Consider the following 144,179-nt stretch of genomic DNA (forward strand, 5'->3'; position numbering starts at 1 on the left):
ATTCAAGGCATCAGAGCTACTCTGTTTGATAGAGATCTTTCCCATTGAGCTCATGGAGAGGACACAGCCACAACTCCAGAGGAACTCTTCCCCGTGGGATAGCTGAGACGTGACAACCAACGAGAGGCAGAGATTGACTCACTCCAAGCCTCGAAGCATTGACTTTGAGCAACACAGTCTCAGTGAGGCAAAGAAGCATCCTCATAGGGAGAGCAAACCCTGCCTGATGGCTGAGTGGAAAACCTGGTGGAAGCAACATACTTATTATTTTTTACCTGTATATCACTGAGGTGAAGTTCAAGTAAGCAACATCTAGTTTTGCTCTCAAGTAACAATAGCAGAATAAGAGAGATTGTCTTCACTGAAATCTTTAGGTTACAGGAAGCATTTCATTGTTTTAAAAGATCGTAGGATACTCCCATCCCACAAGAGACAACTACCCTTCCATGCAAGGCTTACAGCTTGTCTTCTCTCTTAAAAAGCTTCTTAAAGGAGAATATCTGAGAGTAATTAATTTTCTAGTTTATCTGCAGAGAGCTTGAGTAAAGATAATTGTGTTTTACAGTGCTTGAGAGAATCCAGAGAGCAGTTCAATGTCGACTTTTCTGCCGAGGGGATCCAACTTTGCAGATTAAATACCAATAAACATACTGAAGATGCATAACTCTTGGTAAACACTAAAGCTCATCACATTGTAAGTGTAATCTTGATGATGATTACTTTGCCACTAATTCAAAACAACACCTGTCATTGTGTTTGAAGCAGGCAAAGTGCTGAACTGACAGTGCTGGAAGCTGTAGTTCTTTATTCAGATACGCCTTACAGCGACACAAGTGCAGCATCAGCTCCTGCAAACTGGCTCATCTCCGCATTTCTGTGTCTATCTGGAAAGGCTGTGGCTTTCAGAGCATGAAAAGATCCCACCTTTGCTTGTCCCTAGTCTCTCTGCCAAAATAGGGAGCAGTAAAGTGCTTCTGCAACACAAGCTTTTGCAAAGGGTTCCTTTGCCTGCATCATCCAATATCTTCCTTGGTGATGTAATTAATTTCTCTATTCTCTGTTCTCTTTGTTTAAAACATATAAGGCACCTCATGCTTTTCATACTCTTCTTGTAATAAACCAATGAGAAAAAAACCATGAAAGTTAACCATGAACTTGCCTGACTTAGAAAGACACGTCAGAAGACGTGCTGAGGACCAGAGAGATAGAGTGCCAGCTACCAAGCCCTTTCATTTGACACTATGTCAGCCCTGGGTTTGCCATACTCCTCGCTGATGTAGCGTGTGGTGGTCAGGGCTCTTGAAGGAGAGCGGGGAGTCCACAGAGTGGATGCAGGATGGGTCCCTATCTAGCTCTTGCGCCCCAAGCATGAGGCCCGGGCAGGGCTGGTGGATCTGTGTATGTCCTTGGTTGCTGGACAGGAGCAGCTTCCATCCACACACTGGCAAAGTGTTCCCAAGTTTTCGTTGTTTGCTTGACCAACTCTAGTTTACTGTTTAGTTATATCTCAGTGAGAAGCAGTCTTTCTCTCAACAGAGAATGTTACTGATATCATATGGAGCCAGCACTGACAGGGGCACAGGGAGGACAGCAGAAATCTAACGCTTCAAATAAGACATGGAAGCAGATTGGTTTCCCCTCTTCTATTTTAAGCAACCAGTCATGATTAATTAGAATTTAGTAACGGCAATACATGTTTAAATACAATGTAACAATTGTAGATTAATTAAAAGCCACTTGGTTAAAAACATTTGAAGGCTCACAACTCTGCAATTGATTTTAAGTTTCACAATTCATGTTCTCCAATATTGTTTGCAAAAATCACTTGGCACTTAATTAACTTTATACCATTGTCCCATTCAACCAAACCTGAAAGAACTTTGGACACTCAATTCCATCTCCTAAAAGCCCTGTTAACAAATAGCCAAAGCCTCAACTGTACTTTCATAACAAAATTTCTTGAGGACAGTTTCTCTTTCCAACTTCTTACAAAATGAGAATGAATCAGAAATCAGGTTCATCCTAAGGGACAAAGGAGGGTATCACTGTCTCATGAAACTGTTCCGGGATCATATGAGGAGGCACACTAGGTGTGTGTCCAGGTCTTCACCTGTCTGCAATCTCCCCATAGGTGCTCAATGCTCCTCCAGATGCTGCTGCAGAAGATTACTTCCCAATGGCCATCTTAATCTGTGCACTGAGGGGCAAAACCACACAACTTCAGCCAACAGTTTTCATCTTTACAACTGAGAAAGAAAACAAAAAGAACCCTGAAGTCCCACATGAGAGCAGGAATAAGAAGTCATGACCGTGATAAGGGTATGGTAACTAAGACTGTCTCACTTCTAGGACTTTAGCAGATAGCAAATTAAAGACATCTGTCATGGTTTAGTGAGGAGACATTTTTGCTTGGTAACAGGGGGAGGGAGCTGCAGTGCAGACACTGTAAAGAGTTCTTGGACTTTCCCCTGGCTCTTGGGTTCAGGCCAATCTTCCACCTCTGCCATCACTATTTAAGGATGGGAATTTGAAGTGCTTGGGAGGAGGTGTAAGAGTGGTACAAGATGGAGGTGACCATGCAGACCCCACAGTCAGAGAAGGAGGAATGAAGGAGGAGCACCAGACCAGAGACCCCTCTGCAACCTGTGGAGAGAATGCAGGCTGTACCCCTGCAACCCATGGAGGGCAATGGCAGGACTGAGAGCCACCAGCAGCTCCGGGTGAGTGCACCTGGACAGGCAGGAGACTGTGTGAAGAGGCAGCCATGGCACAGGCTGCAGAGACCCACACAAGAGGTGAAAAGGAGCTGCAGCCCCTAGGGCAAACACACATTAGAGAAGCCTGTGCAGGGCTGCCTGGTGGGTGAGGGACCCCGTGGAGGAGCAGGGAGGACCATCAAGTAGTCCACCAACCCTGAGGAGAGACAAGAGGCAGGGACCATCGGGAAAAGACTGACTGAAACCCTCTTTCCCTGTCCCCCTGAGCCATTCATGGGGGAGGAGATAAAGACATTGGGATCAGGGCTCTGAGCCCTGGAAGAGGGGAGGGATGGGGAGAAGGTGGTCTTAAAGGGCTGGTTGTGCTCTCCATCATTGTATCACTCTGTTGTTTTCTGTCTGTTATGTTTTGGGGTTTTATGGTTATGTTTTGGCAGATGGTGGATTAAAATTGTTTTCTGTTTCCTTCCCCAAGCTGAGTAGCCTGGTCTGTTTTGTCCAGGACCATAAGTGGCAACGAGGCCCTCCCTGTCCTTCAGGAGCACCAAAGTCTCTGGTACTTAAGGCTAATAATAGTCTTTTGTCCCTGGATGGGCTTAAACCACAACATCTCTGCAACACAAGCAGGCAAAGATGATGTCAACTAAGGATGGTGAAAGATGAAGCATCTCAGGTATAATTCCAGCACACAAGATCTTGCAGTCATCTGACCTCATCCTTACATTTGTCTGCAAAAACAGCTGATGGACAGTTTGAGGCAGTTTGGGGGGTCATGACCCAGCTGATGGGCTGGAGACTGCCTGCATGGCACACCTCACGCCTTTCCCTTTCACAGCTGCTGGTGCTGAAGTCTCGTCAGGCACATCTGAAGATGAGGATGTGTGGACTCTCTACCCACTGAGTCAGAAATTGCCCCTCACTCGCACACAAAAGACTTGAAATGCTGAAGACCACATTCCAAGCAGTAAGTCTAGCAACATATGTATGAGGGACAACATTTTTAAAGTCTTTCCCTATGGAACAGTCAGCCCCAGTCGATTAGCATTACAACTGAAACATATTTATAGACACATCATATTTTTGTAGCTCACAGAAAAGTTGGAAGCATTAGACAGTCCTCAGGGTACTTCCCCTAAAATGCAACCTGCAAAAATGTTCTTACTTTTCTTAAGACATTGGAGAAAAAGATAAAAGTTTTATTGGTACTCAGGCATCAGACATAAGGTCAAGGGGAATGCATGAGTAATGTGCTATTATAGAGCTTATGGGCATTTTTCCCAGTGACATTGGCCAGGATTGTAAATAGGACACTGACTTGCGTGACAGGTGTGGACTGGGGTTATCCTGGAAGGCAGTTGCTATATCCATAAAACAGTGACGACAACCCATTACTGAGAATCTCTCACAGATGTTTGTTAATTATTTTCTGACACGTGAAGCCAAGAGAGAGCAAAGACCAGGCGAAGCACTTCCCCAGCAGCGATTTATGGACCCATATAACCCCACCTCAGTACCTGAAGGCAGAGAGACAACCACTTTGCACTGGTAACAACCAGAACCTCCAGGCAACAAGTCTTCAAGTTTGCCATGAGCTAAAATGTAGCCCAGCTTCCCCTGGTTTCAAAAATGCTGGAATTTGGGATGTTCTCTCTTGATGTCGCTTTCTGGCTAGGGAAAAAAAATGACACTTCCTTTCAGACCTGACCTGGCACCTCACTCATGCCCAGAAATCCACTAAAACAAGGAAGATTTAGAACCACTCCTGTGTGTGATACTGCAGGATGGCAGCTGGAAAGGTGTGCTTACAGTATATTTTCCATCTTTCTCTGGCTTTGGTTAATTGACAGGAAAAAAACTTGTGCTAGTGATGCTGAGCATCACATGGGTGTTTTATGTTCTTCCAGCCAGCGATGTCTGGAGCAATATACGATGTATACTTGCAAGGGCTGGGGAGAAGAGTTTCAAACTTGGCATTCCACAGTTCATGAAAGTTGTGTGACACTCTCAGACATTAATACCTTTTGATAGAGGCACAAATCTTTGAATTTGGGGGTGATCTCATCCTTCTGTCTGCAAGATAAAGTCAAACAGTGAACTGTTTCCTCTCTTGCCAGAACAACATCCAAAGCACAGACGAAAGCTCGTAAGTAGGAGGGGAGTCTATGCCTTGGAGGTAAAGCCTGATACAACCTTGGCTCTGTCTGATGGCCAATCATAACACATGCAGAGACAAGAGCACCACTAGGACCTCTGCTGAAGTGTACTGAATTAAGATAATTAGCATGACTAAAAGAGCAGCTGTAAATATGAAAACGAAAATTACTACTCTGTGATCACTGATCTGCCACTTGACTGAAAGATGACTCCAAGAGGACGCTTCATCCATAAAGCTACTGAGCCTAGGTCCTTGGACAGTACAGGTCAGCCTGTCAAAAACTCCTGTAACCATCCTTTAGAGAAAGGAAATTTAAAAATGAAGGGTTTACTCCTTTTACGTGCTTCCTGAGTTTAGACAGTGGTGTTTACCTTTGAATTACAAACTCCTACTAAATTTCTCCTATTGTCTATAAATTGTGTCATGTAGACTAAGAAAAAGAAACTTAAATTAGTGCAAGACCACATTGTGGCTGTAAAGCACAAGCTGGTCTCTGGCTATGTGTTCCCATGGCTGCCCATCTGACACACAAAATGTGTCAGATCAGCTCATGGGTCTGATGAGGCATTAACCTCAGTTTATTCATTTGTTGTATCAGGTTTTGGTGTGTTCCTCAAACTGAACCCAACATATCTCACAGTGGCACAGCAGTGTAGCTAATGACACGGAGACAGGGAAGAGATGGGAGCATCAGGGTAGAAAGGGCAAACCCAGCCCTCTCAGAGCAGCATGCTCTTACATCTGCTTAAGCACATCAAGGTAGACTCAAGCAACATTGGAGAAGAACATTGCAGAGACTTCAGATGTGAAAGAAACGCAGTACCATTTTCCATACTGAACCAAGCAGCTAACCAAATGCAACCCCATTGCCTTTGCCATGAAATCTCAGCTTGAGACACCAAAAAAAAAAGAGGAAGGTTCACTAAGGACAGGCACTACACAAGTGTGGTTGGCTGAGAGTTAATTGCATTGGCTGTCAGCGACTTTACTGTGTGTCTGTATATACAGATTTTTCATGCTTTTTTGTATATAAAGTGTGTGGGTGTACCTGGAGGCAGTATTTTAAGTGGAGGGCACAAGGCATGTTTGAAAGCTAGACCTGAAATCAGGATTCAATTGTATTTTTCAACTCATTTGTCCACCTCAGCATCAGAGGATGAGATTGAGATAGGTCTGGATTACCTGACCTAAACCTTTTCTTCAGTGTGGTTCCATATTTCAAGGACATATTAAGGAAGAATCATCATTAGCCAAGATCGAGGTAATAGATGTGATTTAATCCTCTACTGAAACAAAATACACCTTAAACAGCAATGATGAAGGCATCCTTTCCATGTCTTGTTTTCTCTCACCCACAAAACACGAATAAACACCTATCTATCTGTCCCTCGGAGAAGATACACCTTTACTATCTCACGTGATTTTACCTTTTGGATGACATCTAAAAGGTCACTATTTATATTGTTATTTCTCATCTCATCCTTCCTTATCATTTCAGAGTTACCACACTCTGCCCACACGCATGTTCAGTAGTCTCCCTTCTCAAGGGTATATAGATGACTACAAGTTTATTTTCACAAAATATATGGAGTGGTTATCTCTGCTAAATACCAAAACAGTATTCAATGGGGAGAATTAAGCTTATGAAAGAGCCATTAAGCCAATGTCAAAGATCTTTCAGGAAGGCAGAACTTCTATGCAATAACAACATGGTTGGATTAACTTTACAACAAAAGGAAATTAGACTGGATTTCTACAGAGTCAGTTTTGTTATTCTAGCTAACAATATGATTAACATTGAATGAATGGTAAAGGCCTCATTCATGCTTCACTTAGCCCAAATTAATGTGACTGATTACCCAGCCTCTCTGTTCTGGCAGAACTTCCCGTGCCTCCTAGGCTCATTTATCCAGAGAGTCTCACTTTTAAGGGGCTTGACCCAGGTAGAAGGAAACGGTAGCAGAAGCTTTTGTAGCTTTTGCACTTCATTGCCCTTTCCTCTGGACAGCCAGCTCCAAATTCATGTTTAAGGGGGTAAAGCCTCAGCTACTGTAGAAAATCCAGTTGGGCTGCCTTGGAGGCATGCAGGTGTTTGACATATGATTACAGTAACTTCAGGAATAGTTCCTTCCTCAGGGTGGTTCATTTTTTTTGCCTAAAGTATTTCCATGCTCCATGTTGCCGATTATCAGACCATGCTAGAAGAAGGTTAGTGCTCAACTTGGGATTAGCTGCTCACCCTCCTCGAGGAGCATCCTTGACTCCCCAGGGAGCCATGAATTAAGCTGCTGATGAATAACCCCTTTCCGCTGAGCACCTGAGGAACCTGAGAAGACCATATGGGCTGTGAAAATGACAATATGCACATCAAGTGCTGTTTGTGTTCACTGTGAGAAAACAAGTCGGCACAGACTGACATCAATGTCAGCATGATGAATGCTGCAGAAAAAAATGGTAAGCTGTAGATTTATCTTAACAGGCATGAAATCAGCCAGGAGCAGGTGACTCCCATCCCTCCTCCTGCCCCATTGCATCAGTAATGCTGTCTCACTGAAGCAACCCACTGCCAAAATGTAATCAACACAAAGAGCCCTGATTTTTCCCTCTCCTCATCCTTACCTAGGTATAATACAGATGAGAACTTTAGGCATTGGAAACAATCCGTATGCACATGCAGAAGCAGGCAGACAGCTTTTCCTGGTGCCCACATCTGGAGTACCTACGTGTCTTTCCACAGTACAAGACAAGCGCATTTCCTCTTCTTACGGCAACAGGTTGGGGTGCTACAAAAAAAGCCAACCCTTTACTGCCAATCCTCCTCACTGGGAGCTCACTCCTTACATTAACCCTCAAAAAAAAATCCACATTCAGCCAAAGATCCCATGAGGTTGAGTGTCTTTTGTGATTTCAAGATCTGGTAATTATTGAATCCAACACCACCCTCCACCAAAGAAAAACGTTCAGCTAGGAACTGGACTTGCTGGTAAACTGAGTCCTGGTTTTATCCTTACACATTGACTGAAAGGGAGGCCACTAAGGACATAGTTATGCTGCACTGCCTTGGTACTTGCCAAGGTATTGGCAGTGACTGATGAGGATCTTATCAACCACACTTCAACTTCTGCCTCTTCTGTAGACACAAATGTAGCTTGGACCAGCCAGCTTGAATAAAGATGGTAGGGATAAGTTAATGCAGCTGGCAAGCTACTTCAGAAACAGGTGCTGCAAGTTAATCAATTGGGCCCTGGGTGATCTCATGGGCAGAAGCAGCATATAAAGAGGTAGCTAGCAAAGGAAGGGTGGCTTTGAGTAAACTCTGGTGGTTGTACTATGTTGCCTGTGTACGGCTCTGCATGTGCATTACCTAGACTCTCTACATCTTTGAGTGAATATTGCTTGCACCACTACAACACTCTTCTATCACCAGCAAAATGAGCATACTCTCTTCAAATTGCACTAATTCTCCAGCTGGATCAAGTGCAAGTCAATCCCATGATCCAATCCCACGAGCACTTTGTGCTTAAGCATTTAAATTAAAGCCAGTGTGTAAATACTGGGAAGACCAGTAATGTTGTGTCGAGGTGAAGCAAGGGCAGTGAATGACCCAGGCACAACCTGGAGGGGTCAAAATAGAAACAAATGCACTGAATCGAACTATTTGCAGCTTACTTGACTTCTGCTGCTGCCCAGCAAGGTACAGGGACTGCAGCATAGGAGGTAGCTCTCAGGAGACAGAGGAAACCAGGGAGGTGTGGGAGGAGAAGGACTGAAGAAGGCCTTGATGGTCTGTGGGTGGGAGATGAAGAGAGCAGGCCACTCAGGTATCAGAAGGGAGCATTAAACAAAGCTAGTGAATCATAGAATGGTGGGGCTTGGAAGGGACCTCTAGAAATCATCTAGTTCAACCCCCATGCCAAAGCAGGTCCACCTAGCTCAGGTAACAATATTAAATATTAATATTGGGAAAGCCCCAATATCGTTATGTTACTTTTGTTTTTAAAGGCACACAAAGAAGTCAAATGTCCCAGACAGTATGAGGAGTTCTATCCAAGCTACAGAATAGAGTATGGATCCTACCATTGGGAAAGTGAAGGCAGCATCTCTGTTTTCAGTGGACTTGCCCAAGAAGAGTGGTTGAAGGAAACGGTTAAGATATTAGTCACTAGGATAATTACTTCTAATATAATTCTTAATACTGTAAGTTAGGTAAATCTTAACTGCTACATTACTTCAGACGGATGAAATCCAAAACCTATCCTGTAGCGAAGCCTGACATAAAACCAATTACTGACTGTGAAACACATGCACAGGCCTTTGATCTTTCAGAATGGTTGACAGAAGCTTCTCCTCGCTTGCAATACGTTTCATACTGAAATGATCTGGTTGTGGTGTCATGACTTTGAACATTGGCACACACTACAGTCAGTTTGACTCAGAAAAAAAAGGTTTCATAGTGGTCACTTGTTTAAGCAGTGGAAGCCACCATTTTTGTCTGTTTTCAAAATCTCGTATCAGAAGCACAAAAGGAATTAGTGTGAATGCCTTCTCTAAATGCATGCAGTCATCACTACCAGTGGCTCCTGCACAACAGTGTTTGAGTCTCCCAAAGGTCTTTCTGGCATCTACAATGTACATGCTGGTGGCAACCAGAATTAAACCAAATTCCCCCTGAGTCCTCTAAGATGAATAAGAGAAGAATGGGAAAGCATCCTAATATTCTTCCTGGCAAAACTCTACTGAGGCTTAATTGTTGTTATCCTTGTGTAGATTATGGCTGTATAAGAAAACAGAAAAGACGGGAAAAATAAAATGTTGGATCAAGAATATGTTTCTAATTCTCACAGTAGAATAAGTCCTTGAGTCACACAAAGGACAAAGCCGGGATAAAGCTAAAGTAGTATCAACACATTTGTATCTCTACAAGCTCTAAACACGTCATATCTAGAAACATTTGTGTGCATTTTTAAACACACAAATAATTCCTACAGAAATAAGCATTCGCACCTATATCTAATAAATGTTTGACTTTTACCTGGAAAAGAAAGGTTTTCACATTAAACTGGAAAGCCCTACAGCATAGAGTATGGTTCCAGAATGAAAAATAAAAAGAAAACTCCATTCCAATAGGTTGCATTGTCATAGTTTGTTCTTAGCTGAAAGAGAAACATGATCAACTTTAAAGGTTTGTCTTTGGGACAGATATATGTAGCAGTCTGAGATGGGAAAGGTGATTGTATTTTGTTACTTGTTCTGTCATTTGGGTTTTTTTCATGGTAGTTAATTTGTCTATACACATAACTACTTGTACAAAAGGTTTTGTAGAGTTTAATGACTTTATGCTTTTGAAAACTATCCCTTTGAACAAAGAAAGGCATCCTGAAACTGCCAGTACTGCAATTCATTGTCTTGATGACAGTAATAGTATTGAAAAGCAGAGATAGCTATCCACCTTCCTGAAAAAGTATATCGCTTTTACGAGGATTCCTTTAAACAAAATAACAACAGTAATATAGCACTACAGCACCAAAAGGGTGGATATAAAAGAACAATGCATTGTCTCACAGAGTAACACTAAAGTATTTGGGTTTGGGAAGAACAAAGAAAGGACTCAAGTCCTGATAAGATAAACATGATGTCAGAATCCAGGACAGGATACATATGGGATTAATTACACAACATGACAAACATCTACAATCATTGATGTTGATGAAATATATATATATGTATACACATATGTATAAAATATCTGCATTATATGCTATCTTTTGTAAATCTATCAAATTTTGTTGCTTTGTCATGCACATGCAGTTTTCCAGGCTGGCTGTTACAAGGACAGAAACCGTTTACCCAAGGTGACTCTGCCAGCAAACCCCTCGGGATGGATGAGAATCAGGAGCTCTCTGGGCCTCCTGCCTGGAGCCCTTTGATCTCAGACACATGTCCCAGGTTGGCAGCAGGCAGGTAGGGCTTGTGGTGGCCCTGTGCCAGCTACACTCTGCATCCGTGGCTCCTGGTAGTTCCTGGAGAAGAAAATCTCCTTTGGCTGCCAGGGTAACAAAATGGAATGACTCCTGCCAGGACATGGAGCAGGGATTTTTCATGCACAGTGGATCCAGGTATTGGTTTGCAGAGTCAGAGGTTGAATGGTTGATGAGGCAAATGCAACTGGGAGGAGGAAGGACAGGCAGACACTGAGACATCTCCTCCCTCCTTGTGAGCAAAACATACTGCTTTTAGAAAAAGCATGATTAAGATTTAATTACTGGGTAAGAACAATCTTAGAATCCCCAAAAGAAAATCTTGTGTTCTTCACAGCAGGAGTAAAACACCAAATTAATCTTCTGCAGTACGTGTATAATCTGGGCTGAGGCAGAACTAACATTTGACTTAAAATTCCTTGTAGAGCAAATCTTTGTCTTATCCTGACAAGGATCAAACATCCATGAACATGCTCTGGTGCAGTACTACAAGCCAATAGGATTTCTGGCAAAACAAACACATGGAATAGGTTTTACAGAACTTGTTTCAAAAACCAGACCAGGCAGCAAACTCAGAAGGGCTGCCAGTGAACCCAGCTTTGCAGCTTCACTCTGAAATGACACGGACACATTGAATTCCAAGTGGGAACATTTGGCTGCCATGATCAGCAAGCTCTTCTCCCCATAGACCCAATTTCTCCTCCAGGAAGACTTAGCATAGCATGTTTTCCATGCTTTAACAGAGGATAGAACAATAGAGCAAAGCAAGTTTGCCAGCTGAACATCTGCTTGGATAGCATCACCCAACAATCACTGCATGCTCAATAAGCCCTGGAGTGTGATCACTGAACTTGGGTCAAGTGCTACTACCAGCTGACTTCAAGCTCAGCACTACTTGAATCTTCAATACTGAGCTGAATGACTAGTCAGACATCTGTTGTAACATCCTTGGTTAATTTCCAAACAGCACATAGCTGAGCACATCAAACACGGTAGGCTAAGTGTCAGGAAGATGATCCCATCTTCCTTTAAACCCACGTTTTTTTCCTCAACTTCTGCCTTTCTGTTGCAAAACCAGAAGTTCTTGCCATCTCACAGATTGATTTTGAGAAATATAGAAATATAGATGCTTGCATACAATACTCACAAACAGCCAAAAGACTAGTGGAAACTTCCACTGCAGTCCAGTTAAAATATTATTATTATAATATACCATAATATAATATTGTCTGTTGTCAATGGTAGCACACTTTCTCACAATATGGGGTGGAGGGATGTTTTCTAGTGCCTTTCTTTCCTTTATTGAGAGAAAATGAAGTCAGTATAAGAGCAGCAACCTCATCACTTCGGTGAAAACCAACGTGTAAAGGGTCTAAAGAAACTAATATCTGGTTATAGGTTGGGAAATTGACTGCAGCAGATTTCCATTATTCAATTAAAGAAGACAGTGCTTGAGAATTCTGGAAGTCTTGGAAATTAGAGCACATCTGAAAACTCATCTTAAAAAATGTTTCGTTTATTAATAGCACAATAAGCTTTGGTGGTCTTCATGTTGGCAGCAAATGTCTCATGAAGTCTCAAGCCATTTTTATTTTTATATTACTCACAAGCAAGTCTCTAGTCCTTCCCTGCAAGCAAATTTTAAGGGCAAGCCAGCTGCGAGAGAGGATCAAGAGAAATAAAGTATTCACTGGAAGTTTCAGGATGTGTTTATTGTTGGTCTCAGGAAAGGATCATAAAGAAGGCTGTAGGCAACAGCTTGAGATATTCAGAGATCTCAGTCATTCATTAATGAGAACCCTCAGTAGAAGCTCACAGAACATCCTTGATGGAATAACAAATAAAATAGTAAGTGTGGTGAGTTGACCCTGGCTGGACACCAGATGCCCATCAAGTCACCCTGTCACTCCTCTCCTCAGCAGGACATGAGGTAAGAAAATAAGACAGAAAAAAAACCCCCTTGTTTTAAAGGCAGTTTAACAAAGCAACAGCAAAGGTCATGTGCAAAAGTAAAGGTAACGAAGACATTTTATTCTCTACTTCCCATTAGCAGCGATGTCTGGCCACTTCCCAGGAAGCAGGGCCTTGGTATGCGAAACAGTTCCTCTGGAAGACAAACACTATAAACAACTAATGCCTCAACTTCCTCCTCCTTTCTCTTAGCTTTTATTGCTGAGCAGATGTCATATGGTACGGAATATCCCTGTGGTCAGTTGAGCTGTCCTAGACAAAATGTCACTTCCCAAAATCTTGCCCATCTTGGGGGAGAATGTAGGAGACACAGCCTTGATGCTGTTTGAGCACTGCTCAGCAGTAGCCAGAACACTGTGTGTTGTCAATACCTTTCTAGCTACCAAAACAAAGCATGACACTATGAGAGCTGCTGTAGGAAAACTAACTCCATCCTAGACAGATGCAATACAGAACGTATTAGAAAGAAGGATATGAAAGGCTTCCTCTACTAAGCCATTGCCCTCAGCTGATTGTAATGGCAGCTGGCTCAGTAACCTCTAATGGTCTTAAAAGGCACACAGACTCCCAGTCGAGTTGTTTGTGCCTTCCAGACCCTGGCAAATGGGGATAAAATGTCCAATAGTTTGATATTTCAGTAGGACCTTTCCACAGGCTCTGTCCACTGTTGGTTGAAAAGAAATTTCCTAGCAAATCAGTGATGAAAATCAGAAAATTATAAAAATACCAAAGACTGAGCCTTTTCATTCTCCTAAGACCTTAAAAACAGACTGGAATCAGTCATAGAACCATAGGATAGTTTGAGTTGGAAGGGATTTTGAAAGGTCATGTACTTCACCTCCTCTGCAATGAGCAGAAACATCTTCAACTAGATCAGGCTGCTCACAGCCCCACCCAATCTGACCTTCCATGTCAGGCAACTACTACATCTCTGAGCAACCTGTTCCAGTGTTTCACCATCTTCACAGTAAAAGATTTCTTCTAACAGCCAATCTAAATCTATCCCTTTTAGTTTAAAAACATTTCCCCTTGTTCTATCACTACAGGCCCTACTAAAAAGCTTGTCTCCATCTTTCTTATAAGCCCCCTGTAAGTATTGAAAGGCTGCAATAAGGTCTCCCTACAGCCTTCTCTCCTGCAGGCTGAACAACCCCAACTCTCTCAACCTGTCCTCATAGGAGAGGGGCTCCAGCCCTCCAGTTATTTTTATTTCCCTCCTTTTGATCTGCTCCAACAAGTCCATGTCTTCCCTGTGCTGAGAACTTAGATCTGGACACAGTACCTCAAGTGTGACTCATGAAAGCAGAGCAGAGAGGCAGAATCGCCTTCCTTGACCTGCTGCCCATGTGTTTTTTGAGGCAGCCAAAGATACTGTTGGCCTTCTAGGCTGTGATTGCACATTGCTGGCTCATGTCCAGCTTTTTCACCCATCACAACCCCCAAGTCCCTCTCCTCAGGGCTGCTCTTAATCCATTCTGCAGCCTGCATAGGGTAATTGTGGCAGTTAAATAAATGCAAGCAGCAAAGAATAGAGAAATTTGACAAGACACTGCATATGAAAATAAGCAGAAAGGAATAAAGAAACTGGGGATACCTCATACTACAAGCCTTAGATATTCCACCAGCTGATGCAAATGAAGCTGAACAATTTGAGTTGCTTAAGAGCAAAACTGTATTCTACTGCTTCAGGCCTGAAAAAAAAAGGCTTGTGGGTCCAAAACCATGTCTGTTACATCATTTGATACAGCTGGAAAACACAGATGAAACCTGCTCTAGCCTCCAAGCCTCACCTTGCTCATTTTTGCAGTGACCATGCCAAATGCACTTCCTAGAACCAGGCACATACCCCTGCCAGGACTCCGAGGCAGCCATGGGCCCTGGGCAATCCATGCACCCCACAGTACTGTTCCACAGACACCTCACTCCAGAGCCAAACTAGCCATGCTGCTCTGAGGGTAGCTCTGGGCCACAGTGACATGGCTACTTCTGGGGAGCAGGCTGAAACATTTTGTGTTGGCACACCGTTCCCCAGGGACACACCAGGCTGCTCAGCGGCAGCTTGGCTTAGCTCAAGCCTGCCATCTGCACCTTGAGCACATAAATATGCTGTTTGCAGCTGTGCAGGCCCTCTGGATGTTTCACTGACCTATATTCCCACATGCACATCTCACAGAGAAGCACTGGTGTAGTGCAAGCACCATTTCTGCACTCATCCCAGCAGTTTTCCACTGTGCTTGCTGATCACACTGCACACTGCAAAAAGGAGCACTTCCAGCACATCCTCGAGCCTCAGACAAAAGCCCAGATCTTTGGCTGAGTGCTTCAGCATCACCCTGGCTCCAGCACACTCACCAAAGGAGACTGAGACATGCAGCCGCGCAGCTCGAGTCACCAGATGTACAACTGTGTCTGAGCAGCAGCGGGCCAGCGTGTCAGACCCGGCAGGAGCTCACCAAACAGGCCCATTAGCCAGAAAACTAGGGTGCTCTGCCAATTAAATTTTTAACCTCCAGGCATATTTAAAGACATTGAACGTATTCAGCTTTTCCAGTTTTACTCCTTTAGCTACGCTCAGCAACACAGACATGTCACAGTGCTGTTCGTTTCTGAAGAGGAAGGTGCCTTCAGCAGCCAGGAAAATGTCGTTATACCATTTTGTTATTGAAGGAAGGTTGAGACTAAGTCCTGCAGATGGTCATACAGCAAGTCAAAGAAAAAACCAGAAGATATGGCTCCTGACTGACCGTCCAGTGCTCTATCCATCACATTAGTGATGGATACACATTAGTCACTTCAGTGCAGGGACAATACTATACCTGCCACATGCTGATAAAGTTGTAAGAGTTCAAAGGTGCCAAGTGTGCAGGCTACAGCACTGAAATTTTTACCTTAGTGAACAGTCTCTTTGCTTGTAGTTCAACTTTTTACATGCATGAAGTTATTTACACCTTAAAGTCTTTATAGGCCATGCTTTGAAAAGTGTAATGATCAGAGAACCTCAGAATGGTAGGGTTTGGTAGCGACTTCTAGAGACCATCTAGTCCAGCCCCTCTGCTAAAGCAGATTCACTCAGATCAGGTCATGTGGGAACATGTCCAGGTAGGTTTTGAAAACCTCCAGAGAAGGAGGTTTTCCTCCTTTCACAACCTCCCTGGGCAGGCTCCCTCACCCTCACAGGACGTGTTCAAGTGGAGCTTCCTGTGTTCCAGCTTGTGTCCATTACCCCTTGTCCTGTCATTGAGCACTACAGAAAAAGACTGGGCCGATCCTCTCAACATCCACTCTTTAGGTATTTATAAGTGTTGATGAAGTCCCCTCTCAGTCTTTTCCAGTCTAAACAGCCCCAGTTCCTGCAGCTTTTCCTTGTAAGAGAGACGCTCCAGTCCCCTGATCATCTTTGTAGCCGCCACTGGACTCTCTCTAAAAGTTCCCAGTCCCTCCTTAGCTGGGAAGCACAGAACTAGACACAGGACTCCAGATGAGGCTTCATCAGGGCAGAGTAGAGGGGGATGAGAACTCCCCTCAACCTGCTGGCCACTTCTTCATGTACCCCAGGGTGCCACTGGCCTTCTTGGCCATGAGGGCCAAGATCTTGCATTTGAAAATCTGTAAGTATAAAAACAAAAATAATTGTTCAACTTACACAGTACCATTTTTCCTTCCTCTTCACTCTGAAGTTAAAAAAACTTTTCCATCCACTTTGTCCTCTGTTGAGTGGGGTACATTGCCCTGAGGACCCATCAAAATACGCAGTGTTGGCACAGGATCAGCAGCTGGCCAAGCCCCAGAGGCACTGGATTCTCTGACTACATTTGCAGTCACAATTTTTTTACTGGAGTTAAAGCTGAAAGAGGGACATTCTTTTATGCCTTAGGTCAAACTAATTCAATTTCAAGCAAGTCAAAACTTCCAAAAATCTCTTAATCATTTAAGTCACAACCAAGGGTGGTTTTTTTTCCCTGAGTCTGAACAGGGGAAATAATGATGTAAGCATGCCAGGGGAAGCTCTGCAGTGCAGGCAACTCTGAAGTACTGTTTTTCAATGAAAATTATGCCCTTTTACCACACAAATACTTTTGAACACTTACTCCATCAATGCACATCTTTCTTTGCAAGCTCCATGCCAAGTGATACTGCCCTTGGGTGTTGGGGAATATCTGACTGCTCTCCCGATGTCATGCAAACAGAGGAGTAAAGGAGAGAGACAAAACTAACCTGGCTTCAAACTATGGAGAAGGGTTGTCTGTATTAATCAATTCAATATAAGAACATCACAGAGGTTTCCATAAGTTAACCCATTTGACAGGGCATTTTGAGAGGCTCAGGGAAGTAGAAACTACCTTTTCACAGTCAGAACAAAACAGAACAAAAGTAGCAGGTAAAACCGCGTGTTAGAAAGCCTGTAACACTGAAGAATTTCCTTTAGTGCAGTCTCTTGAGCATCACATTTTGATTTCGTACAGCTGCGTGGTGAACACCATTTTACCCATATGCTCTAGCACCATCTAGCTTGTGCCTACGGTAACTAAGCTCCTTATTTTCTCCCTAATTGTGTAATTTCCTTTAAGCACAACTGTCTGTACTTTGGTTATTTTAGTTACTTTGACATTATAATTCAAATGAAAGTAAAACCGGCAAGTACAAAGCAGTCTCTGAGGTTAAAGAGGCTGCTTCACAAAGCAATTCCTTTGGCCACATCCTTCTCTGTTGTTTTTTCTGTTCCCTCTTTTCTGGGCTTTAATCCTGCCAAAGATACCTATGCACGTTAAATATTTCTAAGGCTTACATTTTGAATTTTGTTTGCTTACATAAGGTTCTTAAGGGGAACTTTTTAAGAAAAAACAACAATTAATGGGACAAAAACCACACAATACAAATTCTTGTTCCAAAGGAAAAACCACTAAACAACATGAAAATCAGAGAAGAGTTGCTGCTCGTCTCTGTAAGGCTAATGGTCAGTATGGGAACAGGTTTGTTCCTGGAGGACAGAAGCCACCTTGCTGCACCCTCTGGCTCTCTGTCTCATGGCGGCAGCCAGTAGTCAGGGCTCAGATACAGACAAGGCAGGTGATAAGAAAAATCTCCAATGAACCACTCAGTGATGTAGGAGCTGAGGTTCAATTTGGATCACCCAGAAAATCGCATGACATGAATCCATTCAGTGCTTCAGCTGATATCAGTCTCTCCTACTCAGACTCTGAAAAGTAAAATTCATAGTCAGGATAAATACCTGCAGGTATGCAAACTGTGATAAAAACCACTCTGAGCAGACTTCAGAAGATATCTCGAGGAGCCAAGAGGGCTGTTCCTCTTTCCCTGGTACTTGACAAAAATGCCAGGAGAGCTTTTGCAAGTTGTGAAGGCTCTCTAGTCATGCCTCTGCAGGGCTCATCAGCAATACTTGTGGAGATTTTGCTTACATTTTGGGACAGGCTTCTAGATATCTTGCTCACTTTTCCCTGAAAAGAATCACATAGATGAATCCTCACTCATGTGGCACTGGCTTATACTGCAGTACCAAGAAGAGGAGGAAGCCACATTAGTAGGTCAAATTCTTATTCTCCTGGTCACTGGAGAAGGTCATCTGCATCCATTGATGCAGATGAATGACAGAACCTTGGTCTCAGGTTACCCACTGCACAGCTCCAGAAACTGCATCATCTGCTCACACTGGCTACTGCATATTTCTTGCATATGGAACAGCCACAGGCTTTTTGTTTAAGTGGCTTAGTTAAGTCCACTGAAACAACGAAAGAAGAAAGAAAAAAGCAAGGCCTCCAGGATGAAGCACGGCACATGTTTTGTTTGTAACACATTGCACAAGGTCTGTTACACAAATGGACATCTTCTTGCTCAGACATGTGACACACTCCCTGAAAATGCAAGCATGGAGAGGGGAACATTTGCTCCAGAGACATTAAAAGGTGGATGTCTGACCCCCATCTGGAGCCCCATCTGGACCAGAGCAGCCTAGCATGTTGTACTGTTCAGCAAAAGCAAATTCACACAGTTCTTGCTCCATACTGGCTATTTTCCTGCATTTGTTGCCAAAAACACAGGCTTATCTACTGAAGGGGAAAGATTAATATTCCAGGATATGTTGAATGAGACATTTTAAAAACACAACCTGACATGGCCACAGTGAAGTAGAGCAATGCACTGATCCTGTGGCCTGGAAGTCTCCAGAGCCTGGGGAGGGAGCTCTGTTAGCATTGTTCAAGTAAATGTGGGCAATGTGCTTTTCATCACATTTTGAAATGTAAAATCTTCCCAGAGGGGAGGCAGTAATTGAAGAGAGAACTGCACAGATGCCTCTGAAGGTATTATCAAAATCCATCTGGGCATATACCTGAAGAAGAAAGTTGACATAAGTCTGAATAAAACCTGTAGGAAGAGGAAGCAAAGACAAGACACACAGGTGCCAGGGTTTTAACAACTCTAGAACCCACAGAAAAGCTCTAAGTCCAAGATGAACTGTAAGAGAAGAGACCTTGGCGCTCTCTTCCCATTCTGTGTAGAGTTTGTGCTCTCAGATAGCCTGTGCCAACAGTGGCCACTTTTCCTCCCTCCCCAGAAGATGAGTCAACGACTCCATGCAGCCAAAGGAGAACTTAAATTATGAGATAAATACATTTTTCTACTAGCTTTTTTGGAGAAACATAAATTTAATCCCACAGTCAGTGAGATTTCACTCACCAGGAAAGTGTCACACCATGAGCGTGACACCTGCTGTTCTGAGAAACGTTATTGGCTACGATCTTGTGAGCCCACCTACGTGAGCTATCTCTTTGACACCTGCTGAAAAGAAGGCACACAGTAGAGCTTATGAAGAGAGGTTAGGAGATGCTCATGGGAGAGCAAAAGTGAGCCATTGGCTTGGAGGCTATTTGGTAGTTTGGAACATGCAGTTTCTGCTCCTTGGTCTTCTAGGACCCTCTTGGGTAACCTCAATTACAGTAGTCTCAGCCTCTGCTGTCCCTAGCTCAACTTGACAATTTGTCACCTTGTCCCCACTTCATGGACATCTGATATGCCTGTCAGTCAGTATTTTAAGGCACATCACCAGTAGTGGCTTGCCCTAGTCATTATTCTGTTTAGAGCTGAGCCACCTTCATGTTCTGGGTATTTATCTCTTTGCAACCACTGAGTGAAAGCTTGAGATTGCCTCAAAAGCGTAACTACAGCCTTTGTTGGCAAGTATAATGTCTTTCTGTTAAGCAAAGATTATGTTGCCTTCCTCTGTGCTGTGATGCATAGGTGAAGGTGCACAACCCATTTGTTTCAGGTTTGATGCTGTTTGGTTCATCTGAGGCAAGATATGGAATACAAAAACAGTTCTTGATCTAACACTTAAGTTTAAAAGCTTCATTTTGAAGTTTCATAAACATCTTTGGCCTTCAGAAGGCCATCAAGCCCAGTAAATGACTTCTGGAAATTGCCCATGCTGCAAAAATATGCAACCAAGGTTAGACATTGTTGAAATGAGTGGACTCACAACCAGCAGTGACCAAGAAAAGCTCCACCATTTTCTAAGGATGTTGCTAACCCTAAACATTATATAATTTATGGACAGCGACAGTGCCTCTCATACATTGCTTGAACTGTGTTTGCAATGACCCAGGTCATCACCAAAAATACATCAAGTAGCACAGAGATGACGACATCATCAGTTCACTGGAGCTTTAGGACACCAGAGACAGGACATCAGACATCGAAGTTGTCTTTGCCTTCTCTGCAAGTGCAGTGGCAACAGCTCTCTTCTATATGTGAGGCAGAGTCCAAGGCTTGCAGCCCAGTTGTGTGTAATGTCACTGGGGAAAGTGGCACTGAACCAGTGCTTGTGTCATGTCCCTCCTGAATGAGAGGAGATAGGCCCTAAGGCCACAGTGTCCTACAGCATCCTTCTGGATAAATTGGCTGCCCATGGGAACAGCCTCATAAAGGATTTGGCAAAAAGGAGCTGGGGCAGGCATTGATTTGGGAGTCATTCCCATTTTTTCTGTGCCAAAGCTTTAGGGAGGAACTTGACTGGTTTATTTTCCCGATAGCAACTTCAAGACTAAATTTGCTGGTGAGTTATGAAGTGGTGGTGCCAAAAGCAAAGCAACGTGGGGAGGCTGGTCACAAGCAGGTGTGTCTAGACACCAAGTAAAGCCTATCCTCCTGTCTATGCTGCAGTATAGCTTTACATGTTTATGGGAAGCCCTTAAGGCTATCAGTCAGGAGCTTTCAACTAAATTTTGCAAACATGCGAGCCTCCAAGATGTGACTTGTTTTTATACAAGGTGATGAAAACCACAGCAACGAGGCTCAGCAGGGACAGTGCCCTTCAGAGCACTTTAGAGATCTCAGGCTCAGCGCTCTGCCAAGACAAACCATCTTCAGAAATCGCATTCTCCTTCCTGTAGGTTCTGATACACTCATAGAGGCAGACGGCTCATCACTGGCCCTAGTCTAAAGCTCATCCTCCCTGACTCAGCATCCGCAGAATGTGCCCACATCAGTGTCTTCCTGCACAGTGGGCTGGGCCCCTTAGAGCACTCCCACCCCAGGAATGGGGCTCACAGGGCCCGGGGCCAGAGCACGTGCACAGTGACAGACAGCTCAACTACCCACAGTGTTTGGCAATGCAGAGTGCTTTCACAGAGGATGCTCCATCTGTCACTGTGTTCTGCGGCAGAGCCTGACCTCACTAGTACTAAGGAAGCCCCAACAGATTAACATTTAATGATGCTTTCAGTTTCAGCCCTTGTAATTTTTCATCTTTTGGAGGACAGACATAGAAAAGCAAGAAAGTCATATATTATGTACAGCATATGGGTCTTCTTGCAACCATCTTATTTAATATGCCTGACTTTGACAGGTTAGGATGTTTTTCTTATTTCTGCATTGAAAAAAAAAAAAATCTTTCCATATGTTTTATCCCAGAAACAGAACATCAGCTGATTCTTGTATACATATATTGGTTTTGTTTTGATTTGTGTAACTGTGATACCTAATTCAGTTTCAATAAGTAAACACGGGGGGTATGGTTCTTGGTAGCTGCCTGAAGAGAAGCAAGGAAACTAAACCTCACCAAAACAGATGGACTAAGTGGCATCTTTCAGGTCACTCTGCTGTCTTGAAAAATACATTCAACCACATAACTTAAGGCAAAAAGAAATCCTCAAGGGACAATAAAGTGACCCAGAAACGCATTATTTTTGTTAAGCAGGTGTATTCACTTTTGTATTTGCTGCTTGAGAAGAGTTCAGCTTGTTCCCTGAGCTGAGGAGTGTGTATGTGGAGAAAACATTCTCCCCAAGGCCTCCTTTCTCCGTCCATGAAGAAGTACCACCAGTGCTACTTGGAGCACCAGCTCACATCAGTAAGGCCACACCTTGAATCCTAAGTTTTGGACCCCTCACTACAAGAGAGACACTGAGGTGCTGGAGTGTGTCCAGAGACAGGCAATGAAGCTGGTGAAGGGTCTAGAACACAAGTCTTATAAGGAGCACCTGAGGGAACTGAGGGGAAGAGGCTGAGGGGAGACTTTATCACTCTCTACAACTACTTGCAAGGAGGTTGTGATGATGTGGGGATTCAATCTCTTCTCCCAAACACCATCCCTGGAGATATTTTAAAACTGTGTAGATGAGGCGCTGAGCGACATAGTTTAGTGATAGGCTTGGCAGTGTGAGATTAGTGGTTGGACTTGATCATCTTAAAGGTCTTTTCCAGTCAAACAATTCTATTATTGTATGATTCTAAGTCAGTAAGGGCATCCACAAGCACAGAAGTCAACTGAAGAATACTACAGAATGAAAGCTCATGAAATATATATTTGGTGCTGTGGATAAGCTTCTGATTATTTAGGCTAGCATTTAGAGGAAATAGGAAACTGGAAGAGTGATTTGCATGAGAAAGTACAGGGAGAAAAGTGATGGTCCAAAAGGAAGGAGAAACATGAAAGCCTTCCCAAGCTGCTGAACATTTCTGGAATATAAGGACATGAATTTTGAATTTCACATGATATTTACTGAGAGACAAAGCAAAAGACTGAACCCTAAAGCAAGTAGATCACAAAAGGAAAGTGATAAGACAACTGCCAAGAGGATAATGGAGATGCTGTAGTAGGGAGCAAGATGGGAAGACAGGAGGCTGCAGGGGAAGAGCATTGACTCAATGCTGCTACCAGTCAGTTCTGCAGCCAGAGCCCGGCTGCTATGTGTACAATAGTAAATGCCTGAGATAGCCAAAGTCCAGAGAAAGTAAGAACTGTGCAGCCATAAGGAGCAAAACAAAGAAATTAACCTGTCCCACACAGTAGCCTATTGGGATTTGGGTTTTTGAGTAGTGCCCGTGAACCTTCAGCAGGCAGACAAGCAATGCTCACCAGCACCCTATCAGCAATGAGGTTACCACCGCAGGCTGCTAGTGCAAGTTTCTATGCCTGAAGAAATCAGAGCTTCTAAAAACTGTTATCAATGCTTGGAAAACTGGCAGAAGTAAACTGGGAAGAGAGGAAGTCGACTGACTTTTTTGCAACCAAGACCTTACAAAGTAAGAAAAAGGAACTGCTTTTTGAAGATGAAAAATGGAAATCATAAGATTGCAGCAGACTCCAAACCAGCCTAGAAATCAGGTAACATGACTTTAAGGAAAGGGCACCCTACAAAGGCTTAAGACACCTGCAAGAAGATGGAGAAAGAACAGGTCCTTTCACAAAACTGTAATTCCCAAATAAAGCTTTTTTTCAACAGAACAAGTCACAACAGATCTGGCTCATAGGAAACTTCCTTGGTTTTGGTGTCATGAGAAGTCATCATTTTAATACCGCTAGTACTTCCCATCTTCATGGCCTATCTCTATCCTACTCTGCTGTAGGCTGGATACCCCTGCAACAGTAAGAGACACATTAAGGTAAGGCATGTTATTCCTTAGAGTGGGACAAAAGCTTCTAGAAAACTTCAGGGCTCTGACACTTCAACTTGCAATTCTTACACCTAAAGCTCAAAATGGATAACAATGGCACAGAGTTTGAAGGCTAATGTATTTTGAATAGTAAAAATGGGTGCTTGTAGTCAAGTGCAACTATGGAAACAAAAGAGTAAACCCTAAGGCAAAACTTTGCTCCCTGTAGTAAAACTCTGCAGCATTATTATGCATTATTTATAAGCATCCGTTATCATTTTGTGATCACTCCGCCCCAAATGTATGCACTCACAGTCTCCAACAGCAGTTCACAGTGAGGAAGGAAAGACTGCAGTAAAGACCTGTGGGCAGATCTTTCTACCTGTGTAACACTTTCACTGGGTACCATCCTTAAGAGTAGGATCTTGGTCAAAGTATAGGTGGCATACTGCAGGATATAACCACCTTAACCATCCCTAGATCCAAAGATACTCAGACCTCTCAGCAAGAATATCAGCAGTCTTAATTGACCTTGTGAGAAATTGGGAAAAAGCAGATTATGCTTAGTATCTCATTTTGCTAATAACAGATAATTGAAAAAAGACATGCTAAAGTGATTGCCTAATCATCACATCAAATTAGTTAAAACCAATCCATTCATTGTGATCAAATAGTTATTTACAAAAATAGCAACAAAACACAGAGAACACATTACTTGTTTGGGGTGAATCTCATCACCTCTGGACAAAAGGCCTTTGTGCAAGGAGCTTTGCAGAGCAAAGAAGATGGAGGCTGTGCTCAAGCAGCTGGTGGATGAATTTTGTGAATTAGAGCATCCTTCCTGCTGCTCCATCACCTTTTGAGAACATTTCCCATCTCTTTGCTGTGCATCCTGAGAAAGCTCTGACTCCTGGATCAGTGCTCTTCCTTGCAGCAATACCCTGACCCATCCACTCTTCCTCTACCATCAAGGTACAGGCAATGAAGGTCCACCTGAGGAGCTCGTATGACTCTACATCTCCAAAAGCCAGGATTAGGTGTATCGACAACAAAAGTCTTCTGTCATTCATATCCCCTAATGACATTCTATGTTCTAGAGAGAAAAATGATAATATGTGGCAGCAAAATGCATAATTTAATCTGAAAAGCTTTGTTCCAAACTCATGTAAGGCTCTGTGGGTATAATGAAGCACTCAGGACACAATTTATTTTAGGAATCAGCAATATGCTTTAGACAAAAATCTCATTTTTAAATACTGCATTCTGGCCCAGCAGATTTCAGTCCTGATAGACCATGACCACTTCATAATTCTAGGGCAAAACCATGCAGATTAATAAAAAGCAGAAAGAGGATTTTAATCAACACAGCCAGCTGGTCTGTGTTTTAGATTATATTGTGGAAGGGAAAGTGTAACATTAAGACTGAATGAAAAATGCAAAGCACTGATTACCTCACAGAGTATCTCCACCAGCTGAATTAACATTAAACTAAATTTTGCAAATCCTGTGCTTGTATTACTGCATGCAGGCAATTGTGATATATTTAACATCAATGAGAAATGAAAGCATCTGCCTTTAAAATAATGAGTTGTGGTTTAAATCCCATTCATAAGTCAATTTCTTTTCTACCCTTTACTAAGAAGGTGACCTACTTTAAATCTCATCCTTTAAAAGTATTGCAACGAGTTCCTTTTTGGGAAGGAGTAAAGCAAGGTACAGGGAAAGCAACTAGAAAGGGAAGAGAAGAGGGAGCCTACTCAAAGCCTGGGAGAAGGAAAGCAAAGGCTTTTCCAATACAGGGGTATGCAGTCAAAGGACGGGAGCTGTGGTCTGCCTCAGAACAGCTCTAGGTTGCTGGGAGAAGGTGTATCCTCCAAGAAAGCAAGTAGGAGAGGCAGCAGAGGCTGCAGTCTGGCTGCTGCTCCTGGCTGGCAGATGTGGGCTGCTGCCAGCTGCTGTGGGGTGGAGGGAGAAGGGGGGAAACAAGTTGGCTGGAGCTAGGCCAAGGAGCAACAAAAGGCCTGTGTGCTATTGCCACGTCACCCTGCCCTGCCGGCCGTCCAGCCTGTGGAGCACCATAGCAACCAGGGTTAAAAATGGGTCAGGATTGCCAGTGTGAAACCTGTTATTTTGAATATAGGGTTTGAGCTTTTACTGAAAATGTTCCTTCGTGTGTTATGTTGACAGAAAACGTGCTATTTGGGGATGCTGGAGCAAGGAGAGGAGACTTATATGAGGATGTCAAGCTGCCCAAAGTGCTGTGAGTGCATTAATTTTTCTTTCTTTAACCTACACTGGACCTGGATGAGACACGCTAGGACTAATTAAAACGGCTTAACTCTCCACTCTGCTTGTGCTCAGCAAGTGCCAGGCCCTACATGTCTCTCTGGGGCACACTGAGGCCAGGACAGGCAGGTACCTGAGGCCACTGCCCTGGGAGCCTGGTTTCCTACTGCCGTGCGATACCCACAGAACTCCTCGAAGCTTAGCAGGACGGAGAGCGAGTCAGTGGACAAAAGAGATGTAACCTAGGATGGAGACATGCTTATGCCCTAGCCTTTCCTTAGAAAGCTCTGTTCTTTCATCCAAAATATTTTGAGAGGGCAGCACATAGCCAGCAGTTGCCACTCCAGGTATTTGGTGGTTTGCGGATGTTAATTAAAATTAACCCATCCCACAGTGAGAAAACATACCCATATCAGGAAAAAAAACCAACAAAGCACTCAAACAAATACTATGTCTGCATAAGAGCAAGGGAGGGAGATGTGGAAATGTTAACAGTGGAAACTATTTCTTACAACTACCTAATCACCGTTGCACAGAAACAAAAATGTTCACACTTTTTCTGGAGATACAGTTCCACAGCCTAATGAGAATTTTGAGTTAACATGTCAAGACGAGAGCGTTCAAACTGAAAAGCTACAGTTAGATCTATATACCCCTCACTGGGCCTAATTTTTCAAAAGTGTTGAGTGCGTTGTTTTATTAAACCAGGATCATGGAATCACAGAATCATAAGGGTTGGAAGGTACCTCTAAAGATCATCTAGTCCAACCTGTTTGACTAGTTCCAAATCTATATATAATCCTGACACATATAAGCATCTCAATGTGTTTAATACATTTACCCTTACAATACTGCCCCACTTCCAGAACCTCTTCCCCTTTAAGAAGGGAAAATACAATTAGAAAAGTTTTATTAGTGACCAATGGAAGCATGAAGGCTTCCTCAGTGGTCTCAGATCTATAGAGGAGCAAGACTGAATCCTAGTCTCCTTAGTGTCAAAGATATTATCCAAAGCTTGGGATCTACAAACTAAAACTTCCCAAACATTGTGTTTCTAAAAGCATCATCTTCCCTAAGAAACCTGAGAGCCATCACACAAGATTCTTTTGTCTGGAATGAACTGGCTTTAAATGGAACAACAAATTTCCAAGCTGATATGACCAATCTCCCTGTTCTGCTTACTAATAAATTTTAATGTGCTGATCAATTACAATTACATGATAGAGGCTCAGCTAGCTTATGTTTCTACAAGTTTCAGTAAAACCTGAGACCAAGAAGAGAAAAATACCTAAATTGATGCACACACAAAGAAACAGTAAGGAACAATTTAATACTCCAAAGGCAGGTAAGAATTCCCTGTGTGAGAGAGCAACCAGCTTTCCCCACCAGCATGAAAACAGCCCAAATTAGAGTTGGTCCAGCCTTTTGCCTCATCCATCAGGTAGGGAACATGGGAGGAAGCAAACATCATGTGGAAAAATGATCTACAGAAGCCAGCCAAGGTGGCTGGAATTTTTGCAGTGGCAGATCGTCAGCAATACAAGACATTAATTTGCAGGAAATTGTTCCTCTGTAGCACAGTTTAGCTTAAGTAGACCTTAAGTAGAATTATTCCAAGATGAAGGTAAGACCAGTAAATAATTCCTATAATGAGCTTCCATCAGTTGTGTTGAATATACTATAATGTCATCTATAAAAGCCACGTCTTCATAGAAAGCAACAACAGAATTTTATGAGTCTAGAAAACAAGCTATGATCCTAGAAAAATGTAGACCAGCAGCTCACCTCCAGGTCTCCCTTCAGACCTGGACTGTGTAGGACTCAGCTTTGGGATTGCTAGCTTCTCGCAGTAGATTGACATCCTCTCATCAAGTCAACACAAATAGTCTCCTCCCTACCTACCAGGCCTCTTGTAAACCAAAGAGTCATTTGAACTGAGCTGCAGCCAGAAAGGAAAATGCCTCTTTGCTCACAGCCATCCAGAGCTTCAGCTGGGGTTGTGCTTGAAGGCTTTGGGCTATTCCAGCTTTGGACTCACACACCACAACCACTCGTTCTGCTCTTCTACATTGTACTTATTTCTGTGGGGTGATCATGCAGGATTTTCCCTTGATAACCTCTCTGCTTAGTAAGTTGGGCTTTCAAGTGACTCAGGTCCTCACAACACCACTGCCATTGGATCAAACTCACCAAACGCAAGGTGAGGTAGATTGTCTTACAGTCAAGTAAAAATGTGACTTGCCATATGATGTTCTTGGTATGAACAGCACAGTTTGAGACCTAGCTAAAATGGTACAAAAGATTGCACTATTCTAGCTCTACCTTTGCCTTGTGCCACTCATGACTGTGTCTGTTGCCCAGACTGAAAGTTTGCTTTGCCTTGGCCTCCTCTCAAGTCAGCACAAAAAAACCCAACTGAGACATTTTTTATTTTTTAGAACCATGTTTTTCATTTGGGAAAGTCAATCCACACTTCCCTGAGGTGTTCAGGGCAGAAAGTGCTGCCAGTCATGTTGCCTCCATGCTATTTTTCTGTGGTAGTCCTGGTTCGACGTTGCACAAAGGAGAAGGACTGCACGAGGTGGAGAACTCTACCAGTCCAGTGGTGTCAAGATGAGTTCCACCTCCCTGAATACAGGGGAGTGAAGACTGAACAGATACAAGAGTGAGAATAATTCCTAGAGCTTCTGCATTTCCACATCAAAATGGACCAAAACTTGGGTGTGTTCATCCCCCACTGTGTATCTGATGGGTATGTGTCATGGTTTAACCACAGTAGGCAGCTAAACTCCACCCAGCCACTTGCTCACTGTCCCCCAGTGGGGCAAGGGAGAGGAGAATCAAATGTGAGAAAAGTCATGGGCCAGGATAAGGACAGTTTAACAGGTAAAGCAAAAGCCACACACACAACACAGCAAACTAAAGAATCCATTCCTCACTTCCTATGGACAGGCAGGTGTTCAGCTATCTCCAGGACAGCAGGGCTCCATCATATGTAATGTTTACTGGGGAAGACAAACACCATCACTTCAAATGTCCTTCACCTACCTTTTATTGCTGAGCACAATATCTAGGATATCACTTGGGTCAGTTGGAGTCAGCTGTCCCAGCTGTGTTCCCTCAAACTTCTTGTGCATCCCCAACCAGCAAGCTGGTGGAGCAGTCTGAGAAGAAGAAAAGGCCCCACCACTGTGTAAGCACTTTTCAGAGTAACTAAAACCTCAGTGTGTTATCAGCACTGTTTTCAGCACAAATCCAAAACACAGCCCCATATCAGCTACTGTGAAGAAAATTAACTCTATCCCAGCCAAAACCAGCACACCCTGACACCCTTCAGGCTTGCTGAACTCACTGTACAAGCACTGTTGACAGCACATGCCTGGCAATTTAATGTATTCTGAAAACATCATCTAAGGGGAAGGAAAATGAAACATTTTCTGGGATTTCCACATGATTCTCAGAAAAAAAGAGCTATAATGCAAGTACAGGTTGAATCATAGAATCCCTATCTTCTCTTGCTCTTTTAAAATTGGTGTATGTGAAATCCCAGGCAAACAATGAAGTTTTGCTTTTTTAACTAGACTAAACTTCTAGATGGAAAACCAGGGCACACTCAGGGATGCCTAGGGTTCTGTTACACTACTAGTATTTTCTCCTGGCCTCCTCTTCCACTAACTCATTCAGTCGCAACCCCCATATATATTAACTGTCATAAAGGGACAGAAATCATCTGATCCTCATTCAAAAATTATCAAAACACTACTGTTAATACATGATACTATTTAAAAGTCTTTCAGCTCATTGTCATTCAGAGGTTTTCTCTGGAACCTGAAGACTATTTATCACTTTTTTTTTTTCAACACCAAGTATTTAATTTCTGTTGATTTCTCCCTAGCTTTTGCCAAGGTGGATTTTTCTTGCCTCGGACATGTTAGAACACAGCCTTCATACAGCAACTCAAATCTGAAGAAAATCCTCAAGAGTATCTTACTAATAACATATGACAGGAATAAAGAACTAGTCGAAAATTCTTGAACAAGCAAAATAATGTGCAATAAAAGCACTATGAGGTTTTTCACAAAGAAAATAGTTGCTGTCCCACATGCATCTCACCCCACACTCTAATCACAGGAAGTTTTTTGATGGCAGGAAATACCAGGAGCTTATATTCTCCTACTGCAGTGCTCTGTGCCACTGGGAAGAGTATTTCAACCCAGAACAGTGTGATGAAAACCAGGTGCGTCTAGAAAGGTACAGATTTTGTTCAAAATGCACATGCATTATCATCTGTGACCAGGAGGCACTTCTTACGAATTACCCTCGGCTACAGAACATTAAAAAAAACAAAGGCACAAACTTCTGATGCTTTTGGGTCCAGTTAGTGTCTGGGATATTACAGAATATGTGATCTACACCATAAATACTTCCAAGGAAAAAAACAAACCAAATCAAAACAAAACCCTTACATGTTCAAGGTCAAAGTAGTGAGTTATTCAAGGCAAAACAAAGCACAGACATTGTAGTTAACCCCATCTGATGCACATGCACCTACAAAAATCAGTGAGAAGGTCATCCTTAAAGGAAATCCCAAAATAGCAACAAAAGAAATACCAAATGAAGGCATAGAAGCAAAGTAAACTCACTCATCACATCGTCAGGCAATAAATATGTAATGAAGACACACTGGTATTTATAAAGGCTGTGGTCAGCTCTTTTTCAGAGATTAACTTTTCTGTCTAATATTTCCCTTTCACTGTTAAATAGAGAATTTAATTCAGAGTGAGGTTGTTCAAATGTAACTTTTACATGATAAATCTTTAAAAGCCCACAGTCTTTCTATTATATTTACTTTCTCTTCTCTACAAAAAAAGAATGATTGTTCTACACACACTCCACAACACTATTTATACTCTACTAATGTGAAATTTCACTCAAACAGTTGTACCTTAAAAATATACTTCCTAACTATAAAGAGAGATATTTTTCTGTGCACATAGTATCCAGATGCACCTCAGCAAGCCATGCAGGAAAGTCATTATTTGTCAAAAAATATTTCTATTCCTTCATCACACTAGCTTGAATCACAAACACCAAGAGAAAAATAATCTGAATTTAGGAGCAAATAGTTCAGTCCTGTTGTGCAGTTTAAAAGAAAAATAAAAAGGTAGCTGAATTATGTCTCGTTCAAACAGCAGCAATGTTGTTAAATCACACAGTTGTAACAGTAACGGTGGTACTGCTTTCTGAAATGGAAATACTTACACAGACCATGGAATTGACTTGCTGTTCCCTACCTTACACCTCTTATTCTAGAGGGCATTTGCACAGGGCTATGTTTCTCTCTCAAAGTTTTGCTATTGGTTTTGTTAGCAGAAAACACCTCAAATTATGTATAAATATAGGGCAGCAGATACTAAATAAGGCAAATGTCTGTAGGACAGTAGCAGGTCTCCTGATCACAAGTAACACTTTATTATTTTACCATCTTCTGAGAAGTGGAGCGTGTCTCAGCTCAGCTGAACTCCTACCCATTTCTTCTTGTCTGTTATATGTACGATATCATGTAACTTCACCATGATCAATGGGATTATTTTATTTGCACATCATATACTCCATCGCCTCACATCCCTTGAGAAATAGTTCCTGGAAATGCAGAACTACGATGGCTGTCAAACACAATAGTTTTCTCTTTTGGTTTTTTTATTAATTTAAAAGTAAAACAAACAAGAAAGTGCCTCACAACTCAGTAAGAGGTTTTTAAAAAAACCGTCCAGGGCCATTCACAAGTCTCTTTTTCATATCAAGTGCTTCCTTGTCTTTTCCCAAAGGAACAGGATGAGCGGCAACATTTTATTTACACTGCCGATAAAAATAGAAGTAGTAATCAGTAAAAAACTTTCCAGCAAAATAAGGATCTGTCGAGCAGAATGCAACACCCTGCAGAAGAAAAATAAAGGAGATTCGTAGAAGATCTTCTCTCAGTTCAAATGCTATCTGTCTTTTGCTTTATTGTCATTTGAAAAGGCTTACCGGTGCAGCTACACGGAAATAGTATGCACTGTCATACAACTGAGCTACAGGGAGAGTCCAAATATGCTGACGTCCCTAGATGATAAATGAGAGAGGGAGGTTAGATAACCTTATTTCACATTAAATTGGAGAGAAGGATAGGCTCTGGAAACATTTCATTGACAAATGCAGTGCAAAGTAATTAGGATAACAAGACTTGATAGCTATAGTCAGAGAGACAAAAGTGCTGACTTTAAACCCAGCAAATGTGGGTTTGCTCTGATCAGCTCTGCACGGGAATTGACAGACATCTGGCTTCCAATAACACTCAAGCTGGCTCTGAACAACCGAATTCCCTCTCTTGTTTTCCAAGGAAATCCCACAATAAATAGGGATCATTCCTGATGTGCCAGGTGGCCTGAGAGCTTTAAGGCGTAATGGTAATGGCAATCCTGCTGATTTTCAAACTGCAACTTTAATTGTCCTTAGAAGGCAGTCAAAGTTCCTCTATATATCCTAAAGATACGGGTAGCATCTTCACTTAGTATTTCAAAAGCCAATGCAGGCAAGATTTCATGCTATATTTGATTGCAGTGTCCTTCCGTGTACAAATGAAATGACTTTTTTTCTTAAATCTGAAATGTTTATGTTACATTGAATAAAGTTAAATTAAATTTTCACCTCTTTTTAACCTAATGATCCATGGTAACTTTTATTCCATCATTTTCTAGGGTCTCAACTGCTTCATCTTTCCTTCCTCCCTTCACTTTCAGACATATTTTCTCTGTTGGGGATGAGACATGATACAGCTTTTGTGAGACTGCTGAGTCCAAATGATTGCTGTCCTGCCCTTTGGTAGTGAATAAACCTTCCAGTCACTAGGAAAACGCTCTTGAAAAAAAAACTCTTCGACCAGGCAGCATTTCTATTCTGAGCAACATCAAACCTGAATGTTCACTACTGCTGGAGGCTAGTTAGCTTTAGTCTTTTGATGTGGATTTCAGGTTGACACAGGAAATGTCTTTGACCAGGTCTGGCATTAAACTTGGGATATTTCTGCATTGTGAAACTCTCTGGGTCTGATTTAATTTCAGTTCTGTTGGAATTACAGCAGACAGGTCAAAACTTAGACAATTTGGCTTTCTGACAGCTTTGCAGTGGTTGTAGAGAAGCTTATAACTTTTTGCAAAGACATTTGAAAAGATATCAGAGAGTCAGCTTAAGGATGAAGGTATCCCAACTGCTCTAATTTGACAAAGCACCAAAAAAGTAATTTAAAATCAATTAAGTATCTATAATGTATGGCACCACGGATCAAAAATCTAAAGAGGATTCTGAAATGACATCTATCTTCTGGGAGGTTTCTCCTACAATGTGTTCAGAAATGCTACTATCCTTGCTTCTGTCTTTCCTACTGTCTTGGCCAGAATAAATATTTCCATGCAATGCAGACAAATTAAGTTATTAAAGGAGTCCTGTATTTCCAAAGAATTTGAAGGGACTTTAAGGCCTTCATCAGTTTACTGGAAATGATCAAATCAGTCTCTAAATACTTTTTTACTGGGAAAACCTAACATGTTTTATCAGCTTTTATTCCCATTGAGGCAGTCCAGAGAACGGCATGTAAACAATCCTTTCTTTTACAATGAAGGATTTTCCCTAGAGAGATTTAATGGTAAACTCCTCTTCACACAGAAGTAATGGCACATACTGTCATTGTTTCCAGTGAATTCAAGACTTAAATACTGGAATTCATTATCTATAAGGAAATAACAGAAACAGTAAAGCAAGTGAGAGTTTGGAGGACTGTGTAGAGGTTGGACTTGATGATCTTAACGGTCCAACCAAAATCATTCTATGATTCTAAGGCCCTGGGTGATAAGTACTCCCACTTCTTAAGTATCTCTGAAGATATAACGAGTTATAGTAGTGGCTTAGGCTGAAGTAGACTCAAAATTGTCATTGTAGAGAGTCACTAGATTTTTATAGAAGTCAGCAGAAAAATTACTCCTACAAAAAGGTTACATCTCATTACAGTCCTGTTAAAGCCAGCTATGACTGGTAGACTCAAACTACCATTTGGATTTCTTCCACATTAATCAAGATCAGTTTTTTGCAGACATTAAGTTTATAAAAATGAACCCCACAAATCAGAACATTGCTGCAAAAATCTTACCTGTGTGGACTCTAGGAAATCCTTCCTACTGATTTGGCTTGAAGAATAATGCGGGCAATAATTTCCAAATATGACTTTGCAGAGAAATACAATTAGAGGTTCTGTGGTGCTTAGAGAAACAGAGAAAAACAAGGATCTATCCCATTGCTCTTAAATAGAAGAATCCTATCTATAAATACTATATACATACAGGAGGGGAAAAAAAATCAAATATTTGAATTGTGGAGAAATAAAGCAGAGGGACTTACTTCACTGGTTGATATGACAGAAATAAACTTAAGCTACTAAGCTCTTCTCTGGTCTCATTCCCTCCCACAAATGGAGGATGTTTTGCATTTGGAAATCCGGGGGATCTTTACAATTGTTAAGCTAAATCTGGAAATGTACACTAAACTTCCGCAAGCCTTTGGAAAATTCATACCTGAAGCTATTCTACATGACTTTCATAAGAATTAACAGTCATGACTTGCTTGAGCGGCATGGCTTAAATCATGCACAGGCATAATACACCTGTGCCAGAGGGTACTTGGGCGTCTAAACACAACATTGATTTTATGGAAAACAAACCCATAATAAACTTTAAACCAGGGACTCCCATTTGACACTGTATACATGCAAACATTATGTTAAAAAGAAGTAAAAATATCCCAGACTTTTTCTGAGAAAGCAGTGGTAAACAGAATTTCATTCAGAACTCTTCAAGGGCAAGGACCTCACGGTCATATCTCCTCCAAACTATTCCTAGAGACAGATTCCAGCACTTCCTAGCTTACCAGATGGCTTTTCTGAGAAAAGTATAAACTAACAATAATGCCTTGGAGATATGAAGGAACTCTGATATGGCAATGGCTACCAAAAAAAAAAAAACAAAAGCAGAAAGTGGGGAAAAGGCAGCATGAATGTTTACATTTTATGCCATGGGGAATAATGAAGTACCCCTCAACAAAACGTGCTAACAAGGTATTACAAGAAACATCAGTTTTAAAGCACATAATTTATACGTGGCAGATTATCTGTCCCAGATGGGCTGTTAGGAGTATTTGGTTTTTCTCATTTGATATTCAGTAGACATAGATGTGGGTTTTTAAAGTGAAACTATATAGAAAAAGTATATATTGAAAATCCTCTTTCCAAAAAAACAATATCCAAAATAAATTCAGCAACTGCTTCACTGAAACTGAGTATGATATATTATTCCCTACATGGGAAGGCTGTATTATTAGATTACAACGACATACACTTAAATGACAGATTTTCAATGGCTGTAGAAAACAAGCAGGCACTTCAGAAGTACTATTATCTTTCCTCTTATCAGGAAAAGGCAAATGTTTACAAGGATAACATTCCAGATCAAAAGACTGGACCTAAGAATCAGCCATAATTTCATGGAGTTCCTTCTAAGAGAGACTGGAGTCATGAAATGTCATCAAGCAGAATATCTGGCAGCTGCTCTGGCCATCTCTGGCCTTTCTTAGAGAAGAAACCCAAATGAAAGGACTTGTTATTTCTGGGAGAGCACAACGGAACTAGGCTTTTATTTAAGGAGAAAATACTTGCTGAGAGCAATAAGTCTGGTGCTTATTCCTGCTGTAAGTCACAATTTCCTACACAAGAATACTTTTTACAGGGTTTGGCACAACAAGCCAAATGAAGGTGTCCTCTGGAGTTATTTATGTGTGCTCTAAATAATATTTCTCTACATTAAAAAAAAAAAGAAAAAAAATCCCTAGGCCAAAGGCCACAGTCCTGATAATACATGTGTACATGCCTGTCCAAATCATAGAATCATAGAACGGTAGGGGTTGGAAAGGATCTTTAGAGATCATCTAGTCCAGCCCTCCTGCAGAAGCAGGTTCAGGTCACATAGGAATATGTCCAGACAGGTCTTGAACACCTCCAAGGAAGGAGCCTCCACAACCCCTCTGGGCAGCCTGTGCCACTGTTCCCTCATCCTCACGGTGAAATAGTTTTTTCTTATATTTAAGTGGAACTAGCCTTTCCTCATATGAAAGATGTTCTAGTCCCCTGATCATCTTGGTGGCCCTGCACTGGACTCTCTCCAGCACTTCCCTGTCCCTCTTGAGCTGAGGAGCCCAGAACTGGACACAGGACACCAGATGAGGCCTCACCAGGGCAGAGTAGAGGGGGAGCAGAACCTCCCTTGACCTGCTGGCCACACTCGTCTTGATGCATCCCAGGATGGCTTCTTGGCCACGAGGGCACATTGCTGGCTCATATTTAGCGTATTGTCAATCAGGACTCCCAGGTCTCTCTCTGCAGAGCTGCTCTTCATCAATTCGACCCCTAGCCTGCACTGGTGCACGGGGTTGTTCCTTCCACTATTTGCCTCTACATTAAAACTACTAATATTGCATCAATGGGTGAAATTGTTATTGGGTTGAGAGAATTGAGCCTATGCTACAGCAAAAGATCTACCCAAAGGTTTACGTTAAGACCTTAGTTATGCATAGATTTGTTCCACTCTTCTGAATAGGGACAAATTCATGTCACAATAGAAATCAGGAGAGAATTACTATCCAATGAATGAACCACTGTCTTGCTACATATGTATTGTCTCTAATTGTACTTACTTTATTTCCAGTGAGATTTCTGCATTCATTGGTGTGTATTTGTTAACAGGAATAACATAGCTGTAATTGCCAGACCTGAAAAAGGTGGCATTAATACATGTAGGATTTTGAGACAGACAGTATCTTTGCAAAAATATGGAAATTGCATTTATATTTAAAAAGGAAAAAAAAATGAAAAGGTAGGGAAAAAATCCTGTATGCTAGAGGAAACAACTGTGAGAAGGAGCCATGCAAGCAGCTATTCCACATTAATGGTATTTTATTCCACCATAACAGAGTATAATAAAACCATTTACCTACCTGCACTGTAGATTTTTACTACAATAGCGATTATCAATGTTTTGTTGTGTTTCCAAAATCTTTATGGAACTGATTCTTGTATCAATCCCTAAAAAATATTAAGAATAATGTTTTGTTATTTATTATTTCAGAAATGTTAGATAATAGCATAATAAAATTGCAGTTAATACAGTGGCATCTTCTCCCTTGCTTGTCACTACAGGAGTTGCTGCAGGTTTAAATTAGTACTCTGTGAAAAGCCTCTGCTCGATTACCTCCATTATGTCATTATAAGGGAGAGAAGATCCCAGTTTGCTTTATTAGGACAAATATCCTGGGCACTTAATATTGTAATATTTTCTTTCAGGCAGACATTGAAGACTATTTTGATGGCAGTCAAAGTAGAATACCAATGTGCCAATGTTCATTTTAACGCACTAGAAGCCATGCTCATGCAAATAACCATTAATTTGAAAAACATTACCTTTGCTGAGAGAATTAATTTGAAATGCAACAAAACTCGTTTCTAATCCTATGTGCAGGAAAACTACCTACTAACTGTAATGAATATTATAATTTCTTCATAAAATGTTGCCTTGAATTTGCAAGAACTTAAGAGTCTTGTAATATTCTACATACACAAAGAGCATAGGCATGATGGCGTGGCTCTTCTCCGGGGCAGATTAGCCTTGCAGAGGATTAAGCCGCAAGAAACAGTGGGCCAATGCAGCTGGCCCAGTAATCACTGCACTTAGCAGCACTCCGAGAAGCTTATTTCTTCTGAATATATCTGAGGCATCCATAGTTAGGACCTACAGAACCTCAGCTCCTTAAACCAGTCCATTTCAGTATGAACTGTGGAGGGCCCTCAGAAGGGCTGAATAGGGTTAATTCCCCTGAGTAAGGAACAAATGAAGGCCAACAAAGCCAAACACCAATACCCTCCTTTACATCGTACCATACATTTTCTGCTCACAAATACACACTAAGTATTTGGCAGTGTGGAGCACTTACAAGATTTTAGCTCCTGTCAAGGAAAATTTCACCTGTTCTTATTGCATCTGAACTCAAGTCTAATAACTCTCCAGAGAGTGCAGCCAGAATGTCTATAGAATTCTAATGAAGATGTAAGAATAAATCAAAATGACAATAAATTCTAGTGAATCACAGGTATTGAATAGATTTCTGAGTGCTAATTGTCTATAATGACCAGTTATAAATGAAACTTCTCTAAATTCCAGAAGCAGAATTCCAAGCCTAAATCACAGAATCATAGAATGATAGGAGTTGGAAGGGATCTCTAAAGATCATTTAGTCCAACCTCCCTGCTCACTCAGGTCCACCTAGATCAAGTCACATGGGTACAAGTCCAGGCAGGTCTTGAAGACCTCCCAAGGAAGAAAACTTCGCAACCCCCCCAGGGCAGCCTGTGCCAAGGATCCCTCACCCTCATAGTAAAGAAGTTTTTCCTCAAGTTTAAGTGGAACGTTTTGTGTTCCAGCTATTGCCGCCCATTACCCCTAATCCTATCACTGGATGCGAGAGAGAAAAAGTGTTGCCCCATTCTCTTGACATGTGTCTTTTAAATATGTGTAAGCATTAACGAGATTCACCCCCCCCCCCCCCCCCACCCAGTCTCCTCCAGGCTGAACATCCCCAGTTCCCATAGACTTTCTTCATCAGAAAAATGCTCCAGTCCCCTGATCATCTTGATGACCCTGCACTGCACTCTCTCTGGTGTCCCTCTAAATGCAGCTCTTCAAATTCATACAAGTACACATTTCAACATTCAAAAATATGGTACTTACAGTCATTTGCAAGATCAGGTCTTTTGTTAAATTTTTTTACTGGATCTTGTTCAGGTAACACGTCACTTTTGCTTCCTGCAAAAGGATGTATGTGCAAACACCTTCAAGTTAGCCTTGCACAGTCACAACAGCAAAATATGAATACAACACCAGAAGGCATTTTGTTAATTATCTCTTGGATAAAGGCATGCAGAGCCACAAGAGAAACCTTTAAAATACAAAGCACCTCTATTCAGAAGAAGATAGGTACAGTCAAAACAAGTTTGCAGATAACAAGAAACAAGCTTTTGAAATTCTACAGAATATCTAAAATGTTTCAAAAAATCGCCTAATAGAAAAGATTTCATCCCACACACAGAATATCACCAATTGTTATAACAGAGAGCCAAGGGGAAAGTCAACACCCAGTCAGGCACTTCAGAACAACTCTGATCATAAAACCACATATTTCTTATTAGAGACAAAATGGCTTTAGGAAGGATAAGTATCCACCACGCAAACACAGGCCAGGGGAATCATTTGGCTTTTTGACTGTGAGATACAAGACAGTGAGGATTGACCCAAGAGAGACACAGCACTTCAGAGAGAAAAGGATGAGTCACCAAATTTAAAAACCTAGTATACAGCTCTAACACGATCACCATGTTCACTGATGTCACCTCTGTAATTCCAAACATCGAACTAGGCTGGGAAATATAAGCTGATGATCTTTTGTTTTTTTCATTCTATTAACTTTCTCAGCATTTCTCTTTAAATGTGAACTTTAAAAGATCTTTTGAATAATCATCACATAGCACAACCTGAGGAAGCCAAAAGGCCTTCCAAGCCCATGGGAAATGGTTTAAAGCTATCCCTGTGTTTTTTCACTAATTGCCAGACAGGAAATCTGTCCAGAGATGTGTCACCAATAAACCGGCACTGTGAAATGTTGATTTGCCTAAATATGCTTTATCAAATACTATTTCATCTGCGAAAAAATAGAATTGTGTGTTTCTAGAATACCAAAATACTTCATTCTCACATTTTCCAAAGGAAACAATCTGATTTCAAAATGACTGTTTAGAACAGAAGTCACTGTTTCATTATGTAATAATTTATTTTACAAAAGGGAGGATCAAAATGCATTATTTTACTGAGGCTGAAACAAGACTGCATTGACCTTACTGTTTTCTTATTCATTCCAGATTTGGGTTTTCATCTCAGTACGGGGAAACATTAAATACAGATTTTTCTCATTCTAGTAGGTGACAAAGAGCGTGGAATAACATTAACAACTGGAACCTGAGAGCCAAGAAGCAATGTCACACAAAATTATCTCTGGGGTCTCCATCACTTTTGTGTTTTGCTGTCAATCTATAATACTGTTGCCAGTTATTCCTTGAATCCATTTTCTATTTACTTGTTCATCCTACAGATTTAACAGTTGTGACAACTTAGGTGGCAACCATTGCATTTAGTAGTCATCCACTGTCCCATTTTTTTCATCCCGTTCCACGCACCTAGAAAAACTGCTACTAAACATGCGCAAACAGTTACACAAGTACAGTAGGTCTTGAGGCAGATAAAAAAAAAGCCTATTTCTTCTCTCACTCTTCCTTTTAATTTACAAACTAGTTGTCACGTTTTCCTTTCACTTCTGTTCTCACTTAATAATCTAGACATGTTAGAAATGCATTAGTTATTCCCTGTCATTTTGCATTTTCATTAAAAGAGAACTACTCTGTAGGAAAACCTATATCCCCTGGTAGAGGTAAAAGATCGCTCATGGAATGACAGACATTCTCTCTGTATATAAAATACTGGAGCTGTGCAAGTGTCGGCAAGAGTATTTATGAAATACTCTGAATTACTAAGCACATTATTCTGAATTACTAAACATGTTGTGGGTGTCTATTACAGGCCACCTGATCAGGATGGGGAAGTTGATGGGGCCTTCTACTGGCAGCTGGGAGCAGCCTCAAAATCACAGGCCCTGGTTCCCATTAGGGGATTTCAACTACCCAGACATGTGCTGGAAGGCCTGCTCAGTTAGTCACTTACAGTCCAGGAGGCTCCTTCAGTACACCAATGATAACTACTTGATGCAAATGGTAGATGCGCCAACTAGGAGAGGAGCACTACTGGATCTTGTACTCACGATAAGCAGGATCTAGTTGAAGCGGGGGAGGTTGAGGGCAGCCTTGGCTGCAGTGACCACGAGATTGTGGAGTTCAGGATCTTGTGCAGTAGGAACAGAATACCAATCAGGATCACAACCCTGGACTTTAGCAAGGCCAACTTTTGCCTCTTCAAGGAATTGCTAGGGAACATCTCATGAGATATGGCATTACAGGATAAAGGGGCCCAAGGCAGTTGGTCTCTATTCAAAGATCCAGGCTCAGGATCAGAGCATCCTAGTGAGTAGGAAATCAAAAAAGGGAGCCAGGAGACCTGCATGGTTAAACAGGGAACTGTTGGCCAACCTCAAGTGGAAGAAGAGAGTTTATAGATGGCCACTTGGGATGAATATAAGACTGTACTCAGAGGATGTAGGAAAGCAACTAGAAAAGCTAGAGTCTTGCATCTGGGAAAGAATAACCCCATGTACCAGTACAGACTGGGGAACAAACTCTGAAAGAGTAGTGTAGGCAAAAGGGACTTGGAGGTCATGGTGAACAGTAGGATGACCATAAGCCAGCAATGTGCCCTTGCGGCCAAGAAGACCAATGGCATCCTGGGGTGTATTAGAAGGAGGGGTGGTGAGTAGGTCTAGAGAGGTTCTCCTCCCCTTCTACTCTGCCCTTGTGGGACCACATCTGGAATATTGTGTCCAGTTCTGGGCCCCTCAGTTCAAAAAGGACAGGGAGCTGCTGGAGAGAGTTCAGCACAGAGCCACCAAAATGATCAGGGGACTGGAGCATCTTTCATATGAGGAAAGGCTGTGGGAACTGGGGCTGTTTAGTCTAGAAAAGAGGAGATTGAGGGAGGAGCTTATTAATATCGACAAATATCTAAGTGGTGGGTGTCAGGAGGTTGGGACATCCCTTTTTTCTATAGTAGCTAGCAACAGGACAAGGGGTAATGGGATGAAGCTGGAACACAAAAAGTTCCACTTAAATATAAGGAAAAAAAAAAATCACTGTGAGGGTGACAAAGCAGTGGAACAGGCTGTGTTCCACTTAACAGAGGGGTTGTGGAGGCTCCTTCCTTGGAGGTCTTCAAGACTCGCCTGGACATGTTCCTATGCGACCTGATCTAGGTGAACTTGCTTCTGCAGGGGGGGTGGACTAGATGATCTCTCAAGGTCCCTTCCAACCCCTACCATTCTATGATTCTATGATTCAGATAAAGTCATCCAGTAAATGTGGTATCCTTTTCCTCTTTCCCTCAAGTACTTTCTGGTTTTAATTCACACAAGTTGTAATATTCTATCAGCAGGAAAAAAACGACTGATCATTTCTTGTGGTGGTGGTGGTACTTAACTATGAACTTGTTAACTGCCACTTGAAGGCAAAAAAATGCAAATTCATGAAGCTGAGCAAAATACAGCAGGAGTCCTCACCAAGCTTTTATAGTGAGGAGAGACACATCAGGGAGAAAGAACACTTTGAGACAAAAGTAAAAACAGTCCCTGGTTACCAGTGACACTTAACAAGGACTGAGCAACGAGCACTAACGTTGTAGAAGCAGAGAGCAGAAAAGGCCCAGATGCCAACAATATTCACTCATCTCCTCAGTTCCACTGAAATCAATAAGACTTTGAAAGTCCAAATCCTTCAGAGAAACCAATTCTTAAGACAAAAAATAGTATGAGGAAAAAGGGTCACATTAAGCCAGGCTACATAAAGATATGTTGAATTTTTGTTTAATAAATTTTGTCTTGCTTATGAAATCTTTTGTTTCTACTTGAACACTCGTAACCGCCTTCTCCTCAACAAATCTGAGATGCAAGCAATTAGGAGCTACCATGTTAGGAGCTACACTCACTGGTAGTCTGCATCCTCAAAATTCAGGTATCTCATGGTAGAAGAGTAAAAGGTCTGTTAAATATGAACTCCTAAATTAGCTTTTAATTCGACTGGGATTTCCAGTAGTTTTGTCTTCCAATGAATCAGGTTAATCAACCAATTCTAAAATATCCACTGTTTGTCTTGTTTATTCCCCATATTTAACTGTCAGCTTTTTGCTCTGAAAACATTTTTCCTTTTCATTTATCTTGGCTACAGCCACATTAAGTAGCTTGGTAGTTTTCCTTATGTTTGGATTTCGTATTGACATTGTTACCTTCCATCTGGGGATTCATTCAGCTTCATTAAACTCGTGCAGATCTGAAATCTTTCAGTAGCTTGTGTAGCTGATTTTTCACTCTCGGATCCACACTTATTGCTATTTAGAGCATAAGACCTTGAGAAGGTAATGCTTTGTGTTTATTCTTATCTTCTCTTTCCACCTAATATCAAAAGCAGCCAGCTGGGGATAGAAGGTTTTCATATTTCATTTTCATCCATCTACAGTGCCCTCATTTGTAAATGAGATTAATGTCTTTTTAATTAACCAAGACTCTTTCAGGCTTCAGAGCAATACAAATCGCTTAGGTATGACCTCCTGAAAGCACTGTATTCAGCTGTATCTGCCACAGGGCTTACTGCAGCACTAATCACAAGAACAAGGACCACATACACACAGCTCGTCTGCAGTCAACAGAGCTTTGCAGGATGAAGAATGGCCATCGGGCGAGTCTCACTGAAACAGCTCATGTGATACAAGTGCCACCGCAATTGGCAATGCCTGCCCTAGCAGACATTTGTACTCCAGAGGCTGAACTGCATCCATCCCCAATTTCACCTCAACTTGTCAGCTGTGGCTAGTGGAAGAATTATTGCTCCCAAGGCCAAGAAAGGAAGAATATGAATGCTGGGTTTAGTAATATTAACACTTGCTTCCAGACGTTGGCATTGGGTCTGGGAAAGAGGAATACAGATTTCAACAGCTTGTGCATACCTTTATGTATAAACTCTTTCTTATAAATATTATAAAAGTTGCAAATGACACACCTACTCATTTATTACACTTATAACATCTGGCAGACAACACCTGAACGAGAATTCATTCTGTAAAAGCAATTTCTTTCACAGAGTTCTGCCTTCAAGTAACACTTCTCAAAAGGCCTGCCTGCATGAGTTTTAATTCTAAGCTTTATGTTTTCTGGCAGCTGAATTTCTGTCTTTGTGCACAGAAAAGATGTAGTACCACCACACTGTGACACTATTTAGTGGTTTGGGGTTTTTTTACATCTGTTAATTCACCCTCCACTGCCCCCAATCAACTCCTATCCAACTGTAGCCAAAGGTTAATTAAGGGAATTAGCAAGTTTCTGGTTCACATGAAATCATTCACCAGGAATGGCCAGGAAGAACAGCCACACCTGACAAAACATCTTAGAATTCAAAATTCTTAAAGGTATCCAGGACAGATTTTTTTAAAACATATTGACTCCAGTGATGGTTACTTACATCAGGATTTCTTTAATCCTCTGGACTAGGCTCTTTTGCAGTAAGCAAAAGATTAAGTAAGCAAGATTCTTACCCTTCCCATACACTCTTCATATATTCTTGACTCAAATGGTAAATAATGGAAATTAATGTTTCAACTTACGTTTTTCCTTTGCATTGGTTTCCTCATAACTTAGAGATTTGACTTTTGGTTCATGAATTGGACAACAGTAGACCTTGTCACAAGGCAAAATATCACAGAAATTCACTTCAGGGATCCTGCTGATAGGTTGCATGGTCTGAGAAATTGTGCTTTCCCCCTGAGAAGCTAGAAGGGAAAAAAAAGACACAGTTCTCACTAGTGCTGTGCCTATTGGCACAGAAATTGAAAGTCTGTGAAGTGCATGCAGACCAACAGAGATACAGTACCTGCTGTAGTGGTAGAGGAAGAGGGTACAATGGAATTTGAGGTACTGCTGACAAAGAAAAACAGTTCATTAAGATATGGTCATCAGAGTTGTGGACCAAAACAGATTGGTCCACAATCTATTACTACTTCTAATTCACTATTTTAGCTACTTGCCTGTAAATATGTTGTTTTTCAAAACGTCTGTCATGACTGCTCAGTAAATACAGGGTCCATATTGTCAAGGCACTGTAGAAAGATAATCAGTCTATAGATTTACATCCTTCTCTTATCTAATATAATATGAATAATACCTTGTCCAAAAGTAGTAATGCAAGAGTTAACTGTCTACTTCCCCTTCAGTGGTTAAAATTTTGACTGAATTTAAGGGTGTTTAGATCAGATACTTGTATACAGTGCTGTATTCATATATTTCTATATATGTATAGATACACCTATACTTGTATTCAACAAAAAATGTGGTTGTTTTTCCATCGTAAATAGATTCACAACTCCAGTTCAAAGGACACAGTTCCCAGGGAGATTGCAAGCCACGGGTTTTTTGACTGCAAACTGAAAACGGCAATCTCAAAAGTTCAGACACACTTTCCACAACGTCATAAGTTAAACTTTCAGTCACAAGACTGCCCACCACATTGGGAACAAGTCCAGCTTCATTTCACACAACAGAATCACTCTGTACGTCAGAAATTATACTTCAGCACAGTATGGTTGCATAGAACATGCAGTCTCATGAATTCAGCTTTGCACCCGTAGTAGGATGCACTGGGATGCATTCAAGGTGCACCACACACTGTGACACGGGCAGAGAGATTTAGTTGAGTGTGCATCACCTGAGCATCTCACTTTTCTAAAATCATTTCAGCTTTACAGTGTCACCAGGCATATTGACTGCTAATTTTAATACATTGTATTCTTTGAATAGGAAGGGTGAGAAGAAGGAAAAGATTGCAGTCTTCTTTCTGAAGAGATAAGTAGAAAGGGGAAGGGAGAAACAAGCCAACTTGTTGATAATTAATTGTTACCATAGGGCCATAATAGCAACCAAAGCTATTATAGTCACCCAGAAAATCTTCATGGAGCAAGACTCCTCCATTTTTGGCAAATAAACCTGGAAAAAGAAAATGTTTTATTAATTTAAGCTATTACTAGTAGATTAAGAAATACTACACTAGTCTGACTTTAAGTTAACCTTGTTTCTTTCAGAGGAATCATACAAGTCATCCTGACACAGCAGAAAGAGAAAAACTTAAGTAATGAAAGGCTCCCTAAAGTGTGGGTGCGTTGCACACCATTGATAGTCTGGGGACACAAATATTTTACAGGAAGAAAGCATGGGTAAAAGTAACACCTTCTCTTTTCTTCCTGCCATTTTTCATACTCTTCAAGTGTTTCAAAATCAAGTGAAGAACTTGGTAAGCAGTGGCCAGAACTAAAAGATGAGCAGCTTTCAGTATATGCTCAGACCACGCCAAACCAGGGTTGGTGTAAATACTGAAGGCAAGGCACTTTCCAAACAAGTAGGATGATCTTAGGCGATGGAGCATTCAACTGCTCTTATGGAATAAAGAACATTTTACCTATTATTTCCTCTTGCTCTTTGGCACTGGCAAAATCCAGGCAGGCAAATGAGCATAGGTTCATGTTCAAGAAGAGGACTTAGCAGCCTAGAGATTGTCTTGAAAAAGGTCCACAGGTGTTCCCTAACTCATTCAGTCCCTGCCAAAAGGGTTCTATTCTTTCTAAAACAAGATATGGGCAAGTGGAAGTCATTCAGCAATAGCAATGACACCCGATGCAGGCCTCAACCACCTGAAAGTCAGCATTATCTAGTACAACATACGCTAACTTCAAACCACAGTGAAAGACTCATTAAAGTAAGAAAGTTGAGGAAGAATTATCACTTCCAAACTGAAATCAGCGTTTCTGTGTAAGGCTGCATTACACCACGTGAGCATGCTACAGGCTCTGCAATTCTACCCTGTTGGTCTCCTTCACACCACTACACAGCATGGATCTACTCTCACACATGTAGCGTATTTGCAAGTAGAGGTATCTCAGTGCAGGTAGTTTTTAATCTTCTAGCGTGACACTAAACAATTCTGGCTAAGGAATTGGATTCTATATTTAGCAACATGAAAGCTCTCACGAATATTTCAGCACTTACAAAAACTCTTTCATAGGCATATTTCGTATATTTAATTTCACTCACCTTGTTGGATTTTAACAGGATTGATCTTTTTGATGGAAAAAGACTAGTAGCTCCACTATACCTGCTGTAAGAGACAAGATCTCTTTAACATTCAAATGCTTCAGCAACTAATATATGAATAAGAGACATTTTCAATAGGGTGTAAATGTCACTTGCTTTTGCAATTTTAACATTTAAAAAGAGAAGGCAGAAGTGTCATCAGATTCATTTTCAAGAACAAAGGCCTTCAGTTAACTCATGCAGGTGAATGCTATTAAATGCTACATTTGGTTTCAAAGAAAACTTGGGCAAATGGTTTAGAAATAGGAAACGCTCATCACTTCCACTGAAACACTAATGAAGAGTCTTTCTTTGCAGAAGCAGCTCTGCCGATTTCTCTTAGAAGTAATTTCCAAGCTCCAGGGCTGTAACTGGACGTAATCTACCCTCGCTTTTTTGCAACTGAAGCAATTAGAAAAATGACTGCAATTTAACAGCCGTTTCAAATACTTAATTTTCTCAGCGAGTTAAAAAAATATGAGAAATTTGCAGGCTTTGCATAACTTAAATGCTGGAAATAACTCCACTGTCAAACAAAATCAGTTCTCACTTTTACCACAGAAACCACTTCACCAATTTCTGTGACAACTATCAGAGAACATTCCAGACAAAGGTACCTGACTTTGCTCTCTTCACTGACTGTTGACTTCAAACTGCTCATCCTTTTCAACCTGGCCAGCTTCCTATTCCATTGTTCCAATTCTTCTATTCTGACTTCAAGGTTGTTTGTTAGTTTACAAAGCTGCTTTACAGCACCAACATTCTCCATAAAGATCTGATCCTGAGAAACGAAACAACAACAAAAGTCGACACAGTATCTTCATCAATCAGATGTACCAAGCAGTAGTAAGTACAGAATTCACCTGTGTAAGGACACATTGAATATTTAAAATGCAAACATAAGCAACCTCACTGTAAATAGGACACACTTATGACTACAAAACCCTTTTCCTAGATTGTAAAAACTGTTTATGTTCAATTTGTAGTAAACTGAAAATAAGGGCTTGCAGAAAGAAGCTTAAAGTGCTTGGCAAGACCAAGAATTTTAACTTCTTACTGTTGTAACTGTTAAAACTTAACACTGTCAGAACAAGCATCTACTATTTGATTTGTAATGCTGTAAGTGAATATAGATTTCAGAACCCCTTAGCAAAAAGTACATTCAACCATCTACCAGCAGGATTGACTAACCTGGCTCAGACATAATGTGAATAATGTACACATAATGTGAATCATACAGGATGAGTGATCCCGTCAGCGAGACAGGAATAGATGTAAACCAGAGGTCAAGCTGTGGTGGCATGGTATTTTGTTCTCCCCTTCAATCTCTCCAGCCTTTTACAGGAGTGTTGTAAGTTCTAATACCATGATCAGTTCCACAACCAACACAGTTCAAACACCCTCAATCTTCTCCTGTGAATATTTTAAGCAGGAATGATCTTGTGTTCTTCTACTTTCTGGTTATCAGCTAGGTATCAATGTGCTGCTGGAGAAACCATCAGTACAATAACAATTTCTGAGCCAAAAAATGGTTAGTGAGCTACTGTAGGAGCATGGTAACAGCATACTTTCTTTGCTGTGTTTGAAAGAACAGCTTTCTCATTCTAATGTACAACCAGGCAGATGCTATTAACCGTTGCATAAAGCTATTACTGCAGTTAACGTTGCTAAGTGTTCCAGTCAAGTCATGCAGACTAAAGGCAAAAACAGTGTTTTGCCATGCACAATGTAAATGTCATGCACACTTTTCTATTAAAGGTGACTGCATCCCACGAAACCAGACAGTATTTTATCAGCAGAATCAGAGTACAGGTATCAGTGGTAAGTTGCAAACTTCTCTGATACCAGAAGACTAACAGCCTATTTAACTAATATGTGACCTCAAAATCATTCCTGTGCCTAAAATAGTGAAATCATTTATATGGTCGCTTTTCCTCTTATCAATGATAAGTAGCAACTGCCCTTTCCATTCTCTTCAAATCATGCATGAATCTCTCATAGGTGACTTCAACTAGCTGAGAAAATGGCTCATGTGGGAAAATGAAGGAATACTTTCTTTGAGAAAAAAGTTTTACTGCCTTACCGATGACAAACTACTGAGCACAGTGCAACTAAAAAGAGAAGAGAAGAAAGACTCTTGTCTAAAACAGCAAATGTCCACAAGTTCAGACATTTCTCTAGAAAGTAGTAGAGCTTGGCTCAAATGTGTAATGCCACCAATTAACTTTACAGAGCTTGACAGCTCCAAACAGGTAACTGACAGAGACACAACCAAACCAGCCAATATCGTCCTTACGCGGAACTAAACTTGGAATGTGAGATAACAAAGTTCAAGGCCTCATCACCTGCCTAACTGAAAGCAAAGATACAAAGCATTGTCCATTTACTACTCAAGGTGCTGAGTTGGGAGCTTCAGACATTGAAAGCAGATGTTCCATGTGGATGTCACACGTTCCATATCTCTGAATTCAATATGCATCTTAAACTGATAGACACAGATCTCTCCTGCCCCTGTCACTTCAAAGGTCACAGAATTGACATTCTCATGCTCTACCACAGGTGTTAGGACAAAGAAGAAAGCATAGAGTTACCTAACTGCATTAAAACAATGTCAAAGTCTTTGTGAAGTGATCCCAGACCTAGTCAAATAGTCAAAAAAATGCTAAGCAGAAAATAAGCCTTTGCTATAACAACTCACTCCTGCTTGGGCCACATCCAGGGCACAATTATACCCTGAAGAGTGCAGTAGGTTTTTCCCATTTTCTAGGTCACATCCCTGAAAGACATCCTGACAAGTCTTTTCCAGAGACCCAAGCTACAAGGAGAAAGGGAACATGATGGGCCCAAATAGCAGTTATGTGAGGCACCATTACAGATGGCATTTTGTGTGATATTTCAGCAAATAAAGATGTAAATCAAAAGCTCAATTGTCCAGCCTAAAAGACTTTTCAGAAAAAAACTGAATACCACAAAGCGATTTTATGGGGGCTCAAAGATGCAGATGATGCTGCAGCTGTCACACAATGTAACAGGGAGGGCTAAAGGGCAAAATGAACCTAGTGTCACTGTCTAATACCACTGCTCTTCTGTAAGCATCCAGAAACAAATTGCAAGCTGGATCTCTAACCAAATACAGCAAATTTTATATAAGTTTCATTTTCAGCAGTATCTCTACAAAGTGCTCTTTCTACAGCTTTATTCAAGGTATCCGTTTCATGCCTCCTTTGTATGGAATACAGCCTAACAGATGTAACCTATGAATTTAGCTTATCTGTAGTCTATCAAAAGAAGACAAGTGAAATGCACTATTTTAAACAGACATTTCCCCTAGGTTTGGTAGTGTAAACCTGAGTTTTCTATAGAATAATGAACGAATGCATGATTGTAATGAATACAGGATCATGTTCATGATGGAGCACTGGAACAGACTGCCCAGATGGGTTGTGGAGTCTCCTTCTCTAGAGACATTCAAAATCCACCTGGATGAGTTCCTGTGTGATCCACTCTAGGTGGTCCTGCTCTGGCAGGGAGGTTGGACTAGATGATCTTTCAAGGTCCTTTCCAACCCTTAAGATTCTGTGACAAGACAAGGTTACCAATCCATAAAACTTCCCTCTTCCCATTGTCAGCTATAAGCAGGAAAAAGCTGGGAAGTGGTCCTTGACCTGCAGTGAACCAGAACATAACAGAGAGACTGCTCTGAGCAATGTTCTGGACAAGCACTGTCTGCAGTCATGTCTGACTGGACTCTGTGACTGACAGTTCCTTGTAGACCTATTTCTACAGGAAAAGTAGGAGAAGAGAGCGCAGGACAATAGACTAAGGCATTGTTTCCAAAATACAAGCATGGTAATTATTTTGTGTGTTATAAACAATTTATGGTGCATCATTTTGAATCTACAATAAGGATTTCAGATGGCAAAAAATATCTTCCCACAGAGCCAGTATTTGGATTTAGTGTGAAGTGATCACACCACAATTAAAAGTAAGGAAGTTTTTATTTAACAAGTAGAATGCCATCATTATTTAATGCACTTCTGGAGCTCTTAAACACAAAAGAATGTTTTAGAGTCCCAGTTGTTGGGCCAACACTATGCACCTTTATTCAGCAAAGCTATTTCTTTTCTCTTTTATTGTAGTTTATTTATTTATTATAATGAGATTTTAATGTAAATATTTTCTGTCATTAAAAGCCATTTTCTAACACCTGGTGGTTCCATTTTTCTCAATGATTTGCCAAACACTATTTTTGTAAATACATGCAGAGGCCTACAGCGTTGTAAAAAGTATAGTGTGTGTTTGTTTATAGCTGCATATCCAAAAGGAACATCACCTCCATTTTCTCTCTCAAGACCATACCTTGTCAACCATGAGGAAATTTTCTATTTTTTCTCCATCATTACAAGCAACATCTCCAGCTTCTCTAACAGCTTGTGGTAAAAGCTCCTTCACTTCCTGGGCTATTATTCCTGTTCATAAAAGTAACAGAAACAAAAGTCAAGAAACACAGTGGCATACCGTTGACCACAGTTGTGTGCTTTGTGCTGCCCATCCTAAAAGTTAAAGGTAGGGCCAAACATGATCTAGAATTTCTCTGTGGTAGGAAAATCTAGGATTTCATTTTTTTGTGTCTTTTCCCTTTCATGGAAAAGAAACAGAAACATTTAGAATTCTCATTTCTCTGCAATGAGAACAAAACCGACCACATTCTTCATTCTTGTTGAATCTCTGGGAAAATAATCTATCTTTAAAAATTGAAAGAGAAGTTGGAAAATTACCAGAAATAGTTCATTTTGTCATTTTTACATCAAAAGAGACACACAGCAAAGTGTGAAATTGTAGCATCCTAAAAAATGAGGATGAAATAGCAGAGTGTTAAAAAGCACTATGGCACAATGAAACAACAGTGGAGGTTGCTAATGAAAAAGGGGAACAGAGCTGACTGAATACCTGTTTCATGGGTACTTTTTATTCCCATAACAGATGCAAATTCAGGCTTGTAGTCATACTCCACCAGCCTCATTTGTGTTATTCTTCTCAGCTGTTCATTCGTATCGACCTAGTTGGACAAACACCAAGATTCCCATGTTGAAACACTATGACATTCTTTCCTGGCATCTAGGACATCACTGAGCCAGTAACAAGCCTGACACGGCCACTTGGCCAATCTTCACATCAAAATACACGGACAACCTCCCTGTTCCCCATTAGCAAGTGCTATTTGTGTTTGCCTTGCCAGTTACCCTTCAGTCTGACAACTCCCAGGCACACAGGCATCCCTGGCTTCTCTGGACAGCCTCTTCCAAAGTCCGGGGGTGATGGCTCTACAGAGCACAGCACTACGCTCATTTTCTTTAGGCCAGTATTTCAGCACGCCCAGGATAAAGAAGCTGCTTCACGTGTCAGAACAATGATCCACATATGTGCTGTGGTGCAAACATAAATGCCCTAAATGCTCCACAGACCTCACCTCCCGGATATTCTGTTTTGCTCGACTGTCAGACGGATGCATGACTCTGCCCATAACTTTTGCGTTTCCGCAGACAACCAGTGCTTCGTCTGGTGCATCTGTGTTAATTCCTACTCGACCATGATAGACTGTCGTCTCTGGAACATGCCCTCGCTGCCACAGTACATCACTGTCATTCTCAAACTGCCCTGGGTTAGACGCCTGGAAGAAAAACTTATGTTTAAAGATACAGTACAGCATAGATGTACTATTGCTTATTCCATTAGAAATTCAGGGAAAATGAAATGCCACATCTTTAATATTTAAATTGAATTCAAGGGCTTTTCTAACACACCAACAGGGAAAAAAAAACCCAACCAGATGGAGTCACTTCTAAGTGTTTCTGCTCACACAGCATTGGCCTCGTTGCTTTTCCCCTTGAATTCTACTTTATTATCACCTTAAGTGAAACCGTCAATGTCCAAAGCTTTCCAAATTTTAACTTTGATATTATGCCATATAATTATTCTGTATTTACCAGCAAATTTTAGCTAGGCTGCAAATCAGAAAAGAGCAAACAAGGCAGAGATTAAACACAAGTGGTTCATAAAATCCTCTGTAATGTTTTAAATTAACTCAGATTAGAAATCTCATGTCAAGGAAATAGGGTCTTTCAAAAAACACCAATAAAACAATGGAGTGTGCATAATTACAACAAGCATTTGATTTCAATACTTAATTTTGTTATTTAAAAAAACCCCAATGTCTTTGAATTAAAACTTTAAAATTTGAGTCTAAGGGAGGTGAGTTTTCACAAGGCTTTGCCATCTGCAATGCATGGTGCTGTGCACTTACCACTGCTTGTCACAATTAGAGCATGACCTGATGTGCCTGATAACCACTACTCAGCTGGTGTTTTTGTTAGGTTATGTTTGAGTGTATAAAGAACCAGAACATGAGTCGCTTTCCCTCACAGTGCACTTGCACAGCTTTGCCACTTTAAGGTAATCGTTGGCTGCCTCACTGCACCCTTACACTAAAACCCCAATAGACATCTAGAAAATTACTTTTGGGATTTTTTTCCCTTTCCAGCGTTCCTTTAAATAGCATCCTCTCAATCCTTCTGCTTCTCTGCTTTCTTTTTGCTTTGTCTGGAATGGTGGCCAGGTTTGCAAAGTCTCATTCCCTGGATCCCTATTAAAAAACTGTCTCCCACACACCAAAGAAGCTCTCTTCATTGACATTTCCAAAGCAGCTAGCATTAAAAACAGTGGGAAAACGTAAAGTTCTAAGTCTTACATAAAAATACGTATCTTATAAGGTAACAATGATCCCAAGAATGAGTCAAATGTGAAAATACAATGGCTTTCCCAAGTTAGTAGAAGATATTTGTAATGTTGCTAGATGCAGAAAAATAAATTCAGATGAAAGCAGTATTGTGGAAAAGTACAGATAAAAAAATAGAAGAACTAAATATACAGGAATGATACAAACATAACACTTCAGGGTCCTGAAATATTAAGTACTCATAGCAACATCCAGGACGATAAAACTTCTCAGCAGGACAGAAAACTACCAACTCCTTTGAAAGCCCTTTCACAGCTCTACCCCAAAAGGAGCTCTTGGCCATATTGCGCTCCAAAAACCATACTGTAACTGCAGGATGAGAGCTTATGGCACAAGAGGACACAAACGTATGGCCCAGACCAAAAAGGAGCCAGGAGTGAAACCACCTGAAAACTATCCTCTTTTGGCAGCTGCTGTGCAATACCATACACACCAGAGGTTTGCACTTTTGCGCTCTCCAAACCCAAATAGTAAACCAGTGTGCCATCAAAAAGGACCCAAGCAACGGCCTACAAAAAGTGATGCCAAGACTAAAAGCTGTTGGCAGTCCTCACTTTTCTTCAGAAGCCCTTTCCTAGCCTACTTATTACACCAGAGCTCTTGGTCTTACTCAATCCTAAAACAAAATGCTAAGCCTATTCTTCACCACAAGCCAAGGACTAGAAAGACTCCATGCAAGCAAGAAGCAGTTCCCTGATTAGCCCATTTGAAAACATTTATGGGACTGCAATCTTCCAGAAGTCCTCATGTTCCTTTGCAGCCCCATCACATGGCACCTATGCATTTCCTATCTTTTTAAGTCCTAAACATAATCTTTACTCTAGAAATAACCAGTTACCCTAGACTGTGTCCAGCTCAAATGTTAACCACCAGGCATCGGGGTCACATGAAAAAGGGGCCATTACTGAAAGCATTCGGCAGCCTCCACCTTCCTTTAGCAGCCCCCTTCCAACTTCACTCATGCTGGGGACTTGTGGTTTCTCCTAAATCTAACCCTCCAGAGCTCCTGTTACAATAGAACTCTGGCTTTTTTCTCTCTTCCAAGCCTAACTGTAGGCTAAAGCTAAGTAGCAGAAGGAAAATTTTATGTGGAGTAGGGGACTGAATTTAATGTTTTAAAACCCCAATAATTAAAAGATAACAACATACTCATACAACAATGCAACTGTATCTTTTTGAGTCATTTTTATGCCAACGAAGCACCTCCCATAGTCTCCTGTGAACAGCAAAACAGTGAACACTTTTCACATAAAACAATATAAATTTCTACCTACCCTCACAATGATCTTTTCAGAGATGTTTGCAGACAGTAAGTAGAATTGGTCCTGAGACACAGCATACAGGCCGACTACCAGCATGAAGTATCTGAGTTGAAATTGATTTAATCAAGACAATAACTGAAGTTATGGCTTCTCACAAAAAAAACCCCAATGTATTTAAATAAAATTGTTATTATTGATCAAAAAAAGATAGCCAGAATGGTTTTTTAAATGTATTTATGTTACAATATCAAAGAAAAAATATTTCTTGTGTTCACAAGTAACATGCTATTTCAATCTCCACAGTCACTGAAAATGAACAAAGATTACAGTAATTCTGACAAGTAATAAAGACTCAAAGATGAAGACCCATCCTTCCCCAGAAGATAATGACCATTTGCTTTTTTAGCTTCTTGATTTCATCAGCCATCATTCTGGCTATGACTTCCAGAAACAATCTCTAACCATGAGAGTGAGACTTTTTCTTTATTCTTATGTCATTTTGTGACTGTAGATGAGAGGCCTTTAAGCAGATACCAAGCACCACAGAATGTGATATAAAATCACAGCTTTTTCACAATTAGCTCCATTCTAAGGTAAACCTTCTCTTTTCCACTTCACATATACAGGCCAACTAACTACAGCAATACCTCTGGTCAGGATTAGGTTTTCCCTTCTTCCTCATATTATTTGCTGTTGTTTCACTGAAATGCAACCTTCCCAGTGTTACTTTAGTTATCTGGTCCCCTGGCAGGTCAACTCTAAAACAGAAAATGAAACAAGATCAGGGAAAAAAGAATTTGGACATCTACCTGGCTCAAGCCAGAATTCCTCAAATCCATTAAAACAGTTCTGAAAAAAACCTGACAAATGAAAAAGCAGGAACCCTGGTAAAAATGTAGTAACCCTGGTTTATAAAAATGTGTAAAATCCACCACGACTATGTCAAGGAGATCAACAAGATAAAGAACCAGTAGTGGGAAAGTATTATTAGTAAAAGGAGTCTAGGTTTGTTTGTACACAGTCTTGAAAACCATAAAACATGTGTTCCGTATGATGGGTATTTGCTGCTTGCCAAGGTTATCATTGCTAATTATTGGATCTGAATTTTCACATTAAAATAAATAAATATTACTGCTTTTTCTCTTTTTCACCTGCACCTAATATGTATATGTGGAAGTATAAAATATACATCTGTGTCTCAAACACATAGTGTTTGTAAATGATAAATGAGTAAAGAGTTTTCATGGAGAAAAACACAGTCCACCAAAGTCACCCCTGAAACAATTTACACATGCAGAATCTATTCATCAGTATGCAAAAGGAAGAAAAATGCCATGATAGAGGTAACTTAGTGAACATTCAACTCTTCTCCCAAGCTCATTGTTGCAGATTATATATTGCAGCCTTTATGCCAAGTACTGTCCTGTCAAACTTAACAAGCATTGTTAACAAGTGAGTTAAGAAGCAAAAGAATGGCAGAGAGTTCCAGGGAATCATAGAATGGTAGGGGTTGGAAGGGACCTTTAGAGATCATCTAGTCCAACCCCCCTGCAGAAGCAGGTTCACCTAGATCAGGTTGCATAGGAACATGTCCAGGTGGGTCTTGAAGATCTCCAAGGAAGGAGACTCCACACCCTCCCTGGGCAGCCTGTGCCACTGCTCCATCACTCTCACCTCACCTCACATAGTGAAATAGAAATTTTTGTGTTCCAGCTTCATCCTATTACCCCTTTGTCCTGTTGCTAGATATCATAGGAAAAAAGGGCTGCCCCAACCTCATGACACCCATCATTTAGATATTTGTAAATATTAAAAAGATCCCCCCTCAGCATCCTGCAGACTAAACAGCCCCAGTTCCCACAGCCTTTCCTCACAAGGAAAATGTTCCAGTCCCCTGATCATCTTGGTGGCTCTACGCTGCACATATGTTTCTAGCAGAGGTAGTCCCCCTTAAAAGCACTGCAAATATATCTCGTGCCCATGGAGAAGTAGGATAAACATACTTAAGACGTTTGGAAAGCTGCTGAAAATTTTCCTTAATGAAGGGAGACCAAGTATATAGTTCTACTGTGATTCTGTGTGTGCATCCAGAATGGAATTTGGATGAAGATCAGAAAATTGGCTTAGAGCTACTCTAAGTCTCCAAGAAACAACTACCTCACAACTCAGGTCAATCACATATTGAAGTGAAATAAAATGAAATAATTTTAAAAACATTCTTACGTAACAGGATGGAAGGTTTTTTTGCTTCGATCTGACTGAGACTGTTCAATAACAATTGTTTGATTTGGAGCTTCCATCTATAAAGGAAAAAATACTTTCAAAAATGACAAGAAGAATAAACTTTCACACACATAAAATTTGAAATAGAAATTTATAGGCAAATTGTGTCTGAAATAGCGTCTCATAGAACTACACAAAAGTTAACACGGGAATTGAATCCTGATTGACAACAGTCAGCTAGTCTGAAGACTCAAATCTTTCTGTAGACATAATTTGAAAGAAAAAAAATCAAACCCAAAACCAAAGGGCAGGGGAAAGTCATGCATTAATTTGCAAAAGAAAAATTGCTTTCTGAATCTAGATTGTTATTAGCTCATTCTACCCTAAAGCAAAAATGTAGATATATAACAAGAGAAGTGAACGTAGGCAAAGTAGCTCCATAAGTTATTTTAATGTAAATTTCTGTACCTTTCTGGAATGATACTGAGCAGTGCTTTGCTTCACATGGGAACAGATAACAGTAATATTCACTCATTTCTTCTGCATTTGAATGTATTAAACAAAACTGGTACTTACTGCCTTGTAAAAGAACTACATGGATTTGTTTAAATCACTGAACTTTGGTAGTTAGTACAAAACCTGGTAAAATCTTTCAGAAAGTTTGACATATACTTCTGTATATGCAAGTTTGTGGACCTATATTGGCTGGGAAGGATTTGGTTCTTAGAATGAAAATGGCAAGAAGAAAGGTGGACTACAAATTGTGAACTATCCAGGAAAACCGTATTTGATTCTACCTTGCTTTAGACAAAAAGAGAGAAGTCAGTGAAACCACAGCAAACAGGCAAACATGATGTCTGTCAGTATATGTCAGCATAAGCATCCGTAAAACATCCCCTTTTTGCAAGAGAGTTCCACATAGCAGTCACTAGCAACTTAAAAGAGTTCTCTTTGGTCGGTTCTTGGCCAAAAATGCCTAAGAAAAGAGTTCATTTCAATTATTTACCCTATTCTATGGATAATCACACACTAACTTATTAAAAGTAACAATCACACAGAAGATAAACACTTGCCTTTATTCCAAAAGCTTTCAAAGAAAACTTTTCTATTGGTTTCCCCCCCAGCTGAGTTTTGACATATTTTGGATGTCCAGTGACTCTAATATGGACTGTGATTTGGAAATGATTCTTCTTCTGGCACACGAAGGCATCATCTGTTGTTGAAAAATTAAATCCTTTATCTGTGACAATGTGATATCCTACAGTGGGTCTATGAAAACAAGAAGAAAGAATATCAATGTTAAGTACAGGCATATGTGAGTGACATCTTATTTTTCATGTGGTCTTAAAATCCATCTGATTTTTAGTGATAAAATGGGGCCAAAATACATCTTTAGAACCATGACTTCTACTGATACTTTCCTCTAACACTCTCACAGGTGTAAAAATGAAAATGCATATAAAACATACTCTAACTCTAGTCTGACACATTAAATGTTTGGAAACCAGAGATGGAGGAGCTTACATAATACTCACGTACAAACCTGGTATAAAGGAACTCTGTGTACCTAAAAGCCTAATGAAACCTTGATGTGTATTTAAGCATTCATTATAATATTGACAGGAAAAAAACATGAAGCTAAATGAGTGCTGTAGAGAACAAGGTTCTAATGAGCCAGCAAGACTCCCTAGTTTGTTCCTGAATTCTCACACCAAATGCTTCTGCAGAAGACATTGGGATTCGGATAAGGCTTTACTCAAGCTCAAAGAAAAGCTATTGATACCAACCCTCTAGATAGATGACTGTAAAACTCTCCTTTAAAATGTTGTCCATGCTACCCCAACTAAGAAAACTCCGATCTATTTATTCAAAGGGCTAATTTGTCACCCAAAAAGTATTCTGTCTTCATGATTCTCAGCATAGAAGGAAAAGTATCAAAAGACCTTTCTAAAAGAGCTGGTGAACTCATCATCCCAACAATGTTTCTAGTTCTCTGATTTAAGTGATGGATAATTCCGAAATAATAGGTCTACATGGCAAGGTTCTCTTACATGGGAATTGGTTTCTCTTGCTAATGAAAGTTTGACATTGATGATCTCATCTGATGCTACCAAGAACCTCTCATTAACACAATTACTGAAGATGGCTTTTCAGAACTCATTCATTCATTTGCACATTATTAGTTGGAAAAATCAAAATGTACAGACTTTACAAGAAACGTACAGATGTTATCTTCAATAAATTATGAACAAAAGACCCCTTTCAAACAACCACTGATTATCTGGTACAGGGAACAAAGTGAAAACTCATTTGGAACTATTTCAAAACTATTAAGTCACATGCTAATTTCTATTTAATATTATAATGAAGTGTCTACCATTCCCCCAAACTGTCATTATTAAAGAAGCAAAACTTCAGTTTCTTCCTACAACAGGTAATTCTTTTTATTTAAGAAGAACATTTGTGTGTTTCCTAGCAGGGAAAGGAGTCATTTCTCAATTTAGGTACAAAGCAAGTTTAGTAAGCTGACATTCTTAAAGCAGTTCCAGAGCATTTGCCTACACACAGGCAAGCAGATTGAGAAACGAAACCACAAATTTCCATTTGTCCAAGTTGACTTGTTTGGAATGACTCCCAAAGAGGAATTTCATGCTAATCATTTTCTGTGTATGCCATTTACAGTAATTAGGAGCAAATATATATTTTCATCTGATCACATGAAAAATGCTCAGTCTTACCAAGTACTTGGAAAAACTTTCAGGTATCAAGGGGTATTCCTGTCACACAAGCATCCCCACTAGAAATATACTTTGAATTATTCTTTCTATTCATAACTTGAGTCTTCAGACAATATCTTTGTAACAGAGTTCCATCAATCACAACAGTAATGGGGTAAGGGGCTAAGAAAGTGCCAAGAAGACAATGTAAAGCATAATAAACGGTAGGGCAACCTTTTTAAATGAATCTCCCTCAGCTAACAGCATTTTTGTTGTGAACTGAAATAATCAAAAGGTTAAAATACTGAATGGAAAAAAAAAAAGATGGAAAATAATCATTAACCTGAGAAATGCCCTTAAAGTGGGCACAGCATTTTTGAGGTACGGTAGTAAGCTGTCTATGTTGAGAGAGCATAAGCACATGACTCCTTTGAAGCTAACAGGATCACTATTCAGAAAATCCATGCACTGTGCTGTAATTACAGTGCATATTGGAACAAAGGCACTGCCATTGACCTCATAACTCTGACTTCCTCCACAAATAACATCTCAATCCCCTTCCATAGTAATTGCAACAGTACATGTATTTGGATCCTTTAATGCTCTGCATTGTAGTGCCATTGTTGACACAAGGCACCAAGAAATGTGAGTCTGGAACTTCGGTTTCATGTGTATGGAAACCAATAAGTAATTGGGTAGGGACAAGAGAGCAAATTCCCATCATCACCTCACAGCTCTACAGCTCTCATGTAGCTGTTGAGCCTAACAGGAGTTGGAAGACACTTCTATCCAGAGAGACAAATCATATGACAAACGCTGCTGGAGGTTTCTTGTGCCATTCAGCTCTCAAAGAGTAGCAATGTTTGGACACTGAGCTGTCTGCTCAGGGCATATCAATACCTTAGGAAAAGGGTTGTGTAGGACACAGCAAGATGTACACTGCTGTTATCAGCACTCCTTTTAGCAGGCTGGGCTAATTAAAATTAAAAATTTAAACTAAAAATTTACTATGAGGCTGGGGTAAAGGAAAATTAAAATTTACTATGCTATTGAAGTCCTGTGGAGACAGTGACAAATTGTTTGCACTGATCCTGGGGGATAAACCAGACACTCTAAAATAGCTTTTGTTGAAAGGGATCATTCATTAAACACTAGAACAGAGGAAAGCGGGGATGTAAAGTGAACTTGGAATGACCTTTGCCAGATCACATGGCACAAAAAAATATTTACAGTTCTGATTTAGACAGGAAAAATCTAAATCTTTGACTAAACAGTTGCATGTCAGATATATATATGTGCGAGAACAGTGATTAAAATGTGTGTTAGATGAGCCCAGGTGTAATACAAGTATCTTTTTTCTTTAATGTATTAATTTAATGTAATTAAATTTATTTAAAGTATTTTTTCTTTAATGTTTTAGGCCATTAGAGGGAAAGGTGTCATATGTTCAGTAATTACTTGGCCAAATGTGTCTGATTAAGGAAACAGAAATTAACGGGTATTTTAAGTTAAACTCTTTCTCCCTAAAGAGAAATCAGAAAAACTGGCATGAATTCCAACCACCATTTAAGATTCTGCTTATATGACACATCTGCAGATTCACATTCTATCATGCCTGCTGTATCTCCTTCTCCAGACTAATGTTCAGTAAGAACAAGAGATGCCAAATGTATCATTTATTCATACAAAACAATACCAGCAAAAAAAAAAAACCACCCACAAAAACAAGACAACACTTTTTCCAAGTGCTAACATCAGTGCTTACAGTTTTTCATAATTTGAGTTAAATAAGCTGTTCCACTGAGAAGTTTGATATGGTTGCCATGTCAGAGCTTGACAGTATTTTTCCAAAGCTGCATTCTGTCCATCACTGTCATATTCTTGTACTTCAGCTGCACAGTCCTTAACAGTTGCTGTAGAGAGATAGTGACAACTGAGTTATTACTTCTATGACCAGCCAAAAATTCTGCATAAATATTTTAATAAATATATTTACATACATATACATACATACAAAGCATAAATATATTGCATGTATATTTAAATCTGATTGTCCTTTACAGTTATTCCAAAAGATTTTATTATACTCCCTTGCCCTAGGAAATAACTTTTTCAGCTTTCCTGATTTGCAGAATATTACACAAGTAGCACTTCCTATTTTTATTCTCTCCAAAAGAATGGATAGTTTCCTTTAGGAAGGTAAAAAAAACATAGCAAAGCATAACATTTTACTGTAAATCTGCAACAACGGAAGAAGCAATGAAGCAAAATATTTACATACATTTCCCATTCTCTGTACTACAGGTTTAAACTGAATATACTCCATCTCACTGCAAGAGGTATTTCTTTCCAGAGGAGGCACAGCTTTCCAATAACAAGCACATTTATCCCTACATCTGATTGACTAGTTAATACTTTCTGAGATACTATACATTTTACAAAGATAAAGGAGAATATAACAAGAGAGGCAGATAACAGAGTAAAACAGAGAAAAACATGTCACTAAGCATATAAGCTAAGATCCGCTCTCAGCTCAGACAGAGCCTACAGAATCATTTCAGGTTCATTTGCAATTTGCCACTTCTGACATATAGTGGAGTGAAAAAAAATGAGAAAAAACCCACACAGTAAAGAAAATCATAGCTCATTTCTAAATGATCCCCATGCCATTTCAACCAATGGCTGTGTTCTTCCAACAGCATGTGTGTTACTGCACTTTTATTAACAGTAAATCCCAAGAAAAGCATATTTCAAAGCTATATATTTATGCATTAAAAATAGGAACAACAGTTTTAGATACAGATACAGTTTTAGTGCTTGCTCATTCTCTCTTTCCAGTAGCAGTAGACTTAGAGGACTAGTCACAAATACTGATCAAATAAAAGATACCAAAGGAAAGGAAACAGTCATAGAACCACAGAATGGTAGGGATTGGAAAGGATCTCTAAAGATCACCTAGTCCAGTCTCCTAAAACCTACTAAATCCAGTTGCTATTCATTTAAAATGTTCTGAAAGATTGATTTAATGCTGAAAAAGAACTGACTCTGAAGAAATAACAGGCAGCTCTCAGATTTTCCTCTAACAGACAAAGCTGAAACTCCTCAGATAAACTGTTCATTACAAACTGCTCATTCACAGTCTCACACTTCACAGAAGCTGATTAATTTCTGTATGTTCCTGATAAGCTTTATGCTATCAATTAGTCTAGCGGTTTTTATCTTGATAAAACAATTAACTGAATTTGGGAAAGGTATGGGGAAGAACACACAGCTTTTACCAAGCTCGCACCTGGATACACTTTGTAGAAAAAATATGGAGTTGAGATAATGAAGGGAAAGTGCAATTCATTTGCTCATCCACCACACAAATTCCCAAGCTGACCCAAGATGGTTTCTTTGCCCAGTCAATGTAGTGCCAAGCAAAGTCAGCAGAGTATGGCATCATCTGTGTACTGCAGGCTTACACATGGAGAATGGCAGAATACTTTTGTCCAGAGAGTCCTCAGGAATCATGAATGTCTAACACTTCTTTCTTTGCCAAATATAAAAACATTCCAGTTCTCAAGTACACTGGAAAGTTAAATTCCTCCAGACCTGGTACTGGACTACAAACTGTTAATACCATTGTCTTTTCAGAGCCAGAACAAGCTGTGCTCTTAACATATTTACTTGTCTATGACATGAAACATTGAAGTTCATTTTCACATAGTTGCTTACCTTGTCCAGAGTCCTGAGCCTGGAACGGAGAATCTGTGGCATCTCCCAGTAATTGTGAGAGCTTCCTTTTTTTGCCTGACACTGCAGAAATACTTCTTAAAAAACATGTGTTGCATTACTCACTTATAAGTTTAGATACAGATATGGAACAATCGTAACACGTGAGCACCTAGGTATTTCATTCTCATTGGATTATCATCTACATTCTGATTTGCCAAGGGCTTTTTAAAGGGGCTTTTTCTATTTGTTCTTGGCTTTTTAAAACCTAATTATGCATTTTTTCCTTCCAAACCATAAATTACTTGTTCTTTTTTTTTATATATGAATAGAAAAGTTGATATCTTTTTAGGAATTTATACAGTGGGTAAGTAGCAGGGTTTTATTGTTTCCTGACATTTGTATTAAAATCACACTTTTATCTTGAATACTTGTGTTGCACTGAGTGTGAACTCACTTTCCTTCTTATCCAGAAAACACCAGTAGCAGTTAAAGCATTAATGAAGAGATCACAAGGGGCTGCTGCTGTGTAACAGTTTTACCTTTCATAGAAAGCAAGATTTTGCTCCTTTGTGCAAAGGGAGAAAAAAGCCTATTCCAAAGTTTTGAGATTATAAAATGTAAACTAGAATATCCTGACAGATGGTCAGTTCTTCTGGATAGAGGGAAAAAAACAAGCCAAACTCCAGGTCTCACTCAGGCCCAGTAGGTACACAAACTAAGGTGCAAACATGAGTATAAGAAAAGCCTGCCCACCACATTAATTCTTATTCTTATTCTGAGTTTGTTCAAAAGTCCCACATTTTGTCAAGAATTACTTGACATCTTAAATTCCAACCACCAAAGTATTCTCTCAAAAAATTACATGGTTTTGACTAACTGGCACCTTCTACTGGAAAACAAAGAAAGAACACAAATAGCTCCACTGAGAAATCCAAGCCCAGCTTCCCCTACATCTGTTTAACACGTAATTGAGTTCTATAGAGGACACAGGGGCAGACCATTTGCAAGTCCAGAGCTAACACTGTTGAATTCACATTTCTCTCCCAACAACTAGAGAGGTCCCCCTCCGGCATGCATCAGTGAGTTCATTTCTACTAGGCACTGTGATGTTTGCACCACTCAATGTATTTTGAATAATTAAGCATCCACAGCACACTGCTGGGTGAATATAGCAGATGGTATATGAATACTACATCACCTGCTTATATAGATAAGACAGTTCTTTTTCTCTCTCGTGCCACTTGGCATTATGGCCAAACCCCTGCAACAGGAATTGCAAAACGCCTGAATAGTCTTATAATTCAGTTATGAAGCATCTGTTGATCTCTCTTTAGCCTTGAAATGTCTTCAAAATTGAAATCTGTTCCTACTTCCTATCTGAAGATCAATTGAGATGTATAAAGAACCCTCAAATATCTCAAAAATGTCTAAACACTGCCATCCTGTGGAAAACCCTACACCCACGGGCATTTTGCACCAGTCTTAAACCACATCTTCTACCAGCTCTACTTTTGTTTGTTTGTACCTGTCTCATCGTTTGCATAAAAGCTTTATCATTTACCCAGAAATCTGAGACGTATTTGGCTGAAAGTATGAATAATTAAAACCCAAACAGCTGGAGAACATAGAATTATTCCAAGGAGTTGCAGCATTTTCTGTCTTCAGGCCGCAGCCTTGGGGATGCCCACTGGCACTGAGGTCAGAGCATGTCTCCATGAGCTTGCAGGGAAGCTTGCTGGGTGCCACTGAAGATGGGCAGGGGAGTGAAGGTTGCAGACCAGTGGACCACGTAGTGTCATGCCATGCGGCTGCAAGGAGTAAACAGACAAGATAGTAAGGAAAGGGAGGAGCAGCTAGAGATCTCCCTTACAAGCTTAGGCCAAATTCGTGTGACCTACTCTGGAGCTGTGGTGGAGAACACGGTTCTGATCCGGAGTCCGGTGGAGAGTCTGGCAACTGGCTTTGCCTAGAGATGAAAAAGAGATTTTGAATTCTACTAGGTGGAGACATGGTGGATTATCAGAAGATAATGCTAAAAGCAACTGGAGGAAGACCACCAGATTCATGACAAGCGTCTGCAGGAAGCATGGCTTGCCATGGGTTCTGCCTCTTCTCACGGGAGCAATGTCACTTACACTTTGTTAGACCATCTCCTATGGTTCTCCACATCTCCCCCATGCAGGGAAGCTCCATCCCTACCAGGTCTTGCCCAAACCCCACTCCATGACCTGCTGACTTCAAACCACCTCCCTTCCAATAAGCCATTCTTAAGTTACTTCTAGTTACACCAGTGACTCTGAATACACCAAACTCAGAAGGTCTCTAAAGCCATTCTCTAGATGACAGGTTAAAGACCTGTAGCATCTTCAACTGCTAGCTGATTTCTTTAGGCCTTAGTTTGGCCCGAGCGCTCTCAGTCTCCATCAGATGCTAGCAGGCCCCATTTTAGCACCTTGCTTAGGAGAAGAGGCATCCCAGTGTGGAGGGAATTAGGGTCTGCCACACAGGTAGGAAATGCATTTCCCCAGTTTGATGCAAGAACTTTAATAAGCTCACCAAAAAGATCCTGCCACTTAATGTGGGGTTTCCAAGGGCAATGACCTACCTCCCCTCTTTTGCACCCGCCACAGTCTTCCAATCCCATTTGGAAGAACCTTATCAGGGACCAATAACTGATACCTTCTGTGCCTAAATCATGGAAGACTAGAAAATACTAGTACTAACTAAGAATACTAACAGGTCTATGCAAGCAGTGGCCTCAAAGGAAAGCTTCAAAAACAAACTACAAAACCAAACCACCTCATTCTTCACAGAAGACAAAACCATTCAGTCCTGTTTTAACCCCAGCACCACTGCCGATCGATTATTTAAAGCGCCTGAGTTGATCGCTGGGGAGAATCTTGATGCACTGCTGAAACCTGACTACAAGAATAACCTGTATGGGTGCGCTGGAGCAGGGACCCCCGAGGGAACCACCTGCCAGAGCTGAGGAAAGGAGTAAGGAAGGAAAAGTGGGAAGCAACGCCTCGCCTCCCCTTCACCCACCTCACCAGCGGCAGTGCAAGGGACTGAGTGTGAGGAGTGGCAGCTACAAGGAGAGTGGGAACGAGGGAGGGAGGAGTGCTCCGTTTAAATTGAGTCTTGAAAAGGTGAGGGAAAGATAGATTTTTCCTTTTCTTAAGACATGAGTAACAATTTAAAGTAAAAAAGTTTCTTCAGTGTAGACTCACTTGCCCACACAACAAATGGTGCTGAGGAAGCTGCAGGGGTCTGCACATCTGCTGCCTGGCAGCTCCCGTGCCCCCACAACCCCTGCTTCCCCTGCTGAGGAACCCTGTGCCATAGAGCTGCACTGCTCTCCTCCGTGTGCAGAGCTACAGAAGCAAGAGGCTTACCTCCCTGCTCACAGCCTATGAGTTGGAAAGCAGGGTCACCTCCCGAGCAGCTCAGGGTTGCTGGCACTCTGCACTGCACAGGAAGAACACCTTTGGCACCCTGGTGTGAGGCAGAGTCCCTTCAAACACCCAGTGGGAGCATGTGCAGAGACACAGGGACTACAAGATGGAAAGGCCGTTACGCTCTGACAGCCATTCCAAGAGCCAGGGATTAGAGGCATGACAGAGGAATCCTGGCTGGGAACCAAGAAATTCCATGTGATCCACAGCCACCTCCTTGCCAAATCCTATAGCCAAGCAGGAAAGATTTATGGTTTAACACCCCTGCTTGGAGAGGTCATCGTGGAAAGCCAAACAAGTGTGCTCTGTGATTTTTAGTGTTCCCTAGTTTTTATTACTGAAACAGATAAATCTCTGAAAACATGACCTCTTATCATTACTTTATAAAGAACTTCAGGCACACTGCTCTGTACAAGAACATGCTGGCCTGTATTTCACTGTGCAGCTTTCTCCTGACCCTTGGGGTTTTGCTGTCAGCTTGTCTCCAACAGCTCAACTCATGCATATGTCTGAGGTTTGAAAACAGGTTCTGGATTTACTCTTTGGTACCTATGCTTGGTTACATATACCTATGCTTGATTTACTCTTCGGTACCTATGCTTGTACTACAGCTCCCTGTGATACTCTGTTTTGCTTTTACATTAAGAGTATGTCTCCTATCAGACAGTGTAAAGAATTACACCTGGAACTATGCCATAGTTTAAGCTAGGCTAAGTCCTTCCTGAGTAGGTCACAGCAACACACAGATATTCCCACACTATGTAGCAAAACCACTTCATTGATTCTGTGTTGAGAAGAGCAGCATCCTAAGTCAACAGTAGACTGCTACAGAGAGGCTTTGCTTCCGTCTCCTGTCAGTTGAGGGCACAGGTCTGTCTTAGCTCCTGCTCTATTTAAAAGCTTTTCAGTCCTTCGTGAAGGTGTTTTCAAAGTAGCTTAAGGGAGAAAAAATCCTATGCCATCTAACTGTCATTCAAAGGAACTACAGAGAGTTCCACTACTACATTAGCAATAAATGGAAGTTCAAGAAATGAACGCTTAACACTTTCAGGTATTCCTATAAATTGTAGGCTGAAGCACTACCTGAAAGACAAATGCTTAAGACACATTAGGCTGAAAATGTTAGAGCAGAGGAAGGATAACAGACATTTAGTGGAACGCACCTCCTTTACCAAGGTCCAGTGTTCTGGCTAAAGTTGAGTAAAACAAAATAGCTGGAAGCGACACCCTCGGATGAAGAAAACCACACCTGTTCTCACATACACAGCAAGTATTTTAAAGCATCAATGGAAAATTCCCATCACTCAATTTTCATACTATTGTTTCTGCTTCAGGATTTTTATTTCTGAGTTTTGATGGCATGAGAGAGGATAGTCATCATCTTTGGTCACAGATTATTAGTTTTAACGTGTTCCTGTGTATTTCGTAATGGTATCACTACTACTTTTCTAACATTCCAAATCCAAACCCCTGCATTTTAGGTTAGCTCCAACTACATGATTGCTTCTTTATGTTTTGTTATTTAATTCTACAGCAGAATAATCTTTCATTTCCCTGAAAAGTAATTTTCTGATACATTTAAGTATTGTGTCTGCTGCTCTAAAGATTGTTTCAACTTTGAATATAGAGTTGGTAAATGTTTGGATTATTTTTTCTCTGTGGGATACTTGATCCATGGGCTTGAATTCCAAATATATATTTTAACTTTTTAAAAGATCCATCCATAAAAGTGCAAAACTTCCCTTCTACACAATCAGTTCACGTCCCTGGTTTCAAATACTACCTTGGGTACTTGCCATGGTTTAACTGAGAGTATTTCGGTAAAACACAAACACTTTATAGGACAGAGATAACATTCATGAAGTAGAGAGGTAGGAAAGATATGTCTCCACGTTAAAAACTTTACTGAAACTGGTACTATGCTCTTTAATATATGTATACATATATATATTCTGTAGTTTAAATTAATCTGTATTAAATGCCTGCTTAGGAAAGCACAGGGCAATCCTTTTTCTCCTTCTACTACTCAAGAGTAAAGATGAAGTCATCACATGGTGCTTCATGTGTGGCTTAAGAGGAGAATAAATGTGATGCCAATGACCTGTCTGATGCAAACTGATCTTTAAAAGCCACTTTCAGATGCACTCAAGACCTTGGTAGCAACAGCACCCTTCTTGTTGCATTCAATATTGCATGTGCCATTATCTTGGTCTGGATTTTATATAAATTTTTATGGAGGCTTTTAATATTCTTCTCCTTTGACACATTTTGGCAAGTTCCTCTCTGAGGTTCTCTTCACACACAAATAGTCTGCAATATAAAGACTTCAGAATTTTACTTTTAGAGATCTAATGATTCAGTAAATGTTCTTGTTAATCCTGTAATTAATGAAGTATTACTGTAGTATCAGTCTAAAATCCTGTTGAGCCTCCAAACCTATAGTCGCTTTATAGATTGTTTCCTTGCACATAAATATTTGGTAGCACTGCAAGTATCATAGCTAACATATCTAAGCTACATAACAGCTTATATATACACACACACATATTTATATTTCTGCTTTGTTTTGTGTATAAAAGGAAAACATTTAAAAGTTGTCATATGGGAGTTCAGTAATCTTTTTAACCTGAGACAGGTTTAGTCACTCTAAAAACAAAGGTTAGGTATATTTATATACAACAATCTCTTAATCCTTCTTTACTTTTATAGCATGGCAGAGAGAGAATCAATTCATTTTTCATTATTTAGAGCAGGTAGAAGCCTGTTTAACCCACTGTAAGTGTGCTGCTGAGTGTGCCTGGAATAAAGAAAACCCATGTTTCATTATTTTTAAAACACCCCCCTCGCTCTGCTTCTTGGCATGTGCAAGTGTCAGCTCATTAATAATACTTTCCACTGTACAACAGTCATCTGACAGTTGTCCCGATGAAAGATTTGAGTTTGAAGTCGTTGAAAAATCTATGCCCCTAACTTTCCACCTTTGCCCATGACCCTTTGCATTATGTATCCTTTGTATCTCATAAAGCTAGTCTCAGAAGAAATTAATGGACAAGGTCTCTGGTCTGAACGAGGCATTAGGATGAAAACAGTAGCTCATCTTCCCTCAAACGGGGATATTTACATGATTCAATTTATTATACTAGACAATAAATTAATATTGAACTATTCTGTACACTTATTCTGTACTTAAACACTAAACTAGCACTTACAGGAATGTTAAAATAACAGCTTTGTGCTTAATGTCACAATTAGCATAACAGTTGTGAATTATCCCAGATTTCATTATCATTCTTTCTATTGAGCAAGCTGATCATATTTCCATTACTATCCAGAAATTCATTTTTCCAAGTCTTCTTACACCTTCAAGTTTATAATATCAAGAGAGCCACAAGCCTTTTGAAACTCAGATTTCAGGTCTGACTGTTGTGTTCAGATTTTATCATGGCACTAACAAAGACAATTTAAGAGATGTTGCTATGAAGAGGAAGTACATGTTGCTATAGTACTTACAAAGTTCCAAACTCCACATCACTACTGATGAATTCCTCCAACATACTTGTGTCCACCATGGGATTTTCCAAGGCTTCATGGACATCTTGCCCTGAAATTACAAACATCAAAAAGACAGAAATTTTGAGAGATGGAATTTCGAGACAATGCTTGGTACTTCAGCCTAAGTAACACTGCCCACACTACTACAACAAAGGAAAAGCAAACCCATCCTGTCTCTTGTGTAACAGTGGGGTTACGCTTCTGGTTTAGTCATTCTTGGATGAAGGATGATGGGAGATGCAGAGCAAATGCGGACGTGCAGGGAAAGAAGATGGCAGAGCAGCACCAGGCAAACACTAGTTCATGCACAGCATTAAGGCCTCACTGAATTACTACAACAAGAGAAGGAAAGGCCCCAGTCCAGGGCAACTCGAAGATTGGGTTTAGAAGATAACTTCACGCTCTCTTACGCTGGGATCAAAACAGGTGATTGGGTAAAAGATCAGGCTGTCTCACATGGATCCCTCTGTCTGCATTAGTCAGTACTGCAACTGAGTTTCTGTAACACTCAGTTTAAAAATCCATCATCCTGAGGTTAAAGAAAGCACAAATAAAGCTTTAGAAATGTTTGACTGGTGGCTTCCTTTTATTCTCTCTGAGAAAAGAGCCTACTAACATGTTAAGCGTATTAATGAATAGAAAGGTTCAGTACTTTGTCCTTTGTTGCTTGGTAACTGAAGGCTATAAACAGTTTTTATGATTATAAAGTCTCTGGAATTCCTGATCTCAATGGAAAGTCAGACGGAACTCCCTAAAACAAAGCCAAACAAACTACATTGTAGGTTCTCCACCTCTCCAGCAAGCTGTCCATAAATGCAGGTGTGGCTAATCCAAATGCAAACAAGATAAGGCTGTTGAAGTTACTGCTCTCAGGGGCTGTGTGTGGCTCTGTCCAGCTCAGTCCCATGGCTACACAAGACCAGAGACCAGCCTGTACACCTAGCATAGCGTAGCTCAGCCCCCAACAGCTGACATCCACCTTTTCCCCTCAGTGCTGCAGCTGAGTGGGAGAACACAAAAGGTTCCTGTCAGTGAGTAGAGAAGCAATAATTGCCTTTGGTGCTTCTACTGTCATCTCACCTTATCAGCATCAGACGTGTGTATGGTAAGGAGTCATACTATAAAATGTCTTCTGTTCTGTTCTCCCTGTCTCTGATATAATTCCTTCTTGATCCAGTATTGAGACATTACTTAACTGCAAGGAGCATCTAAAATTTCACTTCCAACACCACCTTCCATACGAATTCCACATTGCTAATAAATGTCTCCTGAGTTGCTTTGTGATCACAGATTAATCTAGGCTTTGCTGTTTATCACTAATGATGACTTAGTTTTGTCTGCCTTTCCCTGTCAGAGTGCATCCTGCAGGGGTGCTGCTGATAGATCCTTGCATCCCGGCCTATTGGGATTGTATACAAACATGTCCTCCTTATGTCAGAGGAGAACAGATTCAAGAGGTGCAGCACACTTACTTGCATCAGAAAAATTGTAACGTGGAAAGCCTTGAAGTAGGAGCAAAGCACTTTGCAAAAACAGCTTAAGAATACAAAAGCCTGGCTTTCCTCAGCAGCCTTCCTCAAACCAGTTGGATTCTCATCTTTTTGTTCTTCATGTCTGAATTTAAGATATTCTTCCCTTGAATCTCAAACACTTCCCCATTTGATAATGTAGTCCACATGAAAATTACTCAATCACGTTCTCCTTCTTTTACCCAGCTCTTCCTCCTGTTCAAATAGCTTGGCCCTTTATGCAGAATGATAGAATTTTGTTATTAACATGAAGCAAGAGGTCCAAGTGTTTTTCCCATACCACAAAACCAAGAATTCCTTATTTTGACCAAGATCAGGATCTTTAACATGGGCATCCCACAGTTCAGAGATGAGCTCCGTTGCTAAGTGATGACAACAGCAAAATGTATCATCCCCTCTGAATCTCTTCACTTTGCATAAGCAGTTAAATGGGTAGGAGGAGAAAGAAGGAACATGTAATTCTGTGCTACAAGAGGAAGGAAGCGCAGCAAAAATAAGATAGGCCACCACTAATGAAAGTTCCAAGTACAGGTGCACAGAAGAGCCAGCACACTTGTCTGCAGTGTAGAACTTTCAATTTTCTTTCCAAATGTGCTTTCCAGGTCAGAGACATCAAGTGCTTGCATTGGCATCAATTCCAGCAGAGGAAGAGTTGTTGGACTTATTTATTTAAAATGGTGACAGCCATTTCACAGGCACTTGATGACAGTAAGTACTTGCTAGATAGGGGTAATACGCAAGCCAGTTGCTCACCTGGATGTTTGATGGCTGCAAGAGCAGAGAACTCCGTGTGTGTGGTGAAACAAGCCCTGCAGCAAGGCCCCTGTGCCCACACTGCAGCTCCCTGTGCAGAGCCGTGTGCCAGAGGACACACCAAGTCAGCCACCTCCGTTACCAGCTTGTGCTTGGAGAGCTCTACTCCCACACCATACTCCACACCATAACATGCCCACACAGCTCTATGAACAGTCTGCACTGAGTGACACATTCAGCTTCACTGTCACTGCATAGAGGATTGACGGCTACCCAAGAAACTGATGGAGGGCTTCATACAGTTGTTTGCATACAGTGACAGGGCTTCATACAGTTGTTTGCAAAACTGACTGCAGTCATAGATGTGACTACTACTTTTCCTGTTTCTTTGTAGGCTTAGTATTCTGTTCTCCTGTTCCCTTCAATCTGAAGTCTTAAACCTGTCAGCTCTACCACTGACTTCAGTTTCCTTGTGTATTCTCACCTAGCCTGTCCCTACCTTCCGCCCCAGATCTCAGAGTATGTCGAACTCTAGCCTCCTAACTTGGCAGTTGCTTGCTTCATACATCTCTCTTTGGCAGATGTCTCCTCCTTTCCTCCAACCACGACACTCCTGTCACCGTCACTCCTGTCATCCTTTCACTCAGGATCTCAGGGAGATCCTGAGCATCCCTTTATAGTCCTGTAGCCAACAGTTTCCCTGAATAACCTGCCTTGAGTAATTCTCACAACACTTCCATGTAGCACCTTACATTTGTCTGCATTTGAACTAGTATCTGAATGCAAGATGAGGAGATAGAGAAGCAGAAATTCTTTGCAGTAAATTTTACATCTTTAGTCACACACTGTTGTGACTAAACTTAAACTACAACCCTGTCTTCCCCAAGGAGTACCAAATAACCAGGCTATTAGGATGCTCTTTCTGAAAACACAAATTCAGCCCACAACCAATATTCTGTCAAACTCCTAGTATTGACTAAAAATCAATACTAAACTCATTATTTCCTGACATAAAAAAAGGATCACGGGAAGTTCCCAGCCAAGTCCAGCTATTTGTAGCAAGATTTGTGTAAAAACATCAGCCACCCTATGTGGGGAACAATCCATGACTACAGCATGAGATTTAAAACTGGCACACAGACCACTGTCAGTTCTCATCCACTTGTTGAAAGGACAAATTCATGCTTGCTGCAAACCCTTGCAACTTGAAGGAAATGTCTATGCTTGAGAATTATTAACAGGTTTTCATCTGAAGATACTTTACCATTACAACAGGCCTCAGCACGATCTAAGCCTGTCTTGGTATAACTTCAGCCCATTTCCTCTTAAACACCCTCAGAGCTTCCTCAGCTGCTTCTCATCAGACTTGTCCTCCAGACCCTTCACCAGCTTCATTGACCTTCTCTGGACACACTCCAGCACCTCAGTGTCCTTCTTGTAGTGAGGGCCCACAACTGAACATAGTATTTGAGGTGTAGCCTCACCAGCACCAAGTACAATGGGAAAATCACCACCTTGGCCCTGCTGGTCACACTATTTCTGATACAAGCCAGGATGCCATTGGCCTTCTGGGCCACCTGGGCACACCACTGGCTCATGTTCAGGTGGCCGTTGACCAACACCTCCAGGTCTGTTTCTGCCAGACAGCTCTCAAGCCACTCTACCCCAAGCCTGTAGCACTGCTGGGGTTGTTGTGGTCCAAATGCAGGACCTGGCACATGGCCTTGCTGAACCTCTTACAACTGGCCTAAGCCCATTGCTCCAGCCTGTCCAGGTCCCTCCAAAGAGCCTCCCTGCCCTCAAGCAGAGTTATGCACCTGCCCAGCTTGGTGTCATCAGCAAACTGACTGACTGTGCACTCAATCCCCTCATCCAGATCACTGATAAAACGTTAAACAGAACAGTACCGAGCCCTGGGGAACGCCACCGGTAATTGGCCACCAACTGGATTTATCTCCATTCACTATAACTCTCTGGGCCCAGCCATCCAGCCAGTTTTCCACCCATTTCAGAGTAGGTCCATTCAGGCCATAGGAAGCCAGTTTCTCCAGGAAGATGGTGTGGAAGACTATGTCAAGGGCACTATTTAAGTCCAAGTAGTTCTACTATAGGGGCTCAGTGAAAAGTCCAGCTGAAATTCATTGACTTATACTAAGATGCCTATGTTACAGGGCTGATAATTTCTTAACTTCTTTCACGCTAAAGGACTCAGAGTGCTAGTTGCTATTTAAATTGTTCAAGATAGTCCAGTTCATTTTGACTGAAAGAGACCTGGAATCATCAATAATAGCTGCTGGGCCAGCAGAGCTATGGTCATGAGCGCCAGGCATGCATCAGCAACAAACAGGAATAGGTTAAGGACAAAACAGCTGTAGCTGCCAGAACTGCAGCCAACCAGGAAGTATCAAAGACAGTTATTCAATGTCAGAAAGACTAACTCCAATGTTAGGGAGTGAGCTTTCATCAAGCTAGATGGCTTTTCCCAAAGTCACATTTTCCAGAGAAACAAATCTTAGCATTAATAGTTTAAATGTCTCATTTCCTCTTCTTTTTTCCTCCGTTTCAATCTCTCATCCTTCAAATGGTATGAGAGTCTTTTGGGGTTTGTTTTATGTTTAATGGTAAGTGTGATCTGTGGCTTATTATATTTACCAAGGACCCTGTATGTTACCCATGCAAGAACATTAGTATACAGAGAGGTGGTGATTCCACTCAAGTTTAAAAAGATAGTTGAGATCAAACACACACATCTTCAGATACCTCAACGTACCTTCCAACAACAGAAAAAGAAAGGCTGTGTTTAACAGTGTAACTAGGTTGGTTTTCATTCAGCTTCTCAACCCGCTGATAATATCAGCAAGAACAGATTGTGCTGCTTCACATGTGCTAATCTGGAGCTCTGACCATCCCCTTGACAAATAGAAAGTCACTGATTAAATAAAAATACCAAGTATTTTCATTAATAGGTGTTAATTTCAACAGGAATCACATGGAAAAACATTAAAAGATGAAATCTCCGGTGTGTGAGGCAGAAAAAAAGACAAGAGCTTCCCAGAACAGCCACACAAGAGAAAATCCATTCTCCTTGAAGGAGAAAAAGTCAAGGTTAAACTCTGATAAGAGTCCTATCTAACCTAAGTGGTCTAGCGTAGTGATCAACAGGAAAACAAACATTACTTTATCTCATTTTTCCTTTAGAATCATAGAATGGTAGGGGTTGGAAGGGACCTTTAGAGATCATTCAGTCCAAACTCCCTGGCTAAAGCAGGTCCACCTAAATCAGGTTGCACAGGAACACATCCAGTCAGGTCTTGAAGACCTCCAAGTAAGGAGACTCCACACCCTCCCTGGGCAGCCTGTGCCAGGGCTCCCTCACCTGAACAGTGAAATAGTTTCTCCTTACGTTTAAATGGACTTTTGTGTTCCAGCTTCATCCCGTTACCCCTTGTCCTGTTGCTAGATACAATAGAAAAAAGGGATGTCCCAACCTCCTGACATCCACCATTTAGATATTTGTAAATATAATTAGATCCTCCTCAGTTCCCCCAGCCTTTCCTCATAAAGAAGATGCTCCAGTCCTTTTTTTAGACTGTCCCCTCTCAGTATTGCAAATGTGAGTTTATCTTACTAATGAGTGTCAAAACAAATACGCACTGTAAGGAACTAAAGCAATGCATAAAGTGGGATCCTTTTTGTGCGTGAATTTCGAATAAACTAACAATACAGATCTATAAATGTGCTTAGCTGCCAGCTGATGCATTTGGAAGCCAAAACTGAACCACTGACAAAGCACAGAGAGCTCTTCAGTGGCCATATTCTCCACTTCATCTTGCAGGCCTCAGCTTTTTTGAAGCCTTGATGATGTTCTAACCTTGCTATGACTAATCTGAGAGGCCACCAAGTTAGAACTAGCAGTTTATTGCTCTTGCCTCACAATATGGCATTATAAAGCCAACCCCAAGCCACAGTGCTAAGCTGGAGAAAGGCCATCAGTTAAAGCTGGTCTTACATTCAGTGAAGCTAACTCCTGTTTGAAAAGGGTGCAAACCCTGCTTTAAATCAGCAAATTCTCTTCTCAGACTCAACCATTGTTTAAGAGTATGAGGAGTCCAGCTACTGTGTGCTGAATGAAAGAAGGCTTTGCTCTTGGGGTCTAACCTTGATGTCCAATGGAATTCAGTGACGTGAGAGCATCCCTGCATGCTGCATGGCTGGAGCAGGCCTTTGTCATATTCTAGCTTTGCACAGCAGAGCCATGTGTTACCAACAGAACAGAAACTCACAAGATGTTTTTTCTGCAATTAAATTGAATTGACAGAGCTTCTCCTCATGCTGGCCCAGACACATGTTCTACCAAATTACCTTCTACAGAGTTAAATTAGTAATTCTAGAATCACAATTAGCAATTCTACTTAAAGAGCTCATACAGGTAAAAATCTGAGGTACCTTCTACCATACCAAAGTATTGTTGACACAAAAGCCAACAGCAGTTAACCCATACTCCCTAGACAGTCCTGTTTTCCAAGTCAGTTCCTAGAAAGTATTCTGATGAGTTAAATAATTCATGTCCAACATTAAGAATTTAACAGCTATGCATTGAAGAAATTACTTGATAAAAACAAACACTATGTTGCTGAAAGCAAAGACTTTTCATCTCCATGTCTTAATGTGAACTTCAGAAACACAATATGAACTTCTTAACATCTATAAACAATAAATTTGCTGGCTGGCAGCCTTAAATTGTGGTTCACCAATTTTAATTTCTTGGCTTAAATAAGTTTTCTTGATCAGTGCTGGAGAACCTTTGACTTCCTAGTTTGAAACTAAAACTCAAAAATTACAGTTGCCACCTCTCATCTAGGCCAGTGTGCCAGGAAAAGGGAAAAAGGACAAAAATTCACTCATTTAGCACAACAGAAACTAAATGCAGGAAGAAGATAATTGTCCCTGTTACCCAAAACAGAAAAAGGAATTTTCCAAGTTACTTTGAGATCAGTGTCACATGAATACCTGCACAGGTAAGAGAAGGAAAGCAAACAGAGAAAGCAGAACTTTGAATAGAAAAGTTAATATTTAAAAAAAGCAAAGTGTAAACTGGAAGAAGGTAAAAAAATATTTACCAAATCTAATAAGCCTTTGAACAGTCACGTTTAATCATGTTATGACAGGGCTTGAGAAATGCAGTTTGATTATGGGATCTATTAGAACTTAATTTCAAGGTTAAGAGAAAGGTGGGAGACTAATGGGATCTGCTTAAATGTAAAATGTCTTCAGGAAAAAGTGGAAGATCCCAGCCAGAAGACAAACAAATCTGAGTTTTAACTCCTGAAAAGGATCCTGAGGATACTGCCACAATCACCATTTTACTGATTTTCCTCAGGCCATTTATTAGTAGAAAGAAAACTCTCTTTAACCTGACACAAGATTGGGCAGGCAGGGGGGAGCTCTCTAACTTCATGAAAATCAACAAGATTGTAGAAGTGATAAATTTCAAGGAGACCTCAGCCACTTCCCAGTTTTTCCTCTCAGCAACTCCCATGCCAGTACCGCTGACCCTGCTGGGCCCACCCTCCCTTTGGTCTTCTGGCAGAAGCACAAAGAAAAAAGCACTGCAGCACATCTGTACAATTTATACTATTCCATTCTAGTACAGCCTTACATGACAGCTTTGTGTAAAGAGAGCTTTGTATTTCAGGGCTCTTTTTCTTCCTTTCTTCTTCAATTAACCCTAAACACTTACTGTACTTTTGCTGACACCAAAAATTGTCAAGACTCTCTATTAATACTTGACTCTTACCTTCAAAGAACTGCTGCAAGGCCTCATTTTCTCCTACCACATCCATGAACAGCCAGTAGAAGTGTGTTATTTCCCTACTGCTCGAAGAGTCTGAGAAAAATGCACTGTCTCGCTTCCAGAGGATTATGAAAGTGCCAAGGAACACATCATGTTTTTGTCAAGAGGTTTCAGTGACTTTGTCCCAGCTGATTTCAGTCCTCCATAACCAGAGCCAGGGCTATGCTTAAACTGCTACACATAAAGGAGACTGACAAGGCTTCTGAGGCAAGATGAAGGCTATGGGTGTTGTTCCGTTCACTATGGTGAACGTTGTTGTTTCAAGGACCTTTGGCCCCAGCGCTACCCATAACACATGCGCAAAAAATGCATCAATAAAAATGACTTATCTTGTCTCTGTACTTTCACAGAGGTGATGCAATTAATGCTACTCATGAAAGCAACAGTAATCAAAATGCAAGAGCAAAGCCATCACCGGTTTCACCATATGTACTATCTCACTGAAGCAGCTAGGGATCAGACTGACTGCTCTAAAAACAATTTTATCTCTCAGCAGTTTAATTACAGAATAGAAAAACTTCTGCATTATTAACTAAATTACAGACTAACCTGTTTGTATATTGAACACCAATAAACATATGGGAAAGCTAGACCAAAAGTCTAAAGGCTGGTAGAAAAACCGTTTCACTTTAAATTCATCTTTGTACACACTGAAAGTTGCCTCTGTTCTGTCACCCCAAAGCAAACAGAAGAAAAACACTCAGACATTTTGAGTAGGCATCTACAAGAGGCATTTGATTATGGACAAAAGCTTCAACAAAGTCAAGAATTCTGGAAAAGGGTCATTTTCTGAAGCAATGATATTCCCCACACACAAGTGACTGCAATTTTTACCACACCCCAAGTACTCACAGTGACACAGGTTTCCCATGAGGCAGCCTATATTAAAAACATAGAAAAGAATTTTGGGGAAAGGACTTCAAGACAGAAGCAAGTCAATATATATTTAACAAGATACTGATGTAATTGAGTCAAACTGTGATTAATGCTGAGATACATCAGCTAAATCATCTTTGTAGTCCCCAGTATCAGAAAACCACTTCAGCGTAACAAACTTTAGATACCATTTGTGTCTCAACACTACCATGTATAAGAAGGACCCTTCTCCCTGCTTGAATGAGCAACACTTGTAGAAGTTTTTTTAAGTCAGAATAGCAGCAACTACCAGCTATCATTTACCTACCATTAGCTAATCTTGGAAATAGGTCAATCTCTTATGTAAAGTAAGGACTGACAATCATTTAGGAAGCAATTATGAGCCTAACATAAAACATAATACAAACAGTTTACCATCTAAGAGTGAGCAAAATCCAACTTCCTTAGCATTACTGAAATAAACAATCCTTTGTAAAAATTTAAGGTAGAATTCTTCCAGGTTTCTACAAGAGGAAGTAATACCCAGTGGTAGAAGATTGATAAAAATATGTCACCAGTACTGAATAGTCCAAGCTGGACACATTCCACTACTAATAAGATATTTAGGTTGCTTGTTTTAATCTTAACTTTCAAATGCTTGGCCAAAGCCAATGCTTGCAAAGTGCTTTCAGGCACAGACACATGCAGACAACCCAAGTATGGTATTACACTTCACTGCTCATTCCATTTACTTTTGTAAAAAACAGAATCCTCCAAGTAAGACAGCAATAAATAGAGTTGGTTTTGTTCACAATGGAAGAAAACAAATCTGCATCCACTGAGATGCTTTGTTAACAAACAAACTATATCAACTTGCCTTTACTTTTAATGTTTGTCAGTTTACCTGCTAATGTTTTAATCTTATCTGTGGATAAATGGCTGTTGTGTCAGAGAACTAATGTTTTTTCCCAAAAGAACTTTCACATAATACGTACTCAAAACACTGTTCCTTGTAACCTTACTGGCTGCTTTCAGCTTAGACTCTGCCCAGGAAAAAGGAGCAAGCAAAGTGCAAATGTAGCACTTAAAAATAAAAAGCATCTTTCTTGAGAAACCATCATCCTTTTAGGAGTTCTCTTCGTGGCAAATTGTGTGTGTGAAGACATTGATAACATTATATGGAAATCATCAGCGGCATGTTAAAAGAAATCACATGATGGATGTTTTCCAGTTTCAAGGACAGCTGTAGGAAACTGGTGAATGCAACTTTGGAGATTGGAAATACAAAAAAAAAAACCACTCACAGGAGAAAACAAATAACTTAAAGGAAATAAAGACTTTCTCTTCCTCTCTAACTTTCTTTCATTAGAAATCCTTTAACAGTCAGATAGGACAGATTTCTAACCAAAGACTGACCCAGGTAATTTTACTATTCCTTAATCTTTGAAAAGCACTCTACTTTAGGAAGAAGATACCCAGACTTATTATGCTGGTGACTTTTCACGATATATATTTATCTTATATCGTTTTAAAAATGAAAACTATAGAAAAGCAGCAGATCAAAGAATTCAAGTTCTCCTCGCTGTGAGTTAACTGAACTGGCAAACACACAAAGAGAGTGACATAAACATATCCAAACGCTACAATGAAGAAAATGTCAGGCATTTATTTCCTCTTCATAAAATCAGCTGTTTTACATTTTAGGACTTGTCAGGGAGGTTCACATCATTCTGCATCACAATGAAAAGAAGACAGACACTGCTTCAGACTAACACTTTAATCGGAAGTTTTGTTTTTAACTGCAAATTACAATCACTAATACACCTGCAAGTGCTTATCACGTTTGGTCAACTAAGTATTATATGTACGCATATACAGCATAGGTCAGTTTGAAAACAATCACAGTACTTCTTAGTGCAATCTGCAAAAGGAGAAAGATCTTGGACCCACTTTGTGGAAATAAATATCAAGTGACAAAAAAAGATTCAGCAATTTCAGTTATGTATATTCAATGAAGTTCATGCATGCGCCAAGAGTAAAAAGATTTAGAGCTCTTCCTTGTAATAGCCAAGTTTTGCTAGTGACATCTCTCTTCTCAGCTGCATAACTTCCCAGAACATCTGATCCACTAAAAAAAAAAAAGAAGACAGAAACAGAAATACCATTAAACACACTGAATTCGTATTTTATTTCAATTGATTTATGTAGGTTGCCTCACTCTACAGCAGTTTAGGGGAACTTCAGAAGTAACAAACATCCAGTAAAACTAGAATTAACAAGTGAGGGCTATTTGCACTTGGTTGTGACAACATATGATAAATTATTTATTTTAAAAACTCTAAATAAGGGTCTTAGAAGCAATTCTTCAAGCTTTAAGATTTTTTTTAAATGAGAAACAAAACCAGTACTTCTTGTCAGGTTCAATTAATCGTGGTTTCTTATTTTAATGGTCCTGCCCCTTTGACTCATTTCCCGTGAAATCAAATGATTTCAGGAGAAGAGAACATGCTGGATACGAACTGTCTCATCACAGACTCTGTAACTTTAATTTTCCATTGGTAACCCTTCTCCTTTTTTCCCCTCACAGTAATCTGCCAGCAACAATAAACTGGGAAGGAAAAACCCTTTTTTAATTTTCACCTTTATTTGGCTAAACTTCTAGATGCCACAGCAATACAAATCAAAATTATTGAGTACATAATTATTCAAGACAAAAGTCCTTTCCACGAAGTCAACGATGTCAAATGACTACAAAACTTACTAACCCGAGCAACAAGTGCAAGGTCTTCCCTACCATATTTCAAACACCACTTCTGTAGAAGTGACCTCTGTCTCCAAAATTATACAGTTCGTGACTAGAAATACACATAACATGTTAAGCAATTATCCTGAGCGCCTGCACTCTTCTGAAGGTGTCCTTGAAACAGATATTTCATTTTGAATTGTCAGAATTAAAGCTACAAGTGCAAATTCTACAGTTTTAAACCAAAGATGACACACTAACACACTGAACTCAAGTTTTTTTCAAAGCTTCTTAGGAAGAATAAATACATCTGATTATGCTGAAAATATTTCAGCATTTGTTGGAAATAAACATTTATCTTGGTGGCAAAGCAAACAACTTGCAGTTGAAAGTATCTAGGTCCTTTTGAACAAAGTAGAAGCCTCTTATATAAATCAAATTAAAACTCATAACACAATTTCAAGATCATCTGCAATGCTAATGGAACAGTTAAACCACCATCATCTGAATTCAGTGTATGAAACAGGTGAATTTCTAGTGAATTCCATGAAAATAATCCCCTCTGATAAGAAAAGTTAACAGCAGTCTTTTCAGTAAGGAACAGCCTATCACCTCAGGAGTGCTTTGGGTTGGAAGTGGAAACAAGAGATTTAGGTGTAGCTAAAACATTTCCCAATCTCAGAAGCTCAGTATCAGAAGAGATGACTAGAGGCGAGGTAGATCAGAGGGGGGTTAATTCTAGCCAAGTTATGGATGAACCAAATCCATACAGACTAGAAGACTGGAAGAATGAAAAGCACAGGCATCCATAAACATTATAATGCTGCTTTACTCAGCTTTCAAAAATGCCAATGACCTAAAAATTTAAAAGCTAAAGCAATTTCAGTTACCCACTGACACTTTTAACTATGGCACTTTTTCTGTTATCTGTGCTTAACAAAACCCAAGAGCCTGCATCTCCTGGGTCTTTTTTCATTAAAACACAACCTTGGACTGAAGGGTGTTGGACAACGTTCTTTGACCTGGACAGGAAATACAATTAAATCAATTGCGTACAGTTTAAATATAATCAAATCATCATAATTTTCTTTTATAGTGACAAACAGGTTAAATAGTCTTGCAAATGAAGACCAAATAACTACAACTCCAACAGCAATATATTTTTTCAATCCCAGAATTAAGTAACATTGTACAGACATTTTCATAACCACTTTTTATATGGACAGATTGAAACTGAACAGCGCAGCTAAGCCAAATGCCAGATTACTGCACATGTAGAGTTTAAATAGGCAGTTGTTGGATAGCTACTCTGACAGGAACAAAGCCACTGGGTAACAATGGTGGGGGTGGAAAAAAAACCCCACAGCCTGAAGCAATGGCAATAAAAGCCACATCTCTCTTTTTGGGTGGGGTGTAATCAAGCCTTACATTTATAACCAGAGCTCTAATCAAGAGACTTTGCCATGCCACAGCAATGGCTCAGACCTCATTTCTCAGCTGCACTCAAATGAATTATTTCCGTATGGTTTCCTGTTTATTTTTTACAATTTAACCCAAAATTGCCACTTCTTCCTGAAATACAGTCCAACTCTAAACACACAGAATGAGAAGATGCACCAAAACACCAGGTGAAAGGAGAAAAAATGGTCCAGATGAGAGTTTTTTTGGTCTAAACTCATACAGAATCACAGAAAATATCTCCCTATTCTGTAAAAGAGATTTCATTTTTTTAATACTGTGTGGCAAAACTGTGACTAACTCCTTTTGTTACTGAATTTTTCCATGTTTCTTACTAAACAACACAAGGGGGATTTTAGATGGATTGAAACACAACGATTTTTAAGTTTTTAAAAACTAAGGAGGTTGGAACGTCATCAAATTCTCTTAATTGTAACAATGACTACCAACAGATCACTCTCCTGTAGTATCAGGTCACTGCTGTTGTGCACAGATAGCAAGTTTTAGGCACATGCACTATGTACATTTCTATTTATATATGCCAAATGCGATTTCCTACTCACCATCTTGCTGCTTCAACAGTCCTTGCTGGATGTATCGAATATACGTAAAGAAGTTACACACAGAAGTGATCTGAAACCATATAAAAACAATGGTGGTTAATATCATTTTGTATATGGGATGAAAAAAATGACTGCCACTGAAAATGAAATCACAGTAAATCCACTTACCCTGTAACGACAGAAAGGAGAAATGTAGTAATAACTGCTTGAATCTCCTAATTTGATTCTATGCTTGCACGACTTACTTTGTCCACTGAGAGCACATTTCCTACAAAATATAAAGTTTGCATCATTTAATAAACAAATCTAACCTTAATGTCTAAACACCTACATGTGTTTAAGGCGTTAACGTAATTGCTTCATATTGGCGCAGACACTTGAGTCTCTGCCTGCATTTTACAAGTCGCAATTTTTACATTATGTTGTAATTATTTCAGTTCCAAAAGGACTAATTTTGTTTCAATACCAGTGCACTGTGATGCATTTCTGATTTTTAAAGCTTTCTTCAGCTCTGGTCATGTACTTCCATATTAACTAATCCAAGTTGGCTTGACAACTCTGGAATGGTAGGATGTATTTAATTAACTATTCACATGTGACATAAACCTTGTTTAAATCATCAGTTGTTACCACAATGTAAACAGATTTTTTAACAATTCTGCTCAATGTCGCATTACATCATTAAAAAAATATCAGCCTTACAGAACAGCAGTGAATTCTCTGAAGCTCCTCTCAGATACATTCCAAGACCAGCTTAACATTTATGCCCAAATAGCATGAAATATAGTATAAAATAATTTAGGACAAAGGAAAACATGCTGTCATGCAGTAATTCTTTTGATTACCGTTACAAAAGAGCAACAGTAAAATTGACATCTTCTGGTGTACTGCAAGTATCTCATTTAGGAACAAGGAAACAAAGGTCAGTAGTTGCCACAAATTCTTCCCAAAAAGCAATTATGGAAAAGGCAAAGAATTTTTAAAAGCTTCTTCCAACATTCTTTAAAGAAAAGAAGGTTTGAATCTCTTGAAGAAACTGCTATCAATACAACATTAATAGATGTAAATAAAATGGGAATTTGATTTATTTGGATTTTCTATATTGCAGCATTTCAGATGAAGTGGGTTGTCATGGCATCCACTGTTTCATTGATTTTAAAAGCTGCTGGCTCTTCTCTCTTCTATTTCTACCTCAAGAAATTAGGGAGTCTAAGAACAAGCACCCTTTGAAAAGTGAAACAAAAATTACTAAGCTCCTGTGGCTCAGAAGCCCTTTTAAACAGCCTGCAGCTGGTCCACACAACCACATTAAGACAGGAGAAAATTTAAGAGCGTATACAATTTTCCATAGCAATTTATGAGGACTGACAGCAGCCCATTGATCCAAGAAATCCTATAGTAGCTGAAGCAAGCTGATCGCTATTTCAGTCAAGCTTTTGTGAGAGGACAGACTTTGAATGCTAGGAAAATAAAGCCCTTTCTTCCTTCCAGCTATAGAATTACCTTCTATAAGTTATCTTCCATCACATCAGGTTAAATGCTGGCATGACAGTTACTACTGATGACTCAGTTCTGCACTGTACAGCACACATGCAGCTCAGCACTTTGTTCCCCACAGGGACAATTATTCTAACCCTGTGGGGAAACCCAGCTGTCTTCTGTTAAGGAAGCACTTAGTACACGCCATCAGAGGCACCATTCAATAACTTATGGATATCAAGAACCTTTCTTCACTATTATCACAGCTCTCTGCCCTCTGCTCCTTATTCTGCTATTGGGCTCTTGCCCACTGTTTTATGTGCCTGTTCCCCCATCCCCCAGGCAACTGCACAATAAAATACATCCTTTACAAACATTACTCTAGCTTTTGTTGCTATTTATTTACAGCTCGTCTATAGTATGTTACCTAAGAACATGGTTTCAATAAAAATAGCACTTCGTGCTGAATAAAAACAAGAAATGTGAAATTGCTACTCTGATTCAGTGAAAACTGCAACACCTGTTTCCCATTCAGTGCCAGCAATCACATATAAAGCAAAGCACATTTGCTGTCAAATTGCATTTAAATGCTGCATACTCCTTACCTATTATTTATGCACAAGCAATACCTCAAAAGTGTTTGTCGCTACATGACAGCACAAAAATGAGAAAGGAGTATGCCTGACTTTTTATACACTTTATGTAACCAAATTACAGTTTGTGCATTGTCAATGTTAATCTATACCTAGCCAGCTATGTAAGGATTAAGTTCTAATTAAAAAAAAAATCTTACACTGGAGAAAATAGGTTAAAAATCTCATTAAACTTCTGAATGATGCAACTGTGTCTCCTGTTCTTGAGCAAACATTTTATCATGGTAAGACAATGGGAAGGTGCCTGAACTACAATGCCTTTACATCCATTTGCCAATTGCTCTTTAATGACTGGCAACTCATTTCAGTAGCTCTGGCTACCCAGAGTCTCTATTGCATTCATGGAACACAGCTCATGGTTCTATACCCTGGACCCAAAATCACCACCCCTTGGGTAGCTGCGTTATTGGTGGTGGGCCCTTCTGACAAGGGACTCTGACAGTTCAAAGAGCGTGTTTCCCAGTGACAGGAGTAATATATGAAGAATAAATGAATGCCTCAATTTTGTAAGCTAGAAAAGATCAAAGACTAAGTCATAAAACACAATTTTAATTCTATGCAGCTTTTTCAAAGAGAAAGTAAAAAAATCAGAAGTATGTTAAATGTATTTTCTCTTCTACTCAAAAACAAAGGAAAAACAAGAAATAAAAATCAACAGCAGGGAGAAAGAAAAGAAAAATCTTAAGAGCCAGGTGAAAACATTTTGATGCAATTTCTCTACCGGGAAATTAAGCTTAAAACAAATACTACAGACAGAACTGTCAATTTGCCCATAAGATCTCCAAAAGAAAAGTCAAGGCCTCCTCAAGATTAGGAAGACTCAAGATTAACACTGACCTCCCTTGCTTAGCCCTGACACACTAATGCACACTACAAATCCCTTATTTCTCCTCCACATCCATCAAAGCTGCAGTGCCTCAGGCAAGTCACTCCCATCTAACTTTAATGTCTATATTAGTACCTGACAATAAGTCTTGCTTCAGATTCCTCTAGGACTAATAAAAGATTTCTAACAACTTTCCTGGCATTTAAGCACACTTCCTGATTGAGTTTCCAATTTCATTCCCACTTCATCACATTTATCTTGCTAAAAACTCAGGCAGATTTACTCTACATATCTCCTCTCAAATCCTTCAGCTACCTTTGTCAGTGTGCTACATCCTAAAATCTATTGCCACAAATATTCTAGCTATCCAATACTCATCCTGCACTACTTCAACACCTATTTTGTTCATGATGCTTTCCAGGCAATAGCCCCTAGTTCAAAAGCATCTGTTTGAAGTATAAGGATGGTCTTCTCCAAGGAAGTGGATATTACTTTGCTGTCAGTGCATCACAAGTGAACAGTTCTCCCAAAAAGGGAATTTGTCTTAAAAGTTTGTTCTATATTAGTCTTTTCTTCAAGATTAACTTATTAGTTGCTTAACAGTAATCTGAAAGTTTTAGACTTTAGGAAATAAAGTTTAAGATACACAAATTTGACTGAGGTGATCAGCTGATAGCAGTTCTCAACCAAAGAGTTCTCAAATGAGTCAAGATTCCACCTGTCTCTTAGTTTAACATACTTTGGTCCTCCACATTCAACTGCAGAAGCTTTCACAAATCGAACAGGTTGCAAGCCAACAGGTTCAATGCTCAGAGTGTTGTTTTCGACAGCTTCCAGAACAGCTGAGGCCAACTGCAAGAGAAATTTAGAAAGTGGTTAAAACCAGCTCTGCATTATCCATTGCCTCAAAGCAGTGACATATTTCTTCTGTAAAGTTACGAATATTCAAGTCACCAAACAGAAATTCAGTTACAGATGAGATTTTGCTTTCATCATGACAAGAGGTCCCTTTTCCAGGCTGCTGTTTAAATATTGCCCTCTGAATAACCCTGCCCTCCCTGAGGCAGTATAACTGCCTTTACAGCCAGGAATGTAGTCAAGCATGTTTAAAATACTAACATATTTTCAGTCATTCTCCAGAAGCCCAAATAGCACATACATTTGCACGTGCAACTTTCTTGTCAAGACACCAGATACTGCACAAATTTTCTTTTTTTTAAGTTGTTCTAATTTTGGTGTGTTCTATGGAAACACAAAGTGAGAAAAAGCATGCTTCCTTATCTTGGAAAATCCAAGCAAATATTATGTCATTGTTTTTCAGCCAAAGATAGTTTCAGAAAGGTGTTCAAACAAGTAAGATCGAAAAACATACAGAAAAGTTAACATAATATACAGAAAAGTCCAATTGCAACTTTCAAACACTAGTTAACACATCACCTTCATGAAACAAAGTGCAACTTTCCTTGGACTTTTTGATTCTTTATAAACACACACATAGGAAGACAACAGAAATATGTCCATTGTGCTTGACTTTACTTGTCCAAGACTACTGTTTAAGTAAGGACAAGTAACAGCCATCACTTCATTTAATAACTTATGTTATTAGTGAAATAATTTTGTGCCAAGGTTCCTTCCTTCCATGTATTTTTTATATTGTACTTTGAACATTTTCAAAACAGAATGATGGTGTTAAAAGTTTATATTAAATACTCTCTGCCACCTCTAGAAAGCAAAGCAAAACAAAACGCTACACATATAGACAAGAGGTTACTGAGAGTTAATGTAATACTTCAACCTTTCAGATAACTGCATTTCCAATTATTCAAAAACACAATACATGTGTAGCTTATTGTTTGGTTTCACTGCACACTAGTTTATTGATATTCAAGTGAAAACAGAAGTTGGCCACTATGCACAGCAGCTAGAAACAACAACTGATATAACCAACATAGTGCTGGAAGACTCATTCTTTCCTCAAGAGGAAATATAAATTTACAGTAATTGTATCACCATTGAAGCAGAAAAAAAACCCCTAAAATGAAGTTTCTGGCGAAGACAACAGGATGGCCCACTGCAGATGAAAACCATGGGGGGGAAAAAAAATGTAACACAACATGACAACAGATAAACATTATGAAGAAAATACAGCTTTTTCCATGTGAAGTGCTTAATTTGGCCAGAAGGGAGGGTAGATATCAAGTCTGAGGGCTTTAAAATTTGTAATTCTTATTTTAGCAAAGATCTAAGAATATGGTTCCTTTCCCCCAATAGACTGATATCACAACTACAGCCTGTAGATGCTGCTTAAGAACAAAAACAAAGTAAAGCAGTTGGAGCTAGAATCAGTTCCACATTATTCCCAGAATGAGTAGAACTCCAGTCTTTTCTCAGGAGTGTGTGGGAATAATACAAGAGGAAAGGCCTCATAATTCGTTTCATCTAAAACCATATTTCCAAACTGTCCCTGCTGAATCACATCAAATCCCAAAGTCTAATTCTTGTAACTCAAACCCCTCTAAAAATGTCAAGACTGTGCTTGCAGCCTGCTCGGATATGATCGCTAGCTGGTTCACAAAATTAAATATATGGGTCTCTACTGCCCCCTACACAAACAGTGACACAACACTATTTCCACAAAACAGTATCTTTGAAATACCAGAAAATAACCTCACCATGCATTCCTACAAACTTCAGATTCTGCCACACAGCAGGAATATCTGAAGGAACAGAGCTAAAAATGTTGTATCTGGAATAGTGTAATGGTGAAGAAAAAATATGATCACTTCATCACTCTAGACTAAACTTCTGTCACCCTCTAATAAAGCAAAAATGTTTAAACTTCATATGAAAACATTTGTAATACAGTCTATTGTCTTCATGTAAAATATTTAAAGGAAAAGCATCAGTGACCAACATTTGGACTATTTCCATTACCTCACTTTTTGAGAAGGTTAAACATGGAAAAATATCTTCCCGATAAATTTTGTCCAAGAAAGGACACGTTCTGTCCAAAGTAGGTTCATCCTTCCAAGATCTGAATTCATTGTACAAAGACAGGTCAGCCTAGAACACACACAAAGATTTGCATATTTTAGCACTGCAAATATCACACTAGTGTCTCTCATTTGCAAATATCCACAGGCAAATAATGATCATTAAAACTAAACACTTTCCACTGCACTGTGCCCCAGCTATGAACACCTCCTTAAATCCACTTTTCTAAGACTGTAAATATAAGCAAATGAAAATATTAAATTTCCAGGACACAGAGGTAATGCATTCACTGGACGTCGCAACAGCAGGAACGAGCTAAATACCTCTCCCACATTTCCTAAGGCTTCCAGGATAGCTTTGAAAAATTCAACTGATTGCTTAGCAGGAAAAAAACCCACAAAAAATTACTTTTCATCTTGATGCATCTTCATTACCACAGTTTAGTCCATCTCCATTTCTGTGAGTTGCAAAAAGGCAGAGAAATCTAAAGAGAACTGCAATCCTATGCTGCATCTTTTATGTTCACCCTGCATCTAACACCTTGCTACTGAAAGCAAAAATAGACATTTAACAGACAAAACACGGTAACACAAGTAAATCAGGAATTCAACGTACAAATCAATTACAATCATAGAATCAAAGAATGGAAGGGGTTGGAAGGGACCTTCAGAGGCCATCCCCCTGCAGAAGCAGGTTCACCTAGATCAAGTCGCATAGGAACATGTCCAGGCAGGTCTTGAAGACCTCCAAGGAAGGAGACTCCACAACCCCTCTGGGCAACCTGTTCCAATAATTATAGTTTTATTCTTTATTTTTATGCCCAAACTCTCTCCTATACCATATCACAACAGCAAGGCAAGGATATTCACTGCACATGAGCAGTGGAAAAATACTAAATCTGCCCATGAAATCACGCTGGAGTAAACACGCCCTGTGTTAGGAATAGATTGTTACAACTGCTTTGAAAACACTGTTTTGTCATCTCCCTGTTGGGATGAGTTTAGCAGTGATCCACTTTGACGAGTTTGGCACTGATCCAGTCTGACATTCACAAGACTGGTACTAGAGGAGACTGGCACTAGGTTGCTACTAGTGTTATGGGACAGCCTGTCCCATAGGCTGGCTCCCCACTGATGGCTGAAGCACACAGAGGTACTCCCAGATCACATCATTTGGTTTAGGGTTACTTGAGAATCACAGGCACCAACATTGCTGAGACATGAGCTGAACAGAGCAGGGATGAGTGCTTCCGACACGTACTCCTAACTCAACATAAAAGACTAATGCCAGCCCCCAACAGGATATGCAACACCATCCTGCTCCTCAGGCAAAACATCCCCACCTTCAGACTGGTTTTGATGTTCTGTTGACAAACACTTCAGCATCTTTTCCTTCAAACTGGTTAAGTCCCTTTCTTGTATTATAGCAGACCTATACTCCTCAAACCCAAACCTAAAGCTATAGGAAGGGATGTATGCTGCAGGCCAAAGATAAGTCATGATGTGTTTTTAAAACTCTGTAATATTAAATCCAAATAATATGGCTGGGATAATGAAAGAGAAAATAACATATGCTAAAAATTAAACATTTTTAATTCAATTCAACTACTTTAGATCAATCTCGTCCAGTCTTTTCTTCTTTCCCCACGCATTATTCTTTGTCTGAGCTCCCAACACTGCCCTTCTTTCACATATATATTTGTGAGAGTTCTTTTGTCATTTTTTGTTTTGGGTTATTTTCTTGTTGAAAAAGAATCTGCAAAAAATTAGATTGGCAAATTTGTTTTCCATTAGAGCTACTTGCCTTACACTCAGGTGCAATCAGGAACAATCATCTTAATTAAGCTAGTCCATAAATGTTCTGGTTGCTAAGCCACCAACCTCATTGTACAAACGAAATTCAATAGGTGTAACTTGTTCCCTAAAGGAACATTTCCCATACCTCAAAGTCTATCTCAGCTCTGGCTTAAATAAATATAATCAAGAGATATTAGCAGAAAGAAAAAAGGGCATTTTTGATTGCTACTATATGATTACAAAAATTAATATGCACTTATTAATTTGGTTCTTTTCTAGATCCCAACCTGAAATTTATGAAGGATCTGTCTTGAAAAAACACTCAGTGAATATAGTTGGATGCTCTTCCTTTCCAATCTACAGTTATGTGTGTACCTGCTCCCTGCCTTTACTTGTACTTTCAAAGTTTTGATTATCTGCAGTAAAATATACAGACAATTGCAATAAGAATTGTAGTTAAATTTTTTATGTTCTCATTCTGCTGTAAAATGCAACATCAGAGAAACATTTCAGCTTTCTGAACAACACTGATGCACTTATCAGCATTTATGAGTGGATGCTACCTGCCTACCAAATATCCAGGAAGCTATTCAGTTTGCCTAAATCCTGTTAATATCAAAATTAATCAGACCTGTCTACTTATCCTAGAGATTACTCCTACATGCTAATAAGTATTTCCCTGAGGTAGTGGTACCTTCCTGGCTCCACTGCCACTTCACAGACCGATGGCCACTCCAACTCTGCCTACATTCCACAAAGAAACCTGGGACTTGATATTATTTATATCTGCCTCCACTCAACATCTCCAAATGCAAAGGTCTGGGTGGCAGACCCTCCATAAGGGCCCAAAGTTATATTCCCCATGTCACAAGGCCACTACATCCCCCTAAGCAAGGATGCATCACTCTCTACCTCTCTTTGGTCACTTAAAATCAGAAAAATGACATGCAAAGCGTAACCTAACTCAGTGGCAAGAACATTTAGCAAGAAGCAAGTAGAACTAAAGTTTCAGAACCAACTCTCAGAAATGCAAAAACATTTACCTTAGATCAAAAAAGTCACAAAGCAATGGGTAACAAAAGCAATAGGGAAGGCATGTCTCCCCTGCTTAACAATGTCCTAACTGCCATGCCAGAGGCAGTCTTGCTTTCTTCACCCAAGCTGCACTCGCTTATATACTCTTGCTCTGAAAAGAGACAGAAATACTTGAGTCCCAGTGGGTGGAAAAAATCTGTGTTTCTTACTGATTCCCTGGGCTGTCACTGGAAGAAACTGTCACCTGTCCTAAGCAGCCTCCACCAGCCTCAAAGAGTCTCCTCAGGCAGATTAGAAAAAGGAGACTGAAGAGAAATGTCAGGCTGATTGGACCTTCTGCAGCACATCCTTCACATTCACCACTTTCTCTCCACAAGATATTGAGGCAAGATTGATTCCTCCCCTCTCTCTTGCCCAACGCTTAAAAATTTCACTGTGTGATGACATGTGTGATGCTTTCAAAGTAACTGGATTCCACCCCAGCTCTCCTGTTTTCTGAAGGGCAGTAAGGATTCCATTTTAATAAGGAAAACATTCTGGAAATCACTGGAAGTGGGCAGGTAGGATGCAAAGCTTTTTTTTTTCCCCCCACACCTGAGTATGAAACAGAAACCTGAAATGCCTTTATTTTCTAGATTTATAGTAAAAAAGGTATATAGTATAAACACATTTAATGAGGACTGGCAAAATAAAGTATAAAATGGCCACTGTGAATCACATTAAAGATTCAGTTAGTCTGTTACCCCTCTGACAATGCCAGCAGTCACAGAGGCTGCAGAGCAATAAAAAAAAAGAGTGACATGTCTTCATTTTACATCCTCCCAACTTATAGAAATATGTAGTTAAAGAAGATTCCTAAGTCAAATGTCACATTTATCTTCTACATACCTTCATAGGCTTTTCTTCTGTCACTCTGCATGGCTACATTTCAAACACATTGAAATTTTTCATCTTGCTACCTCCTGACAGTGGGTTGTGAAGTTTCATTATGCACTGACTCAAAATTGTTCTCCTTTGAGCTTCCAGAGTGTTCTTAGTACAAGAAATCATTAATATTTATTCATCATTCATCTTCCTCCAGTCACCTGTGATTGTACAGATTTTTGTTCTACCTCAGAAGCCTCTCTCTACACAGAAATACTTCCACAGGTTTGACTATCTACATCACACTCATTTTCTTTACGTCCTTTCTGAGATGAAGAAATCACAGCTACATGCACAAACACATACATTTACTTTTTCTCATGATCCTCTGACCTCATTGCTAACTCTCCTCCTGCTCTCTAATGAAGCATTGATTCCATCTTCTCCCTGGCTTCTTTCACCCAATATTCATCTACAAAATGACTCTTCCTCTTTTCTCTGACAGTTTATGAAATATTTACAAAAGTTTATGAGCTCTTGATGACAGACTTTGTAAAAAGCCACCAGGGTTTCTCATTCCATCATACTGTATTTTTAATTTCTTTTTTTTTTTATATTCCCATCTTTTAATTATTCAGTCAAATCTTACCATCCCTTAATGATTTAAAAGAAAACAAGACTTGGGAAAATCATCACCTATTAGCATGTAAAAAAATTTTTCTTTCATTAACAAAAAATATCTCTAAAATAGTTGGTATTACATGAAGATTTAATACATAATAGATTTACTCTGAGTAGAGCAAAACAATAAAGCCAACTTATCAGCAAAAAAAAGGGCAATACTTGTACTGTTACCTCTTTACAGTCTTTTACAATTGGCTGCATCATGGTAAGGTCTTGATGACTGCCACCCATAGCACTGCTTGTACTCTTGTTTCTTGCATGTCCTTTCTTAAAAGGAGTTTTCCCACTTGACTGAAACTCCTTTGTTGGAGATGTTGGTGAAGTTGACAGTACTAGTGTTTTCAATGCTGCTACTTCAGCCTGGAGGACATCAATCTTGGGGGAGGAAAAATAATTACACAAAAATATTGTATTAGGCTATGAACATGTTAAATCATTTAATACAATTTCCATCCTGGTTCAAATCAAGCTTTCATCTTCCAACAGTGCTAACAGACAGATTCCCATGCAATTGCATCCTGTAGTGACACTGGCTTCCAATGCAGCTTGGTAACTGGCTGATAGATGCTGGAACACCAGCTGCATCCACAGGCATTAGCTAAGAATATGTCAAGGCAAAGCAAAACGATACTATATATGTAATTTTAATAATGTATACAGCTAATGCTCTGTTTACATCTCTATGATACACACTTTAGATTTATAACCATGTGAAAAGACAATGCAAGTAAGTTAGAAAAAAACTCACCTTTCCCTGTGCTTCTTTTAATTGTTTTTCTGCTGCAGCTTGTTTGACATTAGCTTCTTTAACCATTTTGTGTGCTTCCTATAAAAAATGTTTAGCTAGTGTAAATGTTTCACAGAACTTTACAAAATACAGTAGAAAAATCCTAAGGACACACTTTTGCTTCATGTAGACTACTTGTGAATAGTGAGTTGTGCAATAGTCTGGAATTGAATAGTTACATACCAAAAGAAACCCCTACAAATCTATCATTTGGATTCATCACTCACATTTCTTCTCCTTGGTCCTGAGCCCAGATTCAGAAATTCAGGAACTCCACCAACCCTCTCCTGTCACAAACACCAGGCTCCAGTAAAGCTTGGGTGGCTGACAAGTCAAGTTCCTTGACCCCCAAGAGAGAGACTCAACCAATAGCAACGAAGGCAACACGGGCAGAGTAACATATTCAAAAGAACAACTCTTTTCTTATAGCCAGAATAACCAGTTTTAGTCATCTGCAAACTTCTACATGAAGGAACTGGTCAAAAAACTATGAAGTCTAAATTCTTACCATCAATAAAACAAACAGAGAAACACCTTAAAAACAGTTTGTGGATTTAATAAACATTTCTGAAGTAGAACAGAAAAGCACTAAAAATTAATCCAAGTAAAGAAACAAAGCTAAGCCAATTAAAAAAAAAAAGCATAAAAGGACAGGGGATTTTTTTTAAACATCCTTTTACCTCATACCTCTAAACCTTTTGTCTGCATAATGTATTTGTTTAGGCTCTGATCCAGCAATTTGTGCCTATGACCAAATTACTGAAGGCAATAAAGACTGAAAGATCAGGGCCACCGACTAAATTACTTGGGATAGGATCCCTCTCATATCTGTAAAGCGCCTAGCACATATCTGGACGCTATATAAATAAAATAAAAAAGTTCATACATCATCATACCAAAAGATCTGTCTCCCACTGGCATACAACACAGCTCTATAATATGGGTTTGTAAAATTCTCTCAACTAACAACAGACACATGCAGGAATGGGAACATACACATTTATACAATGTGTACAAATACATTTAACATTGACCATGCAGTTTCTGCTTAGTGATGCACCTTTAGAAGCAAAGCATGTTACAGTGTTATTACAATGTAAAAATGTAATATACACACCCAGCTGTGCAAAATAAGTCTCAATTGTCTATTGGGATGGATGAATATAAGCTCTAGCTTATCCACATACATGGCCACTGAAACTAGCGGCATTCAGAATCAAATGTGAATTCAAGGGCTATAGATCCTTTTGCAAAGAAAAGAAACACCTCAATGCTGTGTTTTGTTAGGGCCTCTTACTGAAATCAAACCACAAAAGAAAATTCAAGTTACGTGCCCACGTTACTTCTGAATAATTAATACTCAAGTCAACCACTACTAACACACCATATTTCAAAAAGCTTTAACAAATTGGTATATTGTCCTAAGCTATGAAGTGTCATTAATATATCATTTCACTGTCACTTTTCTTTTTATTCCTCTATAGTCAAAGTATCTACCCAACATTTCCCTTCCCCACAACATACAGAAGTATTTCTGCTAAGTACCTTTCCAGTCTCTCATTTATTCTCTACACACAGTAACTGCTTAGTATTTACAGTAACGCTGCTTTACCAGGATGAAGAAGTAAAATGTGTTGCCAATACACAGAGCAGTTTGTAATTTGATTTTTGAATGTCAGTATTTTCAAGGTTTTAATTGCACTTTTATATCAATCCAATATCACATCATCATATACTGCTTCTGAAACATATCTTATGTTGTATCTTTATGCATAATGCTAAAACCCAGTATTTAGATTTGGTAAACATATAAATCATCTCCAGATCATGAAATTTATTCTGACAGTTATAGGTATCACAATTTAGCCTCTAGGCATTCCTATATATAACCCTTTGATAAAATGAGAACTGATCCTGCTTCACGTATGGGTTTAAGATTATTTTCTGTGTATTACATGCTCACCATCTTTGCTGACATTACTACCCTTCTCTCAAACGAAAATGACCTTCTTAAAGTTCAGGCTTCTCACTTGGTAACCAGGTTCCATCCTGGTACATCACTCAGTGTTTCTTTTCAGGTCTGTGGGAATAGCATACTGCCAAACCCAAAATTCAAAAGCTGAAGGCAAGGTTAAGTTATGTACTTGCTACCTCCATTGATCTAGAACTACATTATTCTTTTTAATTTAGTCACCATGGCAACCCCAAATTTAGCTCTTATCTAGATAGCGTTGTTGTCAGACAGAGAAGCTGTCTCAAAATAGTTATGCCAAAAAATAAGCCGAAATAGTTTGAAGCTTTCTGATTTATCTTTCTAATTTTCTTCATTTTGTGTCTAGGCAGATTGACAAGCTCAACAAAGTCTGCTTCATATAAGTGAAAAAAGTCTACTGCTTGCTCTTAAGCCTCTACTTCAACACATCCAGGTCTTCAGGACACAAATTCTTTTATAAGCTTATCGCAGAAAAATTCGGCACACAATATACTGATTCTACATAAAACATCTGGCTCAGCTTCCTTTAAGTATATCACATCGAAGACTCCAACAAACCTCAAATAGACTAGCTGTAAGTTCTTCCAATTCCTGTCCAAGTTGATCTCGCACTTTAGAAAGCCTTTCACATTCTTCATCTTTTAACTTCAGCTCCTATGGAAAATTGAAAGTTATTTATTCTGACTTAGAGTAGTAATTTGGCCTTTAAAGCTAATACCACAGAGAAGGGGGGAAAAAAAGAAATCAGGGGAACACGAAACCTTTGCTAAACAAAGTATTTCAAAATATTAATCTTAACACTAGAAACGATTAAATTAATGCTATACATATATAGCTACTTCTTCCTGCTATACAAAAATGTACCAAGCCAATTTAAAGTATCTCTAAGCTAGACATCAGCATTTTCAAAACACTCTGAAGTAAAAATGCTTTTTCCTGAAAGCATAGACGACTAAACTAACTTAAAATACAGATCAAATTCATTACTGGGACAGACAGAATACCAGTTCTGTTTACCCATCCCTTAACAGACACTTACTTTTTTTTTTAAAGTCAAAAAGGTTTGTCTAAAGACAATTCCCAATTCTAAAAGAATCTTAAAACATATTTTACTATATTGTCTCCTGTAAATTCCCTTAAAACTAACACAATTCCAAAATCATTCTATAATTATATCCTTGATCTTGTTTGTGCAGACAGACAAATCAAATTAAAGCAACTTAATGAAATTCAAAATGTTATTTCTCTACACCACTAAAATTTAAGTGAAGAAGGCCTGACCATACCACCTTTACAGCAAGACTTTAACATAGATTTGGCAGTATAAGGGTTATACGTGCCCAATCTCATCTGTACTGTCCTGAATCTAAGGGAAAAGCACGGTAATTTGTAGAGAAGTAGAAAAAAGTTCAACATGGAGTTTGAAAGCGTTCCTCTCCCCTTACCCAATCATTTAACATTGAAATCTCTTACAAAAGAAGGATGGAGAGAAAAAGTAAGGAAAAGCAGTATATAGCCTACTCTACCTTTCAAGCACTTTTTCAGCCAGAACTTCCATACTCATCTAGTTCTTCCTCCTCCTCTTTTCCCTTCACCAAGCTACCTATTACACTACTGATGCTCCTGAAATCAGGACCCAAGACTGTCACTGACACGTTAAGACTCTACATACAGTCTAGCAATGACTTGTTTTGAATGTCTCCAGAAGCCATTATAGAAAACAGTTGCCTTCAGTCACCACAAAGTCACAAAAAGGCTCAAACGACAGTTTCCCTTGCATTTCTGGGAACTAGGTAATATTTCTCCCAAAATCTTCATGACTGAGTGATGTTGTACACACTGAAACTGCATCTTGCCTTGAAGAATGCAGATATTAGATCTTGCTCTCAATTTCTGCAGCAAAATTGGGAACAGATCTTGCTCTAAGTGCATGAAGAGTCCTGTTTGACTCAGCTCCTAAATTCAACAAGTATTTCAGGACTATTCTAGATTCATTTAGTACCAAAGGCAATCTTTCTCCCTTCTTTTATATGGTTTCAACTTTGGACATTTTCCTTGATTTTAGTCTAGCTTGTTTACTATTTTGATTTTTTTGCTTTCCATATGCCACCTCTTAATTATTTTGAAAGGTATAACTTAAATGACAAGGTTTTTTTCCAAACACAGTATGTCAAAATAGTACTCGGCTCTTTCTTACTAGCTACAATTTCCACACAGTGACCTATCTCTCTCTCAAGAAAAACAAACAAAATCAGACCACAAAATCACCATCCAGAAAAGTAGCTGCAGATGGAGAAAAGAAGGAAAAACGAATACAAAAGCCAAAGAGTATAAACTACTGGTAAAAGAAGAGGTTAAAAAAGGTAAACAAAATGTAATTAATTTTGTGTAGGATTGAAGTATTTCCCATATAATGTTTCTTGACAAGGGAGTGAACAATTCTGATGCAAAATACTTAAAGCTCTAGTTTCATGTGTTCCTATAAAAGGAAAAAATACATCAATATATTTATTTTGGTTTCCTTCAGTAAGGAAGATGCTACACACACAACACAAAACATCTTAAAAAGAGGTTATACTAATATTCAGGACAGGAGTTACCAAACTCACATTCAAGGAACAACTACCTCAGGTTCACCTTTGGGCATCCACTATTAGTATACTAATTTAAGTAAGATAGTTACAGTTTTCCCTGAAACTATAAAGATTGTGGGGAAATAGATTAAAATTTATGCAGATGAGTAAAGCTACTTACAGAAAACAGAAAGAAGACAATACCAGGCAGTCTACTATGCACGGCTGCTTAGCTACATTTGTCAAACACTGAGCATGTTCCCATTACATGATTCAGGAGGAGCATAACGTTAACACTTCATTTTGCCAAGCAAGTTTAATAGCTTGAATTTGTTTAAGCAGGTCAGAGTATCCAAAGCAAAAAAGCTTAGCAGTTATTAGACACATTACTACTGTCTGTATCTTAAAGATATTCCTGGAGACTTCCCAACCATATACAGTATAAGAGCAAAAAGCCCCATAGCATGTGCTAGACTAACCATCCATGCTGCAGTCCTTCCCTACATTACTGTCCTGAAAAAGTAACTACACAAAGATGAGCTATTATAAAGAACATCACACACAGTTATCAAAGTAGGTAATAAAAAAAATTGCTCGGAAAAAAAAAAATCCTTAAAGTTAAACCTATATCAGAGAGTCATATTGCTGCTCATTTCACTTTGATCCTCACAGATAGACTACAAAGTGGGTCTTCAGAAAGAATCAGTGAGATAAGAAATGCAAATCACCGTTTCAAAACTATTCATATTTTAAGTTCTAGGGAAAAAAAAAAAAATCATCCTGCATTTAATTCAGCAATTTAAACAAGTCAGAATTAGAGGTCAAAGACCAAGGAAGGAACAAAGATTTTCTACAAATACACCCTAAAATCAGAACTGTGGGATATTGAATCTGGAATTCTTAAGTTTTAAAAAATGGTTGCCTCTATATTAGAATACATTTCTCTTCGACTGTGGTTCACTCAGCACTCAAGTTAAACAAGCTACATAAAAAAATATTTCATTGCAACCACATTTACAAAGGTATTTGATGTGAGAAGAAGTCCAGAATTATTTTTCAGAGATAATTCAACAGTTTGTGAAATGCTTTTATCACTTTACGGTATGGTGGAAGATGCTTCTGTCTTGTTGCATTTCATCTCCTACTTGCCTGAGAAAATTTCTATGCCTACAATACACTACAACAGCATCAGTCAGAGGTGTGGAAACTGAAAACTTTCACTACTCAAAGACAGCAATGAACTGCTAAAATACTTTCAGAAAAATCAACCCATCTTCTCCAATCACAAGCCAGGGGCCTTACAATTTTGTTTCTGAAAAGCCTGCAAGTATACTCTTCAGCAGAGCTCTAGGATAGTACATTATTCTGGAGCATCCTCATTTTTATTGTTTGCTAAACTTGGAAGTAAATAACAATAGAAATTTAAAGACATGTATAGTACTATTGGAATTCCTGGGTACTTACTGTGAATCTATCTACTCAATAATCCACGCAGCACTTTAAATTGTTGTGTTTTACTGTGGAAAAATAAATAGTTTGAATCATCAGTGTTAGCTGCACAGAAACACCATAATAATGGGAATAGCCTCTTGCACTGGATTATTTGATGATACAGGCAGAACAATGGGGAAAATCTACATCAAATCCTGTATCAACACATAAGATAAAGACAAGAGATCGAATTGGAACACTCAGTTTGTTTGAGATGAAGAATGCATACAGAAATTGAAGTCTTTGAAAGAAAAATCTAGATGTCAGGATCAGGTTCAGTAACTACACTGAAATGTACAGCACTACATTCTATACTGTCACTTCTTTCACAATAACCACTGTATCAGTGTGGAAAAAGCTCTCAATTTCCCTCTACTAGGGAAATATCAGTAGTTCTACAACAAAGTCAAATATAACTTTACTCGTTCCCAACAGTCCTACAGATCATCCTCTAAAGACCTTGGGAAGCATGGGATTCACTCTCAAACCAATAGAGTTTGAGATCCCAAAGAGGGATCTTTGCAACCAACATCTCTGGCAGATCGCTCTTTCCTCATCACAGGAGGGGACTAACTATCAGTGACAGTTAATAAATTCAACACTCCAAGAGAAAAACCTATCAACACAGAAACCTAAGTTTCTCTCTGCAGTCATGGATGACATCACTATATTGACAGTCTGATTGCTGAGAAATTAACTTCAAGGCCAAATCACACAAAAACTCGAGGAAAGCATGACTTTGAACTACCAAAGCTCAGAAATGACAATTATGCTATCCAAAATACATGCACCATGCTGGTTAATTAAGACTGAAAAGCAAATAAAAGGTATTCCTTTGCACAGACTCCACTAAACTTGCACATCAAGAATACCATATATGAAAATACCACTGTTTCTCTCCAATGTTGTCTAAATGTGGTTCATCTGCCTTCATTAACAAGTGACACAGCTCAATCCAAACATGGCAGAAAAAAATGCAAATGCAGAGAGACATGAGGAGATAAGGTCCCAGGCATTGAATCACTAAACCTTTTAACACCTGCTCAATTTTCCAGATGCTGCTTTAAAAGGTTAGCAAAACAAGGAGAAATTTTCAGATCATCTAAAGCAAGGAATCTTCAGCTCCACTCCACAAAATATACCCAAAAATTAAACCTTCCATAAAAAAATAAGAAAAAATGAGCTGAATGTTCTCAACAAAGAGTGAAAAATCTAAATACTTTTAATTAAGGGGGCATTTTAAGACAAAACTATGTCCAATTTTATATGCTTTGTTAGCAGAGAAAGGTACTCTGCTGTTACCTCTCACCCAATCTTTCTCCCTATCTCATGACATGATTTGGTGCTGCAACCAATCTAGATCCAAGTACAAAGTATATTTCTTGTCAAGATACAAGAAAGACTTCTTTATAAAAAGCTAAAAAATGTAAGCCGACCTTCAGATTATGAAACTCACTGTGGGCAAATGAGGTAATATTACAGAATGCCCTGTTGTGTGCAGGAGCATGAGAGTGGAAAACAGGCAAAATCTGAAGGTCAGCTGGATGTAAAAGGAGAAACTGAGATGAGGTAATTCTTTACAACAAATTTGAGGCTTGCATACAGCATGGTAGCACTTTCTCATGGCAATGCTCCCCCTTTCACCAAACCTGAATAGGTTGGGTCTATTTCAGTGCATCACCCCGATCCCGGCTGGCCCAAGATCAGCAAATCATTTTGCCAGTAATGCTGTTCACTTTGAGAAGTCTGAAGTCTTAAGAAATACAAGGCATACACAAAGGAGGGGGAAAAAAAGAATAAATCTTTCTTCTAATCCTGAGTAATTTCTTCAAAAACCTTATTTAAATGCCTAACAATTACATGCCATATATTTATTCTCCAATACAAAAAACTGAGCGCACATTAAAAGAAAAGTTGCACTCCAAGTGGAGACATGGAAAAAAATTAGTGCATCCCTAAGCTTCAAAATCCCTATTTCCTTCCTAATCACAACTGCAACAAATTCAAATCAATCTTTAATGCATATTACAACAGAATACAGTTTCTGTAATACATGAAAAATGCAAGACAGCAAATTTGTATTTACTTTGTCCACTCCTGGAAGTTTGTAAGGTTTCCAAGCTCAATGAGCTCACAAGATCCAAGTGCAAATTGAAATTCTCATTTTTCTCCCAGTACAAAGATTTACAGAGAATTTAAAACCATTATGCAAAAAGCAACCAGTGATACATAGCCACTAACTACTAATTATATTCCTACAGATGTTTAAACTGAGTACTCATTGATAAAAGTGAATATATATGGAAATAAAAGTTGAAGGACTATATGATATACTGAATACTGAAGAGTGTGCACAGACTCATGTGAACAGCCACAGCTTTTGGAGAAAGCAATCAGAAGTGAAATAGGGATAGAAAAAAACTAGTCCTCATACAGGAAGTGGAATAAAAATAGATACTACAAAACTGTACTTTGATAACACTGTCAGAAGCTGGAAGAGCTTTCCTAGAGTTCAAACTCTAATTTGTTCTTCCTTTCTAAGGTTCCAAGTTTAACTGCTAGGATTATATATTCACATGCAAGGTCCTCAAACTTATTTCAGGTTAATGTTTCCTTTCAGTGGTCAAATGCTAAGCAAACAACACATTAGCAAAGGAAGCAACTACTCAACAATAAAACAATCAACAGAAAAAGTGGTATCAGAATCCATACTTAAGATTCACAAGGGATCAAATGCAACTATGATAGAAATGATGACTGCATTCAACAGGATGAGGTAACAAACAGGAAAACAAGTTCAAACACAAAATGAGCTTAAATCTAAACAAGAATGGAACTGTGTAGAGGAAAGGGCACAGATACAAACAGCACAACATCTACTCGAAAGTTTAAGCACAGAGGGATGTGAAAAATTATAAACAATGGCTTTGCATTTATATAGCACCATCCATCCAAACAAGACAAAGCGCTTTACAAATATTAATGAGTTGAGCCACAGTGTCTTCAAAGGTATCCATATTCAATTTGCACCGTGGTGTAACAGTACTGTAAAGAACACCAGCGACATCTTTATTGCTTCTTCCCTGTGCAGGCATTCCCCTATGAAGCATCACAAGGGTCCTGTTCTAAACCATTTCTATATTCCATTCCATGCTACACTTTTATACTGTAGGAGTATAAAAAGAAGACTTGAGAGGTCTGTAACCGGTGTCTATAAATACTTAGAAGGTAACAATGGAAAGACAGAATATTACTCCTATTCTCAAATGTCAGAATAAAGGAATGGTCTACATTTCAAAGCAAAAGTGTTTTTAACCAGATATTGCAGCAAAAGCTTTCCACAGCTAAGTAGCAGCAGCACTAGAAAAAAAAGAATTATCAAGGAGTAATTCAAAGACGTTAGCACCACACACGCTTAAAAAACTTTACATAATTACATCCTAGTAACTATAAGAAATGAGTAGTCTCAGACTGCATGTTCTGGCCCATCTATCATTCTGCAACATTGGAATCACTTCAAAGAGAGAAAAAGAGGGAGGAGACAAGACAAGGAGCCTTACCCTCTGAGCTTTTGCAAGTTCTTCTTTCAATCGTTCATAGCCCTTTTCTCTTACTTCCAGTACAGATGGGCTCCGTAAGTGAGATAAACTGTCTGTACTCAACCCAAAAATATCTTCATTTCCTTCAGCAACATCTGCTACCGTAGCACCCTGCAAAAACTCTCTCTCTACGTTATTGCTCTCCTTTCTGGAATTATTGTGATTGAATGACCCACTCTGGGGTCCAGAGGTAGAACAAAGTACTGCGTCGGTAACATTGATGCTGTAAAGAGAGTGATATATTTTTTATTTATATAATACATTAAGAAGAAATATTTTAGAAATGGCAGTAGTGGTGTTGAACGTACCATCATGGACAAAATTTAACATTACAATATTGTAAGTAATATTAAAATTACATATTTAATAAAACAAACAGTTTATATGCAACAGACATCAGCAATTTAAATACGAAGACATGCAGAACTTACCTGACACCTGATACTTCTCCACAATTCAGCTGTCTGGGAGATGAATAAACAGGTTGTGTGGGAAGGTCAGAAACATTCAAAGCATTGGGCTGGATTGGTGTGGAAGACACAACAGAAGGATGTGGTCGGTAGATAACACTGGGTGAGGTAGTTTGTTCCTGAGTCCCTGGTTCATTTACTCCAAGAAGATCTGGTGTAGTAGGTGAAGCAAGGTTCACTTCATGGAAGCCTTCCAAAGGATCACTGGCCATAATAAAAGCCTCATCATACGAAACCCTGAATTAAATAATCAATTATCAGAATTCTATCTAGCAACTATTTGAATTAAAAATCACTCATACAAATATGTTCCGAATACTTCATGATACAGTGGAAACCATGGACAAATATTGCAAAAGTAGGAATTTCAACCACTAAAAGTGTTTTTTCCACACACTGGACTGCTGCAACCAGAATTTCTAATAGCAGACTCTGCACCTAAATGTGATGATGAAATCAAGAACACACTCCTTACCACAAAACAAAGTCAGTCTTAATATAGCCTAGAGTTGGTTTGTATCAAAACACAAATATATTGCATTCATGAATGTAGGGGATCTGGGAACCAGTAAGAAAAGAAAACAAACAAAAAACATCACCAAAAAACCCAAACCAACTAAGCAAATAATCTAGAGATGGAAATCAGTGAACCTTCAAATAAACTACAGTCCATAGTAGTTTTGGTTAAATTGCACACCTGATCTTTTAAGATCTCACTGTACTGATAGTAAGTGTGAATGAGTATCATACTAAAATATAGTACAGGTAAGAGTATTGTGAATCTGCAATTTAACTACCAGTCTCTTTTATTATTTTTTTAAACTCCATTATTTTTTTGTAATATCAAAAGAAAACAAGGACAACACAAATTTTACAAGCCCCTAATAGAAGTGTATTTTCCAGCAGTTTGCCAGAGATCATAAAAATCTTTGCATGATTCAAAAATATTAATTGGAAGTAGCATGGAGAAATTTGTGAAGGAATTACCTTGTTCACTGGAAAAAAAAAAAACACTGTCCATGTTATAGAAATTAAGAAGAGATAAAGTTAAGGGTTCATAAAGTTATTTCACACACAAAAAATAGAGATGTAGCATCTACACTGTATTTTACAGACAAATCTGCTTATATCTTAAAACTGCAAAGACAAGGCAGAGAGAAGATCAAGGATGATGGTCATAACCATGAAGAGATGATGCCACCTACTTGCATGTAAGCACTCACATCATTAGCTACTTCATAAAACACACAGGCAATATCAACTGGCATATGCAGGAACATTTTTTTACTTTTGGCTCATCTTAAACATCGTTCAAAACTATTTTGTGTCTCAAGTACTGTACTGGATAGTTACCTCTGTTAAAGGTGTTGCTTTAACACATTATCAGGTACACGTGGAAGAAATTCATTTGTTCAGACAGCAAGAATATGTTACTAATTTCTCTGTTTCTGTTAATTGCTCCCACAAAAAATAAATCAATCACCTCTAAGAAACTGCCTGCATTTAAGGGACCTTAAAAATCAATAAAACGGGGTAGGTTTTGGGGTTTCATTTTTTTTCTGCAGAAAATTTTAACACAGAAATTAGGTTTTATTTTGAACTATCACCAGTAGTTGCAGAAACAAGACTTACATACATAAACACTGCAAGTTTTGTGCTTTGGAGCTTTTTCTATCATAGCACAGACATTCACAGCTTATTTTTCAGTTTGAGTGTGAAAAATAATTCTTGTTTGATTTTCCTATAGTTGTTCTTAACTATTATGAGCATTATAATTACATGTACATGACGATAAAGATTGTTAAGTCAACAAATTAAAATGGAGGGAAATGCCAGAGCTACAGGACATTTCTTCAAGGTTAAGTTTCAAATATGTTTTCAGCTCTAAAGTGTAACCACCACACATCATTGTTGTACGGTTAATACGCTAAAATACTGCTAGCTTGAAAAAATAAAATTGCAGAAACTATTTTTTACAGTTCATAAGCCCAGCTGAAAAATACCCACCTCATTAGTCTCAAAGTCAAGCTCACATCTACACAAACACATTTGCTTTCATTGTTTCCACCACTCTCTTTTTCCACCACGAAGCCATATCCCTTTCCTCTTCTGTGTCGAAAAACTTATTCACCAGTTTTTAATGTATTTTATTACTTCTGTACACATCTTAGGGTTATCTGTTTGAAGTAAACACTGTAAGTACATCAAGTAAACCACAGGCTCAAAGATAACCATTCTGTATCTTTATGATAATTTACACAAATTCAGCTACGTTATGAAGTGCAGAGAGTCATGCTGGCTCACACAGAGAGAAGTTATTAGAAGCCTGCTTATTATCTTCTAAATGTTCAAATGCATTTCTAGCTCCCCCTCTGGACCATCTCACCAATCTACAACAAGTAGTTGTATGGGTTTTTTTGTTTGTTTTTTTTTTTTTTTAATCTATTCTACCTACATGCTCCTACTTCCAAGAGAAATGTTTCACTTTACTCCCTTCCCACAGCTTTTCCACCTAACCTGCCTAAATCCTGCAGTGGTTTTAACAATTAAAAAAATGCTACGGAATTTTATTTACAAGACTATCACTCTGCCTATACATTAAATACCAGTCTCACCCTAAACAGACAAGAGAGATTTATGAGTAAATAAATGCATGCATAACTTCTCAGTTATCACAAAACAACCTCTTTCTGATATACCACGTTAAAAAGTTACACAAGCTATTTCTGGAAGAGCTGAAAATAAAGTCCCTCAGCTAAACTTTTCCCATAGTCTGTCAAATGGGCACTCACAAGCACACCATCTGTGTAAAACACTTTCCATTCACAACTTTTTTCATTCCTAGCATTACTTTTCACTTAGCAGTGGGCAGGCAGAAGCTGGATACACCACTCATACAAGACAAAGAAGCCTATATTAAATATCTCCATTTCAAGACCCGACAACACTATTATGTTGTTACCCAGACACCAGCCGAACACACCTCCCATGTTAATGAAACCACATATGCAGAAAGCTAGGCAGTCCTACAGAAGACATGCCCTTTTGGGAAAGAATTCTTCCCAAGTAATGGTAAACAAAGGAGGGGGAAAACACACCTTAAATTTCAGTGTCATTAAAGACTGCACCTTGATGGAGGCCCTGCAGTGGGGGTGAGAGTCACATTACTGACTAAGGTAGCAACAGAGGAGCCTTGCTGTGAAGGAACACAAAGCGCATGGCCAGTGGGGAGCTTTACTAGGAGTCAGGCTGACAGCATGTAACAAACCAGTGTTGACACAGCACTCTTCAGTGGTAATTCTGCTACTGTGAACAGATGATATTCCGACACCTCAAGGCGGCACACTTATTAAACAAAATCATTAATTTTCTTAATACTTTTTGTACTACATTATTATACAGTGAAAGTTTGGAATAGCACCAGTGTCTACCAGACACATGATTATTTTTGTCTTAGTTGATTAGATACAGTTTGGATGATGTACAAAATCCACGTGCTGTAATAAATCAAGACACAACAACAAAATAAGTTAATTTCCTCATACTTTCACCTGGAAATAACACGTATTTGTTGGAAGCTGTCAAAGCATTGTAGCCACACTTGCACCAGGTACCCACAAAACTTCATGAGGAAACTAGACTCAGAACTGTTATTTTACCTAACCTTAAACGGAAAGTTTAACAGTGAATGAAATCAGTTTAACAACAGTCAGTTTAACACATTTCTATAGCTTCTAATAGGAATCAAGAACTGGGAACATTTTCAACAGCAGTCACATCAAAATGCTTAATCTCATTTTCCTGTTACCACTCTAAGATAGGTTCAGGTACTTCTTTGAATCAAAACAGTCAATAACAAAATACTAAAAAGTTATCTGAAAAGCAGTTTATTGTGGGTTGTTTTCTTATTAAAATATATATATATTGAAGACTGCCTACTAAAAGCTCTGGAGTTTGTCTTTTGATGAGTGCTTTTAAATACAAGACCAGGTGAAGATGACAGCTTCTCCTAATCGTTACAGACCATTTAAATACAATGTCAGCACCAAACATTTCAAGCATAAGAAACCTTATTTTTAGCTTTACTATTAAAAAGCACCATCTCAGCACAACAGTTATATATTCCAGTGGAAAACAAACAAACAAACTACACATAAGCTAAAAGAAGTTACTGTTTCTAAACACTTTTATTAAAAGTAAATTCTAGTTAGCATTTATCAAAAAGGTGCCTATTAGGTATAATGTTTTAATCTTTACATAGCAGGCCTTTCAAGAAACAATAAAGTCTCAAGGACTTCATTTATTAGACTCCAACATCTGCTTCAGTTAACTGAGGCAGGGATAGCAAATTGAGGGTTTTCTGGTAGTTCCTTAAAATAACTGGCATTATCCCACCACTGGGCCTGCATTCTCCTCACTGAATTTAAAAACCACAAGTTTGGACATACTTGGCATTATACAGTCTGGAATGTAATATGTTTTAAGCTCTAAAGAACTAAGTAGGGAATTAGAATAGTGGACTAAAAATACCTTTAAAAGAAGCAGCTCAATTAAGTGCTGCTATTTCATACCTATATCAGGTGGAAGCAGGCAGTTTAAAAGGCAAAATTGTTGCAAGGCATATACAAACACCATTGGAAGTTCAAACTCAATTAAATTACATCTATCCAGTATGAGATAATCATCAGATGTGATGAATATCTCATTCATCAAAAGTTTGGTGGATTTTTTTTCTCTAAACTGTTTAAGCATTGTTATCAATGCCAGCTCATTGCACAAACACAATTCAAGTCTTGGCATAGAAATTTCCTTAAGGTTTGCAAAAACAATTCCCACTTTTACAAGTCTGCAATTATAACAGAAATTTCTACTTCAGAAGTCCAAATTGGAAATCAATTTTTTTTGAGACAATAAGATGTGAGAGAAAAAACAATGAACTATTCCAGTCTTTAGATATTGTACATTTATTTGTGAGTGACCTTACACTGCACATTTACCAACAGATGGTAAATTAAGCAAGGTGGTGAATTGTACATTAGGCAAGCCCACAGAATTTAAGAGCTAGCAAAACCATGATTGGTTCAACAAGATGTTTTTCTATTGCATTCCCACTGGTGTTGTCATACAATGCTATGACAAGGGTCATTTTCTACTCTTCACTCTCATATTAGGCATTCAAAACACTATTTCACACTGTTTTAAAAGAAACACATAGTCTATTTCATAGCAAGAGTTTATAAACTTAGAAAGACTATTTGTTTTGCTGATCTGATGATTTAAAATTTTCTTTTGAAAACTTTATTACAGGGATATCTTCAACTAGAAAAACACAGGTGCAGGAAGCAAGTGTCTCGTAGAGAAACACAACGGCACACAAGATTGAACAACCTATACTTCCAAAGTGCTTGTGAAACCTGTAAAAAAAACACAGTTTAGAGTCTGGTAGATAGTACACCTCTTACCAGAGAGAAAAATCTGTGCTTTGCAAGGTAGGATACCGCAAACTTTTATTGTAAACAAACATTCAAAGAATGCTGTTTGTTCACAAAGGCTGTCTAGATCTAGTTAAATTAATTGCAAATATTATTTTCCTTGCAGATGTTGTTCTTTTGAAGGCAGAACATTGTTCTGCCGTATCTTGGAAACAACTTACAACCCCATTTCTGGTTTAAGCTTGGTCAGTGCAGAGTCACTCTTGACAAGAATTAAGACCTAAAGACCCTCAGCCACCACTGAAAATATTCCAATTACTGAAGTAAAAGTGATAGCAACTTTTATTGTATGTAAAGCTTTCTAGATGTATCTGTAAACGCATTTAAAGAAACATTTCCTTAACCTTTAAAAAAATCTTGTTAGTATATTATTAAGCACAATTACAGTGTCTAATGCAAGTTTTAGTCAAGTTATAGTAAGACAAGACTTCAAATGCCATATTAAAAAGGGTCTTAAAAATAAAAATCCAAAGTACACATTTCTTTTCTGGGAAAATCCATAAACGTAAGTGGAACAGTGAGAGCTCATCTCATTTGGCATTTTACATGAATTTTAAATCAAGTCAATAAGAGCTATGAAGATAGCTGCAGTCTATAATCAAAAGGCTTACTGCAACTCTTTTTCTATAGAAAAAAAGAAGTCCTCTTTCAAATATAGTGTAAGAAGATGGATATTTCAGTCACAGCTGTGAGGTGCACTCCCATTTGTTATTTATTAAAAGCATAATGAGAACGGTAAATTATTTATCCTTCTTTGCTCACTAGGTAACATTAACCAAGCACAGACGATGAATGACTGCCAAGACACAAATACAGAAGGCCTGACTTTAACCCTTCCCAGACATCACTAAACAGATCTACAAGAAAAACAACAATACAAACATTAAACCAATAAGACCTCAGGTTTTGCCTTATATTTTACCGAGGAACACAAATATTTGAACAGATGGTAGCTGCCAATACATGCTTCTAGAGTAAATAACCTTAAATCTGCTTCAAAAGAGAAGCTGATAATTTCACAGTTACGGCAAATCTGTAGAAGATTAGTGATTTAAGTCATCTAGATCACTGTTTTTGAGACTTCCTAAGAATATGCTTACAAATGAACACTGTGAACAAATCGAGCAATATAAGCTTTTTTAGCTACCTGAAAACGAAACAGACAACGCTCTCAAAACAATGAAAACACTGTTACTTTTTGTCAACAAAACGAGCGTTGAGGGTATCTAAGGATTCGGCCACTCCGTGTTCTGCTTCCAGAGCCCTCTGACTCTCAGGGAACCAGTGGAGCATCAGAACTTAAGCAGTACAAATTCCTGCATAGCTCATCACTTGCAGTGAACTTGTAACCAGAATTTCCTTTCCAAGCCTTGCCCTCTAACGTAACTGCATTACGAAAACAAGGGTCACTTAAGTCCCTGCTACATAACTACTAGAGCTTACAAGACTACTTATCGAGAACCAAGTATTAACCTCGATATTGGTCGAAGACCTTAAAGCAACCAGACACGCTACGGGTATGTGACGCTCCGCAGCCCCACAAAGCCAAACTCTCCGCCAGCCTCCCATCGCACTGCTCGAGCCCCGAGTCCAGGTGGAGCGACCCAAGCCCGGGAACACACCAACGGGTCAGGTCAAGCCCAGGGACTCACGGAGGGGCCGACGCCGGGCCCCAGCCGGCCCTCTCCTTCCCCCGTCTCACCGGCCGAGAGGTTTGTGAGAGGAACAGAAGACTTCAACACCAGCTTCTCGCCAGCCCCTTCTCCTCCTTTTAGTAATTCCTGTTCAGACGCCCTTCCCCAGCAGCCCCACGACGCTTCGGAAGGAGCCCCCGCTGCCGCCCCCGCGCAGACAGCCCTGAGGGAAGGACGGCTGCTCTGAGTCGCTGGCTCCGGGCGTGCGACGCCTCTTTGTCCAGCGCCGGATCTCTCGGGGCAGGTGCGCCCGACACGTCCCGAGGTGACCCTCGAGAACTACTTTTTTCCCAGTTTTGCCTCCTACTGCAGCGTATCCCTGCCGCCAGCTGCCCCCTCCGCACCCACGCAAACCCCGACGGAGCCGGGGTCACCCGGGCCAGCGGCGCCTTCCCGCCGCAGACGGCTACGGCGGCACGGGCCGGGCCGGCACCTGCCCCCGCACTCTTCCACGGAGGCACCCCCCCAAGCCAGTCCCCGCAGCTGAAGCGCCCACGACGGGCGGGCAGCGGGGGAGCCCCCTCGCGCCCGGCCACTGCGCCCCGGCAAGGGGCAGCCCTCCCGGCCGACGCCGGCTCCACCCGCCCGGGCAGAGACTCCCGGGAGCGCGGCACCGGGCAGGTGCGGTGGCGCCAACAGGGAACTGCGGCCGCCCCGCTGCCGCCAGCGGGGCCGGGATAGCCCCACCGCCACGTACCTGCCGAACCCGGGGAGAGCGGCCGCCGCCGCACCGCGTCCCCTCACTCAACCTGGGGGGGCGGGGCGCGGGGCCGCCGCCGCGCATGCGCCACACGCGCGCACCGCCCGCGGGGCGGGGGGCAGGTGCGAGCAGCCCTCGCCGCCGCCCCCTAGCGGGGAGGGGAGTAACCGCGTCGGGGTGCGGAGCGGCGGCGGCGGGCGGGCGCCCGGGAGCCGGATGTCAGCTGGGCGCCCCCGTGTCCCACTGCAGGAGCAGGGGTGCAACGCCAGCCAGAGCAGCCCCCCAGCAGTCGTGGTGGCTGGGCTTCACTGCTCTCACTCACCTGAGACCCGTAGCGCTTCTGAGCGACAGAGTAAGGGAGGCTTTTCCTCCACACTCATAACCACACAGTCCATGGACGTCAGGGGCAAGTCTGACAAGACAAGGCCTGAGGCTGAGGGAAAGCAAATGAATTGCACAGCAGGGACAGATGGGTCAGGGGCAGCCTCCTTCCCTCTGCTGCAAGCAGGGCTATGGCAGCCCACAGCCAACACTTCAGCCACAGAATATTGTTAGATCATTTCCATAGGGCCTGACTGGAGAGGCAGTGGGACTCAGGGCTTACACAAGGCAGGACATGAGCCTGATGCCCCATGTCACAAGAAGGGATGCTACAAATGCTCAGGGCTTCATGAGAGATCAACCAGTCTCCATGCTTCCACTCACCACCTGGAAGAGAGTTAAAACATCACTTCTGCTCAAGGACAGGGCTTTTAAAGTCTGAATGTTGTGTTAATGTGAAAAACAAGGAAGTTAATAATTCTGTATTTAATGGAGCACAGTAACAAAGGCACAGGATTACACAATTAAAAATGAGAAAATTTAAAATATGCAAGATCATTATCCGGTGATTTTCATTCACAGGGCATGCACTGCTCCAAATCAGGTTCTAAGGCTCTCTAATGTAGGTAATAATTAAAGACCAAACTGCAATTTATATGCACAAGACTTGTGAAATAAGGCCACATATACAGCTAAAATAGGCCTGCTAAAAGGATGTGCTTTTCCAGTTCTACTAGTTTGTTAGATGAAGAGATATTACTACTACCTCTCATCTTAGCTTGCCTATGTCCTTAAGACATCATTACTGCCACCCTGACACAAGCATGGTAGTTAGGACAATTTTCCAGCTTTTCAGAGGTTAACACACAGCCTTCACTTCATTTTCCTTTTGAAGTCCTGATCTGTACTGGTTTGTGTTTCCTATGTCTTTAAAAGCAGTAGGCAACAGTGTTGGATAGCTGCTATAAATGAGACCCCATTTTACCACTGGTCAGATTACAATCCCAAAAACATGCTTCAAATGACAGCAGTACTGGCTGGACATCGTACTTTCTTTGTTGTTAGTGCAGCTGAACTGAACCATGTGCTGCAATGGTGAGGGACTTAAACAAAAAAAGTAGTGTAAACAACATATTGTCCCATTCATCAGTTAAGGAATCTAAACTGCATTCCAGCCAATTATTGAGATGTTAATTATTTTGACAGCTTCCCACTGAACGTGAAAGAATCCTGTTTGGCCAGTCCTACAGGACACAGCCCCAGAAAAATAATGTTCTCTGTACGTTCACTGTAGCATTCACCAAGCAAGAAGTTCATTGAAGGAAAAATAATATGACAAAGAGGAGGTCAAAAGACAAATGTATCAGTGCCCTTCATCATAAATATATTACCTATAAATAGCAATATTTTCTAAATTTTTGTTCAGTATGTAAATCTACACTACCTACAAAGGAGCTCAGGCAGCAAAAAATGGCTACAGAGAATCATTGTCTACACTTCTTCTGGAAGTAAATCTGAAAACCAAGACACCAAGCAATGCAAAAAGTGAAATATTCAACCATCAGTATAATTTGAAGTTTCTTGCAAAAAGCCTCAGAGCAAAGATATTAAGTTTGAAGAGCTCCACCTTTAAGATGTTTTAATTTGCCAATATTGACATTCAATAGTATCCAGGCGGTGCTGTAACAATACAGGTTTACCAAATTAGAAGATGCAGCAGGAAGTTTTTTAAAAGCATGATTGGAAAAGAGACATGACAAGTAGAATCAGAAGCTGCAAACAATGTATTAAGACATAGTAAACTGACAAGAGTCTATAATTAGGATCTGTAATCCTGTAGTTCTTAATCCTGTACAACGACTGTAATTGGTGTGACAGTCTGCTGTCTTAACCAGATTAGACATCTTGCATTTCAAGAAATAAAAGCAATACAGTTCCAAAGACATTTGCCTGTGCTAAAATTAATCACCAACAGATTTATTTTGTTAAAGTACTCCCATATTTTGCTATATGTAATACTTTAAAAAGTCAGGCAGCAACAAACGCAGAAAATATAACTTTCATGGTTAAAATTAAAAGCCAAAGCAAATTGGATTAAATCCAGAGACATAAGAGAAATAAGCACTTTTTGGAGGATAAAAATTACTCATAATTCTAAAAGAGTACTTTTATCCAGACCTTGGTTGCCACACATCTGTGCCAGAGCAAGGCTAGTCCTCCAGGCATCGTGAGCTGGGATCCAAGGGTAACCCCACCACTATAGGCACAGTCAAGAGCAGGACTAGGAGGGTGGTAACAACAGGTTTGATCATACACCTAGTGACATCACACAAGGTGAGATAAGGAAATGTAAAATCCAAGTCCAGGATCCATCCAGGAAGTCCCATTAGGAGGAGCAAGAGACAGAACTGGAGACCTATATGTAAACCTACTTCTGTAACGTAGGCCTAAGGCTCCTCCATGGAGGGAGCAACCAAGACAGGCTCACTCAAGACAAAGCATAGGCAAACAGTGAGGGCCTGGGACTGAGCTTAAATGGAGCCCTAGAGTCCCTGCCCATCATGGGAAGAAGGTGGCTGAGAAGAAGCCCCAGATGAAGGTGGTCAGGATAATTAAGGCCGTTTAGTGCTCTTAGGTGCCTGGCAATCAGAGAAACTTACTTTTAGAAATAAATCCATGCATTGCTATTGTTCTAAATGAGCAAAGTCACTTACCAGTGGAAAGTGATGTACAGTTTGCACCTTTGGTGGGATAACGCATGCCATGGGTTCCCCCTCCAATTAAATAGATGTAATGTGACAGGACCATTCAGCAAAACGGCTCAATGTGCAAAATCTGGAGGACAGGCTTTGCTGAAAGTGTGTTGTTTCTAATGAACATTAGTATTTGCTGCTCTCATCAAATCTATTCCCTTTGCTTGTTAAATCTGTTCATCTGTTCCTTTTGAACTCCACAGTGTGGTTAAATGCCCCAAATCAGCAATTCCCATTCTCCAGCTAGGTAGAAAGCTGGATAGGTATCTCGGCAATAGACAATGGCCACAGCAATCTGTGTACTAACAGATGATAGACCCACTTGCATAGCTTCTCTCCAGTCATACTGGTGCAAAACATGGTAAACATAATTGCCAACAGTTCTCACACTGCACAGAGTCCCTCTGAACCACATCTCTCCCAGTCCAGGTCTTCTGTTGCATTTGAACCATCTATCTGAGGGACTGTGTCTTCAAATGTGGCTGTTTCCACCACTGATGGTTACAGTCCTCTGGGCCTAAGGATTCTGTTTCAGAAAGGAAAAAGCAAAAAGGACAAAAGTGTTTCACAGAAGGTATCTCCAGACCATGGCAGACATCTCTGCTGAAGACAAGAATGGCTGCAGGACTTAAAAGAAACCGAGTGCATTATTTTTCTTTGATCTGAATTAAACTGAAGTTTCTCATCTACACACACAAACAGAAATGCCAGCTAATCCAACTTTTCCTCCTACAGGCTTGGAGGAATGAAAGAATGAGATGGTTGTTTTCTTTACAGAAGTTGTTTAAGTGTGTGGCGGGGGAGGATCCTCAACAGTTTTGCAGATAAATAAAGCAGATAGACTTCAAAATCTTATTTTCTACTTGTCTTTGGTACTTCCTACTTGTTTCTTTTATTGTTTTGGGCTTTTTTTTAAATATTGAATAAACTGTAATTATTGCCTCCTTTTCAATGAAGATGTTACAATACAACAAACTCAAGCAAACCAAAGGATGAATCTATTAATAGAAGTCACACATGCATTGTGACCCCATAGCACAGTGAAAAGAAACAAAGAACAATACAGTGTGTACAAAAAAGGTACAGAGACTATAAATCTGGCTGAAACAATGCTATCAGTTTGAGGAACCGTAGCACAGACAAGAATTCCCCAGTCAGGCATATTTCTTCAATGTTTAGCTAAGCATTTGTAAAGCAAATTGCATTGGTACATTGGCATAAATAAGTGTCCTGTTTATGGGAGTCCTAAAACTACAGCTCTTTTCTTTTTGCTGCTTTCCCTGATTCAACTGATATAACATTAAAACCAGTGAGGTCTGTGTTTTTCCTCAAATCTGCTCACTAAAAACCCCCCAAAAAACAGCAAATAGTTAGGACTGATGTTCATGTCTCCTGAAAGTTTCTCAAAAATTCCAGTGGTGGAAGAGAGCATATTGTCCCTAACTAGTCTGTTCTAGGGCCAAACTGGCCTTGGAGTTATTTTGCAAAATATTTTCCAAAATCTAACGTAATCTTCTTTGCTGCAGTGTAGGATAAGAGGTAATAAGCAGATGCAGGAAACAGCAGTCTTCATGGTATTTGATGGCATCATCTATCCTTTCTGTCTTCTCAAAGAATAACCACAGTTATTTTAATCTTTCCTCATAGGTGATGGGGTTTAATGTCCAATTGTTTTTATTATGCTCTCTCGGCTTCTTCCTGTGGGTCTTCATCTGTGTCGAAAAACAGTGCTCATGTCTGAGAGCAGCACTCCGAGATCTGATCAGCGCGGGCTTTAACGTATCACACACCTGCTTATGCATCCCAGTGAAGATCCTTTGCTTGTTTTTTCTTACGGCAACAGAATGCTGCTTAACCAGTCTTTCTTTCACCAGTGTGACTTCAGTTATGACCTTTCTTGAATGTCCATTGCTTCTTACAGAATTCTAAACTTGTTCTGAAAAAAATGTTTATAGCCCTTCATGTCTTGCAGGCGTGGTAAGTGCACCCCCTATTCCATCACCCAAGTCATTAGTTAGAGTATTGCATGTTATCATAACCAGAGTGTTCCTCTCAGATTAGATGCTTTACTTTAACAATTAGCCATGGAAACCCATGTTTTGCACATGGTTTTCATATCAGTCTTCTATTATCTTTGCAGTAGACAATGTGTCTAGCATATATATTTTTTCTGACATGTCATAGGAGGGAATTTCAACAGTGCTACCAAATTCTTCGTATATCACAGGTATTGATTCTTTCCTATTTGTCTTGGAATGACTCAAATTATGTGCTCAAATCACACAACTAAGCTGTTGCAGCATCAAAACTTCACTTCATAGTCATTTCCGCTGTTAGACTTGTCAATGCAGTAAATAAGCAGAAAGAAGCTTAAAATGATGTCTAAAAAGTGAATACTCATTAAAACTCCGTATTGCTTCATTACAAGTCAAGGCTTGCATACCAAAAAGAAAAGAGAGGAATAAATTCCCTTTATACACAGTATATATCTCTACACAACCTGCAGAACTTATTGACCCAATATAACAAGCATAGTAAAGCTTTTACTGTGTTAAAAAAACCCCTCACCTTTCTATCACTACACAGGACACAGCCTAACAGGGATGATACAAACGAATAAAGAATATACTTGTCCAATAACTATTAAATGACAATTATTAAATGACAAGTATTAAAAAGAAATTTCCTCTTTGTGCCTCTTAATTTACAGTTGTCCACTTTGATTCTGCATACAAGCTGCTCAACTAGGCAGATTCTGCTGTGGCATTCAAAATACATAATGCTTCGAAGCTTTTTGAAGGTGTTTCTAAATGGAACTTAATACTAAGTGGAAGAAACAAACAGGAAAAATGAAGTGGTGTTACCAACTTATTTAAGGACTGACATGTGGTTTCGTTTATCTTTAGAAGCAAGCCAGGGACAGATCCAGAGTACGATTAAAAATAGTACAACAGGTTCATTTGTAGTTGGGAGATGGCAGAGGTGCCAAACCTGAACTTAGAAATTGGAAAATAAAAATGCAAAACACATTTTCACCTGACCATTAACCCCTTGAAAGCCAAACAAACTTTGTAGCCCTGACAAACCTAGAGTTAAAAGTCAAGAATTCTTTTACCAGATGAAACTCCAAAAGTAGCTGCAGCAAATACTCTGAAAAATAACAGTGAAAAGCATAGGGTGAGGATTTAGGAATCCTGTGTTTTGTTCACAGTTCTGCTGTAGACTTGGGTACCCTCCATTAGCTTTAATTTATCCATCTCTAAACTGAAATTCATGACACTTCTTCCTCCTTCCCCATAACGAGTGGTCACATGATAAAGTTTAAACAGTGAATATTTCAAAGATACTCATTCTTCCAGACCAAAGTTGCTATAAGAATGGGTGATGTGGCTTTAATGGGCTGATTTTTCTTTGGTTTTCCTCAATGGCACAGGGCTTCAAAACCAGACTTCAATCAAGGCTGCCAGTTATTGCTATGTTCTACTCTGCAAGGTGAAGCTGGACTTATGGTAGAGTTATTGCAGGTACCAACCATTTCCCTATGTGATAGAAATACTACTTTGTTCATTTTCTGTCCAGCATTACCTAGTAGTGGCATGAACATTACTCCACTGGGTACAGGAACGCTTCTAAGTTAACAGTGGCCGTTTCTTCTCCTCATCTCTTTCTGTGTTCTCCACATTCATGGTGGCAATGCTCTGCAAGTTCAGAGCAGCAGAGAGCATTTCTGAGAAGTCACCTGAATCCTTTACTCAGTTGCGTAGGTGGTAAAAAATGATGTAGTATCAAAATCAGAGTGGTTCTAGTTCCACAAAAGAGAGGGATTACTCTGTCACACCTCCTAAAGGCACCTTTAAAAGTGCCAGGCCCCCCAGGAATCTTGTCTCCACTAGCATTTACGTCTGTGTCACCCTGGTTGGAAATGTGCCCATCCTTACTGTGACAGGAAAACTGTTTCGTCACCTCACTAAAATAGTCAAAAGGTGGATTTACTCAGAGGAGTGTGAAGGACAATTTCCACAGCTAGCACCATCCGATGCCCGTGTGTGTTCTGGGCCATGTACTGGCTCAGCAGCCAGACAACAAGCATAGGATTTGTTTCATCCACTCCCGGCTCACAGACTAAACCTTGTGTCTGAGGGAGCTATGAGACATTTGCTTTTGAACTAAAGTAAAAAAACACTAATGAACACCAGCATTTTTTCTAAGTGAAAAATTGCATAAAGCAGAAAATGAGAGGGTTTGTTGCAATTTAGGTGGGTATGATTGGACTTCTTGTCCACAGAAAAAGGAAAGGCGAATTGTTTATCTCTGTAGGTTCACTAAACTCACTATTCTTTTTCCCGGGTGCTACTTTCTCTTTTTGTACTGGTTTTTTTTTCCCCCCTCTTAATCAATATTTGCAAAGTGAAAAAATGAAGTTCTGGGGAAATGTTTAGCACTGAAGTATGCAAGGGAGGAAAGCCAGTGCTAGCTTTAATACAGGACTGGCCCACCTGGGTCACAAAGTCTTCAGTTTTATCCTTTTCACATGTGCATCAAGTACCATTTTAATAGCAGTAGTATTAATAGGGGTTTTTTGAACTAAAACTAGCTAAAAAAGAAACAGAGCTTATGCAAGTTGTTACCTTTCCAAAAAGAAATTGGTAGTGGTTAGCCACCCCAAAGTAATCCTTTTTTATGCACAAATACCCATAATCCTGTTCTCAAATACAGCAACAAAATCGTTCCAAGTCCTTTCCAGACAATACCTAACGCAAAAGAACCCGCCTTTTCTGAACACTTTTCCCTGCAAATGCTTTCCTGTCTGTTCTTAATCTCCAGCTCATCCTCTGACTCTCTTCTGTCTCACCTTTCTCTCTCAGTCACATACTTATACAAATCTCTCTGCCCAAGACACAGTTAAAGAAAATCCTCCATCTTTACAGTCCCCATGGTGGTAACATGGCTCTACTTTTTTATTCTTTTTGAGGCCTTCTTTAATTTGAATTCAGATAATGAAGGGTGTAGTTTCTCCCATCAGTTGCAGCATGGTTGAGTCACATGTGTAAGAGTGTTTATATAGTGAATTACACCACAGCTTTGCATGAGTCATTACTGCATGGTGTTATTCTCTTGAAGTAGTGCACTAACCTGAATCACCATTCTTACAGGTGTTTTTTCATGTACACAAATCAAAATACATTCATACAGAGAATTTCTTCAAAGAATGATCAAAGTTGGCCTCATTAATTATTAAATGAGAGAGGCAGAATGGTTTGGTTGTGCTGTTATGTGTATTGTCCAGTGTTATGTATTGTTGCTGTTATTGTTATTATCAGTATTATCATTCTTATTATCAGTATCATTATTATCATCATCATTATATTTCCATACAGGGAATGAGAGTTATCATTTGCTACTCTCAGACATATAACACGAGTCACAGAAAACCTAGACCCATAAGTGATAAATAACATAAGTTTATGATGATATCTCAAATATCTTAACTGAGAGTACAAACATGCCTGTTGTACAAAGATGCTTTATTAACTCTAATACAAATAAACACTTTTAGTATTATTACAAAACAAACATTTCAACATGAAAAAAGATTTCTCTTTCTCAAGTCTAACTCCCTAAGAAGTCCAAGAGACATTAATATACACTATAAAGTCCAGACTATTTATCAACTATCAATATTCTTCAATGTCCACAACAATACAAAATTCTGTTACTATAACTTCTTCATTAAAACAGAAAAGAAATTACAGTTTTGCAGCATCCTGCATGTCCAAAAGGATGTATAAAAGGATGATTATACAAATGGCTGTACAATCAGCTGCATTTTTAAGAAAGCAAGAAAAATGTCTAACATGAGATGCTTGGCATTGTATGCAAGTTTTGAAACCCCTAGACACCTTGTGAAGCAGAATGACACTGACTTCAGGAGAGCTAGTCCAAAGAGAAAAATCAAGCACCTGTCCTTCTGTTATTGCCCTTTTGACCATTTAGCTTTTGCTTAAGCTGAAGTTACGCCAGCGTTTATTAACTAATCCACCCAGCCTGTTTCAGATGAACAAGGTAAGTTGCACTTTGGAGAGGCAGGCCTTAAGTCAAGAGAAAGCTCTCACAGTCAATACAGGTGTTGGTTTTTGAGCTCAGTTCCTGGACACCTTATCCCTGGTTGCTTTGTTGATCCTGTCTTCTGTCTGACAAGTCCCACACTGTGACATCAGCTTGCTTTTGTGTGTCTATGCCTTCCGGTAATAAAAGGATTGTTGAGGCTGATAACAGTCACAGTAATAATAATCATTCTAATGCCAAACTCAGCACTACTGCATAACAAATGATGTTTATTTCATTATAAGGAAGTTGCAAAGCAAAAGCAAAGTGTTTCTGAATACGGTTCTACAGTGTTCGCAGAATTAATCTTTTGGGGCAGCAGGCTTTATCCTGCAGACAAATTCATTTATAATCCTCTGAAGTATTCTACCATGTGACTTCCAGAGATAAAAGAGCCTCCTTTAAAGCATATTTCCACAACCCACACTGAGTGACGCTAAGTACTGTGGTATCTCTCCCATTAGATTAACTTTTAATTATTGCAATTTCTCTCATGAAAGAGACTGTAAGATATCACAGCAACTCTCTACACATTCATTCCACAGACAGAGGACATTTTATGTTAATTTGCTCATTTGTTTAAGACAGGAATTCCAGCAGTAAGTGACAGTAAGTAGAAAAACAAAGCATAACTCAATATATTCATGTCTGAGAAAATCTTACAGCAGCTTCTTTAACGCTGCCCTCTTCCTAACACTTTAATTATTCACTTCTTTTTAATAAGAAAATGCTTTCAAGTTTTTCAGACCACATTTTAGCTGAGTTATTATGGCATTTCTTTGGACATTGGCATGACACTTTGTTGTTACAGATACTAAAGTGTTTGCTTGAAGCTTCAGCACACAACACGAATTTGTATCTCTTCCAGAAATCTTACAGTATAAATGGGCACAAAAATCAAGAGGAAAAAGAAACAGGAAGCAAATAAATGAAATTACTTGTATTTGATGGATTTCTACCATCTGTTGTACTATGCTATCTTGTTACACACCCTTGGATGATATTAGCAGGAACCTGTCTAGCTGTACAGCATTAAAATGTTTTGTCTCTGTGTGATTTGTATGTGTCCAAAGAACATCAAAAGGACATGAATGCAAAATACACCATTAGCAGTGATCATTAACAGAGCTGCATATACAGAGGAACTTCTGAAGAGTATTTTTGTAGATGAGACCTCTCAAATTCTTGTCTATCATATACACTTGCAAAACTTAAGAATCTCTTTTGCTCCTCTTTCATGATGATGCAACATTTGCTAAGGATGTCCATCAGGAAAAGTCAGAAAAAGGACAAGAAGTGATCAAGTTAAACTGTTCATTGCACACATGAAATATTGTTTTATACACTTCACAAATCCTTTTTTTTTTTTTTTGGTAACCTTTTAGGAACACAGTGTATACAAACTGAGTTTCTGCATGCTATCTGCAACATGACACCTGTTCAAGCTAATTGCACGTGTGAGCAAAGGTGTGAATATCTTAACAAAGTATTAGTTATTTACCATGGCTTGTTTAGATTAACAGTCTGTAATAAAATTCTATATGGATTTTAAATGGTCCCCAAGATCTGCAAAATAATTTCATAAATAGTGGTTTATGGCATAAAAAGCACTGGAATTCTAGTAATAGTTTGCAGGTCTTTGCTCATTACTATGAGATTTTGAGAATTTGCTATAAAACTTCATTTGCTGAGTGGACTCACGTTTAAAAATCTGATAAGTGCTCATAGTCATCCACATAGAGCAGAAACCATCACATGGCAGAGGAGAAGCAATACAAATACAAATTCTTACCGAAACTTTTCTCTTTTTTTCCTTAAAAAAATATGTATTTATTTCCTCTATTATGTTGTACAGCTATTTTCAGCTGTGTCTTAGCGAGTTAATCAGCTGGCACCCTTTTTTAACACACTTCTTCACTAATCAGTGTATTAAAGTGCTAGGGGATCACTCAGATTGCTCAAGTAGCACTTCGTAGCACAGATTTACTCATTCAACAAATTCCACAGAAATGGAGGGCTATGAGTGTTATGAAGAAAGGGTATGAGAGAGAAGTTCCAGTTTTTAATAATAAGTCACAGACTTCAGGTCTCTGTTCTTCAGAGTCTGTTCCCAAACTCAGAGTTTGATAGAATAGTCTTTACCATACCAGCTTGGAAGAATCATCAGGATTATTGCAGGGATTCTTTCTCTTGAATCCCTGGGAACAGGTCCAGGCACCAGAAAACTGGTGTCCCCTTTCCTGTCAAAATGCCCAAGGCTGTCTTGCCCAGCTAATGCCTACTGGCCCAACACAGTGTATTTATCCTGATCCTGTTGAAAGCTCATCACTAACGAACATCATGCAGCAATGGGGAGTTAATGCTAAGCAAGTTGGAGGGATACTGCATGACAGAGCCCTTCTCTGGAAGGTAACATGTCACAAGGGAGCAGCTCCACCACACCTCAACTGGTCACTGCTGCTACCTGGGAGGAGGGCAGGAGATCAGCAGTGTCTATAAAACCACTCCTGTTGTCCCTCTGCTTGCCAGCTCCATCTCTTCTCCCCAAAGAGGCTGTTGGGTGCCATGCTTCTGCTGCCACTACAGCCATGTTGTCTCTGGGCGCAGGTACGTGGGGGCCAATAAGGGCAGGAAGGTGGAGGAGAATGTGGGTTGTTGTGCCCAATTTTTCTCGATCCCTGGTGCTGTAAGACTCCTGTGAGACAGCAGCCCAATGGTGGAGGGGCAGAGTAAGGGATGCCAGAGGCCTCCCTTTGCCCCAGTGTCTCCTTACAGCTCTATGCTCATTACAGCAAAGTCCTACACACAAATTCCTTGCCAGCAGCCCTCCCAAAGCTCCAGCAGACATTTCTGACACTGCAAGACTGTCATGGCTGTGTCAGCATCACCCAGAGGCAAAGAAGTGTGGCTGTCCTTAACCAATATATTCTCACTCCTTAGCCTTAGCTGACACTTTTGTCAGAGACTAGAAAAAAAGTATTCACTGCTGTCTTCTTTTTCCCGAGTCCTCATCTTTATCCTCTGCCCCTAAAGCAGAAGGAAACTTCTCCTATCTTGAAAAACAAGGATTTTTGTAGAGCTCTTTATATAGTCCTTGCTGAACCAAAGAAGTTATTGTAATGGCTTCTAGAGCTCTTCTGTAATAAATGAGCTTTTGGAGACCACCACCAATATGTTGTTAATGTTGTGGATTCAAAGTATCAACAAAAAGCTAAACTGAAGAGCTGAATCAAAATGTAATGTCTTAAAATTTACAGTAAAGATCTCTACTCGCTAACACAGATATTAGCATCACCTAGGAAAGGTTGTAAGTTCATTAACTAGGAACTTTGGCGTGGCAAAGTAGCAAAGAGGCTGTCACTCCCTCCCCTCTTCCTCCCACTTTAGGTGGACCCAGGCAATTCATGGGGACTGGACATCCAAATGTCCTTTTAAAATAGGGGCACCATTAGGTGAGAAAGGATATGCCCAGCCAAGTCAGAGCATGCAGTAAACCCACACAGCTGTGTTAGCAAGGGCTCTACTCCAAACAAGTGTGCTTCTCTTGGGGAGGCAGAAAATGGAGGAGAGATAAAAACATTGCTTGTATTTGGGAAATATTCAGCAAGAATTTAGGGGCACCTTAGTGATAAAAAAAGGAGTGTTTCCTACAGAAACAGTCACAGTAGAGCTACACAGCTGGAAACATGTATTTATTTCTGCCTCTGAACACACAGGAGCTCTAAATCTTGTGTCTTCTCTAAAACAGCTCAGAGCCAGTGGAGCAATCTCAGTTTCTCCCATCTGCAGGAAGACTGAAGAGCTGCCAGGAAAACCACCTGACACCCACTGTCTGACACACAGAGGTGCTATTATTTACTGCTTAGCAAGACCAGTGAACAATTATACTCAGCAAAGAAAAATGTTGTAGGTCTAAGTAATTATTTTACCAGTGACCTTAAAATATCCCTGTTGTTAGAGGAGTTTTCCTTGCAGAGCGCAGTGACTGTAATAGGATCAGGCAGTATGTTTCTTCATGCCAAGTCACTGAATGCTAAAATGATTTGTCATCTTTCGCCACAGGCCACTGCCTGACACACACATGCCACAGTCTAATGTCTCGCCTGCTTTGATATCGAAGTGTCTTCCTTCTGCCATTACCAATGAGAAGAAAGGCAAACAATGGCAACAGCTTCTTTTCTTTCCAAGAGAGTTTTAATTAAGTGATCTCAAATAGCTTAATGGGACTAAGGCAGGAGGAAAAAAGTTTTCTTCATAAAATGTATTAAATCTATAAATCTTGCTTACTCTCCCTGAAATCTTTTTTTATTTACTTCACAGTCATGTTATTTCATTCTCGTAGAGATTTATGGCAACATTATATGACACCTCCTGGGCTTTCACAGTCTATCACATTTTACAGCTCCCTCTTAATGCCATGGGTCATAAAAGACAAAGTTCATCTTATTTTACAAAGAGGGCGGGAGGGAAGAAGTTCTGTGCAGATCCTCCAGTCCCAGAAAGGCTTCCACATGCTGAAATGCACCATCATGAATAGATTGAGTCTTTTGGTAACAGCAACTCATTTTGAGGGGTGGGTGATCTGTACACAATACCCCAGAGTCCTGATTTCCCAATTTGAATCGGCAATGCAGCAACACAGCAAAGGTGTGCTCCAGGATGGAATCAAGGTGCAACTGGAGCACATTCCCAAGTTTGGTGTGGTTATCTCTAGTCTTCCTGTGTCTGTGTAGTCAGTGCTATTCACTGATGTGTCTTTGCAAGGCTGGCTCAAGGAGATCACTCTTTTCAAAGAAGTCTTAGAGAAAAATGCCCCTTTCTTGTCCATCTCCTTTTGGGGAAAAGAAATAAAATGGAGAAAAATCAGGTGACAGCTAAACCATCACAAGATTCTTCATTCAAATGAAAGGGGTCCTTCCGATGGCAAGTGGCGTTATAATTATAGACTAGAAAAGAGCAAGATCAGCAGCTGCTGCTGCTGCTGCTGCTTGCGTTTGTTCCCTCTGTAACTGACAGGACAGAGTACTTGGCAAAAACAGACTTCCAGAAGTGGAAAGACATTTTAACCCCTGTTCTTGTCAGTCCAGTCCTCCTGAGGCTCGGCAGCAGCAACCCCTTGCTTCAGGTTAAGGGAAGAGCAAGGTGACTACTGCAGACCTGAAAGGGACTTTGGGACGCCTGAGGAAAAGGAAGGATCCAGGATTTGCCTTCGGGCTTGGACTGCTGAATCAAAATAGCAGGTCAGTGGATATAGCGTGAGCTTAATATGCTTTTACAGTGGGCTTAATGCAAATCTCTGTCTCTCACTTTCTCTACTATGCCATAAACCAAAAAACAGGGTGATACAATGACAAGGGGCAGGTCTGCGCAAAGGCACTATTTATTTATACATTCTGTAATGTACCTTTCATGGTCAGTTAGAAAACACTGATGGCTGTTACTTCTTACTGTGGTTTCTCTCTGAATCCTAATGCATCCTGAAATTCTCAGCCGGGAAAAAATGCCACTTACAGTTGGGCTCAATATGGGAGGTGAGGGGGGAAAAATATTTTATTTTTGGGCATTTATGCCTAAAGGCTTCTGATGATCTTAGTAAAAGCAAAGTAATATATAACTGTGCTTTCAGCCTGTGCTTGGGAAAGTTTCAGACAAGGAACAAACACTGAGCAAGAGGAAAAGTAGTGACATGGATATGAGCCAAAGCCTCCACAGGCATAAAATGGGCATAACTTACGTCCTCAAAACTCACAAACCCATACCAACAGAAAGCTTAGCCTATATCTGCTAATAAAGTTAAGGGTAACATGATTAACAGAAAAATCTTTCATAGCACCGGTGCCTGTGGTATCTAATCTCTCTGCCCTTCTTCGGCCTGGCCAAGTCAAGCCAACACTCATGCAGGAATGTGCTGGGAGGCATCGTTATTCTTTGCTCTTCCTGTCTGTCTCAGTTGTAGCTTTTTAATTTCCTGTGACCATGAGTAATGTTGGAAAGACTTTCAATCAACATGGTGCCTGTGGACCAACGGTTTGGGATCACCAGGCAAGAACTAGACCCAGCGCAAAAACTTCCCAGTTGGGGGGTGGAGGGTGGGGGGCAGAGCTGTACCCAAGTGACTGTAGCTGTTCCCACAGAAAAAAACCCACAAGTGCAGGTTTAAATTTGTGCTTGCTATGTTGTGAAATCTAGTCAGAAGACATATAGCTGTCTTTCATAGCTTCATAAATGGTTCTTAGGTCACCTAATCTGACCTAATGTATATTTTAGGACATTACATTACCCCGAAGTCCCTAGTGAACCCAATGACAAATGTTCAATAAAGCATTTGCTTAGCAGGAAGCTAAAATGCAGTGCATCACAGGCAAGGCAGGGCAAGGGAACCAATCTGGCAAAGCCTGAAACTGCTTTACAGTCCCACTTTGCCCCCTTTCAGATGCAGAAATAAAAAGCTATGGGCATGCAGTGCCTCCCAAGCTAATGTGAAGACTTTATATTCACTAATATCTATTGGATATTAGTGGGGAGATAGAAACACACTTCCTGATGACAAGGCTTGAGCACACATGTTTCCTAGCATCAATGGGCAAGGGCTAAGCCTCCTACAGCAATCCCAGGCAACTCAGTGTATTAAGAGTATTTTTTTACCCCATTCCTCCCCTATATCCCAGCCATAGACTTCTCCCAATGTTTATTAAGCTCTGTTTCTACTGGAGAATGGAAATTACTGCTTCCATTTTCTTCAGCGTTGCATCCTAACTACAGGCTTTTTAACAGACAGGACTGCATTTTTGCATGCCAGTCAGCCAGTTTGGCTTCTGAATTGAACTTTTTGGAGTTCAACAATGGCAAAAAAAATGTAAAGGCCTGTGCCAAGTCTCAGAAACAGGAAAACTATCATTTGGGTGCTGAAGAATAAAACCCATGCATCATAAAAAAAGAATAACACCAAAAAAATCTCCAAGCCCATGCTGGCAAACCTCTAGCAGTCATTCTGCAGATGAGAAGAGACAATCTGTCAGCAATAGAAGGCTTATGGTGCCTTTTCCCTTCTGATTCCCTTGGTGACTAAAAAATAAAAGTATCACTTTAACAGATTAATTTTAATGGCTTATTTTATGCTCTGCATCCGAGACATATCCAAGTTGCATAAAATGCTATCAAGCCATCAATTAACTAGGGGTTCAGACTTTTTTCCTGAAAGTAAGTGACCTACAGTGGCATCAAGAAAATACAGATGATAATTATATTTATGATACACTATAACTACCTTGAGCCTTTGTGCTTGTCTTAGTTACTGTCTTTCTTGCATGCTGTACAAAACTGCTTTCATCCATGTTTGGAATTAGGGTTTTTTTTAAAGCACACACAAGTTCCTGTATCATCTCCCTATACTGGGTAAGCAAGTAACAAACTCAGCATGAAATGTTTACATGTATGCTTTCAGTACTGCTTTAATTACAGTGGCACAAGCTGTCTACCTGAGCAACCCTATGGCTTTTTTTTTTTTGCATGGCCATGCAATGCTGAAGTATTGATGAGTATGTCTAGCTGCCAAGCCAAGAAATAACAGGGTTCCTCAGCTGTTCTCAGCTGCTGTCATAACTGTTAATGAGAGAGGCAGTCTCCAAATCTCATTTGGTTTTAGATGAGTATCGTTACCAAAGCCAGCTAAAAATACTGTCTGGAGAGGAAGGTGAGTTTGTGGAATTCAGCTTTACTTCTCGTGATGGGGTGCTGACAAAGTTTTGGAAAAAAAGAAAAAAATCAAGAAATTTACTTCCTTTTCTTTGCTCACACCAGGCTGGAGCAAACTGAGAGTAAGCAGAGACTTGAGAGGTGTAACATGTCCCTGCTGCTGCTACCCAGGCAGGTGGCTACATTCGGTGCTAGCTGTTGCTTTTGGGCAGTCTTTGAGATAAAGCCGTAATACAGCTGCGCATCAGTTGACCTGCAGGTCTCAATAGGGCTTGTAACTTCAAGGTTTTTATTTCTCTCTCTCTTTCTATATGTATAAATATGGGCAGCATGTATTTATGTATACTACCATATACTACTATAGGCACAGGCTGTGTCTCTCTGTGTGTATATCTATGATCTGTCTATACAAGGGTACATTCAGTTAGGATACACTGTCTAAAACGTTGTTGGTTTCCTGCTTCTCTTCTGCTGTTTCTAGGCACAGCCTGCCAAGACGATGACAGTCACTTATTCCAGCAAAGTAGCAAATGCCACTTTCTTTGGATTTCACAGATTACTCCTAAAGTGGAAAGGCAGCATCTACAAATTGCTGTACAGAGAATTTATTGTTTTTGCTACTCTTTACACAGCGATAAGTGTATTATACAGGTACACTCTTTCCAATTCACATCTCATTGAATGTTATACTGAAGTTTCACACTTCATAGTGTTAGGCTGATGAATGATGAGGGGGTGGGGGTGGCTACTACATAATTACTGTTTTTTTCTTGGACCTTTTCTAATGTCCTTTCCTTTCCAAGTTTACTTTAATGTTCCAGGGGAAGCATGTAGGATATAAATCAAATGCTGTCTATTATATTCAGCCGATTTTACTTTCAGCTCAGTATTGAGCAACAATCCTACTGAAGTTAGGCTAAATAAACACCTACAGCTAGCCCATGTTATATAGCTTTTGTCAGTCTGATGTTGAGTTGACGGTGGCAAGCGTGCCTCTGCTTTGAATGATATAGACTTTTCATTCTACTTGCAGAACTGTGCCTTCAGTTGTTCAGTGGTAATTTCTTTAACAACTCTGAAAGGTAATAATTTATGAGTCAGGTTATATAATCAGGAAAAGCAAAGTTTTGCTTGCAGCTAAGATGGCGTGAACAATTTTGTTTTTAAACTTGCAAACTGCATGGAGACCAGACAGGTTAATACCTCTATGTCACCCATCACCTGGGAGGGTCACATAGGAGAGTTACTTCTTGCACCAAGATGTGAATTAAACACCCGTATGACAGCTGCAGTGCATCAGTTAGTACAGTGAAACTTTTAATTGGTGAAGTACACTACATATAAGTATCAAAATCATGATTCAGCTCTTACTGTGATCTGTAATCAGACCTCAGTGTTTGCTTTTTATGTGAAGCAAGGAGAAAATGAGCTTCAGTTTGTCTGTGATTAATCACTAATTTTCAGAAATGTTCAGTAATCTATGCCTGTAAACTCGGAAAGAAGATTACAGCATTCATGTGTAAAGAAACACCAGTCTCACACTTATTTAAATTAATCTAGTTATACTGAAATGTAAGGCAATTAAAGACAGTAGTAAATACACCATGGAAAGCCTTCTATATACACTCTAGGTTTTATTGCACAAGTGTAAGCAAAACTTACCAGATACTTTTCATATATTCTTTTTATATGAAATCAAAGAACAACTGTAATACTCATCTATACAAATAAAAACCCCTGTTTTTATTTAAACTTTCTGTATTGCATTAGATATCTTTCTCCATGGGCAGGAGCTGTCATGTTCGAGTCATCTTCTATCACCTAGTGAATATTTTCCTCACGGCACAATAAATAAAGTTATTGCGATTTTAATCTTGTGGAAAAAGAAATTTCACAAGAGTGAAAAATGATGTAACAATGCAGCACTTTCAAATAAGAACAATTACAGATTGCTAGTTCAAGCTAAACTGAGCATTTATTAAATAGCCTTCTGAAAAATGAGAATAAGCTCTACATGCAGACTTATGGCTTATTGTCACTGTTGTCCTGTGTGAGATAGCAAACTAATTCTCCAAGTGCATTGATCCAGTCAAATTAGTCATGAGAAAACTGCAGAGACCAGGGAATAATATTGTCTTCTCCTCCAGCTTCTTTATTACATGCCAGAAGTGTTTAGCACTTTAAGACATTAACCAAGGTTGTTCTTAATTGTACATATCTATTATTTCTATGTACTTTATATTTATAGCTACTTTGTAGCTAATGCCAGTATATTATGAAAGGACAGATACATTTTATTTTTGCTGCAGATTTTTTCTTACAGGTAGCCAAAAACGGTTCTTTGAAAAATTAGCAATTTACTGTGACAAATATGCTGAACAAATCCCAGTAACTTTTGTGCTTGGTAAGTACCAGTTACATATGAAATTATTCCCCAACTCTGTCTCTGTTTAGGCATTTTGTGAATGTCCATGCATGGAAGCATTTCAGAGCTGAGGGGCATATGGGAGGTTAGAGGCTCACAATGAAATCATCGTCTCCCAACAGGTCTCCTTAAATTCAGGTCACTTGTGTCACATCAACACTTGTTCTCATGCACTTAGTATACCAACAAAGAAGTCTCCATATGTGTGTATACATATATAGTGCCCGTTAACACTCATACATTGTGCCTGATCTTTCAAAGCACTAAATCCACTCAAGATTTACTACAGAAGAGGAAATTTGGAAGTTCACGTGTGCGAGATATTCAGGTGGAACAGAGCATTAAGTTGCAGTGTCTATTAAATAATTAGCATTGATTGCATCCTGGGTTTTGACGTGCCTTACTGCATTTATTCTGGGAAATGTAGCAGCTTAATGACATGAATAACACTCTGCAAACTAAATCAAAGTACCCTAAGCAGAAATCCTGACAAGCACTGGACTTTCATTTTTTCTTCCTTCTAATCCTCAGGTTTCTACGTTACTTTGGTGGTGAACCGCTGGTGGAATCAGTTTGTGAACCTGCCATGGCCAGATCGACTGATGTTCCTCATCTCTAGCTGTGTCCAGGGCAGAGATGAATATGGGCGCTTGTTAAGGAGGACTCTCATGCGTTACGTGAACTTAACATCCCTGCTGATCTTTCGCTCTGTGAGCACAGCTGTCTACAAAAGGTTTCCCACCATGGACCACGTGGTAGGGGCAGGTACTACCAAGTCCTTCTTCCCAGAATGTCTTTCCTTTCCCTCGCAGGGTCTCAGGGAGGGAAGGAGCCAGACTCATTTTTTCTTTCCTCTTCTGCCTCATGTCTGCTTCATACTAACCCACGTTAGTATGAGCATCTTTAATGCTCTTCATCTAGTGATGCTATAGAAACAAAATGAGTTGAGGCTTCTACATGAACCTACTTTCAGACACCATGGGGCCTGCCCTGAACAGACAGGTGTATGGAGCAAATACAACATTCTCCGAAGCATGAAAAATAATGTAGTTGTGCTGTAGTATGATACAGTTGTAATTGTGACTTGTTATACAGCATTGCCTTGATGTCTAGAGTATAACCTTGTCTTGAGTATCAGAGACTGTTCTCTGCAGGCACTTCACAAGTACAGCTTTATCTCAATTATTTGTAAGTACATTGTGTAGGTCATAGATTTTGTGGTACACTTAAAACCCTCCAATGGCAAGGGTATTTTCTTTACATTTATGGTCTCATCTTAAGCTTAGTTTATCAAGAATAAATAAAGTATTAAGTATGTATTTATTTCTGTTTTGGTAACAGAGTGACTATGACGATGGGGAAGAGAGTTAAATCATGTTAGAGTTTGCTTGTCTATGAAGGACTGCTGAGTATTTAAAGGCAAGGTGTGATGCCGTGTCTTCTGACTGGCTTGGTCAGAGTCAGGGGTCAACACCAGCACAGGGATGCGAGGATCAGTTCATACAAGTTATACATTTTCTTATTGAATGCCTTGCACTTCTTAAAATTCTTACTTTGGCAGAGATTAGTAAGCAGAGTTGTAGCAAGTTAAAATATGCAGTGTATATATACATATATACATTTCAAATACTTGTGAGAAGCTTTGGATGTTAAAAATGAAACCCAGGCAAAGTACAGAATGCACTGACCTTACTGAAAAAGAAAAAAGAAAACCATTTATGTTAGATTCAGTTGGGTTTTTAACTTCCCTGTGCTGTTCAACAAAACTGTTTACCTGAGCCTGCAAGAGGTCAAGGCAGCTTCTGTTACTCTCCCCAGCAATCTGCTTCTAGTACACACTGGAAAATTACAACATTTCCAGCAGGCTAATCCAGCTCTGCCTCCCTATTGCTAAAGACAATCTGTTCCAAAAGAGACAAAATGTTGCAGCATTGTAAAAAAAATGTAGACTGGAAGACAAGTGTGGGGTTTTTTCCAACAGTGGAAAATATTCTGTAAACTCTATGACTAGGTATTGATAGTGTAGTCATCTCTGTGGATTTCAGTACTTATTCTGTAGGCTTTAATATATATTGTGCCACAGAATTTTTTGTTGATGCAGTACTGAGCACTTGAGAGTATATTTTGCTCCTATTAACATCCAGCAATTAAGACAGTACTCTGCAATTATCCTCTCCCTAGCTCCCCATGGCAGTACATATCAGACTGCATGGGAGTGCAACATTTAATATGAACGTGCATGGCAGAATCTAATACGTACAGCACAGTCATCATTGAAACAACTTGTGCCGATTTTGCATTTCACTATCCAACTGAGAACTGCCGCAGCATAACTAGTGCTATGCATTTCTCTTTTCAGCAAGTGAACTGCTTAAATTTGTAGGTCTTAAAACTGAGAACAGTATCATGGTAATCTAGTCTGACTCATCCATAACACAAGGCATAAAAGCTTACTCACGACATCCTTTATCGTGGTGCAGTTTCTGACTGAGCTATAGTATCTTCTAGGAATATAACCATCCCTGATTTAAAATTCAGCTGAGTATAATGGAGACTACATCACATTCTAGTGATCACAAGGGTGAACTTGCTATCAAAAAGTGAAATTTTGTTCTCAGTCTGAACTTGCACAGAGTCTTCTTCTAGTCACCGGATTTTTGTAACAGATTTGGGTTATTCTTTCTTTCATTAGACGAAAACGCTGTTTTCTCTCAATAGCTACCCGTTAGCAGAGTGCATGTAGGCATGAATAAACTTAGGAGCTTCACTTTCTGTAGTATCTCCCTACAAGGGATGGTCTTAGGTGGCAAATCTTTTTCCAAACTCTTCTAAACTGTTTTTCATTTCTTTACCTCACTTTATGAAGCTGTAGGCAGTAGGTGCATGTAGATTTATGACATTATGATACTGCGTACTGCGGCACATATGCCGTAGGCATCAAATGCCTAGCAGTAGCCTTGAGTGTACCAATCCTGTTGACTGCAAGACCCAAGAGAGAAGTTAAGTGCTGAAGAACATAAGTCTTAAAAATCATGCATTATGAGTTAGCAGCTGTGCAGAGAGCAGCCCAAAACAGCTGATGGGAAACAATGAAGAGAAACACGAGGCATGAGTTCGGCGACATGAATACTTACAGATGGTTGAAGTCTGCAGTCCCAAACTCTCTGCTGGAGGGAAACACCTAAATTCTTTCACACACAACACAGAAATAGAGAGCAAAACTTTGATCTACTTGATCATTTTTAGCACACTCTGGAGAGTGTGGGAGATGACCACTGTTCATTCCTTCTTCTCTAACAATCCGTCTTCCAATTATTTGATGTGGGTACTCTGAACCAGCCTTGTCTCAAGCCATTGTTTTGACAAGAGAACTGAATACTTTTCAAATCACTTGAGGGACAGCACAAATTATTTTTTTTCCAGCCAGGCTTGTGTTCTCATCAATAATAGTCCCATAAGATCACTTTGTCCGACACTGTTTGCATTAGTATCCTTTGATTCCTTATTGATTGCATCCATGTCAAGCTTCTTATACTTTGCAAGGATACTGTGTCCTGTCATTCCTTACGCCATTGTTTTCAAGATCTTGGCACAGTATTTCCTAAATATTTCCCGATTTCTAGAGCTGCTCTAGTCTTACAGTGCTTCACAAAAACAGCATTCTTCTTCAAAGAATTCCTCAGTTAATTCTTTGAATACTCTTGAAAAAAAAATATATAGTGTGACTATACTTAGAAATCCTTTGACTTTAATAGCTGAGGTTTGACATTCTCCCCTGTATTTGAAAAAGTGTTTCTTTACCACCACATTAACAGCAAGCAATTCCAAACTACGTGGTTTTCATATTGCCATAACCTTCACCAGGAGGAAGAGCAATCCAGACTATTTTCTGTGATAAGAATGTTAGCCATTATTAATATTAATCAAAGAGAATATTTAATTAATATAAACACAAACACCTTGCAGATGATGACTTCCCAGAGCCACTCAAGTGATTTTCATACAGTGTTTATTCTGGACTGTGAATTTTCTGGTAATCTGTCTGTCTTTTTCAGCCCCATAGAAACATCTTTTCCCACCCCATAATGAGCAGGCTGGCCAACCAAAAATCAAAAGCAGCCTGAAAGACTGACTTGTAGGAGTCATGACTAGCAGGTTGATTTGTCTGATTGCCTGTTTCTGTACAGTTGATTATGAGAGCCAACTGCAAACTACCCAGAGACTTTTTAAAAGCTGCATCTTATTCTTTTCTCAAATTCCAGTAGTTCTATATCTTGCTGATGAACTTTAACTCTTCCATAGAATTTTCTGTCCAGCCCTTGGGTTCCTTCTCAGTACTCACAGTATTTCATACCTCCAGTAATTAATTGTTGCAACTGTATGACGCTGACATTTTTCTCACCAGCAGAATATTTAAGAAGGTCACCATATTTACAAATCTCCTTTCACCTTATTCAAATTTTTGTACAAAACACAACTGAGTTTGTGTATTTGTTTGAGGTTTATTTGCTGCTTCATGCATCTTCAGCAATGTTAGCAACAATGGGCCAATTCTTAGTTGGAGACTAGAAAAAAAATTCTGTCTATTCTCAGTTCCCTTATTGAATTTTCAGCACTCAAACTTGTAATTAATTGGCTGAGCCAACCATTTTGAGTCTGTCATGTTGCTAACTTTGTCTTGTTTTAGAGCTAAGGTCAATACAACAAAAGAAGCCTTATAGTTATCCTGGTATGAATTACACACTCCTGAACAAAAACCAAGATCCCTCAAACCTGAAGATTGCTCCAATTGCTGAGAACCCAGGATTTAGACACAGGAAAATGTGGAGCTCCCCGCATGAATTTTCTAAGGCTGTCCCTCTCAAAGGCTGGGTGGAAGGAGGACAGAAGCAGAGCAGAGCTCTCTTATCCAAAGGAGTGGAGGTGTTGCTCCTAAAACCAACTGCTCCCATGCCAGTCCCAGGCAGTAAGCTGTTCTGATGCAGGTTTTATCACACACAGCCCTGGCTCCCCTGCTCTCTGACCTTGGACTTGCTTGCAGCAAGGGGAAGCTGAGCTTCACAAGGCCAGAGCAGCTCTGCAGGAAATGCAATACCTTCCCAGCACACCAGCAAGGCATATTGCCAGGCAGAGGGCAGCTTCAGCCTGCGACCTCACAGCACATTGTCTGTTCTGGTGTCCCACTAGCTGCGGGATTTCTGAGTGCAATTCCTTTTCCATCTCTTTGCACGCCTTCGTAACCCCAAGGAAAACATGAAACACAATCTGGCAGGGAAACATTTTTCTGGCAGAAGGCACACTCACTGTTGAGTTCTGTTTCATGCATATCCTCTGTTGCTTGCTCATTGCTTTGCAGATTTACCAAAAAAATATCGGAACCCAAAGGTCATGTAACTGCTCTTACGACATACACTGAGATGCTGCTAAAAGCCATCACTGATGCAAAGTGACAGTTTCTTGACTGATATATCCAGCTTCTTGTTTTTCTGAAAGTAGATTATGAAACTAGAGAGTAATCTGTACAAATCTTAGTATCATATCTATCTACAATATGTCACCAGTCAGATATGAGAACACAGTAAGAGTAAATTATTGTCTGTATTAATCAAGAGGGATTTTGTGTAGGTAGTTGTTGCCAAAAGAAGTTGTTTCAAGCAAGAGCCTGTCAAAAAGCTAAACAAAAAGAATAGGAAAAGGCTACTAGTTAGAATTATAAATAGTATTTAACAAAGTTCATGTTCAAAATTTCTAATATAAGTAGCACTTAAAATACAGAATAAATGAAGAATTTTGGGGTTTTTTGGGGGGTGAAACAGGTTTTATGACAAGATATGAGAGAAAACTTTTTGATGACCTGAGGTCTCCCCACTTGAAATACTGGGTTCCGTTTGTCTGGTTTGGAAATTTGGCATCAAAGGCACGAAAAGAGGGAAGAATTCGAGACAGTGTAGATCTGCAGACACTGATGAATGTAAGTAGAAAAAGTAAATCTACAGAAAACCAATCTGAAATCTCTATGTGTTAGCTTTTTGCTTACATAATTTTGTTTAGTATGCACAGCTCTCCAGTATCACCTAAACGATCTTACTCAGGATTTATACCACTTTTCTCTGTGTACTGATGCACTCAAGCACACACAGCAGCAGTTTGCTGAGATTGTATTTTTATGACTAAGAAGATATTAATTGAAGCAACAAATTGACAAGTAAAAAATTATAGTAACTTCATACTTGTTCCATTGCTGCAGAAAAAAAAGAGTAATTTGACATTTTGATGATTTTAATGTCAGTTTGAGGGAAGATAATCTCCCTGAATATTTCATGAAGTGGTCAAACATCCTTTTTATGACATAATATATTCCCCTTCATGTATCACTAGGCTGTGGATAAGATAGAAACAAAAGATCATTTGTGAAGAAATACATAATATACTGAGCATTCCAACTCCATAAAGAGAGTATTCAAGTGTGACAATGGGGTGCTGGATATAGTTATGGTATCAATTTATTTATACTAAACTTTCATACCTCCCTGTCCTTTTATGTCTGAGAAAAAATAACTGTAACAAAATATTTCTATTTTAGAACTGAATGCCATGCAGTTGCAGTTTGTTGGGGTTTGGTTTTTCTCTTCTTTTCCTTTTAGGAGATGAATAAGTACCGGTCTTGGTGTAGTCTTTTGTTTGGTTATGACTGGGTTGGAATTCCACTGGTCTACACCCAGGTACTGAGCTGTTATCCTTTATAAAATTCAAAACACAATTTCCACAGAAGGTAAGCTTGGTGCAAAACATCCACAGATTCAACCAGAGTCTCTGAGCTGTTATGCCCTCATTGACTCCCACAGGATCATGGACACCTGGCTAACTATTGAGGTGATATTTAATGCAGAGATGTTTTGAAGGCCTTGCATAATTTGGGAAAGGGGAGGGAAGCATGGAAATATTTTTCTCTTTCCTGGGTCTTCTTCCTGGCTATAGTCATTGTTGTGGACTCTGTTCATAATACCTCCCTACCATTTAGTAAACTGTATGCCAAAAGGCAGTCAGAGGCCTTGCATAAGAATGTATTACTGCATGATTTCAACCAAGTTTCATTCTTTGCAGGTTGTTACTCTCGCAGTCTATACTTTTTTCTTTGCCTGCCTGATAGGGCGCCAATTTTTGGATACTGACCAAGGGTATCAGGGACATGACTTAGATCTTTACATTCCAATCTTCACCCTGTTACAGTTCTTCTTCTACGCAGGATGGCTCAAGGTAAACTAGCTTTCTGGAAAGGTCATTGGGGAACCCTCCCCAAGGGGGCTGGTGAAGATATCAGAGTTGAATTCAGGGCAGCAGATTTGTAGCAATTGTAGCAAAGCTGAAGTCACTCCAAAGTGTTCTGTGGTCTTAAAGAAACTTCATGCAATGCATTTTTAATTCCACTTGACAGATCTTACAGTAAAAATACAGTCAGAAACCTGAAAGAGCCCATCTTAGTAGGACTAGTGCATCCACATGCCAAGACTCCTCAAGGGACTATTACTCCAGCAAAATTGGGTCTCAGGACTTGGACAATAAAATGACAGTTGAAAGATTTGTAAAAACCAATCTTTCTCCCACTCTGCTCTGTGATGGGCAAATAGTGCTGCAGAACTGGCATGGGCTGAAAGGGACCAGTTCATACTTTCTTCTCATGATCAAAGGCAGCCTTTAGTGTCTGCTGTTAGCTTAATCAGGTACAGGCAATTAAAGGTCTCCAGTTCCAGAGGGCTATCAAATAGTGACAGGCAATATTGGATACAACCACACAAAAATGCTCATTAAAAAGAAGAGTTATAGGAGAAATTAGATACTACCCATCACACCATCGATGCCTGCACAGTTAAACACATCGCTATCGATCTTATAGTCGACTAATTAAGCCACATACTGCATGGCAATTCTCTCCTCTGCAGTGAGTATCAAGGAAGAATGACTGGGAAAAAAGTTTCAGCTAAAAAGCAAATTAGTACATTAGGGTCTATGTGCAGTAAGATTTCATTTTGGGATTATTACTCGGATGAAATCTTAGAGCTAACTTTTCTGTTAGAATATAAAATGCACAAAATTGTGCCATTTTCGAGCCCCCTTCCCTCAGCCAGCTCCAAAGGGCAGAGTAGAGAGGCAGGCACAATGAGCTGGAAGAGCATGGAGGAAAGCAAAGTGCCTGCAGGGCAAGCTCTTCCAGTCCTGTGTCCTAGAAAACTGGCAGGGGAAAAGGGGTTTGCCACACAGGGACCAGCCTAGAGGGGAGTGGGAGAGAGGGGAAGGGAGGCTAGTGCAGCAGAGGGAGCACACTGCTCCTGCAGAAATGTGAGGCAATGTCTCCTAGGGTTTAACTAGCTGGTTAAAAACCGCAAGCTTGACCTCCCTGCTGGCGTTCCTGATGGAGGAACAGTTTCTCTTTCATTGGCAGTCAAGGCTGTCAGTAGCATTGCTTCCAGTTAGGCTCAGGGCTTCCAGCCAACTCCTGGCTACAGCAGGTACGAGATGCCATTGTAGCTGAAAAATCTTGTGCATAAGGAAATGAAAGGGAGGAGAAGCAGTTTTGAAAAGCAAATTTAATATTGGCAGTGCTCCGTCAGACTTTTCAGGTTTGTCCAAACCTGAAGTGGCCCAGAATCAGGATATTTCTGTCTTGAAGGTTAGAGCATGTTTCCTGCTGAGTGCATTGGGGTTTGGCTGTCAGGCTGCAGAAAGGCCCCAGAGCTATTGACTTCCAGTAACTTGGCAATTCCTCAGAAATGATGGCTATATTGAGCTCATTCCTTGGCCTCAGGCCTGGTTTGTTACACCTACAATATGGGAGCAAAGTTTCCCATCAGGTGAGACACTTCTAAATCACCATTTTCATTACAGGGATAGACGGTCCGTCCAAATACAGGGCTTAGTTGTCCAGAAATACATTCCTTTCTAGAGAATAAAGTGTCTCACATGCCAGGACTAGGTCAGTCAAGTGAAAAGCTGCCACTGCTGTTCCCTGTATCTCAACCCTGCTCACTGTTTTTTAGCTCATGTGGCAGGTTTTGCCGTTGATTTTTGAGCGGTGATCCAGTGTCTTCCCTGGAGAGCCACAATTCAGTGCCTATTCTGTCTCATTCCTATTGCAGCACTTCCATAGCTGTACCCAAAATTTAACACCATTGACCGGACCAATGAGTATGATCAGAGGTGTCCCATCTCCTTTTTATTCCTCCTGCCTTACAGGTGTTTTTGTCATGCTAGTCCGCTCAGCAGTTCATTTGTTGTCTTCCACTGCTGGCCTGGGAAGTGGTGGCTTAGGAGAATCAGCAAGTGCTTACCCAATGGTACAACCCAGAAGCACAAAGGAATAAATAGCCAGGGAATGACCACTTTACTGTTGAAGTTACTGAAATCATAGCCATCCATAGCAAGGTTCACAAGCTGGGCTGTTTGATCATATAAATGCCTCATCCATATCCACGTTAAACTGAAGGCCTGGCCACTGGTCCTGTGCAGGGCCCTGGTCACTACCAGGAAGATCTGGGAGGGTCGGCAAGAATGTGATCATCTTCAAAATCAAGGCTTCAAAACACAAACAGAAGGAGAAAAGCGTGAAGGGGTCTCAGTGTACCAAGGAACTTAGAAAGAGAGAAGCAGTCCAAATTTCCCCAAATTTTTTCTTTAAAAAAACAAAAGTCATATTTCGTATTGTATTTCCCTCCTAGCAGCCATGAGTTTTCTCCCCACGATCTACTTTGGTAATCATGGGGATGAGGAAGTTGTCTCTGGGTTTTTTCCTCTCTCTCTTTTTTTTTTTTTTCCATTTATTTATTCTGAGGGGGCAGGATGGGGCAGTCAGAGCAGTTTCCTTTCCCAGCCTAGTTACCTGCCTAAGGCTCTTCACCACAAAGGTGTCTGAGCTCACTATTCAGATGTCTCTTCCACAGCATGGGTTTCTCTCCTTCAATTTTAATGATTTGATGTACAGAAATCCAAAATAGCAGGTTAGATTAAAGAACACACTCAGATCCCCTCTCTTGGCTTTGTCTAGCATGATGCACAGGGCCCACTTGGGTCAAATCTTTTGGTGGGACGCTTTTCCTGAAAAGATTCAGAGGGATGCCATCAGCAGCATCCCTGATACAGAAGCAGGGGCTGAGGGCTGAGCTGAAGTTCTTCTTCCTCTGACAGACTCCAGCTGCAGGGTTTGGGAGTACTGGCCCAATGGGCTGGTGGGGTGTTGCAGACCATAATGAAATAACAGGGCCTCTAGCTGCTAAATCATTCATTTAAATCAGCCAAAGACAACAGTAAGGAAAGGTAATGACTATCTTATGTGCCAATTACTGTGGCCCAGACTTGTCTCAATTCCCAGGAGCCCAGCACTGACAATCATGATTGACAGCAGCAGTGAGGCATGGAGGTATGAATCTATAGGGAAAGCAAGCTGTTCCTTCACTAGGCTGGCAAAATCCTCACACAGGAGCTCAAGCTATGATTGCAAGTGACAGGCAGGGAGAGAGGGAAAAACCCAATCTTATTTTCTCTGCAGCAGCAGCCCTGACATGGCATGCCAACCACTATTCACTGTCTCATTTTCCTTTCAGGTTGCTGAACAACTTATTAATCCATTTGGAGAAGATGATGATGATTTTGAAACTAACTGGTGCATCGATAGAAATTTACAGGTTGCTGGTTTTATTTCTACTTCCAGCTTTACTGTACTGTAGGTTATCATTGCATTTAATCCTATTTCTAATATTGAAATACAAAATAAGAGCAACAAGTATTAGCAAAACAAATTAATTCCCTGAAACACCTATGGCTGTGATCCCCAGATTTTGTTTGTACAAGCTAACGTATCTTGATTTTGGTATTTGTCATTTATGATGCCTGACCTAATGTGCAAACAGCTGACCTCAAACTCTAAGCTCACTTTGTGCCTGGAAAAACAGACAATGTAGGTCAATCCTGTAAAATCCAAAAGCCTTCTATCCCCACACAGATAAGAACATGTTTTGCTAATCTGAATGTCTAGAGATTACAATATTGTATAGGAATCTTCCTTAAAAAAAAAAAAGCAGTGAAGATACCAAAAAGACCAAGCAGGGTCCTGAACACCACTTCAGGCTACTCATGCTATGGAGCCTCAGAGCCCTTTGTATAAAATATATTGGAAGGCCCTAGAACAGGGTGTTCACAAGCCTATCAGAAAGTTTCTCAACCTAATTAGCTCAGACCCCAGCTAATACTATACACAGGCTTCGCATAGC

The 144,179-nt window shown here is 39.9% G+C and overlaps 3 protein-coding genes across 5 annotated transcripts in view; 1 reads left to right on the plus strand and 2 right to left on the minus strand.

Moving 5' to 3' along the window:
* Positions 1 to 31,850: 31,850 nt before the first annotated feature.
* MYRFL (myelin regulatory factor like) lies at positions 31,851 to 70,903 on the minus strand. Its single transcript, XM_062017446.1, is given in 25 exon segments — positions 31,851 to 31,937; positions 32,031 to 32,105; positions 34,186 to 34,294; positions 36,777 to 36,851; positions 37,077 to 37,164; positions 38,864 to 38,938; positions 44,498 to 44,662; positions 44,764 to 44,810; positions 44,918 to 44,989; positions 45,787 to 45,872; positions 46,974 to 47,037; positions 47,630 to 47,793; positions 51,372 to 51,481; positions 51,963 to 52,071; positions 52,483 to 52,683; positions 55,083 to 55,173; positions 55,718 to 55,828; positions 57,294 to 57,370; positions 58,367 to 58,562; positions 61,776 to 61,923; positions 63,728 to 63,822; positions 65,289 to 65,535; positions 65,626 to 65,693; positions 70,693 to 70,799; positions 70,802 to 70,903. Coding segments are annotated over 25 exon segments (2,769 nt in total).
* A 10,584-nt stretch (positions 70,904 to 81,487) lies between these two features.
* RAB3IP (RAB3A interacting protein) lies at positions 81,488 to 113,687 on the minus strand. 3 transcript variants are annotated; one of them, XM_062003660.1, is made up of 11 exons: positions 113,617 to 113,687; positions 105,695 to 105,970; positions 105,225 to 105,486; positions 98,159 to 98,254; positions 95,569 to 95,646; positions 94,992 to 95,195; positions 90,382 to 90,510; positions 88,187 to 88,299; positions 84,658 to 84,757; positions 84,490 to 84,559; positions 81,488 to 81,853 (listed from the first exon to the last, which is right to left on the minus strand). In XM_062003660.1, the coding sequence occupies exons 2-11, from the start codon at positions 105,943 to 105,945 to the stop codon at positions 81,771 to 81,773; spliced, it is 1,386 nt and encodes a 461-aa protein (XP_061859644.1). In that variant the 5' UTR covers positions 105,946 to 105,970; positions 113,617 to 113,687; the 3' UTR covers positions 81,488 to 81,770. The 3 variants fall into 3 exon arrangements, with proteins under 3 accessions (XP_061859644.1, XP_061859555.1, XP_061859724.1); XM_062003571.1 differs by lacking the exon at positions 113,617 to 113,687 and adding an exon at positions 107,741 to 107,781; XM_062003740.1 differs by lacking the exons at positions 98,159 to 98,254; positions 113,617 to 113,687 and adding an exon at positions 107,741 to 107,781.
* A 17,305-nt stretch (positions 113,688 to 130,992) lies between these two features.
* Positions 130,993 to 144,179, plus strand: part of BEST3 (bestrophin 3) — a 16,853-nt gene continuing 3,666 nt past the window's right edge. Inside the window, exons 1-7 of the mRNA XM_010209832.1 lie at positions 130,993 to 131,144; positions 132,803 to 132,897; positions 133,450 to 133,683; positions 138,735 to 138,889; positions 139,563 to 139,640; positions 140,023 to 140,175; positions 143,514 to 143,594. Of these exons, the coding sequence (XP_010208134.1) occupies positions 130,993 to 131,144; positions 132,803 to 132,897; positions 133,450 to 133,683; positions 138,735 to 138,889; positions 139,563 to 139,640; positions 140,023 to 140,175; positions 143,514 to 143,594 (948 nt within the window). The remainder of the gene's footprint in view (positions 131,145 to 132,802; positions 132,898 to 133,449; positions 133,684 to 138,734; positions 138,890 to 139,562; positions 139,641 to 140,022; positions 140,176 to 143,513; positions 143,595 to 144,179) is intronic.

Source organism: Colius striatus, chromosome 1 (genome assembly GCF_028858725.1).
Source record: "Colius striatus isolate bColStr4 chromosome 1, bColStr4.1.hap1, whole genome shotgun sequence".
Taxonomy (NCBI): Eukaryota; Metazoa; Chordata; class Aves; order Coliiformes; family Coliidae; genus Colius; species Colius striatus.

Excerpts from the sequence above, each read along its gene's own strand:
- RAB3IP (XM_062003571.1), bottom strand. Across the intron at positions 95,647-98,158 it reads TTACAGCTAGTCTATTTGAG|GAAGCACACAAAATGGTTAA; the intron begins GTTTGTTGGAGT and ends CATTTTTTATAG. Across the intron at positions 84,560-84,657 it reads CTCCTTTCTGTCGTTACAGG|ATCACTTCTGTGTGTAACTT; the intron begins GTAAGTGGATTT and ends ATATGGTTTCAG.